General features: G+C 36.5%; 1 protein-coding gene and 1 non-coding gene across 3 annotated transcripts; both read right to left on the bottom strand.

Annotated features, from left to right (window-relative positions):
• Window positions 1–12,174: 12,174 nt before the first annotated feature.
• Window positions 12,175–12,247, bottom strand: TRNAK-CUU (transfer RNA lysine (anticodon CUU)). Its single transcript has one exon. It is a non-coding gene; the product is annotated as a tRNA-Lys (tRNA).
• Window positions 12,248–21,104: 8,857 nt separating this feature from the next.
• Window positions 21,105–119,934, bottom strand: SH3BGRL (SH3 domain binding glutamate rich protein like). 2 transcript variants are annotated; one of them, XM_016205126.2, is made up of 5 exons: window positions 119,770–119,934; window positions 106,839–106,877; window positions 35,494–35,679; window positions 31,075–31,155; window positions 21,105–22,423 (listed from the first exon to the last, which is right to left on the bottom strand). In XM_016205126.2, the coding sequence occupies exons 1-5, from the start codon at window positions 119,812–119,814 to the stop codon at window positions 22,391–22,393; spliced, it is 384 nt and encodes a 127-aa protein (XP_016060612.1). In that variant the 5' UTR covers window positions 119,815–119,934; the 3' UTR covers window positions 21,105–22,390. The 2 variants fall into 2 exon arrangements, with proteins under 2 accessions (XP_016060612.1, XP_016060613.1); XM_016205127.2 differs by lacking the exon at window positions 106,839–106,877 and having other exon boundaries at window positions 119,770–119,933.
• Window positions 119,935–144,179: the final 24,245 nt, after the last annotated feature.

Below are 144,179 nucleotides of genomic sequence, written 5' to 3' on the forward strand. Positions count from 1 at the left end.
CCTGATGGGTTCCTTGGACAGGGGAGCAGTGCAGGACTGGGATTTTTTTACCCATCCTGCTGTGTTTGATGGCGCAGGGAAGTCAGAATTTTGGCCCTTCTTGTGGAGCTGGGAATTTTGGCAAGCTCTACTGAGACCAGCCATGCAGGACTGATTTTCAGTCCCATCCTGCTTGCTTTGGTGGTGTGGGGGTGCTGGAGAGCCATGCAGACCTGAGATTTTTCAGTCTATGTCCCAGGGAAACATCTGTTCAGGAGTCAGACCAGTGAGTGCTGAGCTCTGTGGCTGCATTGTGGGGAGGCAGATCAGAGCTCTTTTGCAAGTTCAGCCTGCCCTGCCCTGGGAAGGAGAGGAAGTGCCCACTCCCTTCTTCCTACAGGTTGTGGGAACCACGCCCAACAAAAGACTATTTGGATTCACCCTGCCAAATCTTGGGTACCCAGCAGGGTGCAAGTACATGGGTGAAGGGAGAATGGCTCAAAGTCGGAACATTCGAAGTGTGAGACCCTCAGAGGCTATTGTCTGGGACAAGGAAGAAGTGGGCTGGCATCATCTTCAACAAGAGACTCTTTTGATCTATCCTTCGGAGCCCAAGACAACTGAACCTTCTCTTGCAGAGGAGATGGCTGACTGTACTAAACCTGAACCGCAGGGAGCCCTGAGGGAGAGCTAGAGTTAAAGACTCTGGCAGTGATGGAAGGGCTTGGCTTTGAAACAGTGACTAATTTCCCCTCATTGAGTGCCTGACTGCCTGATCCCTAAGTAGGAGGCCCACTAACCCTCTCTCGGATAGCCTGGGTTCATCTTATACCCTCTCTTTGGAAGGCTCTAGAGAAAGACCAGGCAACCTCAGGGGGTAGGCTGAGTAGCTGACAGGTGGAGATGGACCGCAGGGAACCTTGGTCCTATCAAAGATCTGCGCCCAGCTCTAAGCTGGAAGAAGCTGATGCTTTTACACAGAGTGGCCCCTTCCATGCAAATCTTGTAGATGCAGTCACAAAGGGTGAACAGTATGGTAGCTACAGGCAGGTAACCTAAGGCCAGTTAAGCACAACATTTGACAGCAACCTGCACCTGAAATCCACCTAAGTAGACCCAGAACCAACACAACCAGTGGTAAGCATTAGACCACACCAGAGAGCTCGACCCATCAAGCCATACAAGCAGCATAAGGGGTTTCCTGGTAGGCACCAAACCCTTCTGTGAACAACTCAGCTTCATGGGCCAGCCCTTACACACCATCTCATACATGGTGATTGAGATTTACCTCTGTAGTCACACACCCTAAAGAGTTAACATCACCCATGAAAGGGCCAACAGTAATCAAACCTACACTACAGTAGGTGGTGCACATAACCCACAAGAGACATTCCTGTAGTACAGAGCACAAGTGATCTGGAAGATTGTGCCACTGAGTTCAATAAGACATCTTGACACCTCACCTGCACATCAGCTTGTATGATGAGGTTATGGTTGAGCCTCACGGTCAGCCAGCCTGAGGGTCAAAAAACACTCAAAAAAGGGCCAAAAGCAATAAAGACCTAATTACAACAGGAGGGCCTACATAACTCAGACAAGGAAAATTCTTAGTGCATCCAGCTCAGGATATTAAGAACACTGCACCACTGGGTCCCACAAGACACCTATAACATGAAGCTACCCCATGAAGACTGGGAGTCATAACAGTTTTATCTAATACATAAAAACAAACACAAAGAGAAAACCAAAATGGGAAGACAGAACCAAACCCCAAAGAACAGGAAGAATCTCCACATGAAATGGAAGCAAGCAATTTGTCAGAAATAGAGTTCAAAGGAATGATTTGCAAGGATACTCAAAAAACTTGGGTTGTGAGAACTACAACAGCATGAAAAATGACATACAAACTATAAATATAACCAGTCAGAAAAAAAATACACAAAGAATATGCTGGAACAACTGGATGGAGTGGCTCAGTTGATTGAGCATCATCCTGTGCACCAAAAGGTTGCCAGTTTGATTCTTGTGCAGGGCACATACCTGGGTTGCTGGTTCAGTCTCAGGTTGGGGCGCATACAGAAGGCAATCAATAGATGTTTCTCTCTCACATTGATATTTCTCTCTATCAATCACTTTTCCTTTCTCTCTCTCTAAAATCAATAAAATATATATTTTAAAAAAATAATACACTGGAAGGAATAAAAAGTAGGTTGAGTGAAGCAGATGATTGAAACAGCAATTTGTAAGACAGGTAGAAAAAAACACCAAATCAAAGCAAGAAAAATGAAAAAGAATGAGGATAATTTAGGGAAACTTTGGAAAAACATGAAACATAAAAATATCCATATTCTAGGGGTAACAGAAAGAGAAGAAAGTGAGCAAGGAATAGAGAAATTATTTGAAGAAATAATGGCTGAATAAAATCCCTAACCTGGTGAAGGAAAAATTCACACAGGAAGCACAGAGAGTCCCAGTAAAGATGAACCCAAAGAGACCAACACCAAGAACACATCATAATTATAATGGCAAAGTTTAAAGACAAAGAGAGAACCTTAAAGGTAACGAGAGCCAGCTAGTCAACTACAAGTGAGTCCCAATAAGGCTGTCAGCTGATTCCTCAAAATAAACACTTAAGTCTAGAAGGGATTGACATGAAGTATGCAAAGTAATGAAAAGTAAGGATCTGCAACCAAGACTACTCTATCCAACAAGGTTATAATTTAAAATTGAAGGCAAAAGAAAGATCTTCCCAGGCAAAAAAATTTAAAAAAAGGCTAAAGGAATTCATTACCACCAAATCAGCATTACAAGAAATGTTAAAGGGACTATTTAAGAAGAAGAAAAAATGTATTGAAAATGTCAATAAATATCTATCAATAATTACCTTAAATGTAAATGGATTAAAAGGTCCAATCAAAAGACATATGAGAACTGAATTCATAAGAAAATATGACCCTTATATAATGTTATCTACTAGAGAGCCCCCTAAGAACAAAAGATTGACAAAAGCTGAAAGTGAAGAGAGGGAAAAAAATTTCCACTCAAATAGAAAATAACAAACAAAAAAGCTGGGGTAGCAATACTTACATGTGACAAAATAGACTTCCAGACAAAGTCCGTAACAAGACACAAAGAAGGTCAGTACATAATACTAAAAAGATCAATCCAAGAAGAGAATATAACCCTTACAAACATATATGTACCCAATATAGTAGCACCTAAATATATGAAAATAACTCTTGTTGGACTGAAAGTGAGAGATCACTAGGGTTGTTTCCAGATCTTAGCTATTGTAAATTGTACTGCTATGAACACAGAGGTGCATAAGTTCTTTCTGATTAGTGTTTCGGGTTTCATAGAATATATTCCTAAAAGTGGGATCACTGGGTCAAATGGCAGTTACATTTTTAATTTTTTTGAGGAAACTCTATACTGCTTTCCATAGTGGCTTCACAGTGTGCATTCCCACCAGCAGTGTAGTACGGTTCCCTTTTCTCCACAACCCTAGCCAGCATTTGTCATTCCTTGCTTTGTTGATAGTAGACATTCTGACATGTTTGAAGTAATATCTCATTGTGGTTTTAATTTGCATCTCTCTGATGATTAGTAACTTTGAGCATTTTTTCATGTCTCTTGGCCATATGTATGTCTTATTTGGATAAGACGCTATTTAAGTAGTTTGTCCATTTTTTATTTTATTTATTTTATTTTATTTAATTATTTTATGTATATCTTTACTTTTTTATATTAATTTTCTCAACAACCGTATGTAGTTTTTTATTTTTTTAATATCTATGTCTTTACTGATTTCAGAGAGAGGAAGGGAGAGGGAGAGAGAGATAGAAACATCAATGATGAGAGAGTCATTGATCTGCTGCCTCCTGGATGCCCCCCACAGTGACTGAGCTCTCAACCTGGGCACCTGCCCTGACCAGGAATAGAAACTCGATTGCCTGGATCATAGGTGGATGATCAATGGCTGAGCCACCCCAGCTAGGCCTTTGCTCATTTTTTAATTGGATTGTTTGTCTTCTTTTTGTTAAATTGTATCAGTTCCTTATATATTTTAAATATTAACCCTTTATCAGATGTGTCATTGGCAAATATGTTCTCCCATACAGTAGGCTCCGTTTTTATTTTGTTGAATTTCTTTTGCTGTGCAGAAGCTTTTTATTTTGATGTAGTCCTATTCGTTTATTTTCTCCTTTGTTTCTCTTGCCCTAGGAGATGTATCAGCAAAAATATTGCTATGACAGATGTCTGAGATTTTGCTGCCTACATTTTTTTCTAGGATCTTTATGGTTTCACATCATATATTTAAGCCTTTTATTCATTTTGAGTTTATTTTGGTGTACGGTGTAAGTTGGTGGTCTAGTTTCATTTTTTGTATGTGCTTGTCCAATATTCCCAGTACCATTCATTGAAGAGACTGTCTTTACTCCATTGTATGTTCTTGCCTCTTTGGTCAAATATTAATTGACCATAGAGGAGTGGGTCTATTTCTGGGGACTCTGTTCTGTTCCAGTGATCTATAGGTCAGTTCTTATACAAGTACCAGGCTGTTTTGATTACAGTGGCTTTGTAGTATAACTTGATATCTGGTATTGTGATCCCTCCAACTTTGTTCTTCTTTCTCAAGATTGCCATGGCTATTCGGGGTCTTTTTTGACTCCATATAAATTTTTGAAGTGTTTGTTCTAGATCTGTAAAATATGCTGTTGGTATTTTAATAAGCATTGCATTGAATTTATAAATTGCTTTGGGTAGTATGGACATTTTAATGATGTTAATTCTTCCAATCCATGAACATGGTATATTCTCCCACTATTTTATATGTTCCTCTATCCCTTTTTGCAACATCCTATAGTTTTCTGAGTACAGGTCTTTTACCGTCTTGGTTAAGTTTATTCCTAAGTATCTAATTTTTTTTGTTGCAATGGTAAATGGGATTTTCTTTTTAGTTTCTCTTTCTGAGAGTACATTATTGATGTATAAAAATGCCATCAATTTATGGGCATTAATTTTCTATCCTGCTACTTCGTTGAATTCATTCATTAAATCTACTAGATTTTTGATGGAGTCTTTAGGATTTTCTATGTACAATATCATAGCATCTGCAAATAATGACCGTTTTTCCTCCTTTCTAATTTGGATGCCTTTCATGTTTTCTTCTTGTCTGATCACTGTGTCTAAGACTTCCAGTACAAAGTTGAATAAGAGTGGTGAAAGTGGATAACACTGATTTGTTCCTGTTTTCATGGAAAATGGTTTTAGTTTTTGACCATTGAGTATGATGTTGGCTGTAAGTTTGTCATATATGGCATTTATTATGTTGAGGTATGATTCCTCTATTCCCACTTAGCTGAGAGCTTTTATAAAAAATGGGTGTTGGATTTTGTCAGATGCTTTTTCTGCATCTACTGATATGATCATGTGATTTTTGTCTTTCAGTTTGTTTATGTGTTGTATCACATTTATTGATTTGTGAATATTGTACCAACCTTGCATGCCTGGAATAAATCCCACTTAGTCATGGTGTATTTTCTTTTTAATATATCACTGGTTCCCATTTGCTAATATTTTGTTGAGGATTTTAGCATCTATGTTCATCAGGGATATTGGTCTGTAATTTTTTTTTCTTTTTAGTGTCTTTATCGGATTTTGGAATTAGGTTAATGCTGGTCTGATAAAAAGAGCTTGGAAGTGTTCCTTCCTCTTGGATTTTTTGGAATATTTTGAGGAGGGTATATGTTAGTTCTTTTTTGAATGTTTTGTAAACCTCCCCTGTGAAGTTAAGCCAGAGCTTTTGTGTACTGTGAGGCCTTTGATTACTGCTTTAACTTCATCAGCAGTTTTCAGCCTGTTCATGTTTTCTGGCTCCTCCTGATTGAGTTTTGGATGGTTGTTTTTCTAGGAATTTGTCCATTTCATCTAGCTTGTTCTTCTTGGTTGCATACAGTTGTTCATAGTTTTTTCTTACAATCCTTTGTATTTCTGTTGGGTCAGTTGTTACTTCACTTGTTTTGTTTCTGATTTTGTTAATTTGGGCTTGCTCTTTGTTTTTTGATGAGTCTGGCTAAAGGTTCTCCAATCTTGTTTATCTTTTCAAGGAACCAGCTCTTGGTTTCACTAATCTTTTGTACTGCTTTTTTAGTCTCTGTGTCATTTATTTCCACTCTGATCTTTATTATTTCCTTCCTTCTACTTACTCTTGGCTTTTCTTGTTGTTCTCTTTCTAATTTTTTAAGTTGTAGGGTTAAAGAGTCTATTAGTTTTTCTTGTTTTTTTGAGGTAGTCTTGTAGTGCTATGCACTTCGCTCTCAGGACTGTTTTCATTTTGTCCCATAGATTTGGAAGTGTTGTGTGTTCATTTTCATTCATTTCCAGGAAATTTTTTATTTTTTTCTTGTTCTCTTTGGTAACCCACTCATTGTTTAAAAACGTTATTTATCATACATGTGTTTGAATGTTTTTTAGTGTTTTTATTGTTGTTGATTTCTAATTTCATGCCATTGTGGTCCTAGAAGATAGTTGATATCATTTCAGTCTTCTTGAACTTGTAGATACGTATTTTGTGTCCTAACATTGGTCTATCTTTGAGAATGTCCCGTGTGTACTTCAGAAGAACGTATATTCTGCAGCTTTGGGGTGGAATGTTCTGTAAATGTCAATTAAATCCATGTGATTTAGTGTGTCAGTGACGGTAACTGTTTCCTTGTTGATTTTTTGTCTGGAAGACCTATCCAGTAAAGTCAGTGGGGTTTAAAGTCCCCTACTATGACTGCCTTGCTGTTTATCGCTCCCTTAAAGTCTTCTAGAAGTCTTTTTTATAAATTTAGGTGCTTCTATATTGGGCGCATATATGTTTGTCAGGGTTATAGCCTCTTGTCCGATCGATACCTTTAGTATTATGGAATGACTTTTTTTTTCCTCTCATTATTATCTTCATTTTGAAGTCTATTTTGTCCTATACGAGTATTGCTACCCCAGCTTTTTTTTTTTTTTTTCATTTCCATTTGTACGGAAATTTTCTTTCCATTCCTTCACTTTCATTCTGTGTGGTTCTTTTGTTCTGAGGTGGTCTCTTGTAGACAGGATATATTTAGGTCATGTTTTCTGATCCATTCAGTCACCCTATGTCTTTTTACTGGAGCATTTAATCCATTTACAGTGAATGTTATTATTGATAGATACTTATCTGTTGCCATTTTAATTCTTTATGCCTATGTTTCTCTCTATATATATTTCTACTTCTAATTACAGCAGTTACTTTAACATTTCTTGTAATGCTGGTTTGGTGGTGATAAACTCCTTTAGCCTTTTTTTTTTTTTGTCTGGGAAGTTCTTTTTTTCACCATCTATTTTGAATGAGAGTTTTGCTGGATAGGGTAGTCTTGGTTTTAGATCCTTGTTTTGCATTACCTTGAATACTCCATGCCATTCCCTTCTGTTCTGTAGAGTTTCTGATGAGAAATCAGTCAACAGCTTTATGGGAGCTACTTTGTAGGTAACAGATTGCTTTTCTATATCTGCCTTTAATATTCTCTCTTTGTCTTGAATGTTTGGCATTTTAATTATGATGTGTCTGGTCACGGGTCTCTGGATTCTTCTTGCTTGGAACTCTCTGCCTCTTGAATTTGTGTAAAATTTTCTTCACCAGGTTAGGGGATTTTTCTGCCTTTATTTCTTCAAAAAGGTTCTCGAACCTCTGTTTACTTTCTACCTCTTCTGGCACTCCTAATATGGGAATATTGTTACCATTCATGTTGCCCCACAGCTCCCTTAGACTGTCCTCCTGTTTTTTAATTGGTTTTGCTTTTTGGATCTCTGATTGAGTGATGTTTTCTGCTCTGCCTTCTAATTTACTGACCAGACCCTCAGCTTCTCATCTGTTGTTTATTCCTTCCCATGTATTCTTTACTTCTGCTGTGTCGTTCTTCATTTTCTTCATAGTTTTCATACTTTTTTTCATGCTCTTGAGCAGCCTTACAATCAGTATTCTGAACTCTATACCTGATAGATTGCTTATCTCCATTTCATTTAATTCTTTTTCTCTAGGCTTCTCTTGTTCTTTTACTTGGGGATTTTTTGTCTGCCCTTTTTGGCTGCCTTTTTGGATTTGTTTGTATGTATTTGTTATACCCAGTTTTCATGAGATTAATTCACACAGAGACCACACTGAGCATTCGGATTTTATTTAGCCGGTGCCTATGAGTGGGATCATGCCCTAAACAGACTTGCAGCCCTGAACAGTCTTCACAGGGAGAATATAAAGGCAAAACTGCATCCTGGTTGGCATGGAGAGGAATGGAAACCTAGCAAAGCAATGTACAGAAGCCAAAACAAGCATTGTTTAACGGTTATGGTTGGCTATTTTCTGGCACTAGTGTGTAACTGTTTGTTCAGGATTATAGAACAGGGTTGACAGTTAGATTAAAAATGAGGGTCACATGCTTCATGATTGAAAAATGAGGGTTACATGCTTCATTCCCTACTCTTATTTGTAAATTATGATGATAATTAAACCCTTAATTCTTCTTCGAAGAGTATATAATTATACTCAGTTCTGAGGACTTTTAGCTTTGCAGAGTTAATTCTATCTCTAATGAAGGATGCTAGGTGGTTAAGGAGACAGGGACCTATGATAAGGGTGAGTATAAGAAAGGGTAGGGGTACTTCTGTGGGTGCTGGATTAGTAGCCCTATACTGTTTTCCTAGGTAGGTTGGGGTAGAGGGTCCTGGTGGTGTTACAGGAATGGGAAGTTTTTCCTGTCATAGCTCTTTCCTTCAGGTGACCCTTTCCCTGTGGTCTAAGATAAAAATGGGATATAAATCCTTGTTGCAGCAAGAAGGCAGCTGCTGTTGGCCAGGTCTGTCTGCTACTTGGGTTCCAATTTGAGCTGGGTGTGGGAAGCAAAGCAGCCATGGGGGCAGGAGAGCTCCCTCAGAAGGAGTGAGGTTTCAGGCCCCTATAAAGTTGGGGGGTGAGGGTCTTTGCCCTATCTCTTTTGACCCCTCTGCGACTGTGCCTGTCTTAGGTTGTTCCTTCCTTGAAGAGTCTTACCCATCTCTGGCTAACCAGCCATCTTCTGGGGCAAAGCAGGGTGATGTGAGGTGTGTGAGTGAGTGAGGGGCATGTACTCCACAAGAGGTTCTGTTCTGTCTCTTGAGTAGTCTATTTCCCTGTAGCCTCCACACCCAGCACCTGCCTTGGGATCCCCTAGCCTGCGGGCAGGGCCCCAGCTTGGTTACATGTCTTGGGGAACCCAATTTCCTTCTCCAGAGAGGGCCTAGCTCACACTACTTGGTGAGAGACAGACTGATGGCACCGGCTACTATGAAGCCCTAACCTTAGCATGAACAGAAAGCCCAGGTAACAGAGGTGAGTAAGTGGATTGTGGGAGGACTGTCAGTCCCTCTTGGTAAAGGGCAAGAGGGGTTAATGTAGGACAGAGGAGGACCCGACTAATAGCATGTAGTCCCAGGGAGAGGGTTTTCCCAGCCCAGGATGTCAGGCTCTTAGCACAAAACAACTCTATGTATGGGGTACATACAAGACACCCCCAGTTATAGTAGAAAAAGGGGGGGTCCTCCCTGGAACAATGAGAGGGAGATTTAGGCTGAGGTTAGGTCTTTTTTGGATGGTGAGGAGAGTCCTAGTATCGTAGTTAGATAGAGCCAGATTCCCCAAGTCCAGCCTGTGAGCCAAGGGAAGTGGCTTCTATCCTGGGGTTGGAGGGAAAGTGGGTTACACTGTCCTACTGCACAGGTGGTGGGTGTTGCTGTCCTCTAAAGTTTTAGGAATTTGTCCCTATCTCTCTCCCAGGTGGCAAGGGTTTTACAACCTTAGCTGGGACAGAAGTAATGTGAGGAATATAAACATTGGGGATTGACAGGGCCTTTCCCTGGACATAGGTGAAAGTCAGTAGATTGTAGGCTATGCTCTGGGGACCAATACCCACACCCTGATTTGGATTGTTGGGGTATGGAGCATAGGGAATTCTTAGAATGGGCACACAGATTGATTTGGATAGCATGCTGGTTTAGATTCTAGTTGTAGCCTGGGTCCATGTAATTTGCTAGGACCGCCCCTGAGATGCCATTTCGGACTTCCCAATAGTAGGATGCCTTAGATACAGATACCGGTGACCAAATGAGATAAATAAGGGTTATAGATATTAAGAAAGAGAATCTCCCCTCTTTAGTCTTATCTTGAGCAGGTTGCCAGTCGGCTGGGATGTCTAGCTGGAGTCTGCTGACTTGAGGCAGGAGTGCTGGATTCAGGTGGAGAAGCAGTCGACCTTGACTGCTGTAAGCATGGTTAAATGATGAGGAAGGGCCCTTTCCAGGTAGGTTGTAGTCCGTTTTTTAGGTGAGTTTTAACCTACACCGAGTCCACAGGTTAGAATGGGTGTACAGGGTCCGAAGAGGGTAGAGGGAGAATCTGGTGAACTTGATGATGTACTTTAGCCTGAGTATCCTGCAGAGCCTTGGAGAAACCTGCAGGAGAGTCAGGGGCAAAAGACTGTCCAGTTTTCACTGTGTCTCTAGAACAAGCCTAGTCAAGGTTTTTGTTTTTTCTTTTCTTTTTCTTTAAACAAAAAAACAAAGAGAAGACAGTACAATCTTCCCTATCTGAACTGGTCTGCAGTCAGCCAGAATGTAGGGCAGGGTCTTCTAATGATGCGATGATGCATCAATCTCATCACCTGGAATCTGGGAACACAACAAACCCTTATAACCTACTACAAGACTGCCTATCAGCCCTCATTCTGCCACAGGATTAGCCCAAGTTTGTATTTAACATTTATTTTTAAGGTAGGTAAACATGTTATCAAGGTATTATGCAATAAATTACATCTTTTGCATAAGTGGTCCCCTGGTTGCACTTTCTGAGCACAAAAACAACGCTGGCATGATTACATATACTCGTATCATAGGCTACAAACATTGTTCAAAGGCAGTATGAATTTTTAAAGTTGGATGGACCCTTGAACAGTTAATCTTTGCTCTTAAGGAATAAAAATCAAAATAGTCCTATACTGTATTTTACAAATGTTTTAGCAGCCTACAAAATTTTTTCAGTTATAGTTATATAAAACTAATTATATTATGATTTATTTTGAAATATAGTTTACAACTATATCAGTTATACATATACTGGTACTTTAGCACAAGGGCAAACTTTAAAAACAAATTATTTCAGACCTTTAAAATTAGGCTATTGTGTAAAAAAGACTGTATGGTCTTACATTCAGCGAATTCATACTAAAATACTCTGTTTTTGTAAGATGAATACCAAAACTTTACATATGCTATAAGTTTATTATATATTTACATGGTTTTTTCTTTCTTTGGTACTCAAAAACTTTTACATTATATAGCTTTCTACTTGAAGCAAGCTTGCAGGGATGATTTGAGGCCAGATCACTGTCAGAATAGCTTGTGTAGTGCTAGAATTCAAAAATGTATTTTGAAAGCTATTCTGTGGCCACTAAATACTGTTGTTTCTATAAAAAATGGTTTTGGCACATCTGTTGCAGTTCACCTATCTACTGCATATAAGAAATGGGGTCTTGAGGACACGGTCTCATTCTAAATAGCTCCTAATGCTCCTTCTACATTCACTACTGTTCTGTTTACTAAACTGTGACTATTTTGTAAGGAAAATTCACATTTTGTTTTGGCAGTGTATCATGCTATTGGCATATTACTGGTTTAAGTGGTTCTAGGACATTAAACTAGTTCTTAATCCCTCTCTTGACTAGATGCTTATAACCAGATTCACTAGCTTTCAACAGGTAAATCTACTGACTTCTGAGTGATAATCTTAAATTAGTATTTTACCCCAAAAAGCAATAGGAAATGTTGATTCCTTTACTAGTCCCCAAATCTAAACTTGAATGGTTTCACATAAGTTGCTGACAATCGTCCCACGTGGGATGATGGGTACGAAACACAGACTCTAGTAGCCCAATAAGGGCCTGCGATCTTTTCTGAAAAAGGGGAATTCTGGGCTTTTCAGTTATACAGGTCATTAGATGAGAAGGGAATGTAAACAAGAAATGAGGATCTTCCCCTTGAGTCCCCGTATGGAGGGGGGGCCTCCTGCAAGGGGAGAATGGCGCTAGAAGATGATGGTGCCTCCTGCATGGCCATTAAGGTGGAACTGCGGGTCTGATGAGGGGAGGGAGACACCCAACATGGGGCTTGAACCCATGACACAGAGATTAAGAGTCTCATGCTCTACCGACTGAGCTAGCCGGGCAAGCTGCACTTCGGGCACCAGAGTTCTCATCACTACCAGCTGAAGTCTCTTTACTATGCCCAATTCTCAACCTCCCTGGGCAGGTGTGTAGGAAAGGGCAGGGGAGGGAGGGGCGGTGGGACTTGCTGGGGCAGGGGGAGCCTTCCCCCACTCCAGGGCCCGGCCCACTCCCCGCAGGCCGCCCAGCGACTGCATGGGCCCCAGGTTCCAGGTCTAGTGAGACTGGACCATGATCTGGGGCTCAGCAGCCTCCTCCGCCGAGGTGCCCTGCAGCTGGCCCTGCGGAGGCAGAATCCCGACTTTACTGTGGCGCTAGGGACTCAGCCTGGCCCAGCCAGCCTGTGGAAGGCAGCTCCATGCAGCCACCTCTTCTGCCCCCACCCATAGAGAAACTAATTGAGAGAAACTAATTGAGACAAGTAGAGCAGCCAGGGGAAAAAGAATGAGAAGGGCTCCTGACGCCGTCCTAAAAAAAATATTAGTCAGGCTTCGGGCAGGATGAGACAGAAAATGAGAAGGAAAGTAAAGAATTGAGTCTTAAGGGGGGAATAGATACAGAGACTGCCCTGGAACACCAGGTCTGTGACCCAGGACAAAATGGACTCAACATAGAGGGATGGTGGACTAAACCATGAAATATCTTCTAATATACATGAAATAAAGGATACAAAGGGAGATAGAATGTCCTGTAAAAAGGAACTAGACATCAAGACCACAATAATTTCTTCTGCCCCTCCTGTGTGCCTGGTATTAGCGTCGGAGACAAACAAAGGGAAGGGAAGCCCACGAAGGGACCCTCTCAGGTGCCTGTCTGTCTGCTGCCTTGCGGTGCCTTAGTTCAGCCTTGACTAAGGTGCACTCCTATAAACCCCGAACCTGGTCAGCCAAAGCTGAGTCACCATTATGTCATTGCAGCCGACTACGGAGGCGGATTAGGGCCCACTCAAGTCCTGTAGCTATTGCCGTGTGAGTACAAATACAGTCACTCTCACACTCATTCAGAGGCTATTGCACTTTTTCCCTTTTCCCAGAGTGTCCTATTAAACATATGTCCGGCGAAGGGGAGGTGATCAAGTTCCCCTGACAAACAGAAAATCAGAACCTGGTCAGGGACCAGGACCAGAACCAGGAGAGGTTAAGCTCTTCTGGCAACCAGATTCCCCTGTCAGAGTCCCGACTTAAAGAGGAATGTCACACAGTTAGAACAGCCACACCTGGCCCCAATTGGTGATAATCCAGAGACTAGTCTTACCAGGAAATAACCAGAGAATAATTTGAAATTAATATAAAATTATTTCTTACCCCTGGAGGTGTCCTGAGAGATTCCAAACTGATAGATGGCTAAAGGGCATCAGCTTTTGACCTGCAGGGGAGAAGTCCTCCTTGCGGGGCCCTAGGACATCATCATCAGGGGGTACCCCCCCATGACGGGAAGTTCCCCAGCGGGTCAGTCACGGAGGCCCAGGAGCCTGGATAAATTTAGCGTTAATCTCATTGGGGCCTCCAAATTTTATACCCAGTTTTCATGAGTTTAATTCACACAGAGACCAAATTGAAGGTTTAGAATTTATTTAGCCCGCGCCTATGAATGGGTTCATACCCTAAACAGACTTGCAGCCCTGAACAGTCTTCACAGGGAGAATATAAAGGCAAAACTGCATCCTGGTTGGCATGGAGAGGGGTGGGAACCTAGGAAAGCAATGTACAGAAGCCAAAACAAGTATTGTTTAACAGTTACAGTTGGCTATTTCCTGGCACTAGTGTGTAACTGTTTGTTCAGGGTTATAGAACAGGGTTGACAGATTAAAAATGCGGGTCACATGCTTCATGATTGAAAAATGAGGGTTACATGCTTCATATTAAGTAGATCTACCAGGAATCTCAGTCTTTTTGGAGGTCTCTGGTGCATGCTAATGTCAGACGCTGTGTGTGACTGGCCCTGAGTACCCTGTTTGGAGCTATCAACAACTGTCAGCTCGAGGTCTCCTTTGCTGGGGCTGAGTGGGGTTGGACAGGACTAAGATGCACACCAAAATCTGCTTTCCCAAGGCCCAGGTCCAGAAGCAGATTAGGCAAAGACTCAAAGCAATCTGACTTCTGCCTCTGCCTGCAGCTGATTAATCTGATTCTCTTAATGAGCCTCAGGCTATAGAAACTCCTTACGGTAGGGCAAGAGGTTTTCCAGCCAGGTGGGGTAATTTCTCTCCCAGCCCCAGACAAAAGCAGCAAATTGTCTGCTTGAAAAAGATGTCCTCTGCAGTATAGGGGAATTACTGGGCAGAGGAATCCAGATGGGTGCCCTCTGAACTCAATCTCCAGAGCCCACAAGCATAGATTCTCTTCACACAGCTCCAGTCCATTCTGCCCTCCCTCTGCTGGAGCTCAAGGTGAGTGGCTGCACACCAAACTTTGTGCATTTGCTCTTTAAGAGGGTCCCTTCAGTTCCAGCCTTCTCTCTCTGGCAGACAGAAACCCCATTGCTTTTCACAGCCAGATGTTATGTGGGCACGTTTCTCAGTTCTGGTGCTCTTGGCTGTGAAGCCCAGCCTGGGGTTTAGGCCCTACAGTCCTCAGTGTGAACCTCCCAGAGTTGAGATATTCCTTTGGACCTTCAGCTGCCTGTGGGAGCCCAGCCAGCCCTCTTGTGCTTCCATACTTCCTAGCAGTCACTTTTTCTCCTTGGTTATGAGGGTGCTCTCCAGCTCATCTTCAGTTGCAGTTGATTATTCAGGATGTTTTTTCTATATTTTAATTGTAATTCCAGTTTGGTCCTGGGAGAGTGTCAGTGTAGCTTCCACTCAGTCTGCCACCACCTTTAATCCTCCATGTGGTTGATTTCAAATTTCATAACATTATGGCCAGAGAATATGCTTGATATGATTTTAATTTTCTTAAATTTATTGAGATTTGTTTTGTGCCCTAACATGTAGTCTAGAAACATTACATGTGCACTTGAAAAGAATGTATATTCTGCTGCCTTGGGGTGGAATGCCCTGAAGATATCGATTAAATCCATTTGATGTAGTGTGTCATTTAAGGTCACCATCTCCTTCCTGATTTTTTGTCTGGAAAATCTACCCTTTCATGTCAATGAGGTGTTAAAATCCCCTACTATAACTGTATTATGGTTAGTCTTTCCCTTATGTCCATCAAGATTTGCTTTACATTTTTAGGTGCTCCTATGTTGGGTGCATGTTTACAAGAGTTATATTCTCTTGTTGGATTGATCCCTGTATTGTTAATAGTGTCCTTCTTTGTCTCATACTATATCCTTGGTTTTAAAATTTATTTTGTCAGATATCGATATTGCTACTCCAGGTTTTTGTGTTTTGTTTTGTTTTTTTCCTTTCCAGGTGCATGAAATATCTTTTTCCCTTCCTTTACTTTCATTTGGTGTGTATCTTTCATTCTGAGGTGGGTTTCTTGAAGACAGCATATGCATGGATCTTGTTTTCTTCTCCATTCAGCTAGCTGATGTCTTTTGATTGGAGCATTTAAGCCATTTACATTTAAAATGATTATTGATAGGTGTGTATTTATTGCCATTTTATTTTTTTCCTCTGTGATTTTTTTTTTTCTTTTTCTTCTTCTGCTCCTTAACATTTCTTGTAATGCCAGTTTGGTGGTAACAAGCTCCTTTAGCTTTTCCTTGTCTGGGAAGCTCTTATTACTCCTTCTATTTAAATGATAGCCTTTCTGGATAATGCAGCCTTGGTTGTAGGTCCTTCCTTTTCTTCAGTTTTAGTATTTCATGCTAATCTCTTCTGGCCTGAAATGTTTCTTTTGAGAAATCAGCTGGAAGTCCTATGGGAGCTCCCTTGTAGATCACTGACTTCCTAGATTCTCTGAGGATTTCAATATTCTTTCTTTGTCTTTAGCTTTTGGCATTTTAATTATGATGTGTCTTGGTGTGGGCCTCTTTGGGTCCATCTTGTTTGGGATTAACTGAGTTTTACCTGACTTGTATGTCTTTTTCTTTCACCAGGTTAGTGAAGTTTTGAGACATTATTTCTTTAAACAGGTTCTCAATCCCTTGCTCTCTGTCTTCTCCTTCTGGTACCCCTATCACATTGATGTTGTTATGCTTCTTGTTGTCACAAAAGTCTTAAACTATCCTCACTTTTTCTGAGTCCTTTTTCTTTTTGTTGCTCTGATTGGGTGTTTTTTCCTACCTTCCAAATCACTGATTTGATTCTCTTTCATTGAACCTGCTGTTTATTCCTTCTATTGTATTTTTTATTTCAGATATGGCATTCTTTATTTCTGACTGGTCCTTTTTTTATGGTTGCTATAGCTTTTTTCATGCTGTTGCTATATCTTTTTTCATGCAGTTGAGCATCTTTATAATCATTACTTTGAACCCTGTATCTGATAAGTTGCTTACCTCCCCTTCATTTAGCTCTTCTGGAAAATTTTCTTGTTCTATCATTTGGGACCTGTTTCTTTGTCTCCCTATTTTGCCCATTTGTGCATCAGCTCAACCTTCAGGCTGGCTGACAGTGAGACCCAAATCACAACACAGTAGGCAGACTGCTGTGCACGTGCAAATCACATGAATTGAAATTCACCTCAGCAGGGTTTGTGCCTGCCAAAATCTGCTTGTATGTCTGGCAGGGTGTGGCTCAACGGTTGAGCATTGACCTAGGATCCAGGATATCACAGTTTGATTCCCAGTCAGGGCACATGCTCGGGTTGTGGGCTCAATCCCCAGTTGGGGGCATGCAGGAAGCAGCTGATCAATAAAGGCTTTCTCATCATTGATGTTTCTCTCTCCCTCTCCCTTCCTCTCTCTGAAATCAATAAAGATATATTTAAAAATAATAATAATGTCCCTGAAATCAATAAAGATATATTTTTTTAAATCTGCCTGTGGATATGCTGCTTGTGAAACTTAATGGATCCTGCTCTGTTGTCTGAAGCTGGCCACTGGGTGTACCGGTCTTGACCTCTTCAGATGGACTCTCTTGCAGGCCAATGTAAGACACTGTCTGTGCTTGGCCCTGAGCAACCTGTTTGGAGCTATCAATGATGCATAGCTTTTATCTCCCTCTGCTGGGCATGTGTGGGTGTGAGAAAGACCAAGCTGTGCACTAAGTTCTGCTTTTACCAACCCTGGGTCCAGAAGCAGATCAGGCAAAAGACTCAAAGTACCCAGGGATCTGCCTCTGCCTTCAGGCTGTCAGTCTCAGTCACTTAATGAACCTCAGGCTGTAGTCAGGGCTTAATCTTCACAGGGTGGCTGTGAGGGATCCCAAAGTCTGTGGCTATTACTTTCCCTCAGGCTAATGTTGCTTGGATGGTAATGGTCTACTTGAGAAAGACGGCTTCTGCAGTATGGGGGAATGACTCAGCACAGGGATCCAGAAAGCTGTCCTCTCATCTCTCTCCCAGAGCCACCAATCCCAGAATCTCCTCACATAGCTCTCATCCACTCTGCCTTCCCTCTGCTGGAGCCCAAGGTGAGTGACTGCACATGAAACTTTTTGTTGCCACTTTTAAGAGGGTACCTGCATTTCCAGCCATCTCTCCTTGGCAGACATAAACTCTGCTTCTTTTCACAGCCAGATGTTATGGACACCTTTCCCAGTTCTGGCACTCTGGGCTGTGGAACCTGGTTTGGGGTTTAAAGCCCAGACTTCTCAGAGGAATTCCCTGCAGCTGAGAATCCTTCCAGAACTTCAACTGCTGCTTGTGGGAGCCCATCCAGCCTTCTCATGCCTCCACACTTTTTACCAGTCTTCATGTGGCCTCCTCTTTAAGTTCTTGGTTATAAGGTTTCTCTCCAGCTAGTCTTCAGTTGGTTCTTCAGGATGATTTTTCTATATTTTAGTTATAATTCTACTTTGGTCCTAGGAGAAGGTCAGTGTAGCTTCTACCTAATCTGCTGCCATGTTGTTCTCCCTCACAATATTATTGAGTATATATCTTATGCTGTATTTCACATCCCCATGAATAATTTGTAACTACCACTTTGTACTTCTTTATCTCTTGACTTCTTTCACCCAGTCCTCCAACCTCCCTGGAGGGTATTTTGCTAAGTGAAATATGTAAATCAGAGAAAGACAAAGACCATATGATTTCACTTATATGTGGAATATAGAGAACAATATAATCAAACAAATAAAACAGAAACAGACTCATATATAGAGAAAGCAGACCAATGGTTGCCAGAAAGGAAGGGAGTTGGGGAACTAGTTGAAAAAGGTGAAGAGATTGAGAAGTACAGATTGGTAATTACAAAATATTCATGGGGATGTAAAATACAGCATAGGAAATATAGTCAATAATACTGTAATAAGTATGCATGGTGCCAGGTGGGTACTGGAAATATCATGGGGAACAGTTTGTAAACTATATGATTTGTCTAACCACTATGCTCTACACCTGAAACTAATACAAAATAATAGTGAATGTAAACTGTAATGGAAAAAAATAAATTTAAGAAATATAAAAGAAAAAAAGAAAAAGACAATCCATGGAATGGGAGAACATATTTGTAAATCATATATCTGATAAGACGTTTTCTTTTTTTTCCCTAATATATCTTTATTTCATAAAGAGGGAAGGAGAGGGAGAAAGAGAGATAGAAATATCAATGATGAGAGAGTTGTCATTGATTGGCTGCCTCCTGCATGCCCCTGACTGGGGATCTAGCCTGCAACCCAGGCATGTGCCCTGACCGGGAATGGAACTGCAATCTCCTGGATTCTAGGTCAATGCTCAACTGTTGAGCTACACCCGGCCAGGCAAGACTTGTTTTCTGAATATACTGTATAAAGAACACTTAAAATTCAACAATAAAAATATAACCCAATTAAAAATGTAGAGTATTTGAAAGGATATATTTACATAGTAGTTATACAAATAATCAGAATCACATAAAAAGATGCTCAACATATTTAGTCATCAGAGAAATGTAAGTCACAATTATAATGAGATACCAATTTTCAGCCACTAAAATGACTATATTCAAAATGACAAATGATAACTGTCAGCCGGAAAATGAAGACATTGTAATCCTCATATACTGCTGGTGGGAATGTAAAATAGTGCAGCAATTTTAGAAAATTTTGGCAGATCCTCAAAATTTTAAACATAGAACTACCATATGACTTATATATACACTCCAAAAAAACTAAAAACACAATTTGAAGCAAAAAAAAATAACACAAATATTCATAGCAGAATTATGCATAATAGCCCAAAAGTGGAAACAACCTGATGTCTGTCAACTGGTTAATAGATAAACAACAGATGGTTATATCAATATAATGGACTATTATTTGGCCATAAAAAATGAAGTACTGATGCATTCTGCATCATGGATGAAGCTGAAAAACATGCTACCGCAAAGAAGCCAGTCACAAAGGACCACATATAGTATGATCTCATTTATGTGAAATATTCAGAATAAGTAAATTCATAGGAACAGAAAGTAGATTAGTGGTTGTATAGGCCTGAGGGAGGGGTAGATGGGGAGTGACTGCTAATGAATACAGAGTTTATTTGTTGGGCGATGAAATGTTCTAAAGTTAAATTGTGATGGTTGCACAACCCACAATATGGTAAAAATCTTCAAATTGTACACTTTAAGTGGTTAAATTATATGGTATGTGAATTATGTATCAATAAAGAATTTAAAAAAGAAATTATGCTAAAGTAATAATTGTATAAACAGTATGGTTACTATTTAAATAGAAATTCAAATTTTTGTTTGCTTAATGAAAGGAGATGACTGATAATATTCAGAGATGAGGTGGGGGAGACAGGGGTGGAAAATCAGAAGGTTCAAATTAATCAAATGTGAGTGTCCCTTACTCAGTTTTATTGGAATTTTTCAAAAGAAAAAATTTATTTTACTCAGGAAAAAAATAAGATTTATGTCAATCTTTCTATATTTTCAACATCCAAAGCTGAGTAATAAAATCCATGTGAACCTTTTTCCTTTTGCTGAATAAGTGGAATATATGCAATTAAATCTGACTCCACAAAATTCTTTATGTTTAGACTTTCCCAAGCAAATAATTAACACTCTCTATTTCAAAATTCTGTTTCCCTGTACACTCAGATTCCCAAAGAAATGTTGGCATTTAACGCTACAATCAACAACCAATTTGCATTGTTTGCGGAAAATAAACATCTTCCTGAAGGTCATATATTCCTAAGGGCAATTCACTTCTAAAATGAAAAATAAAATATTAGGTCTGAGTTACACACAGAAAGATGCCAAAAGTTATATAACAATTAGCCAGTTATACTTTGCAGGTAAATTTTGTGAAAATTGTTTATAAAACTCACTTTAATAATCAGAATTTCCCTTCCTTTTCTTGTATCTACCAGACATATAGTGCTCAGCTGACAAGATGAAAAATTTCATTTTAGGGAGACTCAATCCAACCTTTTACTTTAAATATACATATATGCTAGTTGTAAGGTATAATCTAGTAGATACAAACATCTCAAAAAGGTCACGTATTTTTGAAGACTGTTTGTTTTTGACAGTGTTAACTTACTGGATACTAAAATAAAAGTAAAAATGTCTACACAGAATACTGCAAGTAGCATCATCAGCATTTAATAAAGCGCAGGAAAAAATATTGACCAATTTTTTAGAACATTTTCCAGAATCTACTACAAAGCACTCCATGTTCTCTAGAGTTCTCCAGAGCATATTTTTGTACACAAAATAATGGAATATTTCTTTGACTCCAGTGTGTATTGAAAAATTCAGGACCTTAAAATGGAAATTTAGAAATTGCATTCAAATTGCTTTCTTTGTTATTATCTCTCTAAAAAAACGTGCATTACTCATCTAAAATTACTATTAAACTATTTAGAAACTCCAGGAACTCATCAATTATATTTCTAAAAGTATTGAGTTTATTTTCAATCATAACATCAAGTTTGAATCACAGTAAACAAAGCCATGTCTTCATTATATGTTGATTTTAGCACAGAGCACATACCTGAATACATCAAATGACAATGATAACATAATTTTAAAAGGTGTTTTATTAATAAAGTAGTGTGGAACTAAAGCACAATATGTATATTTTCTGGGTAAGTAATTAAGGATGATATTTCTTTTCTTCTTAGAAGTCTTTAGAATTAACATTTTAAAATTGATGCTTGTGCTATTCTCTGGAAAAGAGGCATAGAAAATACTCTCTATACTTAGATTAATGTATTCATACAATATGTGGCCATGATGAAATACAAAGGTCAAATATCTGCGAAATAGTGGCATTTGTGATAACAATTTGTTTTAAAAGGGGGAACCTACTAAGATACTGCTAGCAAAGACCCCCAAAAAACAGACTTAGGCAATTAATGTTGACATATTTTATAACAGTTAATTAAAAGTCTGAGCTCTTTACAAAAGGTTGCCTCTTTAAATGTACTTACCATCCCACTTCCATAACATACATATGCATATTTCACAGCAGCAAGCAACTTCGAAATATGATTACATCAGAGCTGTGTAGTTAAGCAAGAAATCTGTCAAATGAATGCATTTTTTTTTTTGTGGGAGGTTATCTGTTCTGATCACTTAAATGTGCAAGAAAGGCTACATTTAGAATCCTGAAAAACCTGTAGTTCAGTACATAGAAGTTTCAACTACAAAAGAATGGGAATGTTATAATTACTATAGGAAATTACAGTGTTTTCCATATCACAAAAATTGCCTGCAACTACTTTTTAGTCACAATAATGTCACATAAAAAAGATACATGTTTTTGTTCCCTAAAATTAATGAGGCAATTTGGAAACAAAAGACAGATTCTCTCTCCCCTTTTGAAATTCCTCAATGTAGAGCTACAGATATACTTAAGCTGCAATAATAATACCAACAAAATACACAAGTGTTTGCTTTTAAAAATCATTGAAGTACACAAAATGCCCTGGCAGATAACAAAACTATTCTATGACATCTACTTAAAATTTTACGTTCATCTCACATTCTCCTCATCATAACATTCACATTTAATTATGTATTCATTTTGATTGTTTGCATGCGAAAACACCAACTAATCTATTATTTCAACACTAAGCCTATTTCTTTTGAAGCCAAGATAATTTTGTTATTTTATAAAAACAATGGAGACTCCTTTTCCACGATGCTTAAGGCAGAATGTTTAAGTTTCATGCTTGCTGCTTTGCTTGCGCTTCTGCTTCCTGAAATGAAAAAAACAAACAAAACAGTTAGATTTAAATATCACAAAGCAGACACCCATGTATATTTTGGTTGGACTACATTAGCTTAAATCACTAAGAATAGTAATTTAAAAACAGAAAGTGACCTTCGGAAAAGACTGTCCAACCCAAGATATGACTCATCCTTGGTGCAGCATATCTACACTATGTACTATACCCACTTGGTGGTCACTTAGTAGATGTCCCAGTTATCAGATTAACTGCCATAGTGTTACAGTGCTTGTGTTCAAATTACCCTTATTCTACTTAATAATCCCCCCCCAAATAGTATTATTGCTGGCAGTTCAAATATGCTAAAGAGAAGCCATAAAGTGTTCCTTTTAAGTGAAAAGGGGAGTACAGTAAAATAAAATTTTAGAGAGACCATATTTACATAACTTTTATTACAGCATGTTTTAATTATTCTATTTTATTCTTATTTTTTGTTGTTACTCTCTTACTGTGCCTAATTTATAAATTAAACATTATCATAGGTATGTATGTATAAGAAAATAATAGTATATATAAGGTTCAATACTATCCATAGTTTTAGGCATGCACTTTTAATGTATCCCCCATGAATAAGGGGGGACTACTCTACACTACCACCATGTGCAGGTACATCCCAATGCAGTGGTTCCTGTTGCCATCTCTATAAAAGATGCCTTAGTGTAACTTCAGTATTTTGGAATCCATAACAGCTCTAATGTCACGTCTTCTGTGATCCCGTCCCCAAACTCCTTACTAGTAATAGATGATTATTTCCTCTGGACACCTATAGCACTTTATTCAAACCAGTAGTATAGAATTTGTCATAATATATCTTTTTAATTTTTTTAATAATATGTCTTAAATTATAATTATGTGTAGACATATATGCTGTATAATTATCTGTATACATGTCCCTCATTAGATAATAAAAACTTTGAAACAGAGACTAGGATGTATTCTCTGTATTTGCCCCACCATCAAGGCCAAGTCAGTGCTTGATATTCAATAAATACTTAAGTGAACAAATGAATGAATGACTGCTACTTTTAATTGAAGAAGAGAGAGACACTGTCACATAAAACAGACTATCCTCCTTTTAACACTTCCTAAAATATGTACTGAAATCAATGACTTAAATTGGGATTTACTAACTTGTTTAACCAAAAATGAGTTACCTGGTACACTGCTGGTGGGAATGCAGACTGGTGCAACCACTATGGAAAAACAGTATGGAGTTTCCTCAAAAAATTAAAAATGGAGCTGCTTTTTGACCCAGTGATCCCACTTCTGAGAGTATATCCTAAGAATCCTGAAGCACCAGTCAGAAAGGACATATGCCCCTCTATGTTCATAGCAGTGCAATTTACAATAGCTAAGATCTGGAAACAGCCCAAGTGCCCATCAGTAGATGAGTGGATTAAAAAAGTTTTGGGACATTTACACCATGGAATACTATGCAGCTGCATAGAAGAAGGATCTTGTACAGTCTGGGACAGTATGGATGGACCTGGAGAATGTTATGCTAAGCGAAATGAGCCAGGCAGAGAAAGACAAACATCACATGATCTCACTTATATGTGGAATCTAAAGAACTTAATAAACTGATGAACAGAAATGATTCAATGACATGGAAGCATGGATCAGACTGACAAATCTCAGAAGGATGGAAGGGAGCAGGTGGATGGAAGGGGAGAGATTAACCAAAGAACTTATATGCGTATATGCACAACCCAAGGACACAGACAATGGTGTCGTGAGGGACTGGGGAGGAAAGTGGGGCAGGATGGGGGGGGGGTCAATGGGGAGGAAAAGGGACATCTGTACTATTCTGAACAACAAAAGGGTTACCTAACATTTCTTATGACTTACATTACACAAAGCCTAAAATAAGCAATTTTAAGGAAGTTTGACAAAAAAACAGAATTTCACAGTAACTCAGATAATAATGCTAGTAAATGCTTTCTAGTGAAAATACAAACAATAACACAGACTCAAATTTGGAGTAAGAGCTGGAGTTCAATGAATCTGTTCAATATAAAATCAGTTGCTAATGGCAAAATGTAAACTGATGGAATAGGGAAAATATTTCTGCTCAAGTGATTCAGTGTGGAGAAGGCCTACAGGAAAAGGCAAAGGTATATTTATTTCTGTACTTTATCTCCAATCTTATTTATTTATTTATTTATTTATTTATTTATTTATTTATTTATTTATTCATTTATATACTTACTTTTATCTTTATGCTGAAAGTATAACAGATGTCCGCTTTATCCCCCTCATTAACCCTCTCCTCCCATCACTTGGCCACTTCCCAGGCTTTCACCACACCATGGATTATGCATATATGCACATAATTTCTTTGGTTAATCTCTTCTCACCCCACCTCTTTCCCTCTGAGAACTGTCTGTCTGTTGACTGCTTCCATGTCTTTGGATCTATTTTGTTTGTCAATTTATTTTGTTCATTAGACTCCACCAAATAAGTGAGATCATGTGATATTTGTCTTTCTCTGACTGCCTTATATTGCTTACCATAATACCTTCCAGGTCTCTCCATGCTGTCTCAAAAGGTAATAAATCCTTCCTTTTTACAGTTGTGTAGTATTCCATTGTGTAAACGTACTGCAACTTTTTTATCTATTCATCTACTGATGGCCTCTTGGGCTGTTTCTAGATCTTAGCTATTGTAAATAAGGCTGCTATGAACATATAGGTGCATATATTCTTTCTGATTGGTGTTTCAGGCTTCTTAGGATATATTCCTAGAAGTGGGATCACTGGGTCAAATGGCAGTTCCATTTTTAATTTCTTGAGGAAATTCCATATTGTTTTCCATAGTGGCTGCACCAGACTCCATTCCCACCAGCAATGTACTAGGAGTTCCTTTTTCTCCATAACCTCTCCAGCACTTGTCATTTGTTAATTTACTGATGGTAGCCATTTGGGCCCGTATGAGGTGGTACCTCACTGTTGTTTTAATTTGCATCTCTCTGATGATTAATGACAATGATTAATGATTAATGAGCATTTTTTCATGTCTCTTAGCTATTTGTATGCCCTCTTTGGAAAAGTGTCTATGTAGGTCCTCTGCCCATTTTTAAATTGTGTTGTCTTCTTTTATTAAGTTGTACGAGCACTTTATATATTTTGGAAATAACCCCTTATCAGATGCATCATTGACAAATATGTTCTCCCATACAGTGGGTTCCCTTTACATTTTGGATGCCGGTATCTTTTGCTGTGCAGAAGCTTTTTATTTTAATGTAGTCCCATTTGTCTATAGTTTCCTTTGACTCCCTTGTCCTAGGCATAACAGTGAAAATTCTGCTACATGAGATGTCTGATATTTTACTGCATATGGTTTCTTCTAAGATTTTTCTGGTTTCACAGCTTACATTTAAATCTTTAATCTATTTTGAGTTTATTTTTGTGTATGGTGGAATTTGGTGTTCTAGTTTCATTTTTTTGCATGTACCTGTCTAATTTTCCCAACATCATTTAGTGAAGAGACTGTCTTTACTCCATTGTATGCTATTGCCTCATATTAATTGAGCATAATGGCTTGGGTCAATTTCTGGGTTCTCTGTTCCATTATCTATGTGCCTGTTCTTGTGCCAGTACCAGGCTGTGTCATTACAGTGACTTTGTAGTATAGCTTGGTATCTGGTATTGTGCTTCCTGAACTTTGTTCTTCTTTCTCAAGACTGCTGCAGCTATTCAGTGTCCTTTTTTTGTTCCATATATATTCTTGAATTGTTTGTTCTAGATGTGTGAAATATGCCGTTGGTATTTTAATAGGGATTGCACTGAATCTATAGAATGCTTCAGGTAGTATGGACATTTTAATGATGTTGATTCTACAAATCCATGAACATGGTATATTCTTCCACTTGTTTATACCTTCTTCCATCTCTTTTTTCAACATTCTGTAGTTTCCTGAATACAGGTCTTTTACCTCCATGGTTAAGATTATTGCTAAGTATCTTAATTTTTTGTTGCAGTAGTAAATGGGATTGGTCTTATTTTTAAGCTTCTCTTTCTGAGAGTTCATTATTGGTGTATACAAATGCCATTGATTTCTGGGCCTTCATTTTGTATTCTTCTACACTGCCGAAATCATTTATTAAATCTAGTAATTTTTTGGTGTAGTCTTTAGGATTGTCTATGTACAATTTGTCATCTGCAAAGAATGACAGTTTTACATTCTCCTTTCCAATTTGGATGGCTTTTATTTTTTCTCCTTGTCTGATCACTGTGGCTAGGACTTCCAGTACTATGTTGAATACAAATGGTGAAAGTGGACAACCCTGTCTTGTTCCTGTTCTTAGGGGAAACGGTTTTAGTTTTTGCACACTGAGTATGATGTTGGCTAGAGGTTTGTAATATATGGTATTTATTATGTTCAGGTATGATCCCTCTATCCCCACCTTGCTGAGAGTATTTATCAAAAATGGGTGTGGGATTTTGTCGAATGCTTTTTCTGCATCTACTAATATGATCATGTGATTTTTGTCTTTCAATTTCTTTATAAGATGTATCACATTTTTTGATTTGTGAATAGTGTGCCAGCCTTGAATCCCTGGAATAAATCCCACTTGGTCATGATGTATGATCTTTTAAATATAATGCTGGACCCATTTTCTAATATTCTGTTGAGGATTTTAGCACCTATGTTCATCAGGGATAGTCACCTGTAATTCTCTTTATTTGTAGTGTCTTTATCTGGTTTTGGAATCAGGATAACACTGGCCTCGTGAAAAGAGCTTGGAAGTATTCTTTACTCTTGGATTTTTTGGAATAATTTGTGGAGGATAGGTGTTAGTTGTTTGAATGTTTGGTAAAACTCCCTTGTGAAGCCATCTGGGCCAAGGCTTTTGTTTCCTGCCAATTTTTTGATTACTGCTTCAATTTCATCAGTTGTTATTGGCCTATTCAGGTTTTCTGATTCTTACTGAGTTTTGGAAGGAAGGTTGTATTTTTCTAGGAATTTGTCCATTTTGTCCAGGCTGTCCAGCTTTTTAGCATACAGCTGCTGTAGTATTTTCTTACAATCTTTTGTATTTCTGTGGTGTCATTTGCTACTTCTCCTCTTTTATTTCTAATTTTATTTATTTGGGTCCTCTCTGTTTCTTGATGAGTCTGACTAAAGGTTCATCAATCTTGTTTATCTTTTCAAGGAACCAGCTCTTGGTTTCACTCATCTTTTGTACTGCTTTTTTAGTCTCTATGTCATTTATTTCCCCTCTGATCTTTATTATTTCCTTCCTTCTACTTACTCTGGGCTTTTCTTCTCGTAGTGTTTTGAATTTCCCTCTCAGGACTGTTTTGCTGTTCCATAGATTTTGGGTTGTTGTGCGTTCACTTTCATTTGTTTCCAGAAAGCTTTTGATTTCTTCTTTGATCTCACTGGTAACCCTTTCATTGCTTAATAACATGCTATTTAACCTCCATGTGTTTGAATGTTTTGGGGGGTTTTATTGAAGTTGATCTCTAGTTTTATGCCCTTGTGATATGAGAAGATGCTTGATACGATTTCAATCTTCCTGAATGTGTAGAGAGTTAATTTGTGTCCTAACATGTGGTCTATCTTTGAGAGTGTCCCATGCGCACTTGAGGAGAATGTATATTCTGCAACTTTCAGGTAAAATGTTTTGTAAATGCCATTTAAATCCATTTGATCTAATGTGCTGTTTAGAATTGCTGTTTTCTTGTTCAGTCTTTGTCTCCATCTATCCAATAATGTCAGTGGGGTGTTAAAGTCCCCTACAATGATTGTATTGCTATCAGTCTCTCCTCTACAGTCCTCCAGAAGTTTTTTTCTTTATTTTTAATATATTTGGGTGTTCTTATATTGGGTGCATTTATGTTTACCAGGGTTATATCCTCTTGTTAGGTTGACCCTTTTAGTAGTGACCTTCATTGTCTCTTGTTATGGCTTTCATTTTGTAGTCTATTTAGTCAGATATGAGTGTTGCTACCCCAGCTTTTTTTTCATTTCTATTTGCATGGAAAATTTTCTTCCATCCTTTCACTTTCATCCTTTGTGTCCTTTTGTTCTGAGGTAGGTCTTTTGTAGACAGCATACATATAGGTCATGTTTTCTTATCCATTCAGTTACCCTATGTTTTTTGATTGGAGAATTTATGCCATTTATATTTAAGGTTATTATTGACAGGTTCTTATTTATTGACATTTTTATTCTTTATGCCTGTGTTCATTTTTCTCTATTTCTTCTTCTTACAATAGTTCCTTTAGCACTTCTTGCAGTGCTTTTTGGGCAGTAATAACCTCTTTTAGACATTTTTGTTTGTTTGTTTTTGTCTGTGAAGCTCTTTACTTCACCTTTAATTTTGAATGATAGCTTTGCTGGATAGAGTAGTCTTGGTTTCAGTCCCTTGCTTTCCATTACTTTGTATACTTTATGGCACTTCTTTTTGGCCTGAGTTGTTTCTCTTGAGAAATCAGCTGACAGTCTAATAGGAGCTCCCTTGTAGGTAACTTTCTGTTTCTTTCTTTCAGCCTTTAAGATTTTGTCTTTAATTTTTGCCATTTTAATGATGATGTGTCTTGGTGTGGGTCTTTTGGGGTTCATCTTGATTGGTACTCTTTGTGTTTCATGGACTTATGTGACTTTTTCCTTCACCAGGTCAGGGAATTTTTCTATCATTATTTCTTCTAACAGGTTCTCTATTCCTTGTTCCGATTCTGCTTTTTCTGAACCCCTATGATGTGGATATTGTTACGTTTCATGTTGTTCCAAAGCTCTCTTAAACTCTTCTGCTTTTTAATCATTTTTTCCAAATGCTGCTCTGAATAGATGTTTTTTTCTACCTTGTCTTCTAATTCACTGATTCAGTCTTCAGCTTCATCTAGTCTATTGTCGATTCCTTCCAGGGTACTTTATTTCAGCTATGTCATTCTTCATTTTTTATTGGTTCTTATTCATTGTTTCAACATCTTTTTCATGCTGATGTAGTTCTCATTAAGTTTCTTAACTTCTCATTAAGTTGTTTGTAGTTTCTATGAAGTTGTTTGAGCACCCTTATACCCATTACTTTGAATTCTTCATCTGACAAATTGCTTGTCTCCATTTCATTTAGTTCCTTTTCTGGTGATTCCTCCTTTTCTTTCATTTGAGGTTTGTTTCTTTGTCTTCCCATTTTAGCGGTCCATTAGTTTACAGTGCTGGATGAGGCCAGTCAGGCCATGGGGGAAAGTCCATGCATCAGGAGGTGACGGGTCATGGCAGGTCTAAGCCGTCGGTCCGATCTTCAGGTGGAGCCAGGTTAGGCACGCTGGGTTACTGTGGCAGGTATGTGCTTCTGGGGGGGGGGGTGTCAGGTTCCAGTGGGGTCTGGTTTTCCAGGGGCGTGGGGTCAGATATGCCTGGTCACAGAGGCAGGTGCTGTGTCTACTAGAGTCAGGCCATGGCTACAGGGCCAGTTGCAAAATGGCGGGACCAGTTGTCCAGGGTCACTGAGCCAGGCACAATGGGTTGGGATGGCAGATTCGTGCATCTGGGGCCATGGGGTCACAGTGGCAGGGGTGGGCACATGCCATCAAGGCAGTGGGGCAGTTGTACCAAGGGTGCTGGGTCAGGCATGTGGGGTGGAGTGGCGGGTCTGTGTGTCCAGGATGGCCACATGTCAAGGAGATGGGGCAGGCCAGGCCTAATATATGTCAAGGTGTCAGGGCAGCAGGGCGCTCTGATCCTTAAGGGGGCAGGGTGGCTGGGCATGCCCTATTTATTTATAATTTATTTTATTTCTTTTTAAAAAAAATATATCTTTATTTCAGAGAGAGGAAGGGAGAGGGAGAGAGATAGAAACATCAGTGATGAGAGAGTCATTGATCCCCTGCCTCCTGCACTCCCCCCACTGGGGATCAAGCCTGCAACCTGGGCATAGGCCCTGACTGAGAATCGAACCATGATGTCCTGGATCCTAGATCGATGCTCAACCACTGAGCCATGCCAGATGGACTATTTTATTTCTTAATCCTCACCCTGAGTTGATTTCTCCTTCCTACTGGACCTGGCAAAGGCATATTTAAAATTTATAGCTTTGAGACATTTCATTATATAGGCAATTTAATTTTTGATTCTTTTTTTTTATATGGTCTTCATGGGAACTCTGCCACTTGAAAAATTAATTTGTTGTTGGCAGAGAAAAAGCCCCAAATTTTGCCAGCAATTTTGTGGCCAGTTTTGAAACTCAAGTGCTCTCAGTTAATTTGAATGGATTACTCAACATTTGCCTCACACAGAGATAGTAGATGCTGCCAAGAAGATTACTATGAACTAAGATGTTTTATGTCAATGTAGAACCATGAATGAAAGCTGGAATAATGGTGTCTTTAAAATGCTTACCACTTATTTGTAAATGGGTTAATGAGAAATTTGCTGCCCTGAGCAGACTGATGAAGAAGTCACTCTACCTACACTTACTCACATACTTATGTATTTGATTATGCACATGTGACTACCCTACTGGGGATTAAGTGCATGCAGAACAAGGACGTTTCCTTTCAGTTATGTTGCATGGCCTCTGGCTTAATCTGAGTACTTAGTAAAGGTAGAAATCTTACAATTAAAAAAAAAATCTCAGAAGCAATAAAGTGGCCTATAAAGCAGGAAAATCATACCTTTGAACCAGGTGGGGCTGTCAAGCCTAAAAAGGCATACACTGCATTATTTTCTCTGGCTTCAAAGAAGGCATCATAATCCTTGGTGAAAAAAAAAGGCAAAAAAAATTAGCAATATGCAACAAAAAAAGGGAAAGAAAAACAGGATATTTATTCAAAATGGCTTGACTAATCAACTTCCTTGGTGGCAGTAGGTAACTACCTTCTATAATGCTAGAATTGTGGAAAGGATAGTAAAGAGGCAATGCTTATTGGATCTCATTTAATGTAGATTAGAAGATATGCTGTTTTGTGGTGCAGAAACTTCAAAATGGCTTATTCCATATCATACAGAATTGAAATCTGTCTTTGGTCAAGCAGCTTTCTCCACAGCCCAAAGCAGCCAACTATTTGCCAGTAAGGGGTTACTGATTCTAGCAGGAGTTTGTTGTTCCAGTTTCCTCTTATTTTTGTTCCACTATTTATTAAGTTAGAAGTGTCTTCAGAACCTATGGTAGGCTATATATTAGCTAGATATGCCCACAGCCATAAGAATAGTAAATCTGTGCTGTGTTTGGAGAAAGAGAATGTGATTTTCATGAAATATGACCAGAAGAGCAAACAAGCTACTGAAAGGTTTCCATCTGGGGAGCCAAGAAAGCCTCACGTGACTAAATTTGGTTGGGCTTTCTTTTCACCATCATCCTCTAAGCCACCAAATATGCTCCAAAAGTAACAAATAGAATGCCCTAAATTTGAGTATGGTATAATCAATAGCCAACCTACTTTGAAAACACAGCCATTGTCTATACCTGGCCTTAGTTTGTTTGATTTAAAACAGAGAGAGATAAGCTTGGGATTTTACCTTATTTAATTAGAGGTAGAAAGCACTCATAATTTGCTAGTTTCTCTAGAGATTGCCTCACCAACAGATCACAGTGTTACAGGGTTATTTTCTAGCATGTATAATTCCTGGCACCTGGGGGACCTGGAGGTAACAAGTTGAGAACATCTCAGGCTATTGGTCACCCTATATTTGAACCCCACCCCAGGAAACATCAGAATTTTCCCCTTATTTGGGGATTTTTTTAAACACAGAATTGTTTAGAGCCCCTGGAATCTCCACATGGGTTGCTGAAAAGCATCTGTTTGTGTACCTTAGATGTTGGCAAAAGAATAAACCCTAAACAACAGGCATATATGAGCAACCTCCTATACTCTTAGGGCTCACTACTCAAAAGTAAAACTAACTGGATCTTGATACCAGTTCCATACTGAGACACATAATCTATAATCTACTCAAGGTAAACAAACAATATAGATCATACCTACACCCAACGACTTTGAAGTAACCTCAAATCCAACAGTCATACAAGAGTTATTTCTTACTAACATCAAATCAACAAAAACAATGCATATCAGTCTTTAAATTTATGGGAAAGAATATAGGTCTTCAGCTTTATTGAAATCTGATAAAAAATGCTATGTAGGGGACTCTTGTCTTTGTTTCAAGTGTTTTAGATTCAAAGTCTATTATCATTTGTTGTCCTTGGACTTAGCAAACACAAACAGGTTTGTAACTTTGAAAGAAAAGAACATTAGTTTCTCAATTAACCCAGATTAAATAATTTAGTCAGCAAATATGTATTGAGCATCTACTACATTCCAATCACCATTCTTGGTGCTAAGAATACAAGAGTAAACAAAACAGACTGTGACAAAGTCTGCTTCTTATATAGGAATTCTCTTGAGGAAAAAAAATTATTTACATCTCTGAGATTCCAATAATATTAATCCAGAATGTATTCAACCATATATTGGTATCATATTATTTATCATTTCACGATAATGTGTTTTAGTTCTTCATATACAAGCATAAACTCTTTCAAAGCAAAGATTATTTATAAATTTTGTATGTTCTGTATCAGAGTCTCATGTATGTAGGTAAGGTAGTTGTTTCACTCACATTCCAGTCTGGAAATAAGAACCTAAACCACCATAGTTCAGTGTTTCTCAATAGGAGGTAATTTTTCCCACAGGGACATCTGGCAAAGTCTGGAGACATATTCGGGTTTTCACAACTCTGTTGGTGCTACTGGCATTCAAGGATAGAAGCCAAAGATGCTTCCAAATATCCTATAATGTGCAGGGCAGCTGCCCACAACAAAGAATTGTCCAACCCAAGATGTTAGTAGTGCCAAGGTTGAGAAACCTTGAGATAGTTTAAACAGGGAATTTAATATGAAGAACTCCTTAGAAAAGATTAAAAAGCTGAAAGGCAAACAGGTGATGGTGAGGCAACCCAGAGATTAACAAACAGTAGGATGCTGCTACCAAATCTAAGGCAGAAGGAAAAAGTAAAGAAGGTAGTATTACAGGACGCAGGAGCTGGGGTACCTGGTAGAGCTGGTACCATAAAGATTCAGCCACTGTCATGGATCCTCCAGATAGAAAGGAGGGGGATACTTTGATTTTTCCTCTCCTCCTGTCCTCCACTCTTCCAACCAGTACCTCCTATCATCAGCCAAACCTAATAGGCAGTCAGCTGGCAATGTAATTTGCTGTGGTCAGACCTGCCACATAATGGAGCAAGAAAAAAATGAAGATGGGAACTTTGAGTAAAAAGGGAAATGAACAATGCAGTGATTTAATAGAAAGAGTAAGAGCTTCAGAGTATGACATATCTAGGTTTAAATCCTAGCTGCATCACTTATTAATTGTGCAATTTAGGAAGTCAGTTAAACTCTTCTAGGCCTCAATTTCCTCATCTATAAAATAAAAATAACAATTACCTATGTCGGGGCATTAGTATGAGAACTGACAGATATAATACGCACAAAACATGTAGCACGATAGCTGGCATGTGATGTTTTGTATGAATGGTTGTTATATACCCTTCTAAGTGCCTATATAAGGACAAATCTTCATTTTTGTTATTATTAAATTCTTAACTCAGTGCCTGGCACACAGCAAGCACTCTCTAGAAGTTGGATTCCTTTTTGACTTAGAAATGTTTATGTATTTGGTTGAGTCTCACCCTCTCGCCCCTTCTTTTTCATCTTCCCATTTCTCAGTGATACTTGTGTTATTTCCATAGCATACTCCATTCCCTTGCAGTGTGGCTTCCGAAGGAGAAATAACCAGGTAAGTGTGGTTTCTCAAATGTTGCCTTTATAACCCAAAATGCGTTTGTTTTCAAAAAATCAAACAAAATGAAATGTCTGCTTTAAAAATGAGAGATTAAGACAATATATGCTGGCTTAGATTGGACTGTACGACCCCTGAGGCCTCTTCCAACTACTCAGATTCACTAATTTTCAGAAATTTCAAATATAGAGGAACTATACTATCTAAATGGATAGCATAATTGCTTTTTCCTTATCTGCAGAGTTTGTCTTTACACATTGGCTGTGTTTGCAACAACAGATAAGATTTTCAAGTACCCCTCCTCAGAAGTAACCAATTCACAGACAAACTCTATTGTGCCAATGAACTTCTCAAATTTACTATATCCGTCCCATATATGCTTTGAATTGGTACATGAAAAGATCCCCACCAAAAGTGTCTCTCCTATATAGGAGTGTCTCACTCCTATATAAACCTATGAACTAAAAGATATGGATTGCTGGCTCTAAAAACATTTGTTCCTCAGCCATGCTAATTCTGAGGAGATAGCAATGCAAATAATTCTTTATGGAAATTCTTACAGCCCTTACTTATGCTTTCTCTACCATGACTGCATAACCACTCTCTGATTGTTTCAGGTAAGTATGATTCTTCCCACACCCCACTCCTAACCACCTCCTTAAGAGAAGAGATTGTGTTTTATTTATATTTCTACTTGCTATTGTGCCTAGAATGGCCATAAACTACAAATGGCACTTAAATATACAATGAGTGAAGAATGAAGGAAAATACCTCATGGTTTAAATGAATGGTAAACAAGATGGCATACTTGAAAGCACCAGTCACAAAGCAAAAAAATTTTCTTCTCGTTCCTTACATAAGTTCAATGAGCTGAATTAAAAATTTAGCAAAATTCATTAATGATACCCAAATAAAAGTATTACTGGTTTCAAGCAGAAAATAAGGCATTCCTCTTTTTAAAAAAACTAATGTTAATCTAAATAAATCAAATGGCTGACCTCTTTTCAGTCTCCTTCATGGACATACCAGAAAGAATAATACAATTGCTCTGGTTGGAATTAATATGTCCAAAATCTGTATTTATATACACTTACAAGTAGTTTTTGGTGGATGACTCATTTACCTCCTACTCATAAGCAAAAGGCTTCAGCTGCTTAGGATGGATGCAAAGAATGAGCAGGAGAAATGATTGTATGCATATCTGGGCAAGAGGTTGAAATGGATAGGATGGATTTGAGGCAATCCATTTGAAAAGACCCTACAAAAACCCAAGTATTTAAATTGATTCCTTACCCCACGGTACTGGCTTTCATTGAAAATCTGAGGTGGTAGGGGGTATCCGGTGGCTGGTCGATTGTTTTCAGGTACATTTTCTCTCATCCACTTCCGATTTTCTTCATTGGCAGCAATATCTTTTTCTTCAAATCCTATTTTGTTAGCTTCTAAAAAACCAAGCACATCTTGCTGTTTCTTCTTAATCTAGGACCCAAAGGACAAAAAAGTATATTATTGAACAAACAGCTTCCATTATTTTCAAATTCAATAAAAGTCAGTGTTTATGAACTAGCATAAATAAATTCAGACATGGATCAAGATTTGTGGTTTCACAGAAGATATATGGTTTTCCCTCTTTATTATTTTGTTGTTAACAATGTCTCACATTGAAGAGCTTTCAGGACACAAATCTTTTTTATCAAAATGACTTTTTCTTTTTTTTCATCAAAATTTCCCACATCTAATGATGCAAGAGTAAGGCTAGTTGATGCACATCAATAACCTAAAATACAGTTAACTCAAAAGTATGAGTAGTGGGAAGCTTTGTTTTCTGGTTATCTATAAGCCTTTCATAGTTTCCGCCCTTGTTGAAAGTCCTTGCAGACAACCCGAGTCCACTACCTGTCTTAATAAACATCATGTAGTGAACAGAAATGAATCTTTCCTTGAGAATGTTGCAAGCCTCAGAGTCACTCTATGTCTCGATGTTCCTTGTTTAGAACAGAAACTGAGTAAGAAGATATGAGCTAAGTCTGCTTGTATACTAAGTCTAGAATACACTTGTACCACTCATTAGCCCTTAACATGTGTTGCTAAGGTATCTTTCATATGTATCTGTGCTACTTCTTCAGCTAGGTTAACAGGTAGAGATAATACATTTGTTTTGTCTCCTAATCATACCTAGAAGAAAGTTTTAAAATAGTAAAATTAATATTAATTAAGCTTCTCCTCTAATATGAATTTCTTTTAGAACTTTAATTCGACACACTATGGTAATTTGTCCAAATTTAAAATTCTTATTTAACATTTCTGAGGTGCAGAGCACAATCAAAAGTTTCTTCATGGAGTCACAATAAAAAGAAACATGGGGTAGAAAATCAAAAATATACAATCAAAAGAAGCAGTCTTCCCAATGGAAGTAAAAATACAAAACAAAAAACTTCCATACAATCAAGTCCTCTCTGGATTTACACACACACACACACACACACACACACACACACACACACACACACACACACGCATACAAAGAGGTTTGTATTTTTGTCCTTCTAAGTCGCTTATGTGTAAGTAATTTTCTCTGTCATCACATAACCCCAAAGAAAAAAATTCTCAATTTCTCCCAATAAGAACTGACATTTCTATAGGCTATTTAGATCAGAGTATCGAATGCCCTTCTTTAAAGGTCAGTAATTTTTCTAACAGGAATCCTATTTCCTTATTAGCTTATAAAATCAAACTTTCATTCCTAAATATAACATATACCCCCTTTTAAATTTTGAGAAAAATCAATGTAAAAGTCAAATAATCAAGAGTGGGTGTCTAATGGACTAGACCAGTGATTTTTAACCGGTGCACCACAAGAATTTTTAAAACATGCAATATCTGACTATTTAGTCAGAGGCCCTGACTTCTTTTCCCTTAGATTGTCAAATAAAAAAAAATGACAACAACCCACATAACAGTTGCCATCTGGTGTGAATGAATCAAAATTATACCTATTTTTTTGTCAGAATGGCAAAAAATATATTTTTTGGTGTGCTGCAGAATTTTAGTAATTAGTTTATGTGTGCTATGAGATGGAAAAGGTTGAAAATCTCTGGACTAGACACTTGATAGAAGGTTCAGTTAACTCAGTGGTTTTCAATCTCCATGATGCAACAAGAAGTATTGAGTTAGTGTAAATTATATCAAGTAATTTATCTATCATTTGCATATTTACAAATTTAAGTAGATATAAAGATACCCCATAAATATGGTACATTGAGGCACTTGCCATTGCAAAAGATATTTTTTTAATTAATGGAGAGATAATGTTTAGTTAAGAATTATATGTGGCCCTGGGTGAATGTCATCTGTCATGTTTTTGTAAGACAAAAAGGCAGAGGACTTTTAAGATAAATGATTCTTTGAAGCCTTTTTACCTTAGTGAATGCTTACTATGTTGAGAGCACTGTTAACTCTGCCGAGTTAAGATGGTGGCCAAGCTTGTTATCACTGGGCATTATAGTATACCTTCACTGGTATCTTTACCTTCCAGCCATTATCTCTGGACCACAAGTATTTCTCCCATGTTCTAGAATTACCTGACAATAAGTACACATGCAACCTATAGCACTCTACAGCTCCATAGGGCTAAAGAGAATAGACCATAATAATACTTTTTTTTAAAGTAGGTTCTGTCCTGTTAAACATGAACATTTTTGTTCAGCTTTGAATCTTTGGGAAATGTAAAAAAAAATGTTTCCTAACTTGTAAGTCCAAAATTTCACATATCAAATTTATTTCCAGCAAGGGATATTTTATATCTAAAGAGTTATTGCTTTTGTTATACACTTACAGGCACATGTTTACTAAAACACATCCTGATAAAAGGGCTTCAGGTGATGCTAATTTCCTAATTCCCCAATTGGACTGAAAATCATACAATGCAAGAATAATTAGCAATGGGTGTCACAAGGGTTCACTAAGGAACAAAATTTAAATTTTCTACAGAAAAAATATTTTGGAGTTAAAAAGTTATCAGTATTCTTTTCACCACACAAATGCACTTCCAAGTGGACAATGGCACTATCCAGGAATTTAAATCACTTCTTCAAAGAGCAAACCATGCTCCTCACCTCCATCCAGTGAGTGCCCGGTTATTTCTTCCCACATGTCAGGGTTTGAAATTCAAGGTATCCTTCCCTCCAAAGACACTGAACAGGGCTATTGAGGAATGCTGCCTGGAGGAAACAGTTGCTTCCCAGCTAGCCTCAGTAAGCTTCTTGTCTGTCATGACAAGGATAAATTTTCTTTTAAAGGAAGGAAACTGACAAGGTATCTGTATCTGTTTTAGAAGGAGCCCAGTGTGAATGTTCAAGTTTCAAAGGAAGAACGAAACTTCAATAATCATACTTCAAATGGGAAAACAAAAGTCTTTTTCATGAAGTGTCAATCTACCATAAAACATTTAATCAAGGTGGGGTTTTATCTTGTTTTATAATCAACTTCTGTCATGTTGTCTCAGCCGACACTTTTTTAAACTTATTTTTTTACTTTATTTTTATTGTTGACACTATTACAGATGTCTCATTTCCACCCCTCCCTTTTGTCCACCTCCACTCAGCCTCACCATCCCCCCTTCCCTCTGGCCATCACCACATTGTTATCTGTGTTTATGGGCTATGCATATATGTTCCTTGGCTAATACCTTCACCTTCTTTCATCCAGAACCACACCTCCCTGCAACAGCTACCTGTCTGTTCCATGTATCCATTCCTCTGTTTCTATTTTGTTCATCAGATTCATGAACACTGACAGGGGTTCCGATTATAATGCACTAAAATCTAAAATAATTATCCAAAGCTGTATTTAGTAGCCATTTCAGCAGTATTTCTTGGGTACTTATTACATGTGTAAAAACTTTATTTTAGGTTTTCTTACATGTCTAAAGAAAAACAGAATAAATTCCCATGCGGGATTACAATCTAGTGGGAGGGATTAGACATAGATATATTCAAAAGTTCAACTGCAACATGGCATTTAAATATGAAGCTAAGATAGCCATCCATACAAGGTGCTTAGGTGAGAGAAGCCTAGTGAATGACAAAGCAACTGAGTGCAAAAAATTAAGAGAGAGGTCCAGCTGGGCGTGGCTCAGCCGTTGAGCGTCGATCTGGGATCCAGGCGATCGGGGTTTGATTCCCAGTCAGGGCACATGCCCGGGTTGCGGGCTTGATCAATGGCTCTCTCATCATTGATGTTTTTATATCTCTCTCTCTCCCTCTCCTTTCCTCTCTCTGAAATCAATAAAGATATATTTTAAAAAAAAATTTAAAAAAACAAAAAACTAAGAGAGAGCAAATGCTTATTCCTACAATTGATGCCACTAGGACTAAGCTTAATAATGATATCACAAATGCTATATACTACATCCATGAATGCAATTTTTAGTTTTAGTGAACGGATAATGTAAAGTTTAATATAACTGGCCATCTGTGAAAACTGAGCTAATAAATGTTATAGCATAATGCACTAGAGCAATGAAGGTATAGTAGTACAAAATAAACTTGAAAACTTTCTAAATGGATGCTCACAATTTCTATGACTAAATTCTTACACATAATTAAAGCCTATTAATGAATAAACAATTGTATAGGTGTGTATTTTGTCATTTTCAATAGGTCATAATTTTTTACCTAGTCAGCTTCTGCAAAGAGAAATTCAAATATATATTCTCTCCAATTAGCTCTGTTTATTTTGAATGCTACTTAAGAAGAGCCACTCTATAAGAAAATAATAACCCTGACTTTGCCTAAGGATTTAACAGTGGGGTGAAGGTAAAGTGAATAAAGATCATTTAAAACTGCCTTTTCAGTTTTTTGCTAATCTACTTTCAAAACATCTCCAGTTAGTCTGTTTGCCACTGTGTAGCCTTTGATAACCAGAGAGATCTCTGTGAGTTTTTGTTTGTTTTTGTTCAAAATATTACAGATGTCCCTTTTTCTCCCCAATGACCCATTCCACCCCGTCCCACTTCCCTCCCCAGTCCCTCTCCACACCATTGTCCGTGTCCTTGGGTTGTATATATATGTATATGAGTTCTTTGGTTAATCTCTCCCCCTCCACCCACCCATCCTCCTCCGTCCCTCTGATATTCATCAGTCTGATCCATGCATCCATGTCACTGAATCTATTTTGTTCATCAGTTTATAAAGTTCTTTAGATTCCACATATTGGTGAGATCATGTGATGTTTGTTTTTCTCTGCCTGGCTTATTTCACTTAGCATAATATTCTCCAGGTCCATCCATATTGTGTGTTTTTTAAATGAATACTGTCACGAGCCCTTAAGCCACTGGCTTCCTATTGTTTAACCTGCACAACCACAGCAAGAGACAGTTGTTTTCAGCTTGTCTGTTTTGCATTATTTTAAAAAATACTTTTATCATAATCAGCAATGTACAACTTGTAATTCATAACTCTTCACTAGCAAGTCTGCAACAAATCTGAGTTAAGATGACTATTAAGAATTTTCTTCGTCTCCCACCTCTACTTATAGGGCCCTGGAGTTCTCTCCAGAAAGATCCCAAGATGTGGCAACAAATGAGCACAATCTAAGATTTGCTATTTTACTGCTGCCAAAAGAAAAAAAAAAAAGTACTGTTATTATTTCCTTTTTAGTTGCAATTCTAACCATGTCTAAAGAGATGTTAAGGCCCAAATTATTTCAAAAGTAGAGCCTGGTATGAAAAGAGGAGAAATTAGATATTAATGGTAGTTTCTCAAAAATAGCTATGTCTTAATGTGGTCACAGTAAAGAAAATTCAGTGATGCCCATTTTCTGGGTTACATAGGTTTTCCTTAAGTAAATGAAATAGTCCTAAATAATCTCATCTATACAGCCTTTTGTTATCTGGCACTTATGTTTGCCTATACTTTTTTCTAGAGTCAGAAAGAACTTGAGTCCCTCTCCCATTCCTTCAGAGATGGCTTTCTGTATAGACACAGGAGGCTGTGAAATATAAAGCACTGGGGGTACCATCCTGCCTTAAAATTCTATCCTCTGATGGCTGAAACCCTACCATTACTGATTTACTACTTTGGCCTTTATAGAAAGGGTAGGCAGTGTGCATATTTGGAGTGGAGGGAAGGACTACCTGGAGAAACACAGGTAAGGAATACAGTAGCATTCATTTGTCTGCCCTAGAATTGTGTCCATAGTTGTTACTATATAAACTCTTAACAGTGGATCACATGAAAAGCAGCAGGAATGACCTCCCTGGATAATCCCAAGAGGAAATTTCCAAGCCTTACTATATGTTAGTTCTGGAATAAGCCCTGCAGAAGATAAAGACCTCTAAGGAGAAAGGGAGACTAACCCTTACTGAGTGCTTGCTGAGTATGAAGCTCTTTGTGAGGCTATTTATATATATCCCTTCAAATTCTCACAACAATTCTGAAAGGTTATAGTATGATTTCTCCTACTTTACAACAAAAGAAATTGAAGCTCATGTAAGTTAAGGAACCTGCAAAATAAGACAAAGCTTTTAATTGCCTGCACCAAATCACAAATCTAAATCTATCTGACTGCAAAGCATGCAGGACATACTGTAATTCCTAATCTAGCTGGGGAGATAAGACTGACATATATGAAAGAGTTCCTTATAACCTATATGATACTGACTAGAAAGACAACAAAAGTTGAGATATCTTATGTTCTCTTCCAAATAGCCCAATTTATTGGATTTGAATTCCTAGTTACTATGATTTCTTTCCCCTTGACCAGTCTTTTACCCCAATGAATTCCTAAGCCCACCAATTTGTGAGCTTGTTTGCACATAGGCAGCATGCACACAGAAAAAAAATGGGTGAGACCTCTGGTTTCTCATTAACTGCATGGAGAACAATGCAGCCTAGGTCTTCCCGTTGTGAACAACGGGTCAGCCAATTAAAAAAAAAGACATCAGGCACTTAATAGTTCTCAGTGGGCAAAGTTGGTATGGAGGATATTAATTTCTGTACTTTAAATTTACAGACAAGGAAGTTAAAAGACATCATATCCTTCCCGTTCTTTTTTTTTTTTTTTTAAATGAGCAGTGTACCTGTCACTTAAAAAAAGTCCAACAACCTTTCTAAGGAACAAAATGATCAGAACTGAGTCAGTAACAGACAAAAGGACTAACGTTCCTTCTGCCTCTGGAAAAGAGTATGGACAAAGACAAGTTCCAGATAAGAAAAGGCTTATAGATGAGGTTATTCAGAACTGCCATATCATTCAGTCAAGAAAAGCCTTTTTAGTCCAGAATATGACCATGACTGTACTTTTACCTCCTGCAAGTGAACTTCATCCCTATACAGTCTTATCAAATGTACATGCCGAGAGAAGTGTTAGCAGGTTAATAAATGATAGACACACATTTCACCAAGGGCTAAAAGCCACAAAATTGAATCATAAACTGGAATCTTACTGCTACTTTGGATCCCTGTGACCAATGTCAATTTCACCCCAAAAGCTTAACTTTCAAGGTTTTGCATAAAGGCCTGGCTCTAGCTACCCCTCTACGGATATGCATTCCCCTCCCCTCCCCGATCAGATCAAGTTTTCCCTGACTCTATTCTACTCAAGACCTCAGGGCTTTTTCTCTGTTCCCCTTCAACTGCAAGTCTCCCCTTTCTCCACTGATGCAATTCTAACCACTCATCCAGGATGACTTCTGTGAAGCCCTTCATTGGCCACTCTAGCCCTCACTCTTTGAATTCCTCCAGTCTGTATTACTGAGTTTAGAGCTTAATCAAATACATGTAATACCAATGTTTGGTAATCTCGCCACTGGCCAAATTTTCTTCTCTTCAATTAGTTATTTCCTAAGTCACCTGAAAGTATGAGCCATGCCTTTTTCTTATGTCTATCAATAGTGCTCACCTTCAGGCTGGACACAAAGTAGATAATACTGATTAATAAAAATATTGTTTTAAATTCAGCACTACCAAAAATGCTTTAGTCTTTTTATTTTAATAAACTTCAACTTTGGAATAATTTTAGATTTACAGAAAATCTGCAGCTATAGTACAGAGAATTCCCAAATAGCTGTCATTCTGTTTCCCCTGGTGTTAACATCTTACCTTACAGTGGAAATCAACATGGGTATAGCACTATTAATTAAACTCCAGGCTACCTGAATTTCACTAGCTTTTCCACTAAAGTCATTTTTTGATTTCAAGATCCCTTCAAGATATTCTTTTCAAGATACCTCATTACTTTCAGTCATGTCTCCTTAGTCTCCTCTGGTCTGTGACAGTTTCTTGAATTTTTCTTGTTTCCCATGATTTTGACAGTTTGGAGGAGTACTGGCCAGGTATTTTGTAGAATGTCCCTCAATTCATGTTTGTCTGATGTTTTTCTTTTTTTTTTTTTTCCTGATCATTAGATTGGGACTAGTGATTAGTGGGAAGAATATCACAAAGAAGTACCTTTCACATAACATTATAACATGATATCAACATGATTTATTGATCATGGTATTAACCTTGATTACTTGATTAAGACAGTCTCTTCCAGCTTTCTCCACTAAAAAGTGACTATTTTTCCCCTTTCCACACTCTGTGTTTAGGAAGCAAGTAAATAAGTCAATTATACCTCAATAAAACTGGAAAGAAGTCAGTCCAGCCATATAAAAGAAGCAATGTACTCTTTTGAAAACTTGAAGCATTCAGGAAATCTGACAATACTTTCTAAGAAAGTTTGAGAAAATGCAGGTAGTTATAATCAGCAACCTATGAGAGCTTATTCAAAAGTAATATACATCCGTCTTTGAAGGTGACTAGGCTGAATTTCTCATAGATTAACTGTTATCCAGAAATATGTCTTCAAACAAATTCCCTGTATTAAACATCTTCTGCATCAAATTAAATGGATATGTTCTCCAAAACGGATTAGAGATACCTCAGTCTATTAGTGAATTTTAGTTATGCTTTAGCTACCTTTTTCAATATCGGATAGTTTTGTCACTTATATTACTGATGACTGTGGAATTTTCAATATGCCTATATATATATTTCATTTACCCAATATTTGAATGCAGAAAGATATTATTTAAGGATTACTGTTTGCACACAGACTCTTTTCCATCCCCAACTAGCAAAGTAAGTCTTTATTCTCTAAAATACCACTTGGAAATCCTAGAACAAAGTTGATTAGAAGATAGACCCATTAGAAATCTCCAAAGCCCAACAAAGCACATCACTGCTAGCACATTCCATGGCAGGACATAGCAGCAGCATTAAGCAAAGCTAGAAGGATTAAAGTTCAAAAGTTTCACAAACGTTAGAATTTCTGTGTTCACAGAAACTTTGGGTTCAGCCGGCATAGAGAGACACTTTGAGGTATCAGAAGGTACTCAGTAATTATTCCCAAAGTCACAGAAATTTCAAGTTGTGGCTATGTTCAGACAACTCTGAGAGACAGATACTGTTTTCCTATTACTCATACCAATTACAACTACAATTTATAGAAGGCCAATTAAGTGACTGTAGCTGAAAGTAGGCATTTCACATATGCTATTCCTTTACTATTCATAATAACCCTGTAAGATAGATATTATTGTTGCTGGAGGATTGGCTGGTAGGATTCCTCCATCACTAGTGGGAGTGGGGTGGCTCTTGTGATATCTTCAGAAAAAGAATTTTCTAAGACTTGCACAGGAGAATGAATTATTTTTATTTGTGTGAAATTATATCCCTCAGTTTGTAAAGTCCACTTGTCTTTAAACCAGTCCTGGAAAGGTAGAGCTGGGGGTTCAGCAGGGCCAGAAGCAAAACCAGTGTCCAAAGTTTCAGTTCCATGGTAGAGCTGGGTCCGATGTAGCATCAGGCTAGATTCAGTTCATCAGTCCACTGCGTAGGTCCTGCATTACCATGAGCCACGTGGACTAATGCAGGGGAGCGTGTCCCCTGCGACAGAAGTCTTAAGAGATCAAGAGGGCAAAGAGCACAAGGGTACAAGAGAGAGAACTCCCTTTGTTCAGAAGTTTAAACAGTAAATCTTCCCGGGCTTTTCAGGAGCCATGCCTATTTTGGCCACTGACTTGCTCCCAGGTGTGACTGATAGGATACACATTTTCCCACATCACCCAGACCTTACGAGGCATATGTCTATTCTCCAGTCCCTTCCCCCAGAGATTTGCAGGGAATAGACTTGGAGAGTGTTAAATTGTAAGTTTTGGGCAAAGCTGCATAAATGGCATGTCTATATTATCTAGTCTTTCCTTTATTCCTTTCTTGTTACTTAATAACCAGGTTATTATTAACAGTATCATTATTACCACCATTTTACAGATCAGAATACTGAGGTTCAAAGAGGTTAAGTTATATACACAAAATCATAAAGCTAGTGGGTGGCAGGGCCAGCATTCAAACCTAGATGTTCCTAACTCCAAAGCTCAAGTTTGTTCCATTATATTTCCTTGTCTAGCTTCATGGGTTTTTTTTGTATAGATTTTTCTTAAGAAATTTTTATATAAAGTTGACAACTTCTTATAAAGACTAATTAATAACACTTTTTAATGTGTTCTTACTATATAATTTAATTCTACTCACCAGACTAAGTTTTTTCTTCCATTATCACTGAAATGAGGATGTATATACACAATTTGATCAATCTCCACATCATTATGAATAAAAAGTAACAGTAATACCCAATTCCAATTCTGAGATTCTCTGCTGCTAGTCTTGAACCCCTGATTAAGTAACGTTAGGGGCTACCATTCAATCAAGGATGTAGTTGCTACATACACATTGGATCTCAAGGCCATTGTTCTTACCTTAATATGAATAAAAATAAAATAAAATAGAGGTATTATTTATGGTCTCAAGGAATTTATAAATTAGAATTATAAATTCCATACTAGCAGATAGTTTAAGGAATGGAATCTAGCCAGTTTTTTGTTTTGTTTTTTTAATTCTCAGCCAAGGATATTTTTTACTGATTTTAAAGAAGAAAGGAGAGAGGGAAGAGAAAAAAACATCGATGTGAGAGAGAAACATCCACTGGTTGCCTCCTGTACATGACCTGACCAGAGATTAAGTCCTGACTGAGAATCGACAATGCTCCAACCAACTGAGCCACCTGGCCAGGGATGCCCAAATCTTAATCAAAATCTGGCCTCTTTCTGCTGCAGGGAAGTAGGTGGATTAAGGATGGGCTAATAAGGGGAAACAAAGGGAACACGGACTCCACCATAGGGTGTGCTAACAATGGGCTCTTGAATTTTATAGGTACCAGGTCCTTCTCTGCATTGCACCAAATGAAATCTCATTCTAAAGTATGATATAATAATAATTATGTATTAAGTGCTTCTTATGGGCCAGACACTATACTAAGCCCTTTACTTGTTTATCTTATTTTATTCTCACAATAATCTTATGAGGCATCTTTTACTATTTTCATTCCAGATACAGAAACAAATGTTTGTGGATTAAGAACTTTCTCCAAAGCACACACTTGCCTGAGATCTGTCAGAGTAAAAAGCACCTCTTAAACAGTACAAAGTAATGTACTACCATGCTTGTTATCTCATACTAATTAAACTGTAAACTTAATGATGACTCTTTCAGTACAAATATGGCTCATAAGTCTTTTGTATCATTCTTAATTCCAAAGGTTGGCCTAAAGTAAGAGCAAGAAAACCTGTTGATTATTTTAAAGGTTTTATATATAGAGTAGATTTTCTGAGATGACACCTTCCATTCTTTTCCACTCTCATATTCTGTGTTAATGAAACAAAGAAACATGCCAACGACCAATAAAAGACTGGGAATTTAAGTCTTGGTAAGAAAAAGTTACAGTAAAGAAGCAATGATTTATAAGAATTCCATTGCCTTTACCAGAAAAAAACAAGTTGTGTTTCCATTTAAAACTGTCATATATTTGGACAAATAAAGTGTGAAGGTAAGGACATTTTAAAATGCTTCCACAAAAGTGTCAGTGACTTGTCGCCATAAGTGGCTATCGGAAATGAGTGCTAAGGGAGAAATAAGGTAACAGGTACTTTTGTTAATTCAGTCAAAGTCAAATAAAATCTGTTCTAGTAGTTTTGGGAGAATCCTTAAAGCAAAAGTTTTCCCTGAAACAAATCACACTAACTTTTATACTCAAATATCAAAACAATATTTGTGACAAGTGATAACATATGTGGATCTTATATTCCAAAAACATTCATGCTAAGGTTGCACTAAGAATTTAAAATTAAACAAGTTCATTCCAACCTCCACCTCCCTGCACTAATCACTATTAACAACTCAATACAATTGTTTCTATACAGATTTTAATTCTCTTTAAAACTCTTGTCATAGTAAAATGAAGGGAATTTGCTTGATATATGAAGCGGTAGAAAATTCTGGTGATTTTATAGTCAGCAAAGATGTTCTTCAACTCACTACCTCTCTATGAAACAAGTTCTGGCAGTAAGCAAACTTAATTTCACAAACCACAGCTTTCTCCTAAAGCCATACTTCCTGAAAACATTGCAGAACTTCTAATTCTGGTCAGACATATTTTCCAGGCAGCTTTCCCATGTAAGGATAAGCAAAAGCACACAAAACCTCCAAGAGGCTGATGTAAGGTCACAGGGCAGGCATATGAGAACCAAATATGGTAGCTAAATTCTCCAGCTCACAACAGATACTTTTTTTTAAAAGGCTGTAACCACTAATTCCAAACTATCAGTTCTTGAATCACAAGAAAATAATACGTAATTCATCTGTTCTTATTAGTTACCTGGGTGACAAATACGAGCCAGTGTGCTGTGTAAAACATTAGCTCTGCCTTTTTCTTCTTTTCCTTTTCTCCTGCAGGAAAGCCTACTGTGAAATGTGCTGCTAATGCAGAGATATTGAAAAACAGGGTACTGTATCTGAATAAACAAATTAGTCCAATCTGCGACTGTACATAAGGAAACATAGAATCCTCAAATGCTTCTATCTCATTATAAGGAAGACACGGTCCTACACTATGAACCAGAAAAATATCCATATAAGTTACATAATTTTGTACTGAGAAAAAGTCCTGAGGGGATCCTTGTCATCACTTGAACTCCAGGATAGAATAAAGCCCTGAGATCTGGCCCATGGCCATAAAGAGAAGATAATTACCTCTACTTCATACTGCTAAACCCTCAAGATTAAAAGCAGGTAAGATACTGTCTCTCCAATGATGACGGAATTCCAATTAGCATTATCATATCCCTTGGCAATTTTGAAGGTTGTTAATTCAGTCAAAGTCAAATAAAATCTGACCATGAAAACATTCATGTAAAAAAATCAAGTAATTTTACTTCAAGATTCCTAGTTTAAGTAAATAATGTGAAAGAGGGCAAGAAGTATGTGCCTGAAGAGGTTATGCAATGTTTTGGTATGTTTTTGTTGGTGGTGTTCATTTGTTTTTCAGTGGTGGAGGATTGCAGATTGCCTGCATATCCAACCATTCAAACTTAGTCAAGTAAACAGTGGTGTGGCTATTTGAAAGACTGCAATGAGCACATTGAAATTGACCACTGTATGATTATGTAACAAGGAAAAATATTATGATAACGTGAGTGAAAAATAAGTTTAGACAATCATGTAGTTGCTATGATTCTGGGAAAAGAACTGTGTATATTTTTAAAAGACTAAACAGGAATTGAAACATAATTATTATGAGTGCTTAGAGATAGTAGGAGTGAGTGCTTAGCACATTGCTCAGGAGACTAATTGAGCTGTGGTAGGATAATGAGATTATAGAGATCTTTCCACCAAACTTTTACAGTGATGTTCTATTGCTTAATATAAGTTTTAAAAATACTTCAAAAATCAATTCATGTATATTGAGCTCTTAGTAGAGGCAACATAGTATAATGGAAAAAGACCACAGACTATGGAACCTGTGGTAGACACACTCTCATGTTGCCCCTGATGATCCTCACCTTCTCACTCCCTTGTATAATACCCTCCCTAGAACATGGACAGAACATGTTGCTTATTTCCAATCAATACAATATGGCAAATGTGATGGGATGACACCCCAGTGATGATGCTATGTCATCCAAAGCTTTATCTTTCTAGCTGATTCACATTACTGTCTCTCCTCCCTTGTTGGCTATGAAGAAGCAAGATGTCATGAGTACTACAGTCTCAAGGAAATGAATTCTGCCAACAACCACATGAGCTTGAAAGTAGATTATTCTTTTATAGTGGAGCCTCCAGAAGAGAAACCAGTCCTAATTGACACATTGATTGCAGTCTTGTAGAGGACCCAGCTATACCAGGACTCCTGACCCTGTGATATAATAAATGTATATTGTTTTAAGCCACTGAATTTATAGTAAGCTGTTAGACAACATAGGAAACTAATACAGAATCCAACTGACTTGGATTTAAACCTCAGATCCTCCACTTATCTGTGTGGCTGAGTTGATTAATCTCTCTGAGTCTCAAATTCCTCACTCATTATGAGACAAGCCAGTAAGACAGGACAAGTGGAATAAGGAAACAGATAGATGAACAAACTGGCAGAGCAATTTACAGCAGATACAGAAGGTCTGCATCCTAGAGATAACATCTAGGCCCCAGTTGTATTTCAGCTCCAAGCCCAGAAAAGTAGCAAAACCAGGTGGGTGACACCTGGACCAGCTGAAATAACTAAGGACACCCTGCTGACACTGACCAATCAGTGGAAACCACGAGCCTGAAAGAGCACACTTGGAAAACTGATGAATATTCTGCTGAAACCCTCTCTTAAGATTCTTGCCTGCAAGAGAAAGATAAAAGCCTCAGACAAAGAAACCAGCATGCATCTTCTCCCTCTGGGACACCTCCCACCATTCCCTTTTCTTCTTCCCTCTCTTCTTCCCCACAGGCATGCATCTCCTAAACTCTAAAGGACCCCAGAAAGCTTACAACCGGGGCAGTGGCAGCTCATCCCTGGTTAATTTCTGAACCTGTCCCCAAGATCCCCTTTTCTCTTACTCCCCAGAGAGCTAAGGCAGCCCAGCCTAGGCTCTCTTGTTGCTTCTTCTGTGCTAAAGTTTTCCTTGTTTTACTGTCCCCAGCTTTAATAAATGCTCCCTTACAGTCACCTAGACTCACATAGTGAAATTTTTCCTGCCAAGTCAAGAACCCATACACTACTTTAGGCAGACCCCCTCAGGTCCAGGTTCCTTGTCCAGTAACAATTAATTGAGAACAATACCCACCTCCCAGAACTGTAGCACAGAAAATTATAGATAAGAGAAACAATGTACCTCTCACACTGCCTGCCACAAAGTAGTCTAGATTGTAAATCATCATCTTTTTCATGGCTAGAACCTTGTCTATTTTGCTCATCATTTTATCCAGTGCCTAATATATGTAAATTTATAGCAAATGAATAAATAAAAATAAGCTCTCAAGGTATGGTAGTTACTATTTTAAATATGTATAAGGAACTGTAGTTATACATAACTGAGAAAGAACCCCTGCCCTCAAGGTATTAAAAACATTGAATTACACCATGGTATACATTCATAATATAGGACGGTCCTTCTGGAGTAGTATGATATTGAGGCAATGCACAGGAAGAGTTGCAATTCAATGTAACTTTTTGATAAGCTGTTACGAATATTATTAGAAACTACTCATGAAGGTGATAAAGTGTTTAAAGTAGGTAGTGTAGTCCCTAAGTAGTCACTATAAGGAAAAAATGATTTGTAAAATGCTGGGCTAACTCCTGAGCATTCATAAAGTCTAGTGACTTTCTTCACTCACTTCATGGGACTCTTAGAAGCAAGATGGGCTGTTTAGCACACCCAGAAAACATCTGAGAGACCACTCATACACTGTAAATTTCTCCCTGAGAAACCTTAGAAAGATGCAACTATTTATTGCATCACAGTAAAATTCCAGAAGCGTTGTGCTCAAGAAAGTATCAATCAAAGTAAGTGATTTTATTCTGATAATATGAGTCTAACAGAAAGTTTATCAGCAGTTAGATATTGTCAAGCGATACATTTCTTGAATCCTAGAATCTATTTACATTAAAAAATCCCGCCATACTGTAAAATTGCTCTTTTTTTTAGATTTGCTACTTTACCTGGCATCTATTAAACTTTTCCAAATGCAAAAGAAATATCATTCCCAATTGTCAGATAAATATGCAGTAGAAAAAATTCCAAAGTTAATTTGAACCATAAACTCACAACACAGCTAGTGTTCACTGTAAAAATCCAAGAACATTTGTTTCTGTGAACAGGGAAAGACCAAAAATATTGTGAAACAATGACTAAGGAAGTCATTGATTTAATCTCTGAAAGTCCCCAAAATCATTCTATGAAAAAAAGGTCAATCAATGCTCACATATACAGATACACACACACATTCTCAGAAATGCAAATTCTAATGACTTTAGGTTGAAAGAAAATAATTTCCATTTCCGTTTACTTTTTAAAGGGAAAAAAAGCTGTTTTGCATACATCTTATTGCATTTTCAAACCAATAAACTTCTCTTTGCAAGAACATAATTCTCTCTTAGTAAAATAAAATATTTTAAGACAATAGTTTTACAAATTCAAGAGTGTTATTATGGTGGCAACAGAAAAACGGGGAACAAAACATAAAGAATTATTCAGGGAGGTTTAACCTACTGCTAAGGTAGTAGGCAGAGAATCTCAATCAAGTAGGCAGAGAATCTCAATCTAACACGCAGCAGGAAGCAAAACATCAAAAACAAGGAATAACCAAAATCTTTTCATATATTGATCAAATTCATAGAAATGTCATAAACTGCCTCAATTCAACTTAAATTCAATTTATTTACCCTCAAAAATTACTATTCTATCAAATGTATAACAACAGGAGATATCAAATCTTTGTACACATTATTTAACTAGATAATTTTCACAAATCGTTGTTAGATTTTTAGATCACAGGGTCAGCTTTCCAAACAATGAAAACTTTGTCTAACTAAATAGCACGCTTTATTAATTTCATATGATGAGACAAATAAGCATGGCTTTATTCTTTTTTACACATTGAAAACAAACATAGCCTCCCAATTTTAAGCCAACCTTTAGTTACAATCTATTCAAAGTAAAGGACATTAAGTAGCCTTACACAAACATATGATGATTGCATTTTTTATTCTTTTTTGCTTTTTATGGAATTTGCAAGGATCTCCAAAAAGAAACATATATTACTAAATTTTGTTTAACAATCTAAAAGCTGTTTATGTGCATGCTTCTTCAAGGTTGTACAGGCTCAGTTGGTAGATAATACTTGGTCCAAGTTACTTTCACACTAAAAAAATATATATGTATGTCCCTGGTCACCTTCTCTAGACCCTTTTGGGAAAATAACTGTAACCAGAACCATGTGATGGCAGGTCCATAGTATAATCTTTACACCTAAAAGGCTGCCCACATCTTCAGAAAACACCAAAAACCAACCAACCAAACAAACAAGCAAACAAAAATACTACCTTTTCAGGTACCCTAGCTGTAGTACTGATGTATTCCTCTGTAGTTGGTTAGGTGATAACATTTCATTATGAAGGAAATTAAAAATACTTTCCTTTAAAACAGGGATGGGGAACATCCAGTCTGAGGGCCATATATGCCCCCGAAATCATTTGGTCTGGCCCTGTCAAGGCAACTGCAGGTGAAGACTCGAAATTCAATAAATCTAGGTGCTTTTTTCATAGATAATTTTTAAGTTGATAATTTTTATGGCCCGTGAATGATGTTATAAATATACAAATGGCCCTTGGTAGAAAAAAGGTTCCCCATTCCTGAAGGAAACATGGCAATTCAATAAATTCTTTATCTTGACTAAAACAAATTCATTTGCCATAGGAAAAATAACTACTATGAATCCTTAGATGAGCAGTGTGGTCCAGATGAACATTCCAAAGAACCTTATGAATGTACTTCCAGATGCAAGCCAATAAAGCTTGTTCTAAACTGTTGAACTGAGAGGAACTGCCATGTATTGCCTAATTAGTTAAATAGGAAAAGAACCAAAGGATCTGAGAATTTAACCAACTATTCAACTAAGGTTGCTGAAACAAAAGAAACTTGGATCATGTAGTTCTGTGGGCTCTCTGTGCAATCAGTGTGTTTCTGTGCAATTTAATTGCTACGGTTGTTATTTGGACTATGACCATCAAGAACAATAGCATATCCAGCGATAAAAACTACTGTCAAGAATGGTGAAAGACCTGATGTTTTTACCTTACTTGCAAACTAACAAGTTTTAAAGATGATGGCAGAAAACATGAGAATTCTGGGTCACTGCAACAGCAGGAGCCAGAGTATAAGCATTTTCTTGAATCTGTTCTTTGATATTCAATTCTTGCAGGGTCATTCCAGAGGCTAGGTTACAGAATGCAAATCTTTTCTACTTGTCAGTAAGCAAAACTTCCCTTTTCTTGAGACAGAGACACTATCTCATCTTTCAAGGCTGGTTGTATCCTTGTAAACATAATACAGGACAAAGATAGTCAGTGCCTCTGCTCACAAGATGTACACCAATGCAAAAGACGAATGGATAATTGTCTGCCAACATCTACCATTGTGAATATAGTCAATAATATTGTAATTACTATGTATGGTGTCAAATGGGCATTAGACTGATCAGTGATTACTTCATAACTTTATGTAAGTCTAATCATTATGTTGTACAACTGAAACTAATATAATATTTTTTTTTATTTTTCAATTACAGTTGACATTCAATATTAAAACTAATACACACTTTTAGGAATATATCTTAAGAAGCCTGAAACACCAATCAGAAAGAATATATGCACCCCTATGTTCATAGCACCCTTATTTACAATAGCTAAGATTTGAAAACAGCACAAGTGCCTATCAGTAGATGAGTGGATAAAAAAGATGTGGTATATTTAAACAATAGAGTACTATGCAGCTGTAAAAAAGAGGGATCTCTGACCCCTTGAGACAATATAGAGGGACCTGGAGAGTATTACACGAAGCAAAATAAGCCAGTCAGAGAAAGACAACTATCACATGATCTCACTTATATGTGGAATCTAATGATCAAAATAAACTGACAAAATAGACTCAGAGACATGGAAACATGCAACAGACAGGATTCTCAGAGGAAAGAGGGTGGGGTGGGAACAGCTTAACCAAAGAATTTATATGTATATACGCAAAACCCACGGACGCAGACAATAGACAGGTGGAGGCATGGGGAGGGGAAGGGACTGGGGAAGAAAGGGTCAATGGAGGTGGGAAGGGGACATTTGTAATACTTTCAACAACAAAAATAAATTTAAAAAATAAAAATTGACAAAAAAGTAATACAATATTATATGTCAACTGTAATTGAAAATGAAAAAAATATTCTTAAAACAAAACAACTTATTTGGCTATTATAAGATTCTCAGCTCTTATCTTAGAGGTTTCTGAAGGAGAAGCTAATATGAACATCAAAAGTAGTTTTAGGTGATGAAAGATTATAATAGAAAATTATGGGAGTTAAGCTGTATAGCAATTGATTTAAAAATAGAAATCATGCATTCATCAAAAATCCATCAAGCCAGACTGAATTCTTCTACCTACAAAGATAACACATTCATTCAACAATCCTTCATAAGGTGGGTTGTTATCTGTAAAATCAATTATTGTGATCAATGTTACATCTTTAACTTCTCTCACTCTAAACCCAAATATCCATACGTGTCAAAAGAGAAAAAAATAAATGATGACCTCATTTTTAAATATAGAGAAGCTGAAAAGTGTTTATACTTTCTGTAAATATGCTTTTGTCTTTAGGATTTTGATCCTGATTCAGGAAATAATTTGTTGAAAAAAATCTAATAAAAATGGAGTTTAAAAAAGAAAAAACAGGCAGTTATCACTACTGAAGGTACAGAAAAGAACTCTACTGCCTGGTGTTACAACTAAAATGTTATGTAGCAGATTTGCTTTATTATTTTATTTTGTTTTCATTTTAATAAATATTAAAAGTAAGTATAAATTATCAGGAAAATTGCAAAAATTAAAATACTCATTTTACCTTATGATTTTTCAAAGTGTTCACTGCTTTACTGCAAAGGTGGCCAAAACCTGCATAGGATCCAAGTAGAATCCATATACTAAATATTCCCACCCTTTCAGAATGTGTGGAATTCCATTTTTCTTGGTATAAAAAAGTAAATGTGTTGAAAAATCATCTAAACAGACTTGGTGCTATACTGTACTTATGTAAAAGAGAATTTTCAAAAAATAACATTTTTTTTTCTATTTTCTTCAGTCTAGGTTTATATGAAATATCTTGGCAATAAAATTCAATGTTCCCTTCCAAAAAATCCTGTAGATTAATCTTTGTTCGGCAGCCTACCTCTTAAAGAAACATAAAGGGAGAAGACATTATTTCTGTTTTAGAAAAGGTTAAAATTAAGTAAGACTCTAAATTTAATTTGCCACACTACAGTAACATGCTTGTGATAGTAATACATTTTTAAATATTTAAGTCATGTGCTAAATATTACACTAAGCACTTTACATGCATTATCTCATGTTAATAAATGAGAAAACAGTTCTTAAAGCAGTTAACTTTGCCCAAGAAGACACAGTCAGAAAATAGTGGAACAGAGAATGAAAGTAAACAGCTTGAATCCAGGATCTTTACCACTGCATTATACAAATGGAAGCTATGTAACTAAGTAAACTGTAAAAAGAAAATAATTCCAGAAACGTTTTTTAAGTTATTAGGAAAATTTTCATTCTAAAGATTGAAAGGGAGAAGCTAGACAGTAAAGCCAATGAAAAGATCAATGGCTTTAAACTTATAGAAAAAAAACACACAAAACATTGTAGGATTAAAATAAAAAATTTCCTTTATGACTTAAAAAATACTTTTAGCAGCTATTTCTGTCTTAAACATTTTTTGTCTAATATATTTTCCCAGCATTCATTTTTTTGCAAGCCCAGAACTGAAATTAAAAATGGATTTAAAATTATATTGCATAAAATTTATTATAAAGCAAGAACAGGAACAAAACCGGGGTGTCCACTTTCACCACACTTATTGAACATAGTACTGGAAGTCCTCTCCATACCAATCAGACAAGAAGAAAACATAAAAGGCATTCGAATTAGAAAGGAAGAAACAAAACTGTCATTATTTGCAGATAACATGATATTGTACATAAAGAATGCTAAAGATTCCACCAAAAAACTACTAGATTTAATAAATGAATTCAGCAAGGTAGCAAGATACAAAAGTAACACCCAGAAATCAATGGCATTTTATACACCAATAATGAACTCTCAGAAAGAGAAACTAAAAAAGTAATCCCATTTACCATTGCAACTAAAAAAATAAGATACCTAAGAATAAACTTAACCAAAGCTGTACTTTTGACCAAAGAAGACCTTTACTCGGAACACTACAGGACACTAAAAAATAAAGTAAAATAAAATAATAGAGGAAGATATAAACAAATGGAAAAATATACCATGTTCATGGATTGGAAGAATTAACATCATTAAAATGTCGATACTACGCAAAGCGATTTATAAATTCAATGCAATAGCTATTAAAATACCAGCAGCATATTTCACAGATCCAGAACAAACACTTTGAAAATTTACATGGAACCAAAAAACACCCCGAATAGCCACAGCAGTCTTGAGAAAGAAGAATAAAGTTAGAGGGATCACAATACCAGATATCAAGTTATACTACAAAGCCATTGTAATCAAAACAGCCTGGTACTGGCACAAGAACAGACATATAGATCAGTGGAACAGAACAGAGAACCCAGAAATTGACCCATGCCATTACGGTCAATTATTATTTGACAGAGGAGGCAAGAACATACAATGGAGTAAAAAAAGTCTTTTCAATAACTGGTGTTGGGAAAACTGGACAGGTATAGGCAAAAAAATGAAACTAGACCAACAACTTACACGATACACAAATGTAAATTCAAAATGGATAAAAGACTTAAATGTAAGACATGAAACCATAAAAATCCTAGAGGAAAACATAGGCAACAAAATCTCAGACATCTGTCATAGCAATATGTTTGCTGATACATCTCCTAGGGCAAGAGAAAATAAAAAAATAAACAAATGGGACTGCATCAAAATAAAAAGCTTCTGCACAACAAGAGAAACCATCAACAAAATGAAAAGGGAGCCCACTGTATGGGAGATCATATTTGCCAATGACACATCTGATAAAGGGTTAATATCCAAAATATATAAGAAACTCATACAACTTAACAAAAGGAAGACAAACAATCCATTTAAAAAATAGACAAAATACCTAAATAGATACTTCTCCAAAGAGGACATACAAATGTCTAAGAGACATATGAAATAATGCTCAAGTCACTAATCATCCGAGAGATGCAAATTAAAACGATAATGAGGTATCACTTCACACCTGTCAGAATGGCTGCCATCAACAAATCAATGAACTACAAGTGCTGACGAGGGTGTGGAGAAAAGGGCACCCTAGTACACTGCAGGTGGTAATGCAGACTGGTGCAGCCACTATGGAGAGCAGTATGGAGTTTTTCCTCAAAAGATTGAAAACTGACCTGTATCATTTGACCCACTTATAGGAATATATCCTAAGGAACCTGAAACACCAATCACAAAGAACTTATGTACCCCTATGTTCACAGCAGAGCAATTTACAATACCTAAGATCTGGAAACAGCCCAAGTGCCCATCAGTAGATGAGTGGATAAAAAAGCTGTGGGACATTTATACCATGGAATGCTATGCAGCTGTAAAAAAGAAGGATTTTTTATCCTTTGGCACAGCATGGAGGGAACTAGAAAGTATTATGTTAAGTGAAATAAGCCAGTCAGAGAAAGACAAGTACCACATGATCTCACTTACATGTGGAATATAATAAACAAAATAAACTGATGAACAAAGTGGATACAGACACAAGGAAGCAGGGAACAGACTGAGGGATCTCAGAGGGAAGGGGGGGAGGGGAAAGTGGGTGGGGAAAGATTAATCAAAGAACTTATATGTTTATAAGCATAACCCATGGACACAGACACTGGTATGGGGAAAGCCTTGGGGTGGGATGAATGCAGAGTGGAGGGGATCAATGGGGATAAAAAGGGGACATCTGTAATATTCTCAGCAATATAAATAAAGAAACTTAAAAAAAAAAACTTAAAAAAATAAAAAAATAAAGCAAGCAATAATAATATAGTTTATTAGATTACCCAACTTAGTTTATGGTAATTAAGAAAGAGCTAGGTGTTCTTCGCTTCAGAAAAGTCTTAGGAAATGTCTTCAAATATGTTGTGTTCACTTAAATCTAGCAGGCTTTTTTTTTTTTTTTTTTTGAAATACCAGAAATTCAGATTAGGATTTATGGTATAAGTTAAAGCTGTATTTTTTTCTACTCTCTATCAGATATGTTATCTAATATATTTTCCTTGAAGCTGTAGTGACTGCATTCTTTTCCTGAATAAACACACAACTGCTGAACAGTTCAGAAAACAATTCTCATATCATGTCTGGTCAACATTATCTGTGGGGTTCATCTAGATGGTCTGGAAATTCCAGTATTTCTTATTGCACTACTGTGTAAGCAGTTAGACCATAAGTTAAGGTTGGAATATTTCTTGTAACTACTATATGTGCAGACACAGATGACATTTATTTGAAATGTCAAAATTTTCCATTCAAAGCACAGCTGCAATTATGTTGTCTTTTCCTATCAAGATATCTGATATATTGAAGTAATATTCCCGCCTAGCACAGAGTAAGGGCCTCACCAAACCTCCCTTCTAGGCTGAGAACTTATTTGCATGGAATGATCTGGTCTAGAAAGGAGATGCCCATGTTTCCTGTTTACTCAGTGGGGCAACAGGAAACAAAATGAAAGCCTTTAGTTCCTCCATCCAGCCAAAGGAAGGAACACATTTGGACATATTCAATACAAGCCTAATTCCAACAAATCTACTAGTACAAACGAATTAAAAAAAAAAAAAAAAAAAAAGATTCCTCTTGTATTTGTGAATGCCATTTGGTGAGGAGAAAAAGCTTAAACTAAGGTTTAAAAAACATCCTGCATTTTTACATGAACATGCAGCTACCCTTAAGAAGAACCAGAATTTGGCCCTAAAAGTTTGTTCTTTAAAGGAGAAAAAAGAGTTGAAGCTGATAGACTATATAAATTAGGCTACTGCATATCAATGAATGCATACTTTCACAAACCATAGTAGATAATTTATTTTTTAAAAGAAGGAGAAAAAGAGAAGAGGAGGAGGAAGTACACACCAAACTTGAGTTGTAAAAGTTATTATGCCTTAGATCAAGAAGGGAAAGGATCTGTAGTTCTAAAACAGAGACCAGAATGACACATCAGATTGATTTAAAAATTAAAACCTCTACTATATTAAACATATTTTAAATGTATTTTAAAATATACATTGCAAAATTCACTCTTTTGGTGTACATATATCTATGAGTTCTGACAAATGCACAGTCATGCAACCACCAGCAGTTCCCTTACTACTCCCAAAATTCCTGTGTGCTACCACTTTGAAGTATTTGTTCTTATAATTAAAATTTCAATTCACAGACACTCTACTTAACTATTATTGCATAGTTACATCTGTTTTCTCTCAAACCTTTTGCTGAATAAGAGTTTAGGTTTGCCTGGCTGGTGTCGCTCATTGGATTGTGCATCATCCCATGCACCAAGAGGTCACTGGTTCGATTCCAGGTCAGAGCACATGCCCGGGGTTGTGGACTAGATCCCCAGTCGCGGGCTTGCAGGAGGCAGTCCACCTATGTATCTCTCTCATCGATGCGTCTATCTCTCCCTCTCCCTTCCTCTCTCTTTAAAATCAATAAAAACACATTTTAAAAGATTTTAAAAAAGAGTTTAGGTTTTTCACAGAAACACAAATGAATAAAGGTCTGTATGTCAGATCAGCAAGTATTTAAGAAGTGTTTGTTCTGGGTCCAGCATTGCACTAAATGCTCTGGGGACTACAACAGAAGATAAAAATACTACATAAGAAGGGAGGTTATTGGCATGTAAAATTTTTCAGCAGTAGGAGAGGTTATTTAATTTTGAAATTCACATTATAAAACGTATTCTTAACTTAGGAACTGTAAGTCCTCTAAAATGTGTTTGTGTGTGTCTTTAAAAAGAGACTCCAGAGCTTTCATCAGGTTATCAGGATGACTAGAATGTAAAGTCTGTATATGTTTCAGAAAGTAAATAAGAATGGAGAAGTAGGGTGGAAATAACTGCTGGTAAATCTTGTAACCCAATAAGCAACAGAAAGAGAGTCTTCACACAGCTTGAAGCTTTCACATCCATTTCTTTCATTTGAACCAAGAAGGTCCCTGCCCCCATGGAGTTTATAATCTAATGAGAGAGCAGAAAAAAATAGGAAAATAAATTAATAGACAAAATAATTCTAGATAATGATTAACTGATAAGTGTTATCAGTTATCAAAGTATCAGTATATATGAAAGATGACTTCCAGGATATGAAGGGGACAAGTTTAAGGGAACTAAATTATTAATGGACTAAGCTTTTCAAACAAATCATCTCATTTAATTAAAAGATAATACTGAAAATAACATGGGGCTACAGGCAAAAACAGGACATTCTGAAAGTAGACCTTCCTTCTATATGTATGTATATTGTATATGTGTACGGGGGGTATATCTAAGAAGCAAAGGATGATGAGAGAAGAGGAAGGGAGTAAAGAAGATGAGTTAAGTTTTAAATAAATTGAGCTAAAAGTCCTCTATTTTGGAAAGAAATCAACCCATGGGTATGATGAATGAAAGTACTATTTGAACAAAAATAATTTCCTTAACACAGCAAAACAAGATGATAGATTAAGTAAATGGTATCTTTATAAGTGAAGAGGTTTTCGTTTCTAATAAACATATAATGGCTATTCAAATAAGTAATAAACAATTGGTAAACCAATGCATTGTGTTTCTCTTTTGCTTTTTTCCCCACAATTAACTGTTGATATAAGTGCTTTTGCCTTTACAGAGTTCTTATCACTAAAAGCAGGCTTGCTAATACTACTAGCTCTTCCGTGAAACAAAAAACTTTGAAAAACTTATACACACAATATATTTATTTATTTTGGTATACATCAGTCATTCAGTGTCATGCCAAATTGAAAACAAATAGTCTAGTTAACATAAATAATTTATCTGTGAACCAAAAAACAGCGAAGAACTAAAGAAATTCACATAAACTTGGCACAAATGGCAATGCCAATACCCTTTAGCTGAAAGGAGATAAGATCGTATTATCCATCTTTATGTCCATATAATTGTTTTAGAAAGCTCTATAAAATAGTTCATTCTAATAAATTCAGTGGTTAGTATCAAAACACTATTCATGCAAATTCTGACCTCATCTTGGAAGTAACACTTTTGCAGAAAAATGTCTGGTTAAGAAAATACTGTGGCACTCACAATAAGAATGCCTATCAGCAATGAAATGCATCATATTCAACTTAATGACAATAATAATATTCTTTTTTAAATTACATTTTATTTTTATTCTTGACATTATTACAGATGTCTCCCATTTCCCCCCCTTTGCCCCCTCCACCCAAACCCACCCTCCCCTCTCTGGTCCTCACCACATTGTTGTCTGTGTCCATGGGCTATATAAATATCTTCTCTGGCTAATCTCTTCACATTCTTTCACCCATTCAGCCCCACCCACCTCCCCTCTGACATCTGTCCGTCTGTACCATACTTTTTAATGTCTTTGGTTCTATTTTAATTATCAGTTTATTTTGTTCTTTAGATTCCACATATAAGTGAGATAATATGGTATTTGTCTTTCTCTGACTGGCTTATTTCACTCAGCATAATAATCTCCAGATCCATCCATGCTGTTCCTTCATTTTTATAGTCGCACAGTATTCCATCTACTGGTGGGCACCTGTCCTGTTTCTAGATCTTGGCTATTGTAAACAACACTGCTATAAACATAGGGGTGCATATATTCTTTCTGATTGGTGTTTCAAGAGTCTAAGGATATACTCCCAGAAGTGGGATAGCTGGGTCAAAAGGCAGTTCCATTTTTAATTTTTTGAGGAACCTCCATACTGTTTTCCATAGTGGCTCCACCAGTCTGCACTCCCACCAATAGTGCACTAGTGTTCCCTTTTCTCCACATCCTCTCCAGGACTTGTTTATTGATTTATTGATGATAGTCATTCTGGCAGGTGTGAGATGATATCTCATAGTGGTTTTAATTTGAATCCCTCTGACAATTAGTAACACTGAATATTTTTCATGTTTATTGGCCATCTGTATTCCTCTTTGGAGAAGTGTATTCAGGTTTTTTGCCCATTTTTAAATTAGAGTGTTTGTCTTCCTGGTTTTGAGTTCTATAAGTTCTTTATATATTTTGGAAATTAACCCCTTGTCAGATGTATCATTCGCAAATATGTTCTACCATATGGTGGGTTCCCTTTTCATTTTGTTGATGGTTTCTTTTGCTGTGCAGAAGATTTTTAGTTTGATGTAGTCCCATCTGTTTATTTTCTCCTTTGTTTCCCTTGCCTTAGGAGATATATCAGCAAAAACATTGCTACCAGAGATTTCTGAGATTTTACTGCCTATGTCTTCTTTTAGGATTTTTATGGTTTTGCAACTTACATTTAAGTCTTTTATCCATTTTGAGTTTATTCTTTTGTATCACATACAGGTCTTTTTAACCCTACTATATTACAATCTCCTCAAATACAGGACCCACATCTGATTTATGTTTCTGTCCCTCAGAATACCAAACAAAGGGCCTTGTACATTGTGGTAGTTAAATATTTTTAAGTAAATGCCTCGTCAAGGCAGAAGAGTTTATTTAAACCACAGCGCATCACTCTGATGGTTCTTCTCTCATGAGAATACTAACTAGATTTATTCTATTGTCAGTATAACAACTGTAAAATCAGTTACCATCAGTATTTTCATCATTTAATCAAAGCCTGGTTTGATCAAATTCTAAGTAAGAACAGAAATTCAAAGAAAACATAGTATATGAACTTTTGGGGGGGACCAAGAACTAAGCTAGAAGATAGGCAGGCAACGGGGTAAAATAGATAAAAATGCTTTGCTAGCATCTCTGACTTTGCCCAGGTTTTTACTTTCTGCTCCCCGAGCCCTAAAATGTCTTCTGTTTGTGGACTGTAAAGAATCATTTTCAAAGCTGTTAACCAAATGCTTGACACATGAGCCAGTAGAAGATCTATTTAAAATTTGTTAAAGTTCAAAGATTACTACATATATACAAGTAGTTTTTACTATCTGCCTGTCTTGTTTGAGAAGGTATATTCAAAGAAGAAAAATACACAATGAGGCAATAAGCATGAACTTATGTACTGCATATAGACATTATTATCTCAATGTTCATGAAAGATGAGTCTTGGTTTAAATGTTTATGGAAATAAGTTTTGTTGATAAACATTTTAAAAATTATGTGAGACTACTAGACAGCAGTCATGAAAAAGCACAATGAGATACAAGAAAATTCAGAAAAGTAGGCCAATGAGCTCAGAAATAAAACTAATGAACGAAAAGGTTACTATACCAGATAGATTGAAACTTTAAAAACAAACAGAAATTCTGGAGATGAAAATCTAAATAAATGAGATGAAAAACGTATTAGAAAGCACTAGAAATACAACATACCTGATGGATAAAAGTATTAGTTAGCTCAAAGATAGAAATCTAGAAATGATTAAGGTAGAAGAAGGGAGAGAAGAGAGTTTTAATAAATATAAAAGAATTCTATGAGAACTATCTGACTCCATTAGAAACAGCAACATAAGGATAATGGGTATCCCTAGAGGACAAAAGAGAAAGAAGGGAACAGAGAGCCTACTTGATGAAACAATTGATGGGGGCTTCCCAAACTTAGGGGATGAACTGGAACTCTGAGTACAAGAAGCTAACAGTACACTTAGTTATCTCAATGCTAAAAGACCTTATCTCAGACACATTATACTAAAACTGTCAAAAGTTAATAACAAAGAAAGAATTCTTAAGGCATTGAGGTGGGGAAAAAGACGGTAACCTACAAAGAAAGCTCTATCAGATTTTCATCAGATTTCTCAGTAGAAATGCTACAGGTCAGGACTGAGTGGAATAATATATTCAAAATATTGAAAGAGAATAATATATACAGCAATGTTATCCTTTAGATATGAATGAGAAATAAAGGCTTTCCTAGGCAAACAAAAGCTGAGGAAATGTACCACCACAAGAACTACATTACAAGAAATATTGAAAGGACTTTTTCCACCTGAAACAAGAAGACCAAAGTAAAGAAAACTTTGTGTAAGGAACAAGCAGACAGAAGCAAGAAATAGCAAATTCATTTCATGATAGGGTATTAAACACTTAATTATAACGTAGAGGTTTAAGGGGAAAAAGGATTAAAAATAACTATAGCTACTACAATTTGGTGACAAATGCACAACATAAAAAGGGATAATTTGAGACAACAAAAACATAAAAAGGGATGACAAAAAGAACTGAACTTGTATAAGCTAATGAACACATTGCGTACCGCATAGAAATCTCTAAGACATATGCCAGGGACTGCATGTTTTTGGGCAAACTGCACATTATTTAAATCACCATAACTACAGATCATAATGCACTTTAGGTGTTGCTTTTCAATAATTATAACATTTTTATTTACAAAAACAATTAAACAATTAAACTTCCTAGTACTTTTTTAACGTATGGTACTGCGTAAAACATTTTCCTCTATGAAGAGGGACCAAACAAAATTTACATAAGTATCTAGATTCACTCCTTTTTCCATGGGAGGCACAAACTCTGCAGGCTCTCTTAGGAATCGTGAAAACAGTCATCCGCATCTTCGATCTCACTAGGAATATCTGATAAATTATCGTTAAATACTTCCGGAAGTGTATCAATTTCGTTGGTTTCCTTCCTTTTTCTGAGAGAGGGCATTTCTAAAAGTTCCAGGAATTTGAAGAGAAAACTATTCGAATGACCAAAATACAATGTAACTGCAATGCTTTATGGGTTCGTGCAATTATATAGTTTTTCGTAGATTGACCTGCACTGTTTCCACCAATGAGATCACTTAATTCGATGTGGACAAGACAGTGTGTTGACATCTAAGGTCCATAACAGATGGCGCGCGAAACACGAGAAAACGCGTGAGCGGTATGAAAAGTGTGAAGATAAATGTTAGAAGAAAGGGGACTATTGTATATGTGAGACATTTTATACAGACCTCATGGTAAACACAAAACAAAAATCCAGAGATGAGACACAAAGCATTAAAAAAAAAAGAGGAAATGGAGAAAACAACGTAGAGAACACCAAACTAAAACAGTAGAGAGAAATACAAGGAAAAAGAAACGATGGAGTTACAGAGCAACCAGGAAGCAAAAGATAAAATAGCTGCAGTAAGCACTCTAAATGGACTGAGTTCACCAATCAAAAGGAACAAAGTAGCAAGACAGATTAAGAAACAAGACCAACTATATGTTGCCCGAGACCCATCTCAGCTCTAAAGAAAAACACAGGCTCAAAAAGACAGGGTGTAAGATAATACTCTAAGCAAATGGCTCCAAGAATAAAGTAAGTGTAACCATATTTATGTAATACAAAATAGATTGCAAGATAAAAAAGGTAATAAGGGGGAAAAGTGGACATTTTATAATGAAATAGGGGACAATTCATAAAGGAGACATGACAGTTAGTATATATACACCAAACTTAGGAGCACCAAAATATATAAAGCAATCATGAACACAGCTAAAGATAAAATTTGACATAATCACAATAATAGTAAGGGACATCAATACCCATCTTAAACCAATAAATAGTTCCATCAGACAATTAAATCACCAAGAAAACACTGGCTTTAAATGACATGTAAGAGCAGATGAACTTAATTATATATATATAATTTCTATCCCAAAACAATAGAAAACATATTCTTCTGAAGTGGAAATGTAACATGCTCGAAGATAGTATGTTGAGACACATGACAAGTCTTTTTTTTCTTCTTTTCTTTTTCTTTTTTTAATATATCTTTATTGATTTCAGAGAGAGGAACGGAGAGGGAGAGAGAGAGATAGAAACATCAATGATGAGAGAGTCATTGATCAAGCCCACAACCGGGAATGTGCCCTGACCGGGAATCGAACCCTGATCGCCTGGATCCCAGGTCAACACTCAACCGCTGAGCCACGCCTGGCTGGGCCACATGACAAGTCTTAATAAATTTAAGAAGACTGAAATCATACAGAACATCTTTTCCAACTACAAAGGCATGAAACTAGAAGTCAACAAGACGCTGGCAAAATCACAAATATATGGAGATTAAACAACATGTTACTAAAAAATTATGTGTCAGTAAAAAAATAAAAGAAGAAATCAAAAGATACATAGGGACAAATGAAAATGAAAATACGACATACCAACATTTTGCGGATGCAGCAAAAGAGGTACTAAAAGGGAAGCTTATGCCAGTAAACCTCAGGAAACAAGAAAAACATCTCAAATAAACAATTTAACATTACCCCATAAGGAACAAGTAAAAGAACACCAGCAAAGCCAGAAGTCAGTAGAAAGAAGGAAATAATAAAAATTAGATAGGAATAAATGAAATAGAGAATAAAAAGACAACAGAAATAATGAAATGAAGAGCCAGTTCTTTGAAAAGAAAAAAAGAACTGACAAACCTCTAGCTAAACTCACTAAAGAAAGGAGAAGACTCAAATAAATAAAATCAGAAATGAAAGAGGAGTTACAGAAGTATAAAGGGTTATACAAGAATGTTATGAAAAGCTATATGCCACCAAACTAGACAACCAACAAGAAATGGACAAATTTTTAGAAGCAGCCTTCTGAAATTGAATGATGAAGAATTAGAAAACGTGAATAAGTCAATTGCCAGTAAGGAAATTGAAGCAGTAATAAAAAATCTCCCAATAAACACAGGTCCGGAAACAAATGGCTTCACTGGTGAATTCTACCAAACATTCAAAGAGATTTAATATCTATCCTTCCCAACCTTTAGCAAAAAATCGAAGAGGAGGGGAAGCTTCTTAACTCATTTATGAGACCAGTGTTACCCTGATATGAAAACTAGAAAAAGGCATCACAAAAAAATTACAGGCCGGTATCTGTAATGAACACAGATATAAAAATCCTCAACAAAATAGCCAATTGAATATAAAAGATTAAAAGGATCATACAGCATGATCAAGTAGGAATCACTCCAGGGATGCAAGGATGGTTCAAAATCTGCAAATCAATGAACAAGATATGCCACATTAATAATATGAAAGATAAAAATCATACAATCGTCCTAATATATGCATAAAAACATTTGACAAATTACAATATCCATTTATGATAAAAAATCTCAATAAAATTGGTATAGAAGGAAAGTACCTTGACATAACAAAGGCCATATGCAAACCGTAAGCTAATACCATACTCAACAGTGAAGAAACTGAAAGCTTTTCCTCTAAGATCAGGAAAAAGACAATGATACCCACTCTCATCACTGTTATTCAACATAGTACTGGAAGTGCTAGCCAGAGAAATTAGGCAAGAAGAAGAAATAAATGGCATCTAAATTGGGAAGGAGAAGTAAAGCTATTTGCAGATTACATGATTTAATATATAGACAACCCTAAAGATTCCACCAAAAAAAAAAAAAAATTAGAAAAAATAAGCAAACACAGCAAAGTTGCAGGATATAAAATCAATATAAAAATAGGTTGTGCTTCTATATATAAACAATGAAATATCAGAAAGAGAAGTTAAGAAAACAACTGCATTTACAATGTCAACAAACAAAATACGTAGGAATAAATTTAACAAATATGTGAAGGACCTGTATACTGAAAACTATAAGATACTATTGACAGAAATTTAGAAGGATACAAAGAAATGAAAAGATATTCAGTGTTCATGGACTGGAAGAATTAGCATTGCTAAAATACTCATATTATCTAAAGATATCTACAGATTCAATGCAATCCTTATCAAAATCCCAATGGAATTTTTCACAGAAACAAAACAAAAAATCCTCAAATTAGTGTGGAATCACAAAAAACCTCAAACATCTAAGCAATCCTGAAAAAAAAAAGAATAAAACCAGAGTTATCACACACACCAATTTCAAACTATACTATAAGGCTATAGTAATCAAAACAGTATGGCATACACAGAAAAACACACAGATCGATGGAACAATATTGAGAGCCCAGAAATAAACCCACATATTTATGGGCAACTAATTTATAACAAAGGAGCCAAAAAAATGCAATGCAGAAAGAAAAGTCTCTTCAATAAATGGTGTTTGAAAAACTGGACAGCCATATGCAAAAGAATGAAACTAGACCACTATGTTATACCATACCCCAAAAGTAACTCAAAATGGATTATAGGCTTCAAAGTAAGACCTGAAACAATAAAATACATACAAAAAAACAGGAACCAAGCTTCTGGACATTGATTTTAGTAATGTTTTTGTGGTTTTGATTCCAAATGCAAGAGGAAGAAAAGTAAAAATACAGAAATGGGACTACATCAAACTAAAAAACTTATGCAGAGCAAAAGAAGCCATCAACAAAACAAAAAAGCAACCAATCAATTGGCAGAAGCTATTTGCAAGCCATACTTCCAATGAGGGGTTAATATCCAAAATATATAAAGAACTTATACAACTCAACAAAACAAGAAAATAATTTGCTTAAAAATGGGCAGAAGATCTAAATAAACCTTTTCCCAAGGAAGACATACAAATGGCCAACAGGCATATGAAAAGATATTCAACTTCTCTCACACACACACACACACACACACACACACACACACACACACACACACACACACAAAGTTACTGACTTCAGATAATTTCCTTTCCTTATTTCCCAGAATCTTATGTATTATATCTCGATTAGTTCCCTGGACTGAGACTAATTACAAACACTGCCACTTTTAGAAAGTCAATATTGCCCAGCAGGGCATGGCTCAATGGTTGAGCATTGACTAGATCCAGGAAATTGTAGTTCAATTCCCCGTCAGAACATATGCCTGGGTTGCAGGCTTGATTCCCAATCGGGGGAGTGCAGGAGGCAGAGGATCAATGAAGACTCTCTCATCACTGATGTTTCGACTCTCTCTCCCTGTCCCTTCCTCTCTCTGAAGTCAATAAAGATATATATAAAAAAGAGAAAAGAAAGTCAGTATTCATTCTTAAAGCTATGTAGTTTCCAGCCCTTTAAGAGAGACCTGGGTTGGTCTTCCTAGGTCCTCAGCTCCATAACTTTGGTTATATATAGCTACTTGATGCCTTTGGATGCAGCACATGTTGTTCAAAATGCAGTGTCTTGAGTCACATTCCCACAGATCCTAATTCAATAGGTTTACAGCATCCAAGCATGAAATTCTGAATAATAATCCTATGAGATTTTTGTAGCAGATGGTCCTCATACCATACTATGAAAAACAATGAAGTGTTTATAGAACACCTAACATTGAGGTATTCAACAGTGTCTTGGTCATATCTTTGCTCTTACTGCTGCCTCTCAGGAATGCTTTTTCCTGTGAACTCTGATAATGAAAATATTGCTTATTTTTTAGATCCATCTTAAATGCAGCCTCCCAGTCCATTTTGCCCATACCCAGCACTTGTATTCTTTTCCACTGAACAAGATATGAGAAATTATTAGCACAGGGGTGTAAGTCTTAGTACTAAGTGATCATAGAGTCTCTAGGCTTCACAAACTGAAGATTTACATCCAAATCTGTGCCCTTAAGTTAAGTTTGCTATGAGGCCGTAAACTGGGTAAACTAATAAAAGTAAACAGCGCTTGGCATCTGACTGGTCAGGGTGGTAACTCAAAACTCCGTAGAAACTGGAAAGGAGGACAGGCAGCCATGTCAAAACCGATGATTGAGAATGAGAAGTAAACAAATAAAAATATTTGTCAGATAAAAAACTGTACAAGTTCAGTAAGGACTAGTTAAATGATAATACCTCAATGGTTTCAGCTAGAAAGATGTCTGGTTACATAACTATCTATGTGAGTTTGTCCAGTTGGTGTAGGTTATATAATAACAAGGAGAGAAGAAGAGAGGAGGGAGCTAAGAGTAGAGTTGGCAGTGACACATGAGAAGTCATGGATACAGTTAACAGCAACAAAATAGGGATTTGAACCTAAATCAACCTGATTTCACTATACTAGTGGATTTTCAAACCTTAGTGTGACTTGGAATATAATTCAAGAGGTATAGACCTGGCTTCAGGAGTCTGCATCTAAAAAACACTCCTCTAGGTGAAGCTGGGCAGTCTGTAAATCATATGTGAGAAACAGTGAACTACTGCTGCTCATTGTTGGCTTGAAGCACTATTTCCTTCCTCTCCCTATTTCCATATTAGCCTTTCAGAGATACCCAACTCCCCAGTAAGCCCAAGCATTAAAAAAAAAAAAAAAAATTATGAGCTCTTTCCTCTTTTATCCATCCTTTCAAGCTCTGGGTTCTTAAAATGAGAGAGTCCTTTAAACTTCACATAAGATAAGGGCAACTACTTTTCTGAGACAGCTTGGTAGTTAGTGGTCTCTCTGGGGCATACCAGATCCCAAATCTGGTATAAACACATTGTTTTCTTTGCTAAAGCTAGACATCATCATCATCATCACCACCATCATTATACTCAACTTACATTTTGAGTGCCTCGTATGTGCTAGGCACAGTGTAAAGCATATCACATTTTCCATTAATCTTTATAAGACATCTCTAAGGTTGATATTATTATCTTTTATTTGACAGGTAATAGATTCTCTGAGAGGGATAAGTTGAGTAATTTACTCCAGAAAACCACCAGTAAATGGTAGTTTAAACCACTACATGGAATTTGAACCCATGAAGCCTGAATCCAAAGTCTGTGCTCTTAATTGAGCAACGCTACAGACTGTGGAAACCCAGGTGTTTCATGATTATTTGACAACTCATAAATATCTGCAATATCACCTGGTATGGGTCAAAAACACTGCCATAAAAATATTAAAGGAAAAGGAAAAGGACGTAGTCCAAAGTCCAGAATTATAATCCTTCATGACATTAGCACATGCCTGACAAACCTTTATGTACAAACTTATACAGACATAATCAAGTATTTCTGTGTCTCAAAGATCCAGAGACATTTAATGATTTTAATGGGAGATTTAATTGGAGAAAAGGATTCCAGTTAAGTTTCATCTAAGAACTTTTACATTTCCATAACTTCTATTGGTATGTTAAACATTATGTATCCTGTCACAAAAGAAAAAAGCATTTTCATATTACTGGAAAAAAGCCTCAATGGAAAACATTTTGCTGTGACATAAATTATAAAACAATGTAATAAAAAAATCACATATACGGGCTGTATTTGGATGCAAAATAATCAGAACAACATTGGAAGAAAAGAATAATTAAAATCTTAAAAAGGAAAAGTTGCATTGAACTGTTCATAAATGTACTTTGTAAAATTTATAACAGACAACTAAAGACAAAGCAAAAAAACCATTTCTTCATGCATAATGCAGAATTAATTTTATGTTTGCTTTAATGTTTTTAACAAGAGATCAAGTTAAGGTATTTCTACTTTGCTGCAAACTATTTGTAATGTGAACCTACTTCTTCATGAGCAATTTGCAAAATTTAGATAGGGCCAATCAAGGGACTACACATGTTTTTGTGACCTGCTTCAGATAGCCTGTGAAAAATAGATTATTCTGTACCATGGAAAGAGCCTAGGCAGTGGAGTTAAACATTAATATAAAAGTGAATGAAAGATTAAATAACCTGTTATATGGTGGTCTAGAAACACAAGATTTCTCAACACCACATTCAAAACATAGAGGTAATTAATATTGGCCTGCCAAATGACGAAGTACCAAAATAAACAACTGCTATAATTTCTTTGGACTCCATAATTACCAGTTCAAATGCACACTTTCTTTATCATCATTAACAGTAGTTTGCTTCTGCCCTTCTTATTAGAATAATGATAATGTAAAAGTCCTGGGTATGAATCCTGACTCTGCAGATTTACTGGGTATAAAAAATTGGCCAACAGATGGTACAAGGTTTATTGGGATGATCATTTTGTGAAGTATATAATTGTCTAATCATTATGCTGTACACCTGGAACTAATATAATACTGTATGTCAACTATAATTGAAAAATAATTTTAAAAAATATCTTGGCCAAGTTATTCAAATATCTGAAGACTTGGTTTTGTTATATGTAACATGGGCACAATATGTCTACTTCATAGAGGTACAGACTAAACGAGAAGAGGAATATAAAGTGCCTGAATTTGAGCCTGACACTCCAAAGGTACTCAATAAATAAAAAGTATTTCCAAGCTCATTTCCTCCTTTTCTCCTACTCATTCTTCAAACTCAGGCAAAAGTCCTAACTTTCCTAAAATATATTTTAGGCACACTGATTTCCCTTGTATCTGAATTTTTACAGAAGCTATTTTCTGATCTGTGTTCCAGAGATCACTGTGGGGAGGGGGAGTGAGGAGGGAAGAAGAGTTATTGTAAAGGGCCTACGAAGCTCTAAGTACACAAAGAAGTTTCTAGAGGCTGAAAAAATAAGTCCTGCACTGAAATATACAACTATGTTTTCCAAAATGTATAGGTACTGTTTTTTAAATTAAAATACAATTTCAATGCAAAGTGTTACCAAATTAATGGTAGCTTTTTGTTATTATTTATTTTTTTAATCAACAGAGAGTAGAAATTCTACTATTATGGTAGATTTCCATATTTATACTTTGAAAAGCTAGATCTCACTATCACAAGTGTCTCTATAGTTGTATGGGGTGATCCCAATGTTTCAGCTGGGCTAGGGTCAAGGAAGTGAGACACTCAAGTGAAAATTTAAGGGGCAACAAAAAGCTTAGTCATCAGGATAAATAATATTTTATAGAAAATTTTAAGCATGGCCGGCATGGCTCAGAGGTTAAACATCGACCTATGATCCAGGAGATCGTGGTTTGATTCCCGATGAGGAAACATGCCTGTGTTTTGGGCTCTATCCCCAGCAGGGGGGCCTGCAGGAGGCAGCCAATCAATGACTCGCTCCCATCATTGATGTTTCTATCTCTCTCTGCCTCTTCCTTCCTCTCTCTGAAATCAATAAAGACATATTTTTTAAAAAGAAAATTTTAAAATAAATATTAATGCGAAAATATATGATGACCAAAAATGCCAAATTTTAAATAAAGACATGATCTGACAGAACCAAGATTATGGTAAGGTGAGTGAAGTGAGTCGAATAAGTTCAGGGTCAAACCTTGGTTCATAAACATATTAAGGATTTGACCCTTCTCATCTAAAGAGAAAAAAACTGACTCTATTTCATAATATGAAAAGTGTTCATTAAAATGTTCATCTGGACCTCTGAAAGAGTAAGCCAATCCATGCCATGAGTGCTTCCAGGAAGAAACATCTGCCTTTGGCATGCAAAACCCAGATCAAGCATGGGAGAGAGAAAGAGAAGGCATGAGAAGAGAGAGAGAGAGAGATGGGTATGCATGTTTAAAGTCTGAATTTAGAAATAGAAAAAACAGCTCTCGGAGAGTATTAATTAAGTAGTAAAAGTCTTGTTAATCAGAAAGTCTGACAGCTGGCTTACATTTGTTTTCCAGAAGGCAGGTGGCATCATCTTCGTTATCATCATCATCATCACTACTATTTATTGAATATTTAAGTATTCAATACTATTTATTGAATACTTAAAGCACAACACTGAGAGCTTCATTTTGTTTAGTTATAACAATGATTCCGTGATGTATATGTACTTTTCTAAACCCTCATTTCATTAACTGAATTTCAAAGGGAATTAAATGGCTTGTAGATAGTGCTGTACCTGATAAAAGGTTTTAGGGACAATATTAATTTATCCAGGTATACCTATAATAATAATAACAACAAAAACAATAATAACAAATAACATTGAACAGTTACTGTTTTAAGCACTGTGCTATGCATATTGTCTCATTTAAACTTTTTAAGAGCCAAGTAATTTAGGTAGGTATTATTATTCTTGTTTCTATGAGGCTTAGAGAAGTAAAGAGGCGTGAGTGTGTGTGTGTGTGTGTGTACCTGAAATATCTTTCTAGGCCCAGGATGAAGCAGCTCCTGCTCAGGGTGACATGTCAGCAAACCAAAACTCAGATAATTTTCGTGTCGCTGAAAATGCTTTACTTGACCAGAAACTCAGTATATCCAGTCAGCCAATCCTTAAATGCCAAGCCAACTCTGCCCCTTCTCGCCAAAACAAGGTTGACTATGGGCCCCACCCAATAGTCTTCTATTTTTCTATTCCTTGTTCTTTATTCTTCATCCTGTAGAAGCTTCCTGCCTTTCATGCCCTTTTTGCACTTCTCTGAATGGAGACTGTCTGCATTCTGAAGTGTTTAATAAAGTTTGTTTGTGTCGCCTAAATTGTCTTCTTTAATAATTTTAAAATATAAACACACACATAATATATGAACATACATATATATCTTGCATCTGCTATATGCAAGGTATTATGCTAAGTACTGCATAAATTATCTCATGTGATTTCATTTTCCCCTTCCCTGGGACTATTGCTACTGCAGTCTTATATTCAAAGCTGCCACTTTTACAACTGGGATTTTCTAAGAGCTTGGCATTAAATTTTATCTGAATGAAATTCATATATACTGTAAAACTCTGAATGGTTCTCCTAGAGATATTACAGCTATAACCTATAGAAACTAATAACGGTTATAAAACCAGAACCAAAGAAGACTCTTGGAATTTAAATGGAAAATATTTACATTTTAATCACAAATCGACCACCATGGTTATATAGTTTTTCCGACAACTATATATCATTTTTCTACACCAACAATCGATTCTCTGACACTTACTGTGTTTCCAAAAATATAATTCTGACATTGCCAGTAGTCAGATCAGATTTCGCAAGTTAGATGGCTCAGTCTCACAAGACTGTCCCCAATTCCAATGGCAGCCACAAGTGAGGTTCCCAGGTGGCCCACACTTCCGCCTGGCCAATTACAAATTCAAGGGTTCACATAACCCTCCTTTCAGGATAAATAATTTACTAGAACAATTCATTGAATTCAGGAATGTGCTCTATATGCTATTACAGTTTATTATAAAGGATACAAATGAGCAACCAGATGAATAAGTACATAGGGTGAGGTTTGGAAGCGTCTCAAGTAGAGGAGTCTTTGTTCTTGTGGAGTTAGGATCTACCACCCTCTTGGAACATGGATATATTCACCAACTTAAAAAGCTCTCTAAACCCTGTCATTTGGGGTATTTTATGGAAGTTTCACTTTGTAGGTATGACTGATTAAAATCATTGGCCATCATCAACAAATCAACAAACGACATGTGCTGGCGAGGGTGTGGAGAAAGGAGAACACTAGTACACTGCTGGTGGGAATGCAGACTGGTGCAACCACTATGGAAAACAGTGTGGAGTTTCCTCAAAAAATTAAAAATGGAGCTGCCGTCTGACTCAGTGATTCCACTCCTAGGAATGTATCCTAAGAATCCTGAAACATTCATCAGAAAGAGTATATGTACCCCGATGTTCATAGCAGCACAGTTTACAATAGCTAAGATCTGGAAACAGCCCAAATGCCCATCAGTAGATGAGTGGATAAAAAAGCTGTGGGACATTTACACCATGGAATACTACACAGCTGTAAAGAAGAAGAATCTCATACCCTTTGGGACAGTATGGATGGACCTGGAGAATATTATGCTAAGTGAAATTAGCCAGGCAGAGAAAGACAAATATCACATGATCTCGCTTATACGTGGAATCTAAAGAACTTAATAAACTGATGAACAGAATAGATTCAATGACATGGAAGCATAGATGAGACTGATGAATGTCAGAGGGATGGAGGAGGGCGGGTGGGTGGAGGGGGAGAGAGTAACCAAAGAATTTATATGCATATATACACAACCCAAGGACATGGACAATGGTAGGGGGCAGGACTGGGGAGGGGGAAGGAACTGGGTGGAACGGGTCATTGGGGAGAAAAAGGGACATCTGTAATATTTTAAACAATAATAAAATTAAAAAAAAATAAAATTAAAAAATAAAATCATTGGCCATTAGTGACTGAACTCATCTCCAGCCCTCGTCTCTCTAAAGGTTGAGAATGGGTAGAAAAGTTCCAACCCCCCAATACTTTGATTGGTTCTTCTGAAGACAAGCCCACATCCTGAAGCTACCTAGATGCCTTAACCTACCAAGAGCCATCTCATAGGCATAAACTCAGACTGGGTAGAAAAGGGCTCATTATGGATAACAAAAGGCACTGGTATTCAGAAAACTCCACTGGGTTTTAGAAGCTCTGTGCCAGGAACCAGAGACAAAGACCAAATATATATGTGTATTATACCACAATGGTATTCTAAAAACTAAAATAACAAGTCATTTTGAAAATGGTTAACACATTAATTTTGCACAAATTGAGTACTGTGTTTTGAACTTTACTATACTTAACTTTTTAGCAAAAATTTGACTAGTTCATCACGAAATTGATGACACTATCATCATTTAACAGTTATTAATTAAGTTAATAACTGCTGGAAGTTGGTATGAGTTAGGAATCCCCTTTCCAATAAACTATAGTGTGGATGAAAAGGGGCCACATACTAAACCTTACAAGCTCAGGGGAGGACTTTGTGGCAGCCTTACAAACTCAGAGATCTAAAATAACCACAAAAGATGGTCTTAAATTAAAACTTTTTAACTATTGTAAACTGCGCTACATGGAATACTACGCAGCTGTAAAGAAGAAGGATCTCGTACCCTTTGGGACAGTATGGATGGACCTGGAAAATATTATGCTAAGTGAAATAAGCAAGGCAGAGAAAGACAAACATCACATGATCTCGCTTATATGTGGAATCTAAAGAACTTAATAAACTGATGAACAGAATAGATTCAATGACATGGAAGCATAGATCAGATTGATGAATGTCAGAGGGATGGTGGAGGGCAGTTGGGTGGAGGGGGAGAGAGTAACCAAAGAATTTATATGCATATATGCACAACCCAAGGACACGGACAATGGTGGGGAGAGGAACTGGTGAGGGGGATGGGACGGGGTGGAATGGGTCATTGGGGAAGAAAAGGGACATCTGAAATATTTTTAACAAAAATTAAAAAAATAAAGATGAAAAGGAAAAAAAATTTTTTTAAACTAAAAGCAGTTTATGGTAGGTAGCCATATCCTAGGCCAGCATCTTCTGTGACAAAGGTCAATCTTTACCTTAACTGAGCCCATCTATTGTCTTTTTGCATCTATGATAACATATCTTTGGAATGTCAAAGTAATTTTTCTTTTTCCAGACAGCCTCAAAGCACACGCACTGCTCTGCAGAGACCACAAATCCCCTCATTGTTACTGGATTAACTGTTGACTCTAAACTATCCTATACCCACCTATATAAAAGAAGTATGTGTCTATCACTTTACTTTTTAAATAAAATATATCTTTAAAATATATATATATATATCTTTATTGATTTCAGAGAAAGGAAGGGAGAAGGAGAGAGAGTTGAAACATCAATGATGAGAGAGAGTCATTGATTGGTTGCCTCTTGCGCGCTCCTGACTGGGGATTGAGCCCCCAACCTGGGCATGTGCCTTGACCGGGAATCGAATCGCCATCTCCTGGATCTCAGGTCGAGGCTCAACCACTGAGCCACACCTGGCCGAGCTACCATTTTACTTTTTATCCAATCCCAGAGGTTTCCTGCTTTTCTTTCTCCTGCCTTCCCAATCTATCACCAATGGAATTCATTTAAACCACTTAGGTCTCCTCTTTTGATTTTACTGTATAAAATAAGGAGCAAAACTGCGATTCTCTGGAGCATTATCTCAATCCATTGAGATTTTGCTTCCTGGCAATTGTCGACAGCTTGGCTCAAATAAATTCACAAAAATTCTCTATAGGTTTGAATGTGTCTTACATTGACAGTAGTAACAAGTCAACTGCTTTCTAGCAGAGAACAAAATTCCATAATAAAGTTTACTACTTAGTTTAGAGCTTTAGCTTCAGATATAAATGATTAAAAAAAGAAAGTGTCCAAAACTATAACCTAATTTCTCTATTCTAAAATTGGCAAATGACAGCTACCAATGCTTTCAGAGGCTAGCAATATATACAAAATGAAATTCAACTCTCCTCATTTAAAAAAAAAACATAATAACACTGTGCTTCACAGTTGTTTTTAATAATACGAAGAGAACTTCATATGGAAGTCTGTCTTTTTAGATATACATCTGGTGAAATGTGTCACCCTTTTTGGCAGAAAACATTTATTCTGAACAATTAAGAGATAACCACATTTGACTTACCAAGTTTCAACTAAAATAATATTTAAATCTACTTTTATGTAAAAAAATTTCAAAGAGCAATCCAACATAGTTTTTCAGGCTTCTCTCACTGAAGAACCACAGGCCACCAACTAGTGAACATATTTCCCTCACTTCAACATATCAAATCATTATTCTAAAAGGTATGGACCTGGGGGTCAAGTGACTTGGAATCTAGCCATTGAGCTGTAGCTCTTTATATATATAATGAGGGATTTGAAATAACTAATTTCCAAGGACACTTCTTACTCTATCATGCTGTTGTTCCATGAAGTCTTCCACTTTAACAGCCAGATAAACCAGATAGGATAAGTGATGTGCAATTCTCCCTGAATCTCTATCTCCTCTAGAAAGTAGTTAAAAACGTAAGCCCTAAACAGTGTTATATAAAGAAGTATGCCTTCTAGTGACCGTTTTCCCTCCCTTCTTCCCTCCCTCCCTTCCACTCTCTCTCTCCTCCCTCCCTCTCTCTCTATGGGAGTTCTTGCCTCTCCTTAGATGAAATTAGTGACATTACAAGTACAAACAGCTAAAACTCTTCAACCTACTGAAGCATACCTTTAATATTAAGACAAGGGAAGCCCAGCTTTCATCCCATTTGGCTCAGAGTCAAAATACAAAATACAGAAAATACATAGGCCTTTCTTCATGTTAAGAGTCAGTCAAGCCCTAGGTGGTGTTACTCAGTGGCTAGAGCAGTGGTTGGTGGCCACTGAAGGGTTGATTCCTGGCCAAGGGCATGTACCTGAGTTGCATTTGATCCCCAGCATGCAGAAGGCAACCAATATATGTCTTTATGTGTCTCTCTCCCTCTCCCTCTCCCTCTCTCTTCCCCTCTCTCTTCTTCCTTTCCACTCTATCCTCTGGTGAAGATTTAAAAAAAAAAGAGTCAGAACCACACATTACAGACATGAAAGAACTCAGGGATGTGATGTTGATAACAGTAGTGCCAATAATACTATCACCACTTTAAACTTGCAGAAGATTTTAGAGTTTATAAAGTTTGCCATTGTGCTCACAAGGGTCTATCTATCTTCTGACTTTCACTCCAATTTTATTTCAAATGATTCATTTCTGCCCATCTAGACCAGGGATCTCTCTTATTCCTCAAATATGCCAAACTAATTTCCTCCTGTAGCTCTTTGCCATTACTATTCTTCTTCCAGAAATGTTCTTTTTCTTGCATGTCATCTACCTGGTTCTTCTTTCCTTCAAGACTAAACTTAATTATCACTTCCACAATGGGATCTTCCATGACCATACTAATCTAAAGTAAATCTCTGATGCTATCACACTAAACTCTGTCCTCTTCTTTCATGAATCTTATCACAAATTGTAATTACAAGTTTATTTATGATTATTTCTTTAATATCTGCATTTTCCATCAGACTATATGCTTAATGAAAGTAGGGGCTACATCAGCATTATTCACTGCCAACTCTCCAGGGCCTAGCACAAAGCCAAACACATAGAAAATGCTTGAAATATACTTGATGAATGAATAAATGAATTACTATATATTTACTCAATTACAACAAGTACATGGAATACGTAAAGCAAGTATTAGTATACTCATTTTCTAGTTGAGGTCACTTGGATTCATCACAGAAAGTAGGGGACCTATAACATAGCTCTATGAATGGAGAAACTAAAACTAAAACTCTGAATTTCTTACTCCAAATCCAGTTTACTTTCCAGCACATATCTAGAAATTCCCTAATTACTAGTACCCCCATGTTATTTAATTATTTGTACCTCCTCCATAGCCTGTGGAAATGAATTCTAGGCAACAGAGATAAATATGTATCACAGAATTCTTTGAAAAAGAGTTAACTAGTTATCTGTGTTCTTTTCAAAAGAGGACCACCATTCCATACAGACCACTCAGGACTACCAAACTTCAGTAACAGCTAATCTTAAAACCTCTAAGTCTTTTATGTAACTCACAAGCTGTACTTCATGTGTCACACTTAATGTTATTTTGTTGAAAAAAAATGTAGAATTATTCACCCAAAACATATGAACAAAGTAAAATGGATTAACATACACTGCAGGTTAAAATGGACTATTTTTCTTGTAAACACATTAATATTAACTACCACTAGGAAATGCCTATAAATATTTGTGTGAAGTCACTATAATGGTATTGTTTAAAGCCCTGGTATCCAATATTTCCTATTTGGTGAAATATGTGAGAGAAACTGAAGCTACATGATCAGTTTATTTTGTGATAACTTCTGTAAATTGCTAGAGAGTGCAGAAACCTGAGAAATGAGTGAAGTATGTTATCATGTGGATTAATGCTCCAAGCATTAGTTCACCTTTCATTGTACTCATCCTACTCTTACCTTAAGCTAGTTAAAGCAAGTCCAGCTTACAAAAACTAAAAATCAACAACAAAAATATTTAACTCCATGATTAAAAAAGTGTTTGCAAGTAATGTTATTTCTTAAAGTGATCAATGGGGTGACAGATGTTGCAGCCAGATCGCTCTCACATCCAGAAGTAAGGGATCACAATACCAGATATCAAGTTATGATACAAAGCCACTGTAATCAAAACAGCCTGATACTGGTACAAGAACAGACATATAGATCAGTGGAACAGAACAGAGAACCCAGAAATCAACCGAAGCCATTACGCTCAATTAATATTTGATAAAGGAGGCAACAGCATACAGTGGTGTTGGGAAAACTGGACAGGTACAGGAAAAAAAATAAAACTAGACCACCAACTTACAGCATACACAAAAATAAAGTCAAAATGGGTAAAAGACTTAAATACAAGTAAAGAAACCATAAAAACCCTAGAAGAAAACGTCAGCAAAATCTCAGACATATGTTTCCCAATACATCTCTTAGGGCAAGAGAAACAAAGGAGAAAATAAACAAATGGGACTACAGCAAAATAAAAAGCTTCTGCACAGCAAAAGAAACCATCAACAAAATGAAAAGGAAACCCTGGATGTGGGAGAATATATTTGCCAATTACACATCTGATAAAGGGTTATTATCCAAAATATATAAGGAACTCATACAACTTAGCAAAAGGAAGACAAACAATCCAATTAAAAACTGGACAAAGGACCTAGACACTTCTCCAAAGAGAACATACAGATGGCTCAAGATACAAATGATTAATGCTCAAGTCACTAATCATCAGAGAGATGCAAATTAAAATGACAATGAGATTTCACCTCATACCTGTCAGAATGGCTGCCATCAACAAATCAACAAACAACAAATGATGGCGAGGATGTGGAGAAAAGGGAACCTTAGTATGCTTTGAGAAGAACTAATAACATAAATATTATATAACATTAACTTCCTTTAACATGGAGGTAAGACACATTTGTTATTCACAAAGATCTTAGGCATAGAAAAGCAGGGAGACTTAATATCTTTCTTGAAACAGAAGAGCTTTGGGATTAGACTTTAAAATAAGCCTGTGTTTGATTCATTCTGCTAAACTGTCTCTATAATGATCTATATTATATAGTCAGAAAGTGTTCATATGGAAACTAAATTATACTGACAAGCGATACATACTGACTATGCCCAGAAGACGCATCTCTTGCAACAAAGGAGGCAGACAGGAACAATTCCTGTCATGCCAGATTAGATATTCCAGAGCTCTGGTCATAGTCTCATATAGACAATTGCAATATGAGCAGGTCGTTGGAAAAATGCTCAGTTGTTCCATATAAGAATTTCATCCTGTCTCTTCATTGCTGGCAATATTCCAGCACCTCTTATTATCAGTTCTCTGTATTATGTCAAGGAAAACTCAGACTATTAAATTTGAACATTGGTATATTAGTTTCTGTAACAAATTACCACAAATTTAGTTGCTTTAATTTACATAATATAAATTTATTATCTTATGCTTCTGGTGTTACAGAAGTCCAACATGTCTCACTGGGCTAAAATCAAGGTATTGGCAGGGCTGCATTGTTTTCTGGAGGCTCTAGGAGAAAGTCTATTTTGTTGTTTTTTTTCCCACTTCTAGAGGCTATCCACATTTCTTGGCTCCTGGAATTTTTCTCCACCTTCAAGCCAGAAATGTCTGTCAAATTGTTTTCATATGGAATCAATTTGACACTGATGCTCCTGTCTCCACCTTTCACTTATAAGGAAACTTTTGATGATATTAGTCCCCTGGAGGTAATCCAAGATACTCTCCTATCTCAAGATCTTTAAAATAATCACAACTCCAAGGTTATTTTTGCTATATAAGGTAACATAGTCACAGGCTCTAGGAATTAAAATCTGGGCATAGTCTTTGCCTACCACAATTAGCCCTAACATCAATAATTAATCCACTGTGATTGTACATAGGTCACCTATGTAAAGTCACCCAATCGATTCAGTTAGTGAATATAGCCAGAGTAGTGCAATGATTACAAAACTGCCCCCCCTAAATTTCTCCTAACAGAAAACAAGGGATTTGAAAATCACGTTTCCACTTAATTATAAAATAAAAGCACAGTTCTTATCTCTATCACAATATTTATTCCAGTGCCACTGTCATCAGAGTCTCTTTCATTCACAAGGACAATAAAAACATACCATTTGTCTGAATATGCTTCTATTAAAATTTATTAAATTTCTCATAAACGTGTGTGTATATATATAAGGTGTCCAAAAAATGTACAAACACTTTAACAGGTGATTGTACTACATTTAAAACATAAAATTTATTTTAATAAACACTACTTTTATAATTATTCAAAGGGCGTATACATTTGTGGGACACCCTGTATATACATACATATACATATACACATACACATACACATACACATACACATACGTATACATATACATATACATATACATATACATATACATATACATATACATATATATATACATATACATATTTACCCAAGGCTACATTGAAGACCATCACTAAAGGTTTCAAGATTAAAACTTTTAAAATAGTGGCTTAAATCTGAAAGTGGCAGCCAGGATGATAAAATATATGTATCATATGTAATGTTTGAAACAATTAGAAATGCTCAGTCTAGAGGCACATAGTGAAAATTCTTTTCAAAAAAACTGCAGGGAGACGTAACAGGGGTCTTATTTAAGGTGAAGTGTTCTGATATCAAGAAGACCATTTACAAATACAAAAATCCAGACCACAAGATAGAGGTTATAATGAACAACATTTGGGCTTAATTGAAATTTCTACAACTAAACTTGTCTAAGAATGAAACAACCTATTTTTAGAACTACTAGAAGTTATATTTATTAACTTAGTAGTTAATAGGAGTAGTAATCAATAGCTAGCAGTGGAATTTAACCAGTTATCTAACAATGAAACAATCTATTTGAAGAATTATTACAAGTATTAATGATGTCAATATATAAAAGTCTGTAAAAAAAGAAGTCTGCAGAATACAAAAATAATACTCAAAAATGGGTTTCATTTTTATACACCAATAATGAACTATGAAAAAAGTAATTAAATAAACAGTACCATTTACTATTGCAACAAAATATATAAGGTACCAAAGAATAAATTTAACCAAGGAAGTAAAAGACCTATACTCGGAAAACTATAGGACATTAAAGAAAGAAATTAAGAGATACAAATAAGTGGAAGCATATACCATGTACATGGATTGGAAGAATAAACATCATTAAAATGTCCATACTACTCAAAGCAATCGACAGATTCAATGCAATTCCTATTAAAACAGCAAAGACATATTTCACAGATCTAGAAAAATATTCTAGCAATTTACATGCAACCACAAAAGAACCCGAATAGTCTCAGCAACCTTGAGAAGGAAGAACAAAGTTGAAGGGATCACTATACCAGATATCAAACTATAGTACAAAGCCATTGTAATCAAAAGAGCCTAGTACTGGCATAAGAACAGGCATTCAGATAAATGGAACAGAGCAGAGAGTTCAGAAATCAACCCACCCATTATAATAGATTAATATTTGACAAAGGAGGCAAGAGTGTACAATGGAGTAAAGAGAGTCTCTCCAATAAATGGTGTTGGGGAAATTGGACAGGTACATGCAAAAAAATGAAACTAGACAGCCAACTTACACGACACACAGGAATAAACTCAAAATGTATAAAAGACTTAATGTAAGTCCTGAAACCATAAAAATTCTAGAAGAAAACATAGGCAGCAAAACCTCAGACATCTCTCATAGCAATATTTATGGTGTTATGTCTCCTAAGGCAAGGAAACAAAGGAAAAATTAAATGGGACTACATCAAACTAAAAATTTGTGCACAGCAAAAGAAAACATCAACAGTATGAAAAGAAAACATGCTGAATGGGAAAACATATTGGCCAATGATACATCTGATAAGGGATTTAATGGATTTAATTGACATTTACAGAACATTTCATCCCAAAGCAGAAGAACACACATTCTTTTCAAGTGTACATGAAACATTCTCAAAAATAGGCCACATGATAAGGCACAAGGCAAGTCTCTACGAATTCAAGAAGATTGAAATCATATCAAGCATCCTCTCAGATCACGACGCCATGAAACCAGAAATTAACCATTATAAAAAAACCTCAAAAATATTCAAACACATGAAGGTTAAATAGCATGTTATTAAACAATGAATGGGTTACCAATGATATCAAGGAAGAAATCAAACACTTCCTGGAAAAAAAATGAAAATGAACAAACAACCCAAAATCTATGTGACACAGCAAAAGCAATCCTGAGAGGAAAGTTCATAGCATTATAGGTATAAATCAAGAAGCAAGAAAAAGCTCTATTAAACCATCTAACACAACAACTAAGAAACTAGGATGAGAACTGCAAGAAGAGCCCTGAAGAACTATAAGGAAGGAAATAATAAAGATCAGAGCAGAAATTAATGACATAGAGATTAAAGAAACACTACAAAAAAAAAATCAATGAAACCAAGAGACGGTTGCTTGAAAAGATACATTATATTGATGAACCTTTAGCTATACTCATCAAGAAACAAAGAGAGTAGACTCAAGTAAATAAAATCTGAAATGAAAAAGGCCATATAACTGACCCAACAGATATTCAAACATAAGAAATTACTATGAGCAACTATATGCCAACAAACTAGACAACCTGGGTGAAATGGACAAATTCCTAGAGCCATACAATCTTCCAAAGCTGAATGAGGAAGAATCAGAAAACCTGAATGGGCCGTTAAGAACTAATGAAATTGAAGCTGTAATTAAAAAACTCCCAGCAAATAAATTCCTGGACCAGATGGATTTACAGGCAAGTTCTACCAAACATTCAAAGAAGAACTAACAGTTATTCTCCTCAAAGTATTCCAGAAAATTCAAGAGGAAAGAAAACTTCCAAGCTCTTTTTATGAGGCCAGCATCATTCCAATCCCAATACCAGATAAAGACACTACAAAGAGCCCGACCGGGCATGACTCAGCAGTTGAGCGTCGACCTAGGATCCATGCAATCGAGGTTCAATTCCCTGTCAGGGCACAAGCCCGGGTTGTGGGCTCAATCCCCAGTCGGGGGCATGCAGGAGACAGCCGATCAATGACTCTCTCATCACTGGTATTTCTAGCTCTCTCCCTCTCCTTTCCTCTCTCTGAAATGAATAAACATGTATTTAAAAAAACAAAAACAAAAGACACTACAAAGAAAGAAAATTACAGGCCAATATTCTTGATGAACATAAATGCTAAAATCCTCACTAAAATACTAGCAAACCGGATCCAGCAATACATTAAAAAATTGATACACCACAATTAAGTGGGGTTTATTCGGGGCATGCAAGGCTGGTATAATATCCACAAATTAATAAATGTGATACATCACATAAACGAAATGAAGGACAAAAATCATATGATCATATCAATAGACACAGAAAAAGCATTCGACAAAATACAGCACCCATTTTTGACAAAAACTCTCAGCAAAGTGGGAATAGAGGGAACATACCTCAGCATAATAAAGGCCCTATATGACTAACCCACAGCCAACATGATAAAAAACTAAAGCCATTTCCCTTAAAAATAGGAACAAGACAGTATTCCGCTTTCACCATTCTTATTCAACATAATATTGGAAGTCCTTGCCACAGCCATCAGACAGGAAGAAAACATAAAAGGTATCCAACTTGGAAAAGGGGAAATAATACTGTCATTATTTCAGATGACATGATATTGTACACAGAAAACCCTAAAGGCTCCACCAAAGTACTACTAGATTTAATAAATGAATTCAGCAAGGTAACTGTATACAAAATTGACATCCAGAAATCAAAGGCATTTTTATACACCAACAGTAAACTCTCAACAAGAGGGAAAAAAAATACCATTTACCATTGCAACTATAAAAATAAGTTACCTAAGAATAAACTTAATCAAGGATGTAGAAGACCTGTACTCGGACAACTACAGGACACTGAAAAAAGAAATAGAGGAAGATATAAACAAGTGGGAGAATATACCATGTTCATGGATCGGAAGAATTAACATCATTAAAATGACCATACTACCCAAAGCAATCTATAGATTTGGTGCAATTCCCATTAAATACCAACAACATATTCCATAGAACGTGAACAAATATTCCAAAAATTTATATGGAAACAAAAAAGACCCCAAATAGCCGCAGCCACCTTGAGAAAGAAGAGCAGAATGGGAGGCATCACATTACCGGACTTCAAACTGTACTACAAAGACATTCTAATCAAAACAGCCTGGTACTGTTACAGCAACAGAAATATAGATCAGTGGATCAGAACAGAGACCTGAGAAATAGACTCATCCCATTATGGTGAGTTAATATTGACAAAGGCGGAAAGAACATACAATGGAGTAAGGACAGTCTCTTCAATAAATGGTGTTGGGAAAATTGGACAGCTACATGCAAAAAAATGAAACTAGATCACAAACTTACCCTACACACAAGAATAAATTCAAAATGGATATAAAACTTAACAGTAAGTCCAGAAACCATAAAAATCCTGGAAGAAAACATAGGTAGTAAAGTCTCAGTTATCTCATGTAGTGGAATTTTCCCTGACACATCTCCTAGGGCAAGAGAAACAAAAGAAAAAATAAACAAATGGGATTGCATGAAACTAAAAAGCTTCTGCACAGCAAACAAAATCAGGCTCAAAATACAAAGGCACTCCATGGTTTGGGAGAACATATTTGCCAAGGATGTATCTGATAAGGGGTTACTTTCCAAAGTGTACAAAGAACTCATACAACTCAACAAGTGGAAGACAAACAATCCAATTAACAAATGGGCAACGGACCTGAATAGACACCTCTCCAAAGAAGACATACAGATGGCCAAGAGACCTATGAAAAAATGCTCAATGTCGCTAATCATCAGAGAGATGCAAATTAAAACCACAATGCGTTATCACTTCACACCTTAGGAATGGCTACCATAAAGAAGTCAACAAATAACATGTGCTGGTGAGGATTTGGAGAAAGGGGAACCCTAGAACACTGCGGGTGGGAATGCAGACTAGTGCAACCACTTTGGAATACAGTATGGAGACTCCTCAAAAAATTAAAAATGAGACTGCTTTTTGACCCAGTGATCCCACTTCCAGGAATATATCCTAGGAAACCTAAAACACCAGTCAGAAAGAATATATGCATAATATACAATAGCTAATATCTGGTTACAGCCCAAATGCCTAATACTAGATGAGTGGATAAAAAAGCTGTGGTACATTTACATCATGGAATTCTATGCAGCTGTAAAAAAGAAAAATCTATTACCCTTTGGGAGAGTATGCAGGGACCTGGAGAGTATCATGCTAAGCAAGTAAGCCAGTCAGAGAAAGATAAGTATCACATGATCTCACATGTGGAATCTAAAGAACAAAATAAACTGATGAACAAAATAGATCCAGAGACATAGAAGCATGGAACAGACTCAGGAATCTCAGAGGGAAGGGTTGAGGGGGGGCAGGAAGAAATTAACTAAAGAACTTTTATGCATGTGTGCACAATCCATGGACATAGACAATAGTGTGGAGAAATCTGGGAGGGGAGCGGCAAGTGTGGAGTTGAGAGGGTCAGTGGGGAAAAAGGAGGACATCTGTAATTCTTTCAACTAAATAAAGATAATTTTTATAAATAAGCCAATAAAGCCTTCACTAGTGAGAAGGGGTAAAAATGGGTATGACCACATTCTGTACAATGGGAGGAGAAGGATAACTCAGGTGGAGCAAACACTGGGAAAAAGGCACAGAGGTTGAGGTATACCTGACACATGCTGGAAATAGTAATCTGAGATGTCTGGAGTTCTTCAAGTGCAGTGCTTTTCACCGATGGCACAGAAGATGTTTATAGTGCATGAATGAAAATGTTTATCTAATTGTATGTGTTTGTGTTAATGTGTAATAGAAAAAATAGGTAATTAGCACATTGAATCCATGAGTTCACAGATACTATTGTTTGGGATAAATCCAGTGTTTTATTCATGCATTCATTCATTCATGCACACAGTAATTCCAAAAGAATGCACTCATTACATTCCTTTTAAGTAATGGGCACTGTGCTCCACACAGTCTGAGAACACAGTGGAGATAAAGAAAACGAAGTCCCTGAGCCCAATGAGTTCACAGTCTAGTAGGAAAGGCAGATATAAACAGAAAATTACAATACAATATACAATAAAAACATACACAAGGTTTTGCTGGGCTATAAAAAGAGTCTTAGGTTTAAGGTGTCTTATGGAGAAGATTAAAGTATATTTAGGAAAGTTAATATAGGAATTCTGGGAAGAATGGATTGCAAAGAGACAATTCAGGGACAACTGAGAGAATGGTAATTTTTCTCCCAATGAAAGATAAAGTATCAATTTAATTCAGCTAAGATTTAGACTGTAGTTCTCACAAATATATACTTTATCAACTGAATTTTGAGATTCCTAAATCATCCCTCCTATTTATCAAGTTTAGCATTATCAATATAACCCGTTAATTATAAATAAATAAAAACTTTCATAGGAGCAAAAGTTCAGCTAATGTTTATAGTTCCATAGGCCTCACCAAATAATATCCAAAAGAACCTTGAGTTGAATGTAGGTGTCTAAAAATCCGACAAAGTTCTAATTTTAAAAACAAATTTCATTTTTTCAGAAGAAAAATATAATTTATTGCTTACACTTAGGTTAAGGTACAGAATTCATCTTTCTGAGGCTTTGAGTTTATTTATGTATAATTGGTAGTGTGCCAACTAGGGTAATAGTGTTTCCTTACTCTTAATTATAACAAATTAATAGAATTGGTATTGAGGGTGGCAGAACTTACAGGCTTGAGAGTCTCAAAAAAGGACTGAGTGTTGAGGGATCTAGCCTCTACTTATACAAGGCTTTCATGAGAAAGCCAGATTTACTCAGCTCTGCATATCATTCATAAGGTCATTATCTGATCCATTATCTTCTTTAGAAAAAACTGAAATTGAGTCAGCTTTAAATTAGCACACTCTAAGCAGAAACGACATTAAATTCTTCTTATGGTTTCTCTATTTTTTTTAATCTATGTTCCCATCCCAGAGTTAAGAAAACAAAAAAATGAAAAAAGACTGCTAAGAAAATTGACTAAACAATTTTAGTGGTCTTTTTATTACACTATCAAAAAATAGAATTTAAGGAAATGCAGTGGAATCATAAGGGATGCTCAAAATAAAATTTGTGTATAAATGAAGTTAGTAAATGCAAACCATCTTAATCTCTCAGATTAATTGTGACCTGAAACAATGACTTCTAATAGCTATTCTTGACTGATTCTCAGTCTTGCCTCCAACTGTGAAGTTTTGTGCTAAATACACAAACTGTGCATCAGCTTGTCTTCCTAATTCATAAATTGTACATATAATTAGTCATATTTGGGGTATATACAGTAGCATTTCATTAAATTTGTTTATAATTTAGAATGGTCTTGAGACTGGAACTTACTGGAAATTTGCCTTAAAAAGTTGAAAAATACTCAGAGTAGAACTTTAATATTTTGCAAATAAGTGTAAGAGCCACTAAGTAATAGATTCAGAAGAAATGGGCAGTAGGGAGGAAATCACCTCAGAAGAGAAAGATTATTAATGAAAAGAATGTGATCATTTGCAATAGCATAAGATTTTCTTTCCAGAAAACAATAAATATACAAAATTCTTTATATGTGACGATTCTAATTTGGAAATATGAATGTCAGGGGCAGCATTATTAGCCAGAGTTCACAATCCTATATAAGTTTTTAGTACCTTTTTCTTGCTTAAAATATACCTCCTTTAGAACACACCTTTGTTACTAAACATAACACTCAACTAACTGCAAATCACTGTCCATTCATTCAAAGGCATAGAAAAAAACCAGAAAGAAAGGGAGGGGGAGAGGGAGGGGAGAGAGGATGATAGGGAGGGATGGAGGGAGGGAGAGGGAGAAAGAGAGGGAGAGAGAGAACACAAACATAAGAACTCACAATATTTCTCTTTAAGAGAATTTATTTTCAATGGAAAAGGAATATTTGGTAGGACACTATTCTGGTCCGATATTAGACTTTAAAACAAAACAAGAAGCTGAGGTTCTCTTGAATCCTAACCTTGGACTTCAAAAAGAAAACACAAAATCCCAATTTAGAAAAAATAAAATAAAAAATAGCCCAGCCAGTGTGATTTGGTGGTTGAGTGTGGACTCACACACTAAGAAGTTGGGGGTTCAATGCCTAATCAGGGTACATGCCCTGGGTTGTAGGCTTAATCCCCAGTAGAGGCCGTGCAGGAGGCAGCCAATCAGTGTTTCCTTCTCATCAATGTTTCTCGCTCTTTCTCTCCCTCCTTCTCTCTAAAAATCGATAAAAACATATTAAAAGACTAGAAAGGCCATTTTGTTTTTACAGTTTTAACAAGTTATTTTGAGCTGGTAATGAAAAATTTTTTTTTCAAAAGAACTCAAAGTACTTGCTATTAATCACATATTTTTCTTCTATTAATCATATTTTTAAAAATCTAAGTAACATTTTTTGGAAGTCAGTATAAGGCTACTTCTTTTTTACTGAGGGAAAAAAACAAAGAGACTAACCTACTATCCTAAGGCCTTTGCTCCCCAATCCAGGCCCCTGGTTGATTAGTACACTAATGATGAGAAAGAGCCCAAACAAATTAGCATTGAACAGCATTAAAAAGCAACAGCTTTCATTTCAAAGTTCTAAAACAGCTGTGTGTTTTTCTATAACAGCAAGCGGTACTATTCATATTTTTACAACAAAATATTTTTCTGGAAATTGAAACGTTCAAAGGCATTATCTTACCACATCATATGATTTTCTTCATTAAAACACCATCAAGTATTATAAATAAACAATGTCCAAAAGGAGAATTTTTCCAAACATTCAAAAAAGAATTAACACCTATCCTCCTCAAACTATTCCAGAAAATTCAAGAGGAAGGAAGACACCTAAGAACTTTGTAGGAGGCCAGCATTATCCTAATCACAAAACCAGATAAAGACACTACAAAGAAAGAAAAGTACAGGCCAATATAACTGATGAACAAAGATGCTAAAATCCTCAACAAAATACTAGTAAATTGAATCGAACAATACATTAAAAAGATAATACACCATGACTATGTGAGATTTATTCCAGGGATGCAAGGCTGGTACAGTAACTGCAAATCAATAAATGTGACATATCACACAAATAAACTGAAAGACAAAAATCACATTATCATATCAGTAGAAACAGAAAAGGTATTCAAAAAACGCCACACAGGTTTTTTATAAAATCTCTCAGCAAAGTGGGAATGTAGGGCACATACCTCAACATAATAAAGGCCATATATGACAAGCCTACAGCCAACATCATAGGCAATGGGCAAAATCTAAAATCATTTCTCTTAAAAAGAGGAACAAAACAGGGTTGTCCACTTTCACAACTCTTATTCAAACTTGCCACAGTGATCAGACAAGAAAATAAAAATAAAAGGCATCCAAGTTGGAAAGGAGGAAGTAAAACTGTCCTTATTTGCAGTTGACATGATATTATAAAAAGAAAACTCTAAAGACTCCACCAAAATACTATGAGATTTAATAAATGAACTCAACAAGGTAGCAGGATACAAAATTAACATCTGAATATCAATGGCATTATTATAAACCAATAATTAACTCTCAAAAAGAGAAACTAAAAAAAATAATACCATTTACCATCACAACAACAAACGATACCTAGGAATAAACTTAACCAAGGCTAAAAAGGACCTGTACTCAGAAAAATATGGGACACTGAAAAAAGAAATAGAGCAAGATACAAACAAGTGGAAGAATATTCCATGTTCCTGGATTGGAAGAATTAACATCATTAAAATGTCCATACTACCCAAAGCAATCTATAGATTCAACCTAATTCCGATTTAAATATCAACAATGTATTACACAGAGCTAGAACAAATATTCCAAAGATTTATATGGAACCAAAAAAGACCCTGAGTAGCATCAGCAATCTTAAGAAAGAAGAACAAAGTTGAAGGGATCACTGAACTGGAAATCAAACTATACTACAAAGCCACTATAACCAAAACAGCCTGGTACTGGCACAAGTACAGGCATATAAGTCAATGAATACAACAGACTTCAGAAACTGACCCACACCATTATGGCCAATTAATATTTGAGAAAGGAGGCAAGAACATACAATGGAGTAAAGACAGTCTCTTCAAAGAATGGCTTTGGGAAAATTGGACAGAAACATTCAAAAAAATAAAACTAGACCACCAGTTTACACCATACACAAGAATAAACTCAAAATGGATAAAAGACTTAACTGTAAGTCACGAAACCATAATGATCCTAGAAGAAAATATAGGCAGTAAAATCACAGACATCCCCTAAGGCAAGAGAAATAAAAGAAAAAGTAAACAAATGGGATTACATCAAACGAAAATCTTCCTCACAGCAAAAGAAACCATCCTCAAAACGCAAAGGGAACCCATGGTATGGGAGAACATACTTGCCAGTGATATACCTGATAAAGGGTTCGTTTCCAAAATATATGAAGAACTCATACAAGTCAATAAGAGGAAAACAATCCCAATTAAAAAATGGACAAAGGACCTTAATAGACACTTCTCCAAAGAGGACATACAGATGGCAAAGAGACATATGAAAAAGTGCTCAAAGTCACTTACATCAGAGGGATGCAAATTAAAATCACAATGAGGGGGAGAGAGAAGATGGCGGCACTGTGAGAAGCAGCAGAGCGCCCCCGCTGCCAGCCAGGGACTCGATTTACTCCTAAAATACTACATAGCCAGCTTGGAAAAACCAGAGAAACATACCTGAGTGGACACAGTGCGAGTAGGGAGAATTGAAGAAACATTATAGAGTCCGGTAAGAGAAGGGTTCGTACAAAGGGGGGGGGGGCCCCCTGAAGCTTGTGCTGGGCTTCATGCCCCGAGGCTTGGAGGCTGCAAAGCTCCCTCCCCTTGGGAGTGTGAACCAGCATCCAAAAGCAGGGATCTCTCACCTGGAGAGCAGGAGGGGTGGTGTGCTCCTCAAAGAGGGAAGAGGGACCCAGGGGACTGGTGAGTCAGCAAGGAGGAGACGGTGCAGTCCTAGGAAACAAAGCTTCTAGTGGCAGACGCTACCAGCATCCAATGCCTGGGCACTGACCATAAGAAAGGCTGTCCCAAAGTGTGTGGCACCTGAGTAGTAAGGGACCAGAGGTCGGAACTGAGCAGCCACACATGAGGACTCTCTGACTCCCTGTAAGGCATTGTGTTGAGCCCCAGAAAGCATTGAATCTCCATGGGGTGGGAAAAGGGAAGAGCCCTCCCACCCTGAGCTCCCCAGGCAGAAAGTCTGGGGTTTGCGAACAGCCCTCAGGGGGGCCGTGGTGGCTCATTGAGCTGCCCCAGCTTTACTGAGATCATTGGTACGGGGAGCTGTGGGGAGCGAACTTTGGGTCTACTCCAACTGGGTGCCTTAGCGCTCGGACAGCGGGACCTTGCAGGGTGGACTCTCTGCCTGAGTGTTGATTTGTGCATTTTTGAGTTTCTGATCATAGAACTGGCTCCCACCTTGGTGTGCGCTGGGCATTCAGAACAGAAGAAGCTGGGATTGGGGTCTGCACAGTAGACTGTCGGAGGGGTGGGCTTGGTGCAACCAGCCAACCAGATGTGAGAAGAGAGGGGCAGAGCCCACCTGCCTCTCCTGTAGCCTGGGAGCACTACTCCCAACAGGAAAGGGGCTGATCCAGCTCACTGAGGCCCCAGATACCCCGCAGGGCACAGTCTTGAGGGGGAAGGGAGAACAGCTTACAGGAGGGCATTACAAGAATAGGACTCTCTGGGACTGTGGTTTGGGAACTGGAGGAAACCTGAAAACCTCAGGTGGGGGCTGGGCAGGCAAAGAGCTCACTGGAATGTTCTTTAATCAAACCCACTGAGCCTAGGCTGCTGGAAAGGCCCATACAGAAAAGGCAACAGGCTGAAATCAATCTGAAACTACAGCGGGCCAGTGCATGGGGAACTAGAATCAGAGGATAGGATAGAGACAGAGGAGCTGGCTGTGGAGCAGAGACGAACTTCCTCACAGTGAGTGCCTGACAGTGAAACCTCTAAGTAAGGGGAGTGATACCCTGAGCTACACTAGCCATCCTGCACCCTGAAGACTCTACAGAAGACTCTGGAGTAAGACCAGGCAACTAGAAAGTTGCAAAATAGCTGACAAGAGGAGGTGGACCACAGAGAGCCTCAGATCAACCATCTACCTAAGGGCACCACAGCCAAACCTCGACAGCTCTTCACATTGGCTGATACACAAGTACCTCTCAGGAGAACGGAAATCAGCACACAAAACAGTGAGCCACAGGCAACATAAGCTGCCCAGGAGAAACCCACCTGATTAACTGTCTTTTTATTTGTTTTTTCTCTTTTTCCCTTTGGAAGAAGAGAAAGGGGAAAAAATGTTTTTTTCTTCTTTTTAAATTTTCTAATTAATTTTTTTTTAAATTTTTAATTAATTTTTCTGTTCTTTTATTTTTTTAAAATAATTTTGTTTTGCTTAGCCTGTTATCTGTTTTGCTTCTCTGTTTTGTTTTATTTCTTTGTTTTGTTTTGTTTTACCCGTGCTTCTAATATCAAGACTTTCTTGATATTCCTGCTTAATGGCTGAGATTTTATCATTATAACCAACAAGTTTAGTGCTTTTCTCTATAGTTTTCCCCACATCTCTTATTGGACTCCCTCCCTGCCCAGGCGTAATCTCTCTCTCCTCTGGATCCATTGGCATAACTTTTTATTTTCTTTCTTTTTCCATCTTCTTTTCTATCTTTCTTTTGTTTTCTTCCCTTCTGTCTTCCTGTATTTTTGTTAGATTGTTAGTTTCTCTTATTCTCTTTAATGTATTTTTAGTTTTTCATTTTCAACTATTATCCTGTTCCTACTATCTCCCTTAAGTATTTGCTGGCCCTTCTTTCATAATCTTTTCTCTGCCTCCATTATCTCCCAGTAGCTTCTCTATTTTTTACATTTTAGTTTATTATTTTCTAAATTTTAATCACTATTAACAATATACTTCTCTGTCTCTAAGCTTTACTTTTCTTTCTCTTTTTTTTAAGCTATTTTTTTTCCCTCTAGAACCTGTGTTCTCCCTTCACTCTCCCAGTTCTGTTTTCACTGTGACTGTCAAGATATTTTGTAAGATACCCCTTGTTTCCTGGAAGTTTAATTGGGTATTGTCCTGCCTTGCCAGCACGCGTACAGCAGCTTACATGACGAAGTTGGGGCTGAGACATGCAGTTAGCCAACCTGAGAGGAGAGTCCTCCCAAGGGCTGGTCAACAACACTCTAGACCCAAACACAACAGGAGAACATAAAAAACCCACAAAAGGGACACCCATAAAAAGGACACTCCTAGAGCAAAGAGCTCAGAAGTATAAGAAAAACACACCTCTGGGCTCCACTGGTCTCACAATACAAAATCCCTCCCCACCAGACTGGGAGACAACAAATATACCTAAAATATAGATATAAACACTAAGACCTACCAAAATGGAGAGACAAAGAAACAACCCTCAAATTAAAGAAAATGAAAAATGACCAGAAAAAGATTTTGATGAGATGGAGTTAAGTAAGTTATCAGAAACAGAGTTCAGAGTATTGATTATGAAGATGTTCAAGGAACTTAAGAAGGCCCTAGATGGTAAGACCACAGACCCTAGTGAAAACATGAAAAAAGAGGTACATAACATAAACAAAAATCAGACAGAGATAAAGAATACTGTATCTGATATCAAGAATGCACTGGATGGAATTAAAAGCAGGCTCAATGAAGCAGAGGATAGAATAAATGACTTAGAAGACAAGGTAGAAAAAATCAGTCAATCAGAGCAGCAAAAAGAAAAAACACATAAAAAGCTTGACGACAGTCTAATGGAGTTTTGGGATAACATGAAGCAAAAAAAACACTTGAATTACAGGGGATGCAGAGGGAGAGGAAAGAGAGCAAGGGACAGAGAACTTGGTAGAGGTAATAATGACAGAAAACTTCCCTAAGCTGATGAGGGAGGAAGCTACACAAGTTCAGGAAGCACAGAGGGCTCCAAACAAGAGGGACCCAAAGAGACCCACTCCAAGACACATCATAATTAAAATGGCAAATGTCAAGGACAAAGAGAAAATATTAAGGGCTGCAAGAGAGAGATAAACAGTGACCTACAGGGGAACCCCCATAAGGTTGACAGCTGATTTCTCAACAGAAACTCTTCAGGACAGAAGACAGTGGCATGAAGTTCTGCAAGTAATGAAAAGCAAGAACATGGAACCAAGATTGCTTTATCCAGTAAGGCTATTATTTAAAACTGAAGGTGAAATAAAGAGTTTCCCAGACAAAAAAATGGTTAAAGGAATTCAGTACCACCAAACCAGCATTGCAAGAAATGCTAAAAGCACTGCTTTAAGAAAAAGAAAGAACAGTGAGAGAAACGCACATCAGCATAAAGGGGGAAAATGGCATTAAATAAGTTTATATCAATAGTAACCTTAAATAAAAACGGAATAAATGGTCCAATCAAGAGACAGAACAGCTGAATGGTAAATAAAATAGGACTCAAACATATGCTGTATACAAGAGACCCACCTGAGAGCAAAAGACTCACACAAGCTAAAAGTAAAGGGATGAAAAAAATATTCCATGCAATTGGAAAGGAAAAGAAAGCTGGAGTAGCAATACTTATTCCTGGCAAAATAAACTTCAAAATAAGGAGAAAAACAAGAAACAAAGATGGTCACTACATAATACTAAAGGGATCAATCCAACAGGAGGAAACAACCTTTATAAACATTTATGCACCCAATATAGGAGCACTTAAATATATAAAAAATTTCTTGGTGGACTTTAAAAGGGAGATTGACAGCAACACAATCATAGTGAGGGAATTTAACACACCACTGTCATCATTGGCCAGATCATCGAGACAAAAAAATCAACAGGGAAACACAGACCTTAAATGACTCACTAGACGAAATAGATTTAACTGACATTTACAGAACATTTCATCCCAAAACAGCAGAATATATATTCTTCTCAAGTGCACATGGAACATTCTCAAAAATAGACCACATTTTAGGGCACAAGGCAAGCCTATATAAATACAAGAAGACTGAAATCATATCAAGCATCTTCTCGGAACACAATGCCATGAAACTAGAAATCAACCCCACTAAGAAAACAAAAAAATATTCAAACACATGGAAGCTAAATAGCATGCTATTAAACAATGAATGGGTTACCAATGAAATCAAAAAAGAGATAAAACACTTCTTGGGGAAAAATGAAAATGAACAGACAACAACCCAAAATCTATGGGACACAGCAAAAGCAGCCCTGAGAGGAAAATCCATAGCATTACAGGCCTATCTCAAGAAACAAGAAAAGATCTAATGAACAATGTAACACAACAACTGAAAGAACTGGAATGAGCACAGCAAGAAAAGTCCTGAGGAAGTAGAAGGAAGGAAAAAATAAAGATTAAAGCAGAAATGACATAGAGACTAAAATAACATACAAAAAAAAAAAAAAATCAATGAAACCAAGAGCTAGTTCTTTGAAAAGATAAATAAGATTGATACACCTTCAGCCAGACTCATCAAGAAACAAAGATAGAAGACCCAAATAAATAAAATCAGAAATGAAGGAGGCGATATAAAAACCAACGCAACAGAAATACAAAGGATTGTAAGAAAATACTATGAGCAAACTGGACAACATGGGTGAAATAGACAAATTCCTAGAAGCATACAATCTTCTAAAGCTGAATCAAGTAGAGGGAGAAAACCTGAATAGGCCGATAACAACTAATGAAATTGAAGCAGTAATCAAACAACCAGCAAACAAAAGTCCTGGACCAGCTGGATTTACAGGTGAGTTTTACCAAACATTCAAAGAAGAATTAACACCTATTCTATTCAAACTATTCCAGAAAATTCAAGAGGAGGGAAAACTCCCAAACTCTTTTTATGAGGGCAGCGTCATCCTAATCCCAAAACCAGATAAAGATACTACAAAGAAAGAAAATTACAGGCCAATATCCCTGATGAACATAGATGCTAAAATCCTCACTAAAATACTGGCAAACGGGATCCAGCAATACATTAAAAAGATCATACATCAATACAAAGTGGAATTTATTCCAGGGATCCAAGGCTGGTATAACCTCTGCAAATCAATAAATGTGATACATCACATAAACAAAATGAAGGACAAAAATCATACGATTACATCAATAGATACAGGAAAAGCATTTGACAAAATCCAGCACGAATTTCTGATAAAAACTCTCAGCAAAGTGGGAATAGAGGGATCATACCTCAACATAATAAAGGCCACATATGACAAACCTATAGCCAACATCACACTCAATGGTCAAAAACGAAAACCATTTCCCTTAAAAACAGGAACAAGACAGGGATGTCCACTTTCACCACTCTTATTCAACATAATACTGGAAGTCCTTGCCATAGCCATCGACAGGAAGAAAATATAAAAGGTATCCAAATTGGAAAGGAGGAAGTAAAACTGTCATTATTTGCAGATGACATGCTATTGTCCACAGAAAACCCTAAAAACTCCATCAAAGTTCTACTAAATTTGATAAACGAATTTGGCAAAGTAGCTGGATACAAAATCAACATCCAGAAATCAATGGCATTCTTATACACCAACAATGAACTTTCAAAGAGAGAAACGAAAAAAACAAAAATACCATTTAACACTGCAACTAAAAAAATAAGATATCTAAGAATAAACTTAACCAAGGATGTTAAAGACCTGTACTCGGAAAACTACATGACACTGAAAAAAGAAATAGTGGAAGATTTAAACAAGTGAAAAATATACCAAGCTCATGGATTGGAAGAATTAATATTATTAAAATGTCCATACTACCCAAAGCAATTTATAAATTCAATGCAATTCCTATTAAAATACCAACAGCATATTTCACAGACCTAGAACAAATATTTCGAAAATGTATATGGAACCAAAAAGGACTCTGAATAGCTGCAGCCATCTTGAGAAAAAAGAACAGAGTGGGAGGGATCACATTACCAGTTTTCAAACTGTATTACAAAGCCATTGTAATCAAAACGGCTTGGTATTGGTACAAAAACAAGCATATAGATCACTGGAACAGAAGAGACCCCAGAAACAGACTCACGCCATTATGGTCAGTTAATATTTGACAAAGGAGGCAAGAGCATCCAATGGAATAAAGACAATCTCCTCAATAAGTGGTGCTGGGAAAATTGGACAGCAACATGCAAAAAAATGAAACTAGACCACCAACTTTCACCATACACAAAAATAAACTCAAAATGGTAAAAGACTTAAATGTAAATCACGAAACCATAAAAATGCTGGAAGAAAACATAGGGAGTAAAGTTACAGACATCCCACATATTGGAATTTACACTGATGCATCTCTTAGGTCAAGAAAAACAAAAGAAAAAATAAACATATGGGACTACATCAAACTGAAAAGCATCTACATAGCAAAAGAAAACAGCCTCAAAATACAAAGGAAGCCCACAATCTGGGAAAACATATTGCCAAGGATGTATCTAAGGGGCTAATTTTCAAAATGTACAAAGAACTCACACTACTCAGCAAGAGGAAGACAAATAACCCAATTAAGAAATGGGTAAAGCAGGCAGCGAAAGACAAATATCACATAATCTCGCTTATACGTGGAATCTAAAGAACTTAATAAACTGATGAACAGAATAGATTCAATGACATGGAAGCATAGATGAGTCTGATGAATGTCAGAGGGATGGAGGAGGGTGAGTGGGTAGAGGGGGAGAGAGTAACCAAAGAATTTATATGCATATATACACAACCCAAGGACATGGACAATGGTGGGGAGAGGCACTGGGGAGGGGGAAGGAACGGGGTGGAACGGGTCATTGGGGAGAAAAAGAGACATCTGTAATATTTTAAACAATAATAAAATAAAAAAAAAAATAAAAAAAAGAAATGGGCAAAGGACCTGAATAGACACTTCTCCAAAGAGGGCATGCAGATGGCCAAGAGACAAATGAGAAAATGCTCAACGTTGCTTATCATCAGAGAGATGCAAATTAAAACCACAAGGAGGTATCACTTCACACCTGTAAGAATGGCTACTATCAACAAATCAACAAAAGACTTGTGCTGGCGAGGATGTGGAGAAAGGGGAACCCTAGTACACTGTTGGTGGGAATGCAGACTGGTGCAACCACTATGCAACAGTATGGAGGTTCCTCAAAAAATTGAAAATGGAGCTGCCTTTGGACCCAGTGATCCCACTTCTAGGAATATATCCTAAGAATCCTGAAACACTAATCAGAAAGAATATATGCATCCCTATGTTCATAGCAGCACAATTTACATTAGTTAAGATCTGGAAACAGCCCAAGTGCCCATCAGTAGATGAGTGGATAAAAAAGCTGTGGGACATTTACACCATGGAATACTACACAGCTGTAAAGAAGGATCTTGTACCCTTTGGGACAGTATGGATGGACCTGGAGAAAATTATGCTAAGTGAAATAAGCCAAGCAGAGAAAGGCAAACATTACATAATCTCACTTATATGCAGAATTTAAAGAACTTAATAAACTGATGAACAGAACAGATTCAATGACATGAAGCACAGATCAGACTGACGAATGTCAGAGGGATGAAGAAGGGCGGGTGGGTGGAGGGCGAGAGAGTAACCAAAGAATTTATATGCATATATGCACAACCCAAGGACACGGACAATGGTGGGGAGAGGGACTGGGGAGGGGGATGGGACGGGGTGTAATGGTTCATTGGGGAGAAAAATGAACATTTGTAATATTTAAAAATAAATAAACAAACAAACAACAAAAAAAACACAGTGAGGTATCACTTCACATCTGTCAGAATATTTACCATCAACAAACCAACAAATGACAAGTGCTGGTGAGCATGTGGAGGAAAGTGAACCATAGTACACTTCTGGGGGGAATGCACTGGTGCAGCCACTGTGGAAAACCGTATGGAGTTTCCTCAAAAAAATTAAAAATGGAACTGCCATTTGACCCAGTGATCCCACCCTTAGGAATATATCTTAAGAATCTCGAAACGCTAATCAGAAAGAATATATGCACCCCGGTGTTCATAGCAGTTTTATTTACAGTAGCCAAGACCTGGAAACAGCCCAAGTTCCTTCAGTAGATAAAAAAACTGTGGTACATTTACACCATGGGACACTATTCAGTGGTAAAAAAGAAGGATCTCTTACCTTTTGAGACAGCATGGATGGACCTGGAGAATATTATGCTAAGCGAAATAAGCCCATCAGAGAAAGACAAACATCACATGATCTCACTTATATATGGAATCTAAGGAACAAAGTAAATTAAAAAACAAGATAGGACCACAGACATGGAAGCCTGAAACAGACTTACAGGCCTAAGAGGGAAGGCAGGAAGGAAGGAGGGAACAGCTTAACCAAAAAACTTATGTGTATAGCCTGTGGACACAGACAACAGACAGGTGAAGGCCTGGGGCAGGGTGGGTGACTGGTGGAGCAGGGGAAAGAGGGGGAAATGAGGGACTCTCAACAGTAAAATAAAATTTTTAAAAATATTTAAAACACTAATTTTGAGATTAGTTTATATTCTGTAAATCACAAGTCTCATGAAATAATCAATATGTGAGAATAGTCCCTTATGGCATGATCTTAGAGTGTACTGACCTACAAGCATAAACAACACACACCATGCTTCCTAAGACAAGAAGCAGAAGAGAAAACAGAAAAAATCACCAGACCTATTTCAAGCTTTCCAAACCAAGGTATGTTGTAAGCTCTTTCAGGACAAAGACCTTGTCCTGAGTTGAACACTTTATCAGAATATATTTAGGAAATATATTTTAAATTGATAACTGGTAGATCTCTAAGTATTGTATAGTGCTTTAACTCCTTTGCTTCAATGGTTTCAAAAATCTGATGTTCTTCTTCACACAAAAAGAGGTAAAAAATATCCTTAATTGGTCACCCAGATTTCCACAATCTTAGTCCCAGAGTCTAGGACAACAAGTAATAGAAAGTAGTACTGCAACATATTACCAAGGGAGGTTGTATATTTCCTTCTTTGGAGAGTTTACAAAAGAAAATTGATTACGATCTTTCTGGGACAGTTCACAGTGCTTATGTGGATGGAGAGGATGACCTCCTATGATCCTTCTACCCAGACACTTCTGAATTTTATTTTCAGAATGTTTGATGCTGATAAAAAGAAAAAAGTCCAAAAGCTTTTTTTTTTTTTTTTTTTTTTTTGCAATAAAGATGTTATACTCTAGGTTTCTTAATAACCAATGGCATTAGTCACCATAAAGGTTAATGTTTCCCAAGCCCTCCTATTTAGGTATAGTTGTTTTAGTCTACTAAAGCACCATTATAAAAATTTGAAGGCCACAATGCTATTTTAAGAAGAACAAATTTGGTAGTAGGAGAAAAATTATACACCAATACAACAGGAGCCAACTAGATTATGATGCTTATTAACTCTTGGTAATGAAGCAAACGTTGAGAGTTTAAAGGTTTGTGGTTGGGAAAGGCAAAGATATGTCGGAAGAGGTAAGAAAGAGCTAAAATTATCTTAGTTATCTAATGATTTGGTGGAAACATAAAGAGAAATATTGTTTCAGCACTTAGCTTCTTTGCCATATGCTTGACCAAAGACAAACTGAATAGCTCCCACATAAAAAAGACTAGCTCAAGAGATCTTATCAGATTTAACTGTAGCAGTGGCACGAACTAAACCCAAAGTAAATAAAGCACACTGATATGCATAACCCTACCCAACTTTAAAACAATACTATTGGGCCTTAGCTGGTTTGGCTCAGTGGATAGAGCATATGCCACGGACTGAAGGGTCCTGGGTTTGATTTTGGCCAAGGGCACGTACCTCGGTTGCAGGATTCCCCAGCCCTGGTCGGGGTATGTGTGGGAGGCAACCAATCAATGTGTCTTTCTCACATCGGTGTTTCTCTCTCTTTCACTCTCTCTGAAAAGCAATGGAAAAAATATCCTCGGGTGAGGGTTAAAAAAAAAAAAAAATACTGTTGGGAATCCAAAATTCCCTGGAAAAGATGGAAAGAGGTAAGGAGAGCAGGAAGGGAGAGACAAACATAAGATTGTTGAGGTGTTATAAATAAAGGAGTTAATAAATATACTTAAGACTTTTGTAAGGCATAATTGTTTACACAAAAGATCAAGGCCAGGGTGATCCCAAGGTGAAGGAATTGTAGAGAAGTCTAAAACGCATTTTTCAGACAATGAAAAAGGGGCTTAGCATGCTTTATTCCAGAATCCAGAGATAACTGGTGGAAATAGGCAACAAAACCACAAATCTTTATCTTGGTGTCATCACTGCTACATTTGGCTTTAAACAGAACTGTATAATAATCATGACTATGCAATATGTTCATATATAAGAAGAAAAGGCAAACCATGCTTACAATTTACTTTCCACACCTTTCTCTAGCGGAAAACCGAGTAAAAGTTGAATTGAACCAATAAACTATTGATGTTTCCATAATAGTTATTCAAGGGGGAAATCATTGCCAGGATGACTGTAAGGGGTAGAAAAACTACTTTGGGAAATTTGTTGTGGGGCAGGAGATTGATTCCTGTGAGACAGTGTACCAACTTGTATGCAAGTAGTCCCTAAAGTACTTCTTTTCAGCCCATCATAGATGCCTCCTTTTTGCAGACATTATAGCTTAGTACCTCAAACTGACATTCCCATACTTACTTCCTTATTCTGGATGAGAGAAAAAGCTGAAAAAGCTTTAATCCTGACCTTTTTTTGCACTGGTGGACCTTAATCCAGGGTGTAGCTCAATGGATGACAAAAAAGATTTTCTAAATGAATGAATTTGTGGTAAAAGGAAGAGAATCCCCAGCACAGTCTATAGATCCAGAATTGGCATGGCCTGGCTACATAATTTATTCAAATTGTTCATCCCGTGTAAGGCTGTGCTTTTATGCATCTCTGCCAAGTGTTTATATGGTACATGTGTGTACATATACTATTATGTTTGTTCAATTAGAAATATTGCACTCGCTGATTTAGAATTTAATAATTTAATTTATACAGAATCCTAAATGTCCAATTTCTTTCCATTTATCCTTTTCTTTTTTCTTGAATTGCATTCGCCAGATCCCAAGTCAAGAAATCTTAAGTGAGCTATCTGCATATTGACTTGCCAATCCTATACTCATTCTAGCCCCTTGGAAACTGGATTAGGATTGGGAGAGGGAGACTAGATGTAAAAGATTAAATTTAAAAAAATATTGGTTGTATTTTCTTATGACTAAAATAATCCATCTCATAGCAAAAAGTTAGAACAATATTTTCTAAAGAGTCAAACTACTTTTTACCGAAATTTGGCAAGTAGGGTAATGGAAATTGTCCAGCTGTACTTCATAATTTCTATAAAAATTCAACTTTCTTGCTTATTATTTTACAAGGTTGACTTAAATTTTTCACAAAAAAATAAAAACATGTTTCCATATGGTCAACACAGACTTTATAAGATTTTATTTCTGAAATTAGCAAAAGCTCTTATACTTTAAAGACAATGTTGTTTAAAATAATTTGGATTTGTCTTGATAAAATATTCATTGGCTATTTTCAGATATAAATCATAAAGAGGGACATTTGGTTTCATTGTTCTCTAATCACATATATTCATCTTCTCTCTCTGTCATAATTTTAAAAATATTAATGTTTGAGTATTTCAGCCACTAGTCATTGAATTAGTTTAAAGATGACTCCACAGTGAAATAAAAAACAACAATGTTCTGATAAATATAGGCTAGGAAAACTGAAAAATGGGATTTTTCAAGGCAAAATTCTAGTTCACTTAGAGCTGTTCTTTTTGTAATAGCTTTAGAATAATTTCGTTTTCTTTTCAACTACTTCTCCTTTCCTTTCATCAAGCTACTTAAATATTAGTCTATATGCTCACCTCACCTATATGCACTGTATTTCTTAACACTTTCCTATCAAGCTGTTGTCCTCATTATTTCACTGAAACTCTTATTTCCAAGGTCTCTAATAATTTCCTTATTTTGGATTCAATGACATTTTCAAATCAGTTTTTATGACTTCTGTATAGCACCAGCAACAATGTTCATCCTCCTTGAAAACTCTTCCTTACCCATTTCCATTAAGAACACTACTCTGATGTCTCAATGAATCCTCTTGTTTCCTTACCCACCTGCCTTTTTTCACGTCATCCTAAATGTGAACATTCACTAGGGTCCTGTCCTTGTTTTCAGCCCTCTTCTCATCTCACTTTCTAATTCCTCCCTCCAAGTGAGCTCATTCTTTCCTATGGTTTCAAGCACCTCTTTGTGAATGACTCCCAAATCTATTCTCCAGCCACCACCTTACCCAAGTTCTAGTCACACATTTCCCACTGCAACTGCACATCTCTATTTATATGACCTGTTTCAACTTGAATTTATTATTTTTTAATTTATTGGGGTGGCAATGATTAATATAAACATATAGGTTTCAGGTGTGAATTTCATATCTTCTCCTGTCACCATATATTAAGAGGGTGAAGGTGGTCTCAACTTGAATTTAAACATGTCATTCATTTATGCATCACAAATATTTATTTAGAAGCTTACCGTGTATAAGCATATTCTGGGCAGTAAGAAGCTCATGGTCTGGTGGAGAAGGTAGATAAGTTGTTAATATTTCTGATGAATTTTGAAATAGTAATATTCCAAAGTAGTTCTCTACAAAGTATCTTCCATTTTGACAACCCATTAATATGAGAAGAGAAAAGCTAGGACATTAACTGTAAAAATACTGATTTCCCCTCAAAATCTGTTTTCTTTATGTACATGACTTAAAACAATTACTGTGATAGAGACAATCTCCATAGATTGAGAAAATGTTTAGAAGATAAATTTTAGCCCTGGCTGCTTTGGCTCACTTGTTAGAGCGTTGGCCCGCAAACTAAAGGGGTTCAGGTTTGATTCCCAGTCAAGGGCAGGTACCTGGGTTTCAGGCTCGATCCTGGCCCACTGGGACCACTGGAGGGAGGCCACCAATCGATTCTCTCACATCGATGTTTCTTCTCTCTTTCTCTCTCTCTCTTTATCTCTCTCCCTCCATTTTTCCTCACCTCCACTCTCTCTTAAAAAATCAATGGAAAAAATATCCTAGAGTGAGGATTAAAAAAAATAAGAGAAATTTTAATGTTATTATATACATGTTTTTTATCTTTTTTATCATATTCTTTTACATAGAATAAGCACTCATCACTAATCATATGAAATGAAAATTGCTAGACATTTTCGCCAAAGCAAAATAGACACATATATTCATGCCCACCACTCCAACCACAAATATTTTCAAGAAAGTTTATAAGGACATAAAATGGAGGTCCTTTTTGCAAGGGGAGCTATAGAATTAGGTCATAATTATCTCACTCACTGGGAGATAACATAACTACTTTTCCTTATAATTGTTGGAGCAATCCATGTTTCGACAACCCAAGGGTTCAGATATTGCTTTTTTATTTCCCTGGGATCTCTTAACATAAACTGTTGCACAATATGGTATCTAATTTTTGTACAATTATCACCTTTTTGTTTTTAATTATTTTATGCAGTTTCCCTAGTTTTATATATTAACATAAAAGTACAATTCTGATATGTCCCTGTCTAACCACATTATGCAGTGAAAAAATTAAATCCATTTCTGTAAATGAGTGACTTTCAAAAAGTAATTAGATATTGATTTACAGTAAATCAACTTGGCTTTCTAAACATAAATTATTTAGATAAGATTGTGTTAGATGTTTTGTGTTTTAAAACATCACATGGTACATCACTTATCATGAAATATAAATGTAGTCACTGACTCTTGAAGGTACACACACTATCCTGTGAATGGTAGGTCTTCTCTCAAGCAGTCCTTGACATTTGCGAAGTGTAAGGATCCCCTGCGATGTGCAGTTTTAGTTCTCAAAGTCAACCTTTTGGTGTAGCCAGACCCAATTCCAAGTGAGATATATATACTCCTTTCTTAAGCCTCCTATTCAGAGCCTGGTCATAACCATGCAATTTCTAAGAGGATACAAACACTTATCAATCAAAAATAAGTATTTGCTTTCAACTTTAAAATGTAATCATAAGTCTTAATGCAACTAGGGAATAAGTAAATATTTAGTCACTTTTTCCTCAGAATAGTTTTTACTTGCTTTTTAACAACCTCTTTTTAAAAATCAGATAAATTCCAAGTCTGGTATAGAACTGGCCTTATTCTAGATCTTGTCATATCTACTTATTACCATTAAAACTCACCAGGTGTTTGTGTTGTCACCTGGCTAACTCTCTATATCACCACCACCACCCCTGATTGTCCTTTCAACATTGCTCAGAAGATTTAAATTTAACACCTCTCATTTTTAAGTAGAAATTCACTGAAAAAGTTTTACCCCAACCACTGTCTCTTCTGACTTTAAAATATTTAGTTGATACATAAGACCAATTATCTTTTAGTTTCTGAAAATGTGATATCAGATTCCATAATTTTCAATAATGAATTTCCAATAATACTTGTAAAAGCTTTCTTCCATGATACTCTTCATTTTAAGTAATTTATATTCTGCTTTTGAGGGTGGTGAGCAGCAAACAAAGGTTTAGTGACCTATTCAAATCACACAGGCAACAGCAAATAATGCACACATCAATCTAAAGCTACGTGCTCTAGCTAAAAGGTTAAAATCCCTTTCAAAAACAAGTTATCTATCTACTTTTAGTTAGACTGCCTTACACAGGTAATTTTATTATATTGGGATAAAGGTACATGTTCTGCATTCTAACTAATGCAGGGTTAGCCCCTTGGAAACTGGATTAGGATTGGAGGAGGGAGTATATACTGACCTATTATGAGTATATAGCTCAATAGTATAGACTGAGCTATTATGATTTTGATTTTTTGCTCTGAAGAATTCTAAGTTTTATGCATGATGTGACAGGCCGCTAGAATTATTCTTGCTACTGTTATAGAACAATTAACTAAGTACTTTTTATAACTTTCCAAGTTCATCAGAAAAGCAATTTTGCAATGACTTTTAAATTAGTTTGAGAGCCATATTCAAGTGAGTAATTAATAAATATCAATCAGTAGTCAATAGCATAGGGGGTTAGGATCATGAGCTCCAGAATCAGATAGATCCATGCTTTTCTAACTCTCTGACCTTGTTAACTCTTTGAGCCTGTTTCCTCTTTTTCAAAATGGGCATAATAAGTGTACTACATTGAGTTGTCACAAGAATTAAATGATATAATACATGTAAAGTTCTGACCACTATGCTTGGCACATTTTAATTGTTCAATGAATGACAGCTCTTATTATTAAAAACTAAAGTTCATAAATTAGTTGCATGAGAAATTAAAGTGAGATGATGTACCATATTTTTAACATATTAAGTAATTATCTATGTTCATCTTCCTTCTAAATTAACTTTGAAATGTCACACTGGGTAGAATGTTTTCTGATATTATACTGTTACTATTAAATATATATTTACTGTTACAATTTTAACATTGAAAAATATGTTGCATTTTGGTGAAGCAATTGGCTGAGTGGTAGTGGTGAAACAAAATACTTTTCTGTTATAACTATTAAAGGAGATGAATATTCTCCAGTGTTTAAAATGTGAAGTTCTCTTCATCTTGACACTGTTGTAAATAACCTAAGCAAAAATGTTTGCCTCCACTCCAACTTTTTGATAGGGTCTTAGTTCAAGAAAGAACTAAGCCAAAAGAATAGATATAAAAGACAAAAGTAGCACTGCCTTCCTGATAAATTTAGAAGATTTACAGAATCATAAATAGCCACCTTTACTGTCTACGTGTTCTTGTAGGATGTTATGGTTTCTAGTAAGATTGGTGGGAATGCAGATTGGTGCAGTCAGTGTGGAAAGCAGTATGGGGTTTCCTCAAAAAACTAAAATGCTGGAGATTCCAAGATGACAACAGATTAAGTGGAAGCTACGCTAACACTCTCCTAGGAACAAATTGGAACTACAATTAAAATATAGAAAAAACTTCCTGAATAAGCAACTGAAGACTAGCTGGAGAGAACCCTTATAACCAAGGACCTAAAGCAGAGACTACATAGAGTTAGGTAGGAAGTGTGGAGGTGAAAGAGTGCTCGCTGGAGTCCCATAAGCAACTGCTGAAGTTCTGGAAGGATATCTCAGCTGTGAGGAGTCCCACTGAGAACTCTGGGGCCTAAGCTCCAGCTGGGCTCCCCAGTCCAGAGCACAAAAACTGAGAAAGTTACCCACACAACATATGGCTGTGAAAAGCAGCAGAGTTTCTGTCTGTCAGGGAGGGACTACTGGAAGTTCAGGCACCCTTTGAAGGGATCAAAGCTCAAAGATTTTGTTTGTTTTGTTTTGTTTTAAATTATATCTTTATTGATTTCATAGAGAGGAAAGGAGAAGGATAGAGAGACAGAAACATCAGTGATGACAGAGTCATTGATTGGCTGCCTCCTGCATGCCCCAACTGGGGATCAAGCCCACAACCCGAGCATGTGCCCTGACCAGGAATTGAACCCTGATCTCCTGGATCCTGGGTCCACGCTCAACCACTGAGCCACGCCCGGCCGGAAAAGCACAAAGTTTTGTGTGTAGACATTCGCCTTGGGATCTGGCGGACGGAGGGCAGAGTGGACTAAACCTGTGCGAGGAAAATCCAGAAAAATTGGTTCTGAGGATAGAGCTCAGAGGACAGCCATCTGAATTCTTGTGCTGAGTCATTCCCCCATAGTAGCAGAGAATATCTTTCTCAGCCAGACATTTACCACCCAAGTAGCTTTTGTCTGGGGGGAAAGCAATTGCCCCACACTGTCGGAAAACTTTTCGCCCCAGCTTGTAGAGTTTAAACCTTGCTGTGCTCTATAAGATGAGGCTCATTTAAGTGACTCAAAGTAGCAACCAGCCTCTGGGTGCTTTGAGTCTTTGCCTGATCTGCTCCCAGACTCAGGGCTCAGAAAAACAGGCCTCGGTGCACATCTTGCTCCTTTCCAAATGCATGCAGACCCAGCAGAGGGAGCCACAAGTTGTGGATTGTTGGTAGTTCCAAACAGGATACTGAAGGCCAGTCACAAACAGTGTCTGACATTTGCCTGCACCAGACACCATCCAAAAGACTGGGAGTCCTAGCAGATCTACATAAGACAAAGAAACAAACCCAAACAGGCAGCCAAAATGGGGAGACAAAAAACAAGCCCCAAATGAAAGAACAAGAGGATTCCCCAGAAAAAGAGAAAAATGAAATGGAGATAAGCAATCTATCAGATATAGAGTTCAGAATGCTGATCATAAGGATACTCAACAGCATAAGAAAAGATATGGAAACTATGAAGAATGACATAGTAGAAATAAAAAAAATTAAGAATGGCACAGTAGAAATAAAAAATACACTGGAAGGAATAAAGAACAGATTAGGTGAAACTAAGGATGGGATAAGCAAATTAGAATACAGGGTAGGAAAAAAATCAATCAGACAATCAAAAAGAAAAGACAATTAAAACAAGACAGTTTAAGGGAGCTGTGGGACAACATGATATGTTACAATATTTGCTTCATAAGAGAGCTAGAAGGTGAAGAAAGTGACCAAGGGTTAGAGAACTTGTTTGAAGAAATAATGGTAGAGCACTTCCTTAACCTGGTGAAGGAAAAAGTCACACAAGTTCAGGAGGCACAGAGAGTCCCAAGCAAGAAGAATCCAAAGAGGCCCATACCCAGACATATCATAATTAAAACGCAAAAAATTCAAGAGAAAGAGAGACTATTAAAGGCAGCAAGAGAAAAGCAATCTGTTACTTACAAAGGAACTCCCATAAGGCTGTCAGCTGATTTCTCATCAGAAACTCTATAGGCCAGAAGGAAATGGCATGAATTATTCAAGGTAATGAAAAGCAAGGATCTGAAACCAAGAATACTCTATCTAGCAAGGTTATTATTCAAAATAAATGGTGAAATAAAGGGCTTCCCAGAGACAAAAAGGCTAAAGGAGTTTATCACCACCAAACCAGCATTGCAAGAAATGTTAAAGGGATTGCTATAATAAAAAGTAGAAATAGAGAAAGAGAGAAATATAGACATAAAGGATTAAAACGGCAATAGATAAGTACCTATTAGTAGTAACCTTAAATGTAAACGTACTAAATGCTTTAATCAAAACATAGGGTAGCTGAATGTATACGAAAACATCACCCAAATATATGCTGTCTACAAGAGACCCACCTCAGAACAAAAGACTCGTATGGGATGAAAAACAAAACTGGAGGACTTTAAGGGAAAGATCAACAGCAGTACAGTCATAGTCATGGACTTTAACACCCCACTGACTTCACTGGAGATATATTCCAAACAAAAAATAAATAAATAAAAAGGAAACAGTGACTCTAAATGGCACACTAGATCAGATGGATTTAATTGACATTTATAGAACATTTCATCTGAATGCTGCAGAATATACATTTTCTCAAGTGCACATGGGACATTCTCAAAGATAGACCACATGTTAGGACACAAAAGAAGTCTCTATAAGTTCAATAAGATTGAAATCATCAAGCATCTTCTCGGACACTTACACCATGGAATACTATGCAGCTGTAAAAAAGAAAGATCCCTTACCCTTTGAGATAGCATGGACCTCAGTCAGAGAAAGAAAAGTATCACATGATCTTACTTATATATGGAATCTAATGAACAAAATAAACAGATAAACAAAATAGATCTGGAGACACAGAAGCATGGAACGGACAAATGAATGTGAGAGGCAAGGCAGGGGTAGGGGTAGAGATTAACCTAAGAACTTGTATGCATATTTGCATAACCCATGGACACAGACAATAGTGTGGTAAAGGCCTGGAGGAGGGTGTGCAGTGTGGAGATGATCAGTGAGGGGAAAAAAGGTACATCTGTAATACTTTCAACAAGAAAGATAAATTAAAACATAAAAAAAGAAACTTCCAGAAAAACAGAAATGGAACTGCTTTGTCCTGGCCAGTGTAGCTCAGTGGCTGGAGTGTCAGCCCACCCACTGAAAGGTTTCAGGTTCAATTCCCAGTCAAGAATACACACTTGGTTTGCAAGTTTCATCCTTGGCGCAGGTGAGATTGTGTACTTGAGGCAACCAATTGATGTGTCTCTCTCACATCAATGTTTCTGTCTCCCTCTCTCCCCCTCCCTCCTTCCCTTCTACTCTCTCTGAAAATCAACAGAAAAAATATCCTTGGATGAGGATTAACACACACCAAAAAAAAATGGAACTGCCTTATGACTCAGTGATTCCACTTCTGTGAATTTATCCAAAGAAACCTGAAACACTAATTTGAAAGAGCATATGCCCCATATGTTCATTGCAGCATTATTTACAATAGCCAAGATTTGGAAGCAGCCCAAGTGTCCATAAGTAGGTGAGTGGATAAAAAAGCTGAGGTACATTTACACAATAGAATACTCCTTGGCCATAAAAAAGAAGGAAATCTTACCTTTTGCAAGAGCATGGATGGCCCTGGAGAGCATTATGCTAAGTGAAATAAGCCAGTTAGAGAAAGGCAAGTATCATATAATTTCACCCATATGTGGAATCTACTGAACAAAATGAACTGACAAGCAACATAGAAAGACTCATAGATGGAGAGCAGCTGGGGGTGAGGGCTGAATGTGTTGAGCAAAAAAGAAAAAAAAAGAGAAAAAACTAATGGACAAGGATAACAGTGTGATGACTGCGTTGGAGGCAGTGTGGGGGGAGGGGGAGGAGATTATAGGGAGTATAAATGGTGATGGATGGGGACTTAGGGTGGTGTAAACACAATACAATGTACAGACGATATGTTGTATAATTGTGCACCTGAAACCTGCATAATTTTGTTAACCAGTGTCACCCCAATAAATTCAATAAAAATATTTTTTTAAAGCCACCTTTTAATTATGTTGGTATATAGCCACACAAATATACTTTTCAGGGAGAGAACTGAAGACACAAAAGTTCAATATATGGCACAAATGTTACTTTTAAATGTGTCCTTGGTTAGGCCATTTTATAAAAAAAATAATAATAATAACAAATAAATTGTAGCCCTGGCCATTTGGTTTGGCTCAGTTGGTTGGAGCGTCGTCCCATACACCAAAAGGTTATGTGTTCAATTCCCGGTCAGGGCACATACCTAGGTTGTGGGTCCGATCTCCATTCAGGGTGCATACAAAAGGCAACTGACAGATCTTTCTCTCTTACGTCAATGTTTCCCGCCCATCCCTTTCTCCTGCTTCCTCTCTCTCTCTCTCAAACCAATAAAAACATATCTTCGGGTGAGGATTATAAATAAACAAACAAACAAACAAAAGAACTAAACTATACATGAGAATGGTGTTACTAATCTCCCTATGTCCCCCACTCTCACCTAACTCTCATGAAGATTATGGATACAGACACATTTGCTTGGTTGTTAGGTAGGTATCATCCAGTCTTTTTCTTTCTTTTCAGAAATCATGCCATCTTAAATGACAATTATAGATTTTACAAGATTTTAATGTACTATTGACATAATCTCTGTTCAATAACTATACACTAAGGTGATGTGTAAACAACACAGTATTTAAGAGTGGGTTCTAGAATCGTAACAACCTGGTTTCTAATTCCAGTTCTGCCATTTGTAACTCTTTGAAATTAAGCAATGTACCTAATGTTTCTGGGTCTTAGAGATACCTCTTCGATTACATGACATGGATTTAATAATAGCACTTACCTCATAGTTTTAGTTTAAGGATAAAATTAATTAAGATAATGTATGTAAAGCACAGGGCACATTGCCTGACATATATGATGCATAAATAAATATTAATCTTTATTATTACTAGAGTCAAATCTTGATTAATCATGTTAATGAAAGGGTAATAAAACAAAAAAATCTAGTGGCACTGACACTGAATAGTTTTAAATATACAACCTTTGAAATTGTCATGATATTTTAAACTTATTTTTAATTTTTGCCTGATGTCCAGCAGTCTACAACACTTCAAACCAACTAATAAAGCCAAAATGTGAGGGACTGGGCTAAAAAATAAGTCCTTTGTTTAGGAAATAATTCCTTTGTTCAGGAATTATTTTCTGACCAAATGTAAAAAGTCTGCTTTTCTTCTCATATTCTTAAAAACCATCATCATAAATGAGTTGCCCCTTCTCTCTTAATATACAGTTTGTTTAATCTTGGTCTGTATTGGAGGAGTAATTAAGTACCAGGTTTAAAAGGCCTCCTGATGGCCTGCAAAATAGAACTGAAAGAAAACAGATGGTCAGATAGTCACCAACAGATTCTCAATCTGCTTAATTTTATCAGTAAGAAATGAAATATCATTCACCCTTGATAATTCAATTAAATCAGAAAATATTCCTGTAAAAGATATATGTTTGATTGCAAGGTATATATTTTAAAAAAGAATTTAGAGATTAACTACAGAGAATTAAAACATCTGACCTGATTGTGTGTGGGGCTTCACTTTATTTTTTTCACGGCCAACCCAGGAAAGGATTGACCTTAAAGTTTCAATAAATTCCATAATACATTCTTCCTTACAACTAGTTGACTTTTAAGTACCTTTTTAAATGCTCAAGAATCATCATCATTGATAACTGTGTTTCCCAAGCCTCTTTAAGTTAAGTCAAATTATTCCAAAGGCTTCATCATTGCTGTGAAATTTAGGAAGCCAGTTAACAAATAGAGGGCACTAAGTTGAAGGCACTGATCTTGAGTTCCTGCATTTGCCATGTAAAAGCTGCCCAGTTTCCACTATTAAGGACATCCAAAATGCATGTCCAGTCATCTGATGAACAGTTTCTGATTTTGCTTTCCTAAGTTTATGAATAGCTTTAAACAGAATTCAATCAAACCTTGGAAGCTTTGCAAAGACTACTGCAAACATCAAATCAATGTTTGGCTTATAAATACAGAGACAGAGCAGCAAAAATACTTTGTGAACTAAGATGCAATTAACTGAGAATTATAAAGATGAAGAACGGTGGCTTATTGTTCCATATCTATATTATCTGAATGAAGAAAACACTGTAACTAGTGATTCATGCATTGGCTTTCATGAGTGTTCATTTTACTCACTTGTTTTTATAGCGTGCACAGAATACTGTCATAGAGGGAAAAAATGTATATTTCATTTGTTATATGGACAATCTAAGTAGTTTATGCTTTAGCAATCATAAAAGAGATCATTTTACAAAAGTTATTCCATAAATAAAACCCTCAGAAATTATATATCTACCACAACCTTAAAATTTCTACACCAATCATACCTAGAATGCATAGATGCCACAAAATGGAGATCATTATGGATCTAAGGGAAAGAAGTATAGAAAGAAAACTCCTAAACCAGTTAAAACCAACCTATGTCACTCTAGTAATTCTGACCAAAGGCCAATGTTGATGTTTGCTAAAAGCTATTGAAATTTATTAAGCTATATAAGCTCTGTGCTTACCATTCCTTTTCCCTTAAATGTAAATTTACAGGGTATTACAATCCAAGAAAAATATGCTGTATAATACTGTTATAGTGGATCAAGATATGCATGAACAGTTCTGAACATGCAGAAATCACTTCCCATAGACAGACAATTTGGGAGGTGCATTACTGCTAAATGGTTTCCATAAAAAAGAATAATATTAAGACCTGAATTTTCATGCCTTGACCTATAAAAGATCAGTTCCAAATGTGCATGTCTTCACAATCTCCCTGATCTTGAATGAATAGTCATTTACTCCACTTACTGACATTCACCTTTAGACATACTATCCTTCCTTCACACTAGCTCCTTTTTTTTTCTATTCCCCTATATGTATATACCCACGCAATTGTTCCACTTACAGGACTTACTCCTTTCCATACCTCTCACCTCATGTTGACACTTATCTCCTCATTCCTCCTAGCTGTCATGCATCACTGGGAGGATATATATCTTGGTGATTAAACACATTATTTGGATTCAAACTGCTTGTATTTGACTCAGGCTCTGTGGCTTACTAGTTGTGTGACCTTGAGAAAGCTGTTTAACCTCTCTGAACCTGTATTTCCTGATCTTAAAAATAGAGATAATCATAAAGTCTAATTCATAGGACTACAAATTGTCGAGAAAAAAATGAGATAGTATATGACACACTTAAGTGTTTCTACTATCATTATTATGGTTACTATCAAGAAATCCATTGCAAAAACCAACATACTTGCTTTCATTTCTAAATTTTTGAGAAGCAAGTGTTACTCCTCCATATTGAGGTAGAGTTGAGTACAAATCTGAAGACTTCTTTTAAAAATCAGGCTATGAAGGAAAGGGTATCTTAAGAAAAGGAAAGAATAAGTTAATATTATCATGTAATTCTCATTTATCCTACTCTGCCTGATAAAATATCTAATATTGGTTATTTTTATGACAACTATTAGGAGGAGTCAGAAAGCAGTCAGAGATTACCAATACAAAACCAAAAGCTGTCTTTTAAATGTTCTTCAGAGAACTAGACTTAGTCACTTAATAAGAATATCTCATTTTGTTCAATTGTTGTGTTCCCATTATGATGTTTACTGCAAAATTCCTAAATCATATTTTAAAACAAGACTGCATCAATCTTGAAGGAAAACCCTTAGTATTGTAAACTGAAGTGTCCCCATTTATGGTATAAAGGATCTCTTTCTGAAGTATACTCACTTTATACTGTTTTAGTATTATTTGAAAGTGCTGTAAGATTATAATAAAACAAGGATTTATTTCAGCAATATGCAGTAGAACTTTGATGACAGGTTCATCAGAAGTATTACTGCAACAACAGAAAAGTCTCTAATTACCCATAAGAAAATAAAATTGAAACAAAACACAAGTAGCATAAATATTTCTTATTTGCATAGTCTTCAACAATGGAGTCTAAAAATGGGCCTAATAGGAGACAGCAGTCATTTTTCAGGCTCTTAGAAACTTGTCAACACAGAGGGAGGTACAATTGTTCTTACATGAATAGAAATTCTGAAAAGAGTTTCTTCTTGAATCTACTTCCGGGGAGGGATAGAAGAATGAGAAAGCAAAGAATAAATTCCAATATTGAAACTGCCTATCACCCAAAGTGAAACTAACTTCCTGATCTGTTCAATTTAACTAAGGGTTTAACTAAGGGTATTAAACTGGTCTTTAAAATTTTACAATCATTGTATTGGACTTGAGACTCTGAGCAACTCAAATATTACTGTGAAATATCAGAATTAATATATATGGAAAATAATAAGGCAAGAAGCTCATAAAGTGAGGTTCAAAAGCAATATAAAAAGTTTTCTTTTTTTCACTCTAACTTTGCTCAGAAAATGTAAGGTTAAGTATTCTATTTCAAAACTGTCTAAACAACCCACACAAGGTGGCCAGAAAGACAAAGTTAAATGTTCAATCAAGGTTCTTGTGATTTCACACAACCTTCAGTTCTACTCCAAAATCCCTTAGGGGGTAAATAAATAAAACAAAAACATGGAAAAGCTGCTGCTCTAAAGCTCAGAAGATGTAGTTGAACCCACACATCTGTTCTTGCCACTGGTGGCTTTTCTCGAGTTGTGAAAAACAGAGACACTTTCACTTATTATGAATATACACTCAGCTTTCACCCCATTTTATCCTTTTGCTATCCATAGCTGCTGAAAAAATTTTATTATAAATTAAGAGCATATGAATGGGGGGGGGGTCCTATCATTTGTAGAAGCAGCAACTTCAATCTGCCACTACACAAGAAGCTATTCCTTAGTTCCCTTTCAATTTTTCAATGTATTTGAAGCAGTTAGGAACCTAGGAACTGTTAGAAGTAAAAATCTTTTGAAAGAAAACAAAAGTCAAAATAAGGGACAATATGGAGGGGAAAAAACAGATCCCTCATCCTTAATTTTTTAAAAACTCATAACTTTGTATCATTGTTCCCAACTTCCCCTCCCATTCTGTCTAGTTCTAACAATTTTTAGACTGAAGTTAGACACCCTCACATACATACTAGCAAAATAACTCTTTGATTACAGGGTTATTACTCTCTGAAAATAATCCCAATGCCTCAGTAGGCCTCCACTCAGTCATTAGAAGTTAGAGCATGTTTTACATCCTTTACAGATGTGCAAGTCTGTCCCACGCTTCAGGAACTAGAGTACTTATGTCAAATGTCCCACTTTTGAAACACACAGTGTGTGATTTTTACCTGACTTCTTCGACTAACCTTAAAAACCCTCGGCCACCAACTCTCATCTAAAACCCGGTAGCTTTCTTTTGCCTTCAAAGAAGAAACGTGGCCCTAACGTCACAAGACAAACAAAGCTAAATTTCATGGAAAAATGAAATCGATGTAACAAAGGGACGAAAGGAAAGAAGGGGGTGGGGTTGGGGGGTAAGAGTGTCTTTCGAAACAGAAGCTGCCAGACAAACTTCTGCAATTTAACGGTTCTGGGCGGCAGAAGACTGGTGTGTGGGGAAACATAAAAGGTGGGCTCCCCACATTCCTTACCGCTGTAGAGCCGGAGGAAGATGCAATATACACACGGATCACCATCCTGGGAACAGCGGCTGCGGTTGTTTGGGTCCTGCAAATGGCTGGAGAGCAGCTGCAGCAAACACTGGAATTGAGCTAGGGGCCGAACAGAGGTTGGAAGAGAAGGGTGGGGGAATGTGGAAAGGAAACTCGCCAGAGCCCCGCCTCCTCCCTTGGCTGCTTTTACTGGGCTGGGAGCTCTGCAGTCCCTGCCCCAAATCCCGGAAGGCAGAGGCTTGTTTGCATCATTTCTTTTTTTTTTTTTTTTTTTTTTAAATACGGAATCTCGAATAGCACCGCGAGAACTGTTGAAACATTTCTTTTTGACTATTGTCTCCCCGAGAAGAGGAGTAGAAGAAACAGAAAAAGAGCGTTTATTTAAATTAGATTAGAATGGAGAACCTTTTCCCACGGAGACTAAAAGTTCTGCGTTTATCTTTCTGCTAAAAAAATGTATGCAAATAAGAAGACAGATACTCCTTGAAAGAGGAAGCTGTGTGTTGAATTCAGACACTAGTAAGAAAGCCCATGCTCTCAGAGCCTTGTGCATTTTAAGACTCTTATTTATTTTGTACTGATTGTTCTGATGTTAGCTTGTGGCAGGAATTGGGCACTGAAGGACTGAGCGATGCCACAGAAGGTTTTAAAAAGTTTCAGGTTTCCCTAAGCCCAGAAACAGCAGGATTGGTTTTCTTTTTTAGCTTTGCTTTTTGTTAAGATAGGGAATCCTGCATCTGTGAGAATACATAGGAAGACTGATTGACTGGCAAACTCAAGAATGGAGGAAGAAATTGAAAACCTAAATAAATAAATAAATAGTGTTAGAAAGTAAATTAATTTTGTTTTGTTTTGTTTTGTTTTGTATTGTTTGCTTAATAACTGACTGAGGAAAGGGAGTTTGGATCCTATGTTGTAGGAGATGTTGAAACGGTGAACAGAGAGAGAGCAAATGGCTATTTGTAGCTCTAGAGAAATGAGCAACCATAATGTCCAGAGAGAGACCATATACTTCAGACTGTAATTTCAAATTTCCAAATTATGTCAAATGAACAGAATTAAGGAACTTGCAAATTAAGTGGTTAGAAGGAGTCAGTCACCTGTCCTACTTCTTTACTTTTCCTTTGCAGTTTGTTTCCCTCTATATTCCAGTGGTTTTATCACCGTTTCCTAGGTTCAGCGATTGTAGTAGCTTCATAACTTTTCCCTGTTCACAGGTTCTCCCTTCTCCAGTTAATGTGATCCATAGAACAACCTTGAGAAGTGGATATTATTACATCATGTTTATAGAAGGAACTGAGACTCAGGAAAATAAGTAATTTTCCCAATGTCATATAGCTAGTAAATTCCAGAGTAAGGACTAGAACTCAAGTACAACCAACTCCAAAGCCAACCCTCAAACATAATTGTAACACACTGCCCAGAACAGGGAAAGTACTCAGTAATTAATTGTCAACTATTTTTTTACTAAAACATCACTTTTATATGGCACTAAAGACAATGTAGTTTCAAATACTTAACATAGTTCTTCATTGACTATCAAACCAAACCTACATTATGTTTTTAAGTAGCTTCCATCATAATTTGGCCCTACACCATTCATACAGTATTCATTGCTTCCCTAAATTAACCTCCCTGCATAATCATTGTTGACTCCCCATTGCAATCACAGTACTTATTTTCATGCCTTTGCTCTTCTTATCCCTTTATTCATCTTTTCCACATCCTCATACTCTTTTCTGCCTTCCCCATCTGTCCAACTCTTGCTTTTTTAAGACCCAATTTAAAATTGTTATACAAATTACCCACAGGGTAATGTAGCCACCCTTATCATTGTCAACATCAGAGTGAATGCTCTTGTGCCTCCCAGGCCACAGGACAGGAAAATCTGTCATAAGGTTTTGATATGGCAAAATGGACATCATTTGCCATATACTAGCATAGCCCAAACATCCACCCCTTAGTGGTCAACATGTATTCTATTTTGACCTATAGTTTATTTTGAATTGGTGAAAAAAATTAAGAAAAAAAAGGAAAAAATATTCTATTTATTCTACATGTTCATATGACAAAATTAATATCTCCAGAGAACTGAATGTCAGGATTAGCAATGAGTCCAGTGAGACTTATCTGGAACTTTGAGAAATGGAAAAATGATTCCTGATACTTCATTACTTTTAAATACAGATATATTAATCTAAGTAAAAATTTCCCCAATAAATTTATACATAAAAAAATATGCCTTGTTGAGGGTGGCGGGCTTTACCAGTGTTTTTGCCCTAGAAATTGACATAATAGATTATATTAGACTGGCTCCCTACTATATTCACCCATCCCTGGAAAGTATACTCTAGAATAGCCATTTTTGTTTTATTTTACTCCTTCATAGAGCTGTCCCCAAAACCATTTGTTCATATAATTTGACTGAAAAGGTTAAAGCTTGATTAAATAAGATGGATCAAAAACTTTGCAAACCGTATTTGTGACCTATTGCCATAAGAAATCTAATTATTATTATTTTAATTTATTTTCATTGTTGAAAGTATTATGAATGTCCACTTTTTCCCCTCATTGACCCCTACTACCCCGCACCTACTTCACTCCACAGGCCTTCATCACACTATTGTCTGTGTCCCTGGGTTATGCATATAAATTATTTGGTTAATCTCTCCCCTCCCACACACCCAGCCCTGCTTTCCCTCTGAGATTGGTCAGTCTGCTCCATGCTTCTGTCTCTGGATCTATTTTGTTCATCAATTTATTTTATTCTTTAGATTCCACATATAAGTGAGATCATGTGATATTTGTCTTTCTCTGCCTGGCTTATTTCACTTAGCATAATATTCTCCAGCTGCATTCATGCTCTCCAAAGGGTAAGAGATCCTTCTTTACAGTTGCATAGCATTCCATGGTGTAAATGTCCCACAGCTTTTTTATCCACTCATCTACTGATGGACAATTGGGCTGTTTCCAGATCTTAGCTATTGTAAATTGTACTACTATGAACATAGGGGTGCATATATTCTTTCTGATTAGTGTTTCAGTATTCTTAGGATATATACCTAGAAGTGAGATCACTGAGTCAAAAGGCAGTTCTATTTTTAATTTTTTGAGGAACCTCCATACTGTTTTCCATAGTGGCTGCCCCAGTCTGCATTCCCACCAGCAGTGTACCAGGGCTCGCCTTTCTCCATATCCTTGCCAGTATGAGTCATTTGTTAATTTATTAACCAAATGCTGACATTTTTCAAAAATTATAAAATAAATGCATGCTGTGTGCAGAAAACTTAGCAAACATTGAAAATAAAAAATCATCCCTACCCTCAATATCTGGAGATAACCACTTTTTAATATGTTGATGTAAGCCCTTCCAGGCCTAGTCAGAGATAGATAGATGAGGGTGGGTATGAGGATTTGAGAGAAGTGGCAGGAAAGGAAGAGAAAGAGTAAATATATTTTTAAAATGTATTTATTATAAAATATATACTATTTTATAAATGACTCATTTTCAATTAGAAAATATATTTTAAAAATTATACAGAGAATGAAAAACAGTATGGGGTTACCTCAAAAATTAAAAATGAAACTGCCTTATGACCCAACAATTCTACTTCTGTTACTTTACCCAAAGAAACCTGAAACACTAATTCAAAACAATATATGCACCCTTAGGTTCATTGCAGCATTATTTACAACAACCAAGATTTAGAAACAGTCCAAGTGTCCATCAGTAGCTGAGTGGATAAAAATGTGAGGTACATTTACACAATGGAGTACTACTCAGCCATAAAAAAGAAGGAAATCTTACCTTTTGAGACAGCATGGATAGACCTGGAGAGCATTATGCCAAGTGAAATAACCAGTCAGAGAAAGATAGGTACCATATGATCTTACTCATATGTTGAATCTAATGAACAAAATGAACCAAGAAGCAAAATAAAGACAGACTCATTGATGGAGAGCAAGCTGACAGCTGAGGGGAGAGTGTTGGGGAGCTGGGAGTGGAGGGATTGAGCAAAAAAGAAAAAAAATCTCACGGACATTGACAACAGTGTGGTGATTGTTGGGAAAGGGGATGTGCAGAGATGGAGGAGGGGATAGTGGTGATACATGGTGATGGAAGGAGACTTGATTTGCACTGGTTAACACACAATAGAGTGTATAGATGATGTGTTGTGGAATTGTGCACCTGAAACCTGTATAATTTTGGTAACCGGTATCACTCCAATAAATTCAATAGAAAGGAAAAAAATTGTAAAGAGCAAAATAAATAAATAAATAAATAAATAAATAAATAAATAAATAAATAAATAAATTTATACAGAACACAGACTGGTGGTTGCCAGAAGAGAGGGGTGTTGGGGTACTGGGTGAAAGAGGTGAAGAGATTAAAAAATACTAACTGGTAGTTACAAAATAGTAATTGGAATGTAAAGTACAGCATAGAAAATATAGTCAATAATTTGTAATAACTGTGTGTGGTGCTAAGTGCGTACTGGAAATAATGGTGGTAAGATTTTGTAAAGTATATGATTATCTAACCACTATGATGTAAAACTGAAACTAATACAAAATAATATTGAATGTAAACTGTAATTAAAAATAAAGTAAAATAAATTATCTCATGTCAGAAAATATGATTTTACAAAATGATTTTTTATGGCTTTATATGATTCCATTTTATAGATATATAAAAGTTATTTAAACAATTCTGAATTATTAAACGTATTGCTTGTTTTCAATTATTCTGTATTGTAGTTAGTGCTGAAGTATATTTTTATCAGTAATTTTTTTCCCACCTGTCTAATAATTTCTTCAGAATAAATTTTTAGATGTGGAATTCCTTGCAAACTGAATAGGCATTCTAGCTTACTGTTACAATATTATAATTCGCCCTCAATAATGCCATGGTCTAGAATGCAAAAGATATTAATTTGATTGAAGAAGTAGCTGATATTAACCCAATCACAAGAATTTTACCCCCTCTTCCTCATTTTTTTTCTGATAAAAGTCCCTAACATTCAGCACTTTTCTAAGATGGCAGGTAAGGTCTTACAAATACTTCACTGCCCCTTTTTCGTTTTGATGGGTCAGGTACTCGTACTGGTAATGGTGTCAGATTGAGTACAGCACTACCCAAAATATACATTTTGGTTTCCTGTTATAAATTTTTGCGCCAACTGCTGAGCTAGAGGGTGGTATAGTAGAGTTTCAGTGAGCTGTACATACAGTGATACAATTAGGGTATAAGATATAGGCATAGGTGAACAGAGAGAATAAGAAGGAGACAGAATTGAAGATATCTGTTTCATACAGGATTTTAACAATATGGGTCATGCATATGGCTTAGGATAAGTACAAAAAGACATCTCCCATTCAAAAATTCTACATCAGGCTTTAGTCTCCATGCTTCCCTCTTCCCAAAACCTTATCACTGTATTCACTGGAGATTCTGTTTTATGATGATAAAACTCTCCCACATCTTCAGTCTTTTCTCTGAATGTTCTTTCTACTTCTTTTCCTTAACTGATAATTATTTCTTTAGGGTAGCACTTCCCTTTCTTAAGTAGAGACTGCTTATGTTCTCACACCCCACTCAAAATTAGGAGTCTCCAGGTAGGTTATCTTTATTCCCCATGCCAAAAGAGAAGGTCTGACTAGAAATTTCATTTTTTTGCTCAGCAAATGCTCCCTGCGAAAAAGCAGGTTCAGGTCATCACTGAGCTCTTTGGAGTTGTAATCTAGCTGCCTTTTTTTAAACTGCTAATTCTCCACTTTCTTGTCTAGGTCCATGATGTTTTTAAGATTTTGTAAAGTGTCTTCTAACACTTTAAATTGCTTTTAGCAATGGGGTTCATCCAGATCACTAGTCCACCAAGGCCAGAAGAAATTTTTTCTATTTTTTAAACTTTTGAGAAAGTAAAAATACTGTTTACCCTACATTATAAAAAGAAGGCTACAAATTCACAATTAAGAAATGTTTAATGAAATATCTACAAAACAATACCACGTTCACTTGTTTAAATATTAAATTTAGTACTCATAAAAATATCATTTTATTTAAAAGCAATTCGGAGTTTAAATTTTTTTGGTACATCAGCAGAATTCCCAAGTATATATAATGGTTGCCAAGAAATCAATGTCATGTATAATTTAATAAATTGCTTGGTGCTAAACAATTTTAAATTTAAAAACAAAATTATAAAATCTTAATACATTTTATTTAGTATTTATATTTAAATAAAAGAGTAGTTACATTTGAATTTTTATACTTTGATACACTGTGCAGTGGTGTTTTCAAAATAAGACTACTGGATTCTTGACAGTCTTCAAAGAGGTTTTTGTTAGACTGAATCACCAACAATGTTATTCAGTGATGACCTAGTCCTCACCTTTCTGGCTGCTCTGGCAGGTGGGAGACTAGAAATATAACATTTTTCTTCTATTAACATACAACACATTAAAGCATAAATATCTAAATACAGAAAAAATATTGCACTTTGGAGGACTTACTGTTTTTCTCTCTGGGTGTCAGCAGCAAGGGCAGTATCTGCAGCAGAGTAGGGTAGGTTAAATAACAGTGTTATGATTAAGAGTTCTAAGTCTGTCTGTCTCACTTACCTGCTACATGATGATGTGCATCAGCAGGAAGCAACTTTAGGACTTAGTGCCAAAAGGTGTCTTTGAAGTGTTGGGTCCAGAGTTCTGATCTCACCCAAAACAGAATGTCCATAGTTGTTGCCACTAGAGGGTGCCACTACCCCGTGGAAAATAAATGTTCTGTGCTTGGAAAAGCAAACCTTAGATAAAAATTTTAACAGCTCTGTACAGAATTCCAGCAGAGACATGGGTAGAATGTCATTTTATCCATTGTCCCTGAGCAGTAACAAGAAAAGTTCTCAGGGAACAATAGGACTCCAGGCACGATCAATAACTATTTCTAAAATCTTTGGATACTTGCAGTAAAAGTAACTGGCTCATTATTCTTTCATTGGGTATCACTGATTCCAGAAGAGAAGTGAGTCAAGTCAACCTGTGAAGATAACTCAGTTATCATTTGAAAGAGATGTAATGGGGGTTAGAATGCAAGTATTATTTCTTCCAAAGAGAGGCCTGCTTTGAGATCTCTTTTACACACAAACACACCCCAGGATTTATGGAATTATAAATCTGAAAAGAACCTCAGAGGTCATTCTAACCCCCTAGATCCTTCCACACCCTAACAATAATAACACCATCAAATTGTCATTCAGGCATTGCTTGTGAACACCTCCAGTTACAGTTAGCTCACAATTCTTGAGATATCCTTACCAGCTCAAAGCTTTAGAAATATTTTTCTGAGCCCAGCTGGGCGTGGCTCAGCGGTTGAACGTCGACCTGGGATCCAGGCGATCAGGGTTCGATTCCCGGTGAGGGCACATGCCCAGGTTGTGGGCTCGATCAATGACTCTCTCATCACTGATGTTTCTACCTCTCTCTCCCCATCTCCTTTCCTCTGTCTGAAATCAATAAAGATATATTTAAAAAAATAAAGTATGAGACACTTCTCTAAAGTGTCTTTAAAAAAAAAAAATATTTTTCTGAGGCTGAGCTGAGAACTGTTTCCTTTTATGATTCTTTCATACTAATAATTCACAATTATAAACTCATCTCTATTCTTGTGAAAGCCTTTATAATGGAAGCCTTTTCTCCTTCAAGTTAATATTTCTAGTTTCTCTAACCATTCCTCATATGCTATGATGTCTAAAGATCTCTCCTCTCAATATGTTACAGTTTGTCAATTTCTTCTTCAAAAGGTGATCTCCATAATTGAATTTCACGCCCCAAATATGGTTTGATTAGCATCATATAGAATAGTGTGGGGTCCTAGTTCTGAACCTTGTGCTTCTCTTTTATTCCTCTTATTTGGTGCGGAATGGTTATCTTAGGGTGCCTTTAATTTGCATTTATCTGATTATTAGGCAGTTGTGCACCTTTTTATATTTTATAGCCTTTTGTGTGTTTTCTTTTGTAAAATATCTGTGAAGAAATTTTGCCCATTTTTCTCCTTATCCTGAATAACAGCCTTGTGTTCCTTGTATGTGTGGTAAATAACTTCTTCCAGCTTGAGGCTGGGATTTTTAGTCTTTAAACAGTGTCATTTTATGAACAATACTTTTTACTTTTAAAACTTTATTTTTATTGTTGATATTATTACAGATGTCCCCATTCTCCTCCCCCATTTTGCTGGGGAAGATGTGGAGAAAAGGGAACCCTAATGCACTATTGGTAGAAATGCAGACTAGTGTAGCCACTGTGGAAAACAGTACAGAGTTTTATCAAAAAAATATAAATAGAGCTGTCTTTTGACCCAGCAATCCCACTTTTGGGAATTTATCTTAAGAATCCCAAAACACCAATCAGAAAGAATATATGCACCTCTATGTTCATAGCAGCACTATTTACAATAGTTCTTATTTTTAAGTTGTATAAATAATATATCAGTCATTTCTTTTATGGTTAGTTAGCTTTATGGTTAGCTTTTTGTCAGTTGTTTAAGAAATGTTTCCAGAAGATGATCTCTTATATTCATGTATAAAAGCGTTACTGTGGTGCTTTTTACTCTTATTTTTTCAATTTATGTTTTAAATTATTTTTCAATTGCAATTGACATACATTAGTATATATGTGTACAATCCAGTGATTAAACATTACATAACTTACTAAGTCATCATCCCAATAAATCTCACAGCCACCTGACACCACATATAGTTATTAAAATATTATTGAGTATATTCCCTATGCTGTACTTTAAATCCCTATGACTATTCTGTAACAAGCAATTTGTACTTCTTAATCCCTTCACCCTTTTCATCCATCCCCTAACCACCCTCCCAACTGGCAACCATCAAAATAATCTTTGAATCTGAGTCTGTTTCTGTTCTGTCTGTTTGTAAATCTTGTTTTATAGATTCAGTTGTTAATAGGTACGTATTTATTGCCCCTTTATTATTCATATTTTTATCTTTTTTTTGTCTTATAGAAAATCTTTTACCATTTCATATGACACTGGTTTGGTGGTGATGAAATGTTTTATCTTTCTTGTCTGAGAAGCTCTCTATCAGTTCTTTGATTCTAAATGATAGCTTTGCTGGGTAGAGTTATCTTAGTTGTAGGCCTTTGCTTTTCATCACTTTGAATATTTTTTGCCAATCCCATCTGGTCTGCAAAGTTTCTGATGAGAAATCAGCTGGCAGTCTTATGAGAGCTGCCTTGTAAGTAACTGCTTTTTTCTTGTTGCTTTTGAGATTCGCTCCCTGTCTTTAACCTTTTGCATTTTACTTATGATGTGTCTTGGTGTGGGACTCTTTCAGTTTATCTTGTTTGGGATTCTTTGTGCTTGGTGACTTGTATGTCTGTTTCCTTTGCCAGTGAGGAAAGCTTTCTGTCATTATTTTTCAAATAGATTTTCAATTTCTTTCTCTCTCTCTTCTCCTTCCAGCATCCCCATCATTGCAAATGTTGGTGCACTTGAAGTTGTTTCAGAGGCTCCTTACGCTATCCTCGTTTTCTTTTTATTCTTGTTTCTTTTTGCTGTTCTGATTGGCTGTTTTTTGATTCCTTAGATTGCAAATCATTGATTTGATTTTCAGCTTCATCTACTCTACTGTTGATTCCCTATAAATTATTCTTCATTTCAGTTAGTGTATTCTTCATTTCTGACTGGTTCTTTTTAATGCTTTTGGAGTTCTTACTAAGTTTATTGAGCATCCTTATAACTAGTATTTTGAACTCTTCATCTAGTAAATTGTTTACCCATTTTGTTTAGTTCTTTCTCTGAAGTTTTGTTATCTTCTTTCATTTAGGACATGCTTCCTTGTCTCTTCATTTTGGCAGCCTCCCTCTCTTTGTTTCTATATTAAGTAGAGCTGCTATGTCTCCTAGGCTTGGTAGAGTGACTTTATGTAGTAGGTGTTCTGTAGAGTCCAGTGGCACAGCCTCCCCAATCACCTAAGCTGGACACTTGAGGAGTGCCCCCCTCTGTGTGGGCTGTGTATACCCTAGTCTTGTAATTGACCCTTGATTGTTGTTGTCACATCAGTGGAGGGATTTACCCCCAGGCCAATCAACTGCACAGAATGGCTGAGACCACCAACCTCCAACCACCATGGAGGATCAGATGAGTAGGGGGTCACCCCATGGAGTAAGATTTACTTCAGGGGGGGCTCTGTTGCCTGCTGAGTCAGCCCCTTAAGTGTGTCACTTGTAGAGGTGGTTGGATGGTGATGCTTTGATATGGTCTTAAGCTGTTCACTGGGTGCCCTGGCTCTGGGCCCTCCCGGGAGGTTCAAGGTCAGCAACCACCCGTGTTATGGGTGGAGCTTTCCAGTATGAGCTACAAAGCTTTCTTCAGGTGGCTGGAGTTGGAGGTGCCCAGGTGAGTCCAAGCTGCGAACCAAGGCCGGCTGCTATTAGTGCCAGGGCTGAGTCCACTTAGCAAGGGGTATGGGGCACACTAAGGCCAGAGGTTGCTTGCTTGAGAGATTTTAAGGAAATCTCTGTGGAGCTTTTTACTTTTAAAGCTACAATACACCTGGACTTAAATTGTATGTAAGGTTTGAAATATGGATCAAATTTACATTTTTTCAAGTACATATCCAAGTATTCTAGAACTAGAAATTAAAAAAAGGAACAATCTTTTCCCATTGCTTTGCAATGCCACTCTTGTCAAAGATCAAGTGATCATACATGCATGGGTGTTTGTTTCTGGTATTTTATTTTTTTCCATCTATACATGTCCATCCAATCTGCATGCACATTATTTCATCTAAATTTTCATAACAATCCTGTGAAATAGCTATCATTTCCCTATTTGACAGAAGATAAAATTAAGGCACAGTGTTTATGTAACTTGTTCAAGGTCATGTAGAGAAGAGATATTTCAAAAGTAGGTTTATTTAATTTCATATATTCTTAACCACTATGCTATACTGCCTCCCTGAGGACAAAGACCATATTTTACTTATATCTTAATACTTTAGAAAGCTTAGCATAGCAGTTGCTCCAAAAATATTTGCTGAATGAATGAATGAATGAATGAATGAATGAATAAATAAATAAGTAAATAAATAAATAAATAAAATTTCAGCTAGTGACTTTCATGCATTCAAAGAACTTACATGCTCTAGGAAAACATTTCTATAAATCTTGGAACTTCAATTCTTATTTATTAATGTTGTTCTACCCTACCGGTTTATAGCAGCCTGTCCAAATATTATTAATGCCTTTCAAAATTAATTAAATTGTAGAAACTAAACCAAAAGAAGATTTTAAAAACAGCTTAATAGATGTCTGAATAACTTAATGTGTGAGATCTTCCTGGATAAGTGCATCAGTGTAACGGATAAAGATTTTTTTAAAGAACTGATTCTTATTTTCCTCTAAAGAAAATCTATTATTTTACTAAAAAATTATCATCTTAGATATTATTAAATATTGTGATAGTGTTGACATCATTTAACTTAGAAATTATAGAAAAATTATTTATAATTTTTCAAGGTCTTTCAGTTCATTATTTTAATTGAATACTTAATAAGTCACCAGGGGTTCACCATCTGATAAAAACAAAAAAAAACTAAGTAAATAATTCTAATATGAGATAGTGATAAATGCAATAAAGAGGACAAAAGTAAGATGCTACAGGAAAAAATTAGTTAAGACAAGATGGACCTGAAAAGGTTATATTTAATATGCAATTACCACATGCGAGGCACTGTACACATTATGGAAGAGACAGAAATGCATTAACACAAGATTCCTACACTGAAGAAGTTCATAGTTTTGTAGGAATGACTGACAAGAAACAAAAATTATGGAACTGACTGAGGAGTGTTATAGAAAATTGCATTTAAAATAGTGTGGGAGCACAGTAAGAAAAATACTAAACCTGCTTGGATGAAATATGCAAGGCTTGCTGAGCCGTTACCTTTTTTCTTTTAAAATGCTACTTATATTGTTTTGAATACATAATATATTAAAATGATTAAAAAATAAAGCAATAAGCAAGGTTTATATTCAGAAGTCCCATTCATATCTCTTCCCCATCTGCACTTCTCTCCCCTACACTCCACAACTAATGCTTTTATTAATTCTTGTGGATACTTCCAGTGTTTTCCTATGTAAATACAGGAAAATTATGATATATGCCCTTATCACTTCCATCAGTTTTCAAAAGGTATTATACAATAGATGCTCTTTCTAACTCTCTTTCACTTAACTATGCATCTTGGAGATCTTCTCATATCGGTATATACAGAGAGGTTCCTCATTGTTTTTTTTAAAACAGATGCATAGTATTCCATTGTTTTTTTTAAAACAGATGCATAGTATTCCATTGTAAGGATTTACCATAACTTTCTTAACAAGTTCTCTAGTGATGGACATTTAGATTATTTCCAATCTTTTATTTTTACAAACAGTACACCAATAAATACATTTGTATAAATATGAAGGAATATTTGTAGACATAAATTCTCATTAGTACTGTTGAGTCAAAAGATAAATTCATTTATATTTTTGATATTGCCAAATTATGCTCCATAGGTATTGCCCTGCTAACATACGTGAAAATATTTATTTCCCAAAGCTGATTAGTAAAAATTTTCATTTTAGTTTAATGCATATTTTTCTTATTATAAGTGAGATGGAACACTTTTTATATGTATGGGGAAATTATACTCATTTTCCTCTGAACTGTCCATTCATGTCTTTTTCTAATTTTTCCATTAAATTCCTTGTCTTTTTTATATCAATTTCTAGGTCCTGGGAAGAGTAGTTCTCATCTGTGATATTAAGTTGCAAATATTTTTCCAGCTTTTGTTTATTTTTAAAAATTATGAATTTTTTGTCATACAGAAGTGTCTTTTTAAAAAACCGGTTGACATTATTAAATTTTGCTTTTTGCCTTCTGAATCTTGACTACATTTTTTTTTTTAAACATATCTTTATTGATTTCAAAGAGAGGAAAGGAGGGGGGAGAGGGAGAGATAGAAACATCAATGATGAGAGAGTCATTGATCGGCTGCCTAGCCCGCACCCCGGGCATGTGCCTTGACTGGGAATTGAACCTCGATCTCCTGGATCCTAGGTCAATGCTCAACCGCTGAGCCACACCTGGCAGGGCGACCACATTTTTAAAAGCCTTTTCTTTTCAGCAGTTCTAAAAGTAAAAATGACCTGTGTTTTCTTCTAGTCTCTATGTAGATTTTTTCTTCTTTAACATTGGGAGTTTATTCTCTCACTTAACTTGGGTGTTCAGTGTACAATATGACAATCTTTTTGCATTTATTTCTTCCTTTGCTTTTAGCGGGCATATTTTATTTTATTTTGTATTATATCCCAGGGAGTTTTAATGTAATTTTTAAAATTTTTTTCTTTGTTTACCATTAAAAATGTTTTTAATTGAGGTGACATTGATATGACATAAAGTTAACCATTTTCAAGTGTATAATTCAGTACCATTGAGTACATTTACAATGCTACATGACCATCACCTCTATCAATTTTTAAAAAATTTCCTGACCCCAAGGAAAACCTATACCCATTAAGCAGTAACTCCCCATTCCTTCCTCTACCTTACCTTTTATTTAAAGTTCAAAATGTTACAGATGTCCACTTTTTCCCCCGTTGACTCATTCAACCCCACACCAACTCTGCTCCCCAGGCTTTCACCACACCATTGTCAGTGTCCATGGGTCATGTATATATGCATTTAATTATTAGGTTAATCTCTCCACCTACCTACCACCACCTTCCCTTTAGAATTCGTCAGTCTGATCCATGCTTCCATACAACTGAATCTATTTTGTTCATCAGTTTATTAATTCTTTAAATTCCACATATAAGTGAGATCATGTGAGGTTTGTCTTTCTCTTCCTGGCTTATTTCACTGAGCATAATATTCTCCAGGTTCATCCATACTGTCCCAAAGGGTTGGAGATCTTTCCTTACAGCTGCCTAGTATTCCATGGTATAAATATCCAACAGCTTTTTTATCCACTCATCTACTGATGGACACTTGGGCTGTTTCCAGATCTTAGCTATTGTAAATTGCCCTGTTATGAACATAGGAGTACATATATTCTTTTGGATTAGTGTTTCAGTATTCTTAGGATAAATTCCTAGAAGTGGAATCACTGGGTCAAAAGGCAGTTCCATTTTTAATTTTTTGAGGAAGCTCCATACTGTTATCCATACTGGCTGCATGAGTCTGTATTCCCTCCAGCAGAGTACCAGGGTTCCTCTTTCTCCACATACTCACCAGCACGTGTCCGTTGTAGATTTGATGATGGTAGCCATTCTGACAAGTGTAAAGTGATATCTCATTAGGGTTTTATTTACATATCTCTGACGATTAGTGATGTTGAGGATTTTTTTCATATGTCTCTTGGCCATCAGTATGTCCTCTTTGGAGAAGTGTTTATTCAGGTCCTTTGCCCATTTTTAAATTGTATTGTTTCTCTTCCTCATGTTGAGTTGTATGAGTTCTTTATAAACTCTGGAAATTAGCCCCGTATCAGATGCATCCTTGGCAAATATGTTCTCCCATATGTGGGGTTCCTTTGTATTTTGAGGATGAATTCTTTTGCTGTGCAGAAGGTTTTCAGTTTGATGTACATCCATTTGTTGATATATATATTTTTTTATTTCTCTTGACCTATGACATGAATCAGTGAAAATTCACTATGTGAGATGTCTGTGACTTTACTGCCTATGTTTTTTTTCCAGAATTTTTTATGGTTTTGCAACTTACATATAAATCTTTTATCCATTTTGAATTTATTTCTGTAAATGAAATAAGTTGGTGATCTAGTTTTATATTTTTGCATGTACCTGTCTAATTTTCCCATCACCATTTATTAAAGAGTACCATTTTTCTATTGTGTGCTCTTGCTGTCTTTGTCAAATATTAACTGACCATTATGACTTGAGTCTATTTCTGCGGTCTCTGTTCTGTTCCATTGATCTATATGTCTGTTGTACCAATACGGGCTGTACTGATTGCAATGGCTTTGTAGTATAGTTTGATATTCGGTAAAGTGATCCCTTCCAATCTGTTCTTTCTCAAGATTACTGTGTCTATTCAGCGAAATTTTGGTCCCATATAAATTATTTAGAATATTTGTTCTAGCTCTGTGAAATATGCTGTTAGTATTTTCAAAGAAATTGCATTGAATCTATAAATTGCTTTGGGTAGTATGGACATTTTAAGGATATTAATTCTTCCAATCCATGAACATGGTATATTCTTCCACTTGCTTATATCTTCCCCTACTTCTGTTTTCAGTGTCCTGTAGTTTTTTGAGTACAGGTGTTTTACATCCTTGATTAAGTTTATTCCAGTGTATTTTATTTTTTTAGTTGCAATGGTAAATGGTATTGCTTTTTTAGTTTCTCTCTCTGAAAGTTCATTGTTGGTGTATAAGAATGCCATTGATTTCCAGATGTTGATTTTGTATCCAGCTACCTTGCCAAATTTGTTTATCAAATCTAGTAGTACTTTGATGGAGTCTTTAGGGTTTTCTATGTACAATATCATGTCATCTGCAAATAATGACATCCTCCTTTCCAATTTGGATACTTTTTATGTTTTCTTCCTGTGTGATGGCTATTGCGAGGACTTCCAGTACTATATTGAATAAGAGTGGTGAAAGTAATGGTAAATGGTATTGTTTTTTATGTTTCTCTTTCTGAGATTTCTTTGTTGGTATATAAGAATGCCATCAATTTTTGGATGTTAATTTTGTATCCAGCTACCTTGCCGAATTCATTTAACAAATGTTGCACTATTTTCATGGAGTCTTTGGTGGAGTTTTACTTTCTCCTTTCTAATCTGGATACCTTTTATGTTTTCTTCCTGTCTGATGGCTGTGGCAAGACTTCCGTTACTATGCTGGATAAGAGTGGAGAAAGCAGAGAACTTTGTCTTGTTCTTGTTTTTAAGGGAAATGGTTTTACATTTGACCACTGAGTATGATGTATGGCCTTTATTATGTTGAGGTATATTCCTGCTATTGCCACTTTACTGACAGTTTTTATTAAAAATGGGTGCTGCTTGGCCGGGCATAGCTCAGCGTTTGAGCATCGACCTAGGATCCAGGCGATCAGGATTCAATTCCCGGTCAGGGCACATGCCCGGGTTGAGGGCTTGCCGATCAATGACTCTCTCATCATTGATATTTCTATTTCTCTCTCTCCCTCTCCTCTCCTATCTCTGAGATCAATAAAGGTATATTTTAAAAACAATAAAAATAAAAAATATATAAAAATGGGTGCTGAATCTTTTAGAAAGGTTTTTCTGCATCTATTATATGATCATATGATTTTTGTCATTTAATTGGTTTATGTGATATATCACATTTATTGATTAGCAAATATTATACCAGCCTTGCATCCCTGGAATAAATTTCACTTGGTTGTGGTGTATGATCTTTTTATTGCATTTCCAGATCCAGTTTGCTAGCATTTTCTTGAGGATTTTAGCATCTGTGTTCATCAGGGATACTGGCATGTAATTCTCTTTCTTTGTAGTGTCTTTATCTGGTTTTGGGATTAGGATGATGCTGGCCTCATAAAAAGAATTTGAGAGTTTTCCTTCCTCTGGAATTTTCTGGAATAATTTGAGGAGAATAAGCGTTAATTCTTCTTTGAACGTTTGATAAAACTAGCCTGAAAATCCATCTGGTCCAGGACTTTTGTTTGCTGGGAGTTTTTTGATTACTGCTTCAATTTCATTAGTTGTTATCAGCCTATTCAGGTTTTCTGATTCTTCCTGATTCAGGTTTGGTTGATTGTATGTTTCTAGAAATTTGTCCATTTCACCCAGGTTGTCCCGTTTGTTGACATATAGTTGCTCATAGTATTTTCTTATGATCCTTTGTATTTCTGTTGGGTGAGTTGTTATATTGCCTCTTTCATTTCTGATTTTATTTATGTGGGTTCTTTCTCTTTGTTTCTTGTTGAGCCTGGCTGATGCTGCATCAATCTTATTTTGTCAAAGAATCAGCTCTCAGTTTCTTTAATTTTTTTTGTATTTTTAAAAAATCTCTATGTCGTTAATTTCTGCTCTGATCTTTATTATTTCCTTCCTTCTACTTCCTCAGGGATTTTCTTGCTGTTCTCATTCTAGTTTACTTAGTTGTTGTGTTTGATGTTTTAGTAGAGCTTTTTCTTATTTCTTGGGTTATACCAAGAATGCTATGACCATTGCTCTCAGAACTGCTTCCGCTGTGTCCCATAGATTTTGGGTTGTTGTCTGTTCATTTTTGTTTTTTTTTCAGGAAGAGTTTGATTTCTTCTTTGATGTCATTGGTAACCCATTCATTATTTAATAACATGCTATTTAGTCTCTATGTGTTTGAATATTTTTAAATTTTTTTATAGTGGTTGATATCCAGTTTCATGGCATTGTGATCCAAGAAGATGCTTGACATAATTTTAATCTTCTTGTATTTGTAGACACTTGCTTTGTGCCTTAACATGTGGTTTATTTTTGAGAGTGTTCCATGTGCACTTGAGAAAAATGTATATTCTGAAGCTTTGGAATAAAATGTTCTGAAAATGTCAGTTAAATCCATTTGACCTTGTGCATCACTTAAGCTTTCTGGTTCCCTGTTGATTTTTTGTCTTGATGATAGGTCCAGTGATGACAATGGGATGTTAATGTCCCCCACTATGATTGTGTTGCTGTCCATCTCCCCTTTAAAGTCCACCAAGAAATTTTTTATATATTTAAGTGCTCTTGTATTGGGTGAATATATATTCATAAGGGTTATTTTCTCCTGTTGGATTGATCCCTTTAGTATTATGTAGTGACCTTCTTTTCTCTTGTTATGGTCTTTATTTTGAAGTCTATTTAGTCAGAAATAAGTATTGCTACTCCAGCTTTTTGCATGGAATATTTTTTCCATCCTTTCACTCTCAACTTGTATGAATCATTTGCTCTCAGGTGGGTCTCTTGTAGACAACATATATTTGGGTCTTGTTTTCTTATCCATTCAGCTGCCTTATGTCTTTTGTTGGAGCATTTATTCCATTTACTTTTAAGGTTACTATTGATATATATGTTTTTAATGCCATTTTCCCCTTTATGCTGATGTACCTTTCTCTCTATATTTCTTCTTCTTCCTAAAGCGTTCCTTTTAGCATTTCTTGCAATGCTGGTTTGGTGGCACTGAACTCCTTTAGCCTTCTTTTGTCTGGGAAGCTCTTTATTTCACCTTCAATTTTAAATGATAGTCTTGCTGGATGCTGCAGTCTTGGTTGCAGGTTCTTGTTTTTCATTACTTTGAGAACTTCATGCCACTCCCTTCTGGCCTGAAGTGTTCTGTTGAGAAATCTGCTGTAAGCCTTATGGGGGCTTAGTTGTAGGTAACTGTCTCTCTCCTACAGCCGTTAATATTCTCTCTTTGTCCTCAACATTTACCATTTTAATTATGATGTGTCTTGGAGTGTTTCTCTTTGGACTTCTCTTGTTTGGGACTCTCTTTGCTTCCTGAACGTGTGTTGCTTTCTCCTTCACCAGCTCAGAGAAGTTTTCTGTCATTTCTTCTTCGACCGTGTCTCTATCTGTTGCTCACTTTCCTCCCCCTCTGTGTTCCCTATCATGCGAATGTTTTGTTTGTTTCATGTTGTCCCAAAGTTCCCTTAGACTGTCCTCATGCTTTTTAAGTGTTTTTTCTTTTTGCTGCTCTGATTGAGTGGTTTTTGTACCTTATCTTTTAATTCACTTTTTCTGTCCTCTGCTTCATTGTGCTTGCTTTTAATTCCTCCAGCTTGTTCTTGATATCAGATAGAGTATTCTTCATTTCTTTCTGGTTCTTATTTATCATATCTAGCTCTTTTTTCATGTTTTCACTAAGTTCATGGACCTGCCCATTAAGTGTCTCATGATTCTTATTAATTTCCTTGAGCATCTTTATAACCATCACTGTGAACTCTATTTCTGATAACTTGCTTAACTCCATCTCATCAATGTCTTTTTCTGGAGATTTTTCCTTCTCTTTAGTTTGGAGGTTGTTTCTTTCTCTCCCTATTTAATGGCTATTAGTTTTTGTAACTGTATATTAGATATATTTCCTGTCTGTTAGTCTTGTGGGGTGTGATTTTGTAATGTATGTCCAGTGGAACTCAGAGGTGTGTTTCCTTATTCTTGTGAGCTATTTGCTCTTTTTTAGGTGTCCTTTCTGTAGGTTCTTTAGGCTCTCCTGTTGTGAATGGGACTAGATTGTTGTTGGCCTGTTCTTGTGAGGACTCTCTTCTGAGTTTGGCTAACTGTGTGTCTCCGCCCCAACCATATCATGTGATCTGTTGTACAGATTTTGACAGGGCAAAACAAAACACAACCACACTGCTGGGAAACAAATAGTAGCATACAAAATATCCTGACAATCACAATGAAAACATACCAAGAGAAAGTAGAATTCGGAAAGTGAAGCAAGAACACCAATACTAAAGCAAAAAGAGAGAGAGAGAGACTGAGAAAAGGATATTATTGCTAATATTAAATAATAATAATAATAATAAGTTAAAAATAGAGAAGCTACTGGGAGATAAAATGAGCAGAGAAAAGATTTTGAAATGAAAGAAGGGTGAGCAAAAATTAAGGGTAGAGAGTATAAATAGGAAAATGGTTGAAAAATAAAAAATAAAAATAAGATTAAGAGATAAACAAACAAATTAAATGAGAAGAATACAAAGAATAAAAAGGGAGAAAAATTAAAAAACAAACAAACATGCCAATGGAACAAGAAGAGAGAGATAGAGGTAAAGCAAAGGCATGGTAGGAGTCCAGTAAGAGTTATGAGAGAAACAATAGAGAAAAGCAATAAACTTACTGGTTATAATGATAATATCCCAGCAATAAAGCAGAGAATATCAACAAAATCTTGATAATAAAGCAAAAAAACAAAACAAAACAAAAGCAAAAATCAAGCAAAGCAAGACAAAACAAATTTCATTTTATTTTTTATGAAATGTTTTGATCAATATCATTTTCCTTTCCTCATGGTATATTTTTGCCAAATTTTATAATTTTTTCTCTCTTCATTTGTCTAGAAGATAAATAGAGTTGTGTAAATTAGATAAGTTTGGATACTTGTTCACATTTTTTCAGTCCTTTCCCTACCTACCCAAAGTTTAAGTATTTTAATACATGGTTTAAGTATTGTCTCCAATTCAAGTTTTTAAATAAACCCAGTCATCCAATTTCTTCCTATTTCCAGGCTGCCAAGTCATCCTGGAGAAAGACATAAACTTGGATACTTTTGTTCTATTACAAACTGACCCAGGTCCTCAATTCTGCTGAACAATTCTTCTACTTATCTCTAGTTAAAACCCTATTCATTTCCTCAAAGCTCTAATTTTAATTTTTCTCCAATTTTTGCAAATATCAAGCTGTGATTTTTCTACTCCCTTAATTTTCTGGAGGTCCAGGCACTTTTACTGAGACCACTTAACATGAGCTCCCTCAATATTCTATCAAAGCACTCAATAATCATCATTTTTCTCTCTGCTGTTTCTGTCTTCAGGAAATATTCTTTGCTTTCAATTAAGTCTAACCTTCCAAATGAGCCCATGTTTTCTTTCACACTCAAAGAGGTTTCTGTTCAATTATCTACACTTCCCTTTTGACCTTCAGTTTCTCCCCCTCTTCTATCTACCCACAGAACCAAAATTTTCCCAAACTATGAACAAACACTCATATAGCCTCTATCATCTGAATTCTCCTGAGTCACTATGGTAAGGCTCTCATCACCACATATTCATTGAAACATAGTTTATAAAGCTCTTCTTGTATCTTTACTCCTTCATCCTTTGCACTTTGAGTTCTATCTATCCCCACACTATAGAAGTTAATCTCTTCAAAAATTACCCTTAAGCTCTCCAAATCCAAAAATGCTCTTGATATTTCACACTCTTAAATGCTTCATATTCTTTACCATCTTACATTCCTCTGTGGTATCGGAAACTATTTTTTGTTCCTTTTTGAAACACCGTGTTCCCACGATGGTCAATGCCTAGTGGTCTGTGCCTTATGTACGTAATCCTAAATATAGTACTCTCCATATCTAGTGCTTACTACTTACTAGTCAACTCTGCTCTTTCAACCTTCTCTCTGGAGTCAAGGCTATTTTTCCCATTGTTCTAACTATAATTTTGAACTGAATGATTCCAAACACTCTATCTCATGCTAAAGCTTTAGGCCCTTTTTTTCCCAACAAGTTCCTCTAAGAAGGTATAGTTAACATTTTTTAATAAACCAGATATGGGTTTGCACAACTTGTATATGTTACTTTGGTAATTCTTAGGAAATAAGAGCTAAAATAATTAGGAGTAAAAGTTCATTACTCATGCATTGTGCTTCATAAAAGAAGTAATTATTGCCCAAGGAATATATACGATGTCTATTGTAGATGATTGATGGTAGATGGATATAGATAAATAGATTAGATAGATGATAGATAGATAGATGGATAGATAGATAGATAGATAGATAGATAGATAGATAGATAGATGATAGATAGATAGATAGAGATAGATGATGATGATAGATAGAAGAAAAATGATATATGACAGATGATAGATAGATAGATAGATAGATAGATAGATAGATAGATAGATAGATAGATAGATAGATATAGATAGATAGATAGATGATAGATAGATGATAGATAGATAGATAGATAGATAGAGATAGATAGATAGATAGATAGATGATAGATAGATAGATAGATGATAGATAGATTTATGTATTTGTGTATTTGTATGTGTAAAATGTTAACAATACACTAATTTTTGAAGAGAGTTTATGGCTTTTTCTTGTATTATTATTATTATTATTATTATTATTATTATTTTAAGTTTCTTTATCTTTATTGAAAATATTACAGATATCTCCTTTTTACCCCCATTGATCTCCACCCCAACCCCCCACCCCACCCCCAGGCCTTTCCCTGATCAGTGTCTGTGTCTATGGGTTATGCTTATAAACATATAAGTTCTTTGATTAATCTCTTCCCTCCCCACCATCCCTCTGAGATCCCTCAGTCTATTCCATGCTTTTATGTCTCTAGATTCATTTTGTTCATCAGTTTACTTTGTTTATTATATTCCACATATAAGTGAGATCTTGTGGTACTTGTCTTTCTGTGACTGGCTTATTTCACTTAACATAATACTTTCTAGCTCCCTCCATGCTGTCCCAAAGGATAAAAGATCTTTCTTTTATACAGCTGCATAGCATTCTATGGCTTAAATGTGCCACAGCTTTGTTATCCACTCATCTACTGATGGGCACTTGGACTGTTTCCAGATCTTAGCTATTGTAAATTGTGCTGCTATCAACATAGGGGTGCATAAGTTCTTTGTGATTGGTGTTTACAGTTTCTTAGGATATATTCCTAGAAGTGGGATCACTGGGTCAAATGGCAGGTCAATGTTTAATCTTTAGAGGAAATTCCCTACTGCTTTCCATAGTGGCTGCACCAGTCTGCAAAACAAATTTAAAAAAATTTAATTACAAAATTAAAAAGTTAAAAACAGTCAAAAACTTTAAAAAGAAAATTTTTTTTTTCCTAAAAAAAAAATTCAGTCAGGTGAGTTTCATCAGGGCAGCTTACGATGTCTGAGGCTCATTTTTTTAATGCTAATTTTTGTCCCCATGGGAGGTACTTGTGTATCAGTCAGTGTCAGGAGCTGTCTTGGTTTGGCTCTTGTGTCCTTAGATAGTTGGCCAGTCTGAGGATCTCTGTGGGTCACCTCCACCCATCAGCTATTTTACCTCCTCCTTGTGGTTGCCTGGTTTTCCTCCAGAGCCTTCCAAAAAGTCTTTAGGGTGCAAGCCAGTAGTGTAACTCTGGATATTGTTCCTCTTACTTAGATGTTTTGCTGTCAGGCACTCACTTTGGGGAAGTTAGTCTCTGCTTCAAAGTTAACTCCTCAGTCTCTGCCCTATCTTCCAATTCTAGTTCCCCATACAATGGCCTGCTGCAGGTTCAAACTGAATTCAGATTGTTGCTTTTTCTGTATGGGCAATTTCAGTGGCCTGGGCTCAGTGGGTTTGATTTAAAAAAGGCTTCGGTTAGCATGTTGCCTGTCCAGCACCCAGCAGGGGTCTTAAGCTTTTCTTCCAGTTCCCAAACAATGGTCCCTTAGAGTCTAATTCTTGTATTGTCATCCTGTGAGCTGTTCTCCCTTCCCCCACAGAACTGTGCCCTGCAGGGGCTATATGGGGCTTTGGTGAGCTAATCCAACCCCTTTCCTGTTGGGGGTGGTGCTTTTAGCCTGCAGGAGAGGTACATTTGCTCCACCCCTTCTTTCCTGGATCTGGTTGGTTGATTTCACAGGGAGCTCAGTTCAAACTCTCCACAATGCAGACACAACTTCCAGCTATCACTGGTTCCTTTCCCCAAGGCAAGCCAGGAAGGTGATTGCCTGTTCAGCAATCAAAAACTCAGAAATAAACAAAGCAACAAACAGGCAGAGAACCTGCAGCTTGGAACCAAGCAGGAAGGGTCACAAAGTCAGCCCCATGCAGGTCCCCTGCACAGCTGATCTCAGTAAAGCTGGGGCAGCTCTGTGAGTGCTATCCATTCTCCCACCAGAGCAGGTCAAAAATCTTCGATTCACCCCACCAGCAGCTCCAAAGGCTGAAGACCAATTGACCCTGCTGGGGGCTCCAGTCTTCATTCTGGTGGCAGGAGGGCTCTCTTCCCCTTCCCGGGGTGCCACACAGTTCAAATGCTTCCTTCGGTTCTACACAATGCCTTGCAGGAAAGCAGAGGGTCTCTAAGTTGCTGTTGAGTGCAGCCCACTGGCCCCTTTCTATTTGGAAGCCACACACTGTGGGACAGCCTTTCCTGAAGTCAGTACTGGGGTGAAAGTCTCTTATCTTGGCTGCTGCCATTAGGGAAGCTGTTTCACTGGGAAGGTATGGTCCTCTCCTAGCAGGCACACTGTTCCCCTGGTTCACTCTGCCTGCTGTGCACGGGCTCTCCTTCCTTTCTCCTCCATTCCAGGTGTGAGATCCCAGCTTTTGGATGCCAGTTCACACTCTCAAGGGGAGGGATCTTTGCAGCCTCTAACCCTAGGGTCTCACAGCTCAGTGCTGGTTTCAGGAGGGACTTCCCCTTTCAACACTCCCTTCTCTTTCCAGACTCTGTGATGTTTCTACAGTGCTCCTTACTCAAACTATGTCCACTCACATATATGTCCCTTATTTTTTCAAGCTGGTTATGCAGTATTTTATTAGTAAATTGAGTCTGTGGCTGGGAGCAAGGATGTTCTTCTTGTCAGAGTTCTGCCATCTTTCTACTTCCTGCTGGCATATTTTAAAGCAATTTCCAGACATG

This window comes from Miniopterus natalensis, chromosome X (assembly GCF_054644295.1).
Source record: "Miniopterus natalensis isolate mMinNat1 chromosome X, mMinNat1.hap1, whole genome shotgun sequence".
Lineage (NCBI taxonomy): Eukaryota > Metazoa > Chordata > Mammalia > Chiroptera > Miniopteridae > Miniopterus > Miniopterus natalensis.

Coding starts and splice junctions, on each gene's coding strand:
- SH3BGRL (XM_016205126.2), bottom strand. CDS start 119,814: ATGGTGATCCGTGTGTATATTGCATCTTCCTCCGGCTCTACAGCG. Junction 106,878..119,769: donor CTTCCTCCGGCTCTACAGCG/GTAAGGAATGTG, acceptor CTTCTCCACCAG/ACCATGAGCTTCTTACTGCC. Junction 35,680..106,838: donor CCAGAATATGCTTATACACG/GTAAGCTTCTAA, acceptor TTTGGGTCCTAG/ATTAAGAAGAAACAGCAAGA.